Source organism: Protopterus annectens, chromosome 15.part0, assembly GCF_019279795.1.
Source record: "Protopterus annectens isolate FY-2018-M chromosome 15.part0, PAN1.0, whole genome shotgun sequence".
Classification (NCBI taxonomy): Eukaryota; Metazoa; Chordata; order Ceratodontiformes; family Protopteridae; genus Protopterus; species Protopterus annectens.
This window is the reverse complement of record NC_056749.1, coordinates 338,829,372-338,973,550: the sequence shown is the minus strand read 5'-3', so window position 1 is coordinate 338,973,550 and position 144,179 is coordinate 338,829,372.

Here is a 144,179-nt window from a genome sequence, read left to right as displayed (position 1 = left end):
TACCACATCCTAGTATATGTGATTCCAACCTGCAGATTAAAATTGTTTTACATAGTTTCTAATAAATATTTAATAGCACCAACATCATCTGTTTGATATGTTGTTATTCATGACAGGAGGAGTCGGCCCCCTTTTTAGCAAAGACAATGAGCCAGATTAAAAAAATATATATATTTGCTCTCACTGTGTGGGACTTATTGCTGTGTAATCCTTTCCCAATTCCAAAAGACTTGCTGTCATTGTAAGTGACTTATTCTGGTGTAAGGTATATCTTTAAAGCAAGCTTACACCAAGGGCCAGATCCCAAATGACTTGTTCTCATTATATGTGACTTATGTCAGTGTAAGCCTGCCCTATTTCCAAAAGAAAGTGTAAGTGACTTAGTCTGGTGTGAGGTATATGCACAGAGTAGGCTTATACTGAGGGCCTGATTCCAAAAGGCTTGTTCTCAGTGTATATTGTTTATTCTGGTGTTGCAGTGTTATTGAATGGTTTCTCTCTGTAGAGAAAAAACAGGACAAATTTCCAAGTTGGCTGAAATTAAAAATGCAATGTTCAAAGTATCAAAATTTATATAGCAAATGTTGTAACTGGGTTCAAATGAACAGTGAAACATTCAGAAATTGTCTGAGTGAGTTGTTAATTATATGCCCATAATTGAAAAATAGATGCATTTTGCAGTTTTCTGGAAAGTTTCTTTATCAGATGTTTAAGTCCACTGATAAATTAAACAAAGTCATAATTTCCCAAAAGCAAATTATATTTTGTGAACCTTCTACTGTGCAGTGTTTTTTGCCAAAAATATGAACGTGAATGAAAATCCATACACCCCAGTGGTACTTCTCAGTAGACATATGACAGTCTGTGTTTGAGTTCTTCTTGACTGCTAATGAACGGAAAGACCCAAAGATTTAAAAGAAAGACATCACACTGGAAAACTACTTTCTAGTCTTAAAATAAATAATGCATTGTTATAACTAGCAAGACATGAGGTAGCACAATCTAGTAGGCTAATCTTAATGTATAAGAAATGTTTGTATCACATCTTTGATTCTCATAGTGCCTCTTTTAGGCAGACTCCCCCTACTGGATAGGCCTATATAACATGCATTGTTTAGGCGGAGCCCCCTACTGGACAGTCCTATATAACATGCATTGTTTAGGCGGAGCCCCCTACTCGACAGTCCTATATAACATGCATTGTTTAGGCAGAGTCCCCCTACTGGACAGTCCTATATAACATGCATTGTTTAGGCGGAGTCCCTCTACTGGACAGTCCTATATAACATGCATATTCACATTCTGTCAACATCATGGTGGTACTAATTTGACCTATTTCTTCACAAAGCTAATCTATATCAAAATGTTCACAAGACCCATTAGAGGGATACTGTCCTAACATAGTTTATTCCCAAGCTATGGAGTAAGTTACTGCTGCAGGTCAAAACAAGTACTACTATGGTTACCTTTAAGTTTAGTCTTGATGAGTATGAGTAGACACAATTTTACACCAGGATTGTCATGTAGCTCAGCTCAATTTTGGAGTTAAGCACTATTAAGTGCTTGACAAAGGGTAGCAAGAACTTTTAATTTCATCTCCTTAATGCTGTACATGGTTAGGCAGCTTAAGGTCACTATTATCTCTTGCATAGCATTATTCCTATGCTCCTATCTTTTTAAATATACCATTTATCCAGTTTTATGAACTGCACTCATTACTTGGTTATTAAATAGGAACTGAGGTAGTTTCCATCAATTTTTATAAAGGGTACATCTTCTGGGTTCCTTTCTTTACTGATTCTGAGATACAGGGGCAGCTCATGCTATCAGACTGCAGGATTGCAGCCCTCCCAGGAAAAAGATGGAAGTGTAGTTGACATTTCATTTGCCAATGCCATAAAAAAAAAATATTTCTTCGTGTTTTAAGTTACCTGATAATTAAGTCTGCAAAGTCCTGGAACTCGAACTGCGCATGCTCATAGAGTTCCGTTTTTTTTTTTTTTTAACAACAAACAAATGTAGTATCTACTGTACTTATCTGACTGCTGTAGAAGGCAGTCCAGATTAAAGAAAAAGCATCAGTGTGATGCCCAGAAGTCTGTGCAATTTGACCACACCGTAAATTAGAAGGGGGTTCTGACTGCCACGTCGGCAAGCACGTACATGACATGGATGGCTGGATTGCTACTGATTGGTTCTCGCTCTCTTCTCAAAAAAGAGAGTGAGAAACAGTCAGTAGCCCTAGCACAGAAGTACTGTACTTGTCTGTCTGTTTGGGACTGTTGGATTTAGTGGATTACGTTGTTGTCGTTGGTGGTACTTGAAGCAAGTTTATTTTTTTTTGTCTTGGTTGGTCTTGGCTAAGGGCTTTCCTTCCACTGCAGTCAAAGAGAGCAGAGAGGAAAAGAAGAAGACGAGCCGAGTGTGAGATACATAAAACTGAGGTAGGCGATGCTTTCCAGCAGCTTAAAGAACTGTCAAGAAAACTTGCACAGATATACCTGTTTCGACCTTTTCCATTAATACATTTTATTGCACCACCCCATAGATTGTTTACTAAATCATACACATACTTAAAAAGACACAAACACCCATTAATAATAGTCACACTTCACTTGCAAAACAACAACTATAAAAAAAAGTATGAGGAAGCCGTTTGTCTGTTTTAGCAGCACAGTATTTCAGCTTCTGCACCCACACTCCCGCAGGTCTAATTTTCATTTGTACAAAGATGCTAGAGGGTCCAGTGTGTGCAGAACAATGGCTACGTAAGCAGCAAAACAAATATTTATTTCCAACCAAAACTGATGAAAATATATGCCATATTCTGACTGCCACAAGGAACAGTACAGGAGCAGCTGATTTGGGGTATTGTAGTAGTAAATGCCATCATGCAATTGAAATATTTTTAAGACATTAAATATTATGCATCCCAGATCTGAAACATGTTGTACAGGTCTAGTCGCAGAAGATTTTAGTCTGAAGATCAGAAAAAAGTTGAGGATTTGTTTAACTGCATTTTTTTAAATTTTGGCTAGTAGTAGATATTACAGGCTGTTTAACCTAGTCAAAGCCAGGCTCAACTGGACATCATTCTAGGTAGCTGCAGTGGGTGCACCTCTTATGGGAAGGTAACGGTGGTATGTATTGCTCAACAACATGCAAGAATAGGCACTGAAACCTGCCAAACTATTCTAGAATTTCCGGTTTTGTGATGTTTCTAGTGCCATTAAAGTAATACTGTAAAGTTAAATGGTACTGGAAACCTAAGTATTAATTTAAAAGCAAATGGCACTAGAAACTTCACAGAACCAGAAATTCTAGTGACAGCTTGGCAAGCTCCAGTGTTTGAGCTTGCACATGGGAAGTATGAATGTTTTTAGACATGAATTTGTGAACATACCACACTTTATTCTTGTATACCAAACTACTAGTAGCATCCTGTTATGTTGGTAAAACAAGCACATGGTTGAGTCGTACTATTTCAAGATGAAAAAATGTCCATAATAAAATCTGTAAACCCAGCATATATATTTTAACCAGTTTGCTGAATGGCATGCATTAACTGTTTGCTAATGTTGGTGTTAATTGTTTAACTGGAAACTGATAATGATGACTTTCTATTACTGCTACTAGACATAAATTCCTCCATTTTCTGTTTTACTGAATATTCTCAATACAGAGGTGAACAACAGTGACTGTATGTTTATAGATAGTTACTACTTATAACAAGGTAATCACAAGTGCACAACTAACTAGCTCAGTGCGAGAAGGCTTCACAGAGTGGTGTCTGGACATTTTGGCAGTCCTTCTGTATTCTATGTTTCACACACACACACACACACACACACACACACACACACACACACACACACACACAATTATACCTTTCGACCTCTTACAAGGAGAAATCTGGATAGAGCGTAACATAATGGGGGGGCAAAGGCACAGAAAGTAGGGACAGACTTTAAATATTGCTCTTATAAACTTTGAAAGTTGCCAGAATAACAGATTTTGTGATAGCATGCATTTCTGCAGGATATAAAGTCTGAAACGCAAATGTGTGTCATTATTTAGTGATTCAATTCTCAGTGATTTGTCCGAAAATCACAAATTTTATGAGGAACAGACCAAAAAATATGAGGCAAAAATCTGGACAGTTGAGGGGTGTGTGTGTGTATGTGTGTCTGTGTGTGTTCAAATATTTATTGTTATTGAGGGATGCACAGTGGGGGTATCACAAAGACTGCTACTTTCAGCATGTTACTTGGTACTTTTATAAAGATGAATACATATTATAATTATAACTGCAGTGCAAGGAAAAGTGGTTTGGGTTGAGGGCTGCTTGTTTTTTTATACTTGATTTTGACTAGCATTCCAGTAATGTATTTAAAAAGTAATTTATTTTTTCATGCCTCTCAACCTTTTTGATTCCATCCAGATATTAAGTAAACTGTCATAGCCAATGCATTGGAATATTTTTTTCTTCTACACTTCGTTTTGTCTTGATTGGAATCCCATAATGATGGTTTGGCACCCAGGGCAGTGTATTTAATTAAAGACACATTTTTTGTGGTTTTGAGCATATCCCCACCCCTTTCTAGTTGGTCACACCCCCTCCCCATTGGCCCCACCCATTTAACTGTCTCCTGCAGCCCTCCTTTAATTTGAAGTTACCAGCTGCCACTGCTGAGATAATTGTATAATTGTGAATCATTTTTCTAGTGTATCTGTGTGTATGTGTATAACACTAAAAGTCTTTTCTTGTCATGTTGTAATAGAGATGCAGAGCAAACTAACACTTCAGAGACATACATGATTCACATGAAATAAAAGCCGAATTAAGTTTTTCATCTGACAATCCACCTAAGGCTGTTGCACAGGCAACTACACAGATGTAAATGCACACACACACACACACACACACACACACACACACACACACACACACACAGCTTTCCAGTACCTACCTGCTGCAGTGCTAACAGACCTGCTGATGCCACAGATACCAAGCGGGTGAGAGTTGTAAAACTGCCATATTCAGTCTTCACTGCACCACTCTGAAACAGTGTGTAAGGAATGTCTTACTTGCAATACCATGCTTTCTTGATCCAGGCATTTAGCTCTGGGGCAACTCACATGGCTAATCTGGACTAGTTATTCCTTCTCACTATCACATTTGTATGTGGCATTAACCAAAAGATCACTGTGCACTAACTCTCCTGTAGAATTAATATTTTTTAGTACTACATCTTTCTTTGAAACATTCCCTCACAGGCACCAAGCAATCCAGCTAGAACAGGATTTTGTAGTGCACCATCTGATTTTGGATACCCTTCTAAGTATAGTATTGTGTCATTTATGTGCATCATTGTATTTATTGCTCTGCACTTCAAACTCAAACTGTGTGCATTTGGTGTATGGTCACAGAAGTATCTGGTTACTTGATCAAGAATCAGCATAACAAAAAAAATATTGATTAATGGATAACTGATCAAATAAAATTTTCAGAGTTCAAATGTTATTACTTCTGCTGTGGTATGGAGACATCAAACTTTGTTATAATACAAGTGATAAGGCACTACAACTCCAGTGCATGAGTACCATGGAGCTACATCAAGGCTTTCACATAAAACATATTTCTTAAAGTTCACAATAATTCTGAGTGGTTTTCGCTACAAGATTTTTAGTAGAGCAAACTCCATTTATCCATGAAACTGTTGTTCCATTCCTCCATCTCCATACATTTCCTTGTGTAATGACTTGTAGGTATTGCTACCTAATCCTTACTAGAAGGGGCTTTAGTCAACATTTACCCTTTAATTCATTTGTGATATAAAAATGTAATTAGATATTTTCCGAAGAGGCATGTTACTTCCTTTTCACATGGTTGAAAGAGTTATCAAAGCAGTGTAAAAATTTTAAAAAACAAACAAAAAATTATGAATATTCATTTTTCTTGTTTGCTTGTGTGCTCCTTCATTTTTTGCAGGATATTGTAATGTTCTGTAGTATCTCAGAGAGAGAAAAAGTGCATAGGCAAGTTATCTATCTGTCATTTTAATTTCTCTGTATGTATGTATTGATAGATACATACATGTTATATATATTTATAAATACAAAGACACAGGCCCCCACGTCCCTTATAACCAGATCATTTTTCAGGGGTATGTTGTTGATGTAGCTACATACAAGGTAATTGATACTGTGATTGGAATGCTTCCCATTCCCAAGTCATACTAAAGCTATAATTCAAGTATTGATACAGCCTTTGATATTTACTAAAAGTGTTCATCTCACCACCCACAATTTGCCAAGGATGGTCTTGCTCTAGAATTCATTATAAGACTTCATATGGAATTGCATTTAGTGAGTTGCATATTTAAGTATGCTTAGAAATATTATTGTATAACCCACTTATTTCAGCTGCTACTAGATGAAATATATGCTTGCCCTTGTTCCACATTGCTTAAATTTCTGCTTTTATGTCCTCATATGTTTCATATTTATGTCCCTTTGTACACTATAGTCACTAGGAATAGCAGTTCACTAATTTCTACTGCTTTTTTAAACCTCTTTATTAAACTTGATATTTTTAAAAAGTGGTAAATAAAGTAACCGAAAAAAAATACAACTCTAATACTATTTTCTTTAGTATTATACTGGAGCATACATACATGTGATGTTTTTACAATTTTCATTCAGTATAGAATTACACAGGTTCAAGCGGCCGTGGTGGTGCAATGGTTAGTGTTGCCACCTCACAGCAAGAGGGTTCTCCATGTGCTCTGGTTTCCTCCCACATCCCAAAGACATGCTGTAGGTGGATTGGACACTCTAAATTGGCCCTAGGCATGACTGCGTGCATGCGTGTGTGCGCCTTCTGTGTAAGGTTGGGTGCTGGGCTGGCAAGCAACACCATAAAAACTCCGCTGCCAATCATGAGTGGATAGGTGCTCCACTGTGGCAACCCCTGACCAGGAAAAGCTGAAAGAAGAAGAATATAGTATTACATAAGGTTATACTGTATAGGCCATCAGCTGTGAAGATTTAAGAAGGTTCCACTTGTATTCCTATGAAGTTTTTAGCCCTTTCTGTTTAAGTACAAATAACCCAAAGCTGACCAGATCATTTATGTTTTATCTCTATTGATAAGAGACAATGGTGAAATTTGGGGTAGCCTATACATTGCAAAAGCTTACATTTCAATAGAATATGGGAAATACTTTGGTTTATGCAGAGACGCAGAAAATTCCAATGGAGTGGTCTTTTATTTTTTTATACATATCTGCCCCTCCAATATATTCTATTTATGTTGTAGATGAGACTGAGATCTCTTGATTGGGTGTTCATACTACCAATAGACTTACAAATGTGTAGTTGATGTGGAAGGATAGAGTCCGTTGAGGATCTCTGTGTGAGACAGATATTGTACCACAGTAGCCTGTATGATACTGACAAGGAGAAGGTTTTGAGATGGTCAGCATAGTTTTTATTATTAGAATTCTTGATTTTCTTCGTTAGAAAGTATTGTGGTCACTCAAATTGTTTTCAATGTTAGGACAGGTATATACCAAAGGGGGCATTATCTCAATGATTGGCCTAATAAGTGTCAAATGCAGTTGAATGATCAAAGAAAAAAGACTTTCATATAATAGTGGATACATGGTGATTGAAGGATAGTTTGTTGCCCACATAGGTTCACAGGTCCCTAATAACCAAATTGATTTTCAGGTGTGTGTTGTCAATGTGATTATTACAGCTTTAGAGGGGATGTCATACTTTCCAAAGGTGACTATCTTAGATTTTTTGGCAGTTAGTTTTTATCCATGGTTATGAACCAGACATTTCTTTTAGAAAGGCCCTCATGGAGGCTCTCTTTGTCCTCCTGAGAGTTTATGATAGTACCAAGTTTCCAGTCTTCTGCTGTCATGGTCAGCCATAGACAGCTCACAATAGATTTGGCCTCCAGGAAGTAAATGGTAAAGATGAGTGGCCCATGCCCTGAACCCTGGTATGCACCACTAATGGTAGGTCTTTTGGAAGAAGAGCCACCTACCCTAATTTCCTGGATTCTAAGTTTGAGCCAGTTTGCTGTCCAGCTGGTTACATAGAGATTAATGTTTAGCTGGGAGAATTTATTAGCAATACCTGAACGTAGGATGGTGTTGCATGCCTTTGCAAGCTTTAAATATAAGGTATGTACTGTTTTTTCCCTCATTCATTGCTTCACTGATGTTTTTGAAGAAGCTGATTAGGTTAAGCCGGCAGAATCTGCCCTTAAGAAAACTGAACTGGCTTGATGAAAAAGTTTGTAGATTACTTATGTCCTTATTTATTATTTCCATAGTGATTCTCTTCACAGCTTTACAGATGAAGCTGCTCAGACATAAAGGTCTGTAATTACGGAGATTCTTTGGTGCCCCACCTTCGTGCATGGGGATGACTGTTGCTGTCCTCTCTTCATCCAGCACAAAGCTTGTTTGGAGGCAGATATTGAATACCATCTTTAAGGGTTTGGCAGATACTCTGTCAGTCTGACCAGTAGGCAAGCCTATATGTTACCTAGTCCCACAGAAGCAGTTTTCTTGGCTTTGGAAAGTGTTTTGAGGACTTGTTCCTGGGAAATTTGGTTGGGGTTGTAGATGCAAGTATGTGATCTTGGAATGTTGGGTGGGGCTATGAAGTTAGAGCTAAATATATCTGCTAGTAAACTTTTTATATCCTCAGGGTCCTAGGTGACTTCTGCTCAATACCTGCCTTCCTCAAAATTTCACTCATCCTCCTTAACATTATTCTTTATGTATTGCAGTGCATAACAGCCTTGCAATATTATTACACATTTCAATATATAGACCTTGTGTCATAAGTATATCACAGCAAACAAGATGTGCAACTGTGCTTACTGCTGTATTGCAGAACCCATACTTGTATCTATAACATTTTCTTCAGACATTCTGATGCAGCATACTTAGGCAGAACACTGTCTAAGGCTGCTGTTATTACCTGTTTATCTTTTGTTTAAGTTCACTTGCCTTTAGCCATTCACACATCCAGTCTTGACTAACTTGTGCTGATTACAGGAAGTATATACATTTACCATTACAGATGGGTGTTTTTTTTTTTTTTTTTACTTCTCTCTTATTTTCTTTCTTCTGCTCACAGTCTTTTATATTCTTTTTAGGTTCATTCTTGGACCCTTAAGAACTTGCCGAAATAGCCCCTTAAATTAGCATGCTTTCAAGAGTATTCACCATCTTTGTCTAGAAATGCTACATCGTACAAACTAGTTTATGACTGCCCATTCAGTTATCAAGGTTAACTTAAAAACTGACCAAAGTATTACTTTGTCATATAGATGAGCTTTATCTATAGGCATGGGACGCTTTGGATAAAGTATTTTTCTGGTCATTAATTCTTATTTGTTGTTGACATAGGTTGAGATCTCTGTCGAGGTACAAATAGTTGAATAGGAAAGGCTTTTTCATACCTCAAAAGCAAGGGAAATGCCACTGTGGAGGAACTATTGGGAGTCTTAATTACAAGGAGAGAGGTATCAGTAAAGTAGCAGAGACCAGTGCTCTTTTCGGTTAATCTCTGATAGCACTCTAAATTGGGAAACATGTTTAGAAAGGTACATGCTGAAAGGAGCATTATCTGCAATAATGATCCATATAAAGGATAAGGACAGGGGAATTTTAAACATCTTTAGATCTAGACAAAATGCTTACAATGAGAATTGGATCAAAGGCTCTGTCAAGGTCAAAACAGGCTTCATTAATGGAATGGCCATTGTCCGTCCATCAGTGATTTTTTCAAAAGATATTTTCAAGTTTAAGGATTTTCTTATTATTTTATTTACATTTTCTAATTGGAGTTAAGTACTGATAATGATTAACCATGTTTAGGATATACTCGGATAGAGTGATGCCAAAATAAAATTTATAGTAATACTATATATAGTAATGCATGGTAGTCAGGCATCTCAAAGTGAAGTGGGGAAAATTGTTGTAGGAACCTGGTATCACTGCAGGAAATTAAGAATATAAAAAAGATAAAATACACCAGCAGACAGAAAGTTTTTGTAGAATGCCACTGACTTAAGGTTTTACGTACACTATATTTATGTATATGGGGTAGGGTCGGGGGAAAAGAGGAGAATGGGATGTGGAAAGAAAGGTGGAGTAAGCTCACAAAATGTGAGTTGAGGTGAATGATGTGGGGAATAAAAACAAGTAATGGAAACTTTGAAGTCAGGATGTTGTGAGTAAGTGCTCAGGAATATATTAAAGATAACAGAAAAATGTTCTCTAAAGATCTCCAGAGATGTTGCAAGGGTCGTGATAGTAGTGTTTGGATACCTGTTGGGAAAAATGTTGTTATTCATCATAATGTGATTCTAAAATTATTTTGTCTGAACATTTTTTCTAGTATTGGTGTAAATGACCAAGGTTCAGGAAGTATATTTTGCACAGCACAGGTGCACTTTGTGAATTTTCTGGAATTAATAATGAATTGGTAGGTAAATAATTGGATGTCATCAAGAAGAATACTACTCCAGGACAGACAAGAACAGTTATATTTTTATCTGTTTTACATGAATGTTTGTTGGGTCCCGATATTTCTCTTTCAGTAGTCATTATTTTCAGGTTTAGTGGCAAAGCACATTGAGTATATACTATTAGAACTATTGACTTACCAGTTTGATTAGGAATAGTTATGAAAATGTGCAGTTCTTGGAGGAAGATATTAGCAATAAATACTGTCATATCTCTCTACATGGATATACAAAATACTATCACAAATTTCATCTCATGTTCTGATGTGATTAACGTCCTTGATAGTGACATTCCTGTCGGTGTTCTCTATACTTAGATTTGGCTAAAGCTTTGATTTTTTTCCTCACCGAACATCAGACAAGCTTTCACACATCGGCACTAATATAGATTAAATTTTGCAGTGCATAGTAAACTGGTTGAAGAGAAAAAGTGTATGTTATTGAATGTGTGCTACTGCAAGGATCTTTATTACTTCCGGTTTTTATTCCATGTGTTCATGTCCACATCTAAGGTTGAGGTTTTTGCTAGTTTGTAAATGGGTAAACTTGTAGATGAAGCAAGGGTTACTGGTGTAGTTTCTCTGATAAATGTTTTGCAAAATTACCTAGATAATCTGCATAGATGGGTAGTATTTAAATTCAAAATGTAAAATCCTGCTTTGTAGGAAAAATGCAGAATGTCCATACAGTTTTTGCAATGAAATTATACAATGGTGTATAAAATATGAAGAACTGGGATTTATAATTAATGATCAACTCATATTTGAAAGGCATGTAAACAAAGTCTTAAAGAAATGTCATCCCCTAGTAACAACCACCTTAAGAACAATTTCTTCTACAAATCCAGTTGCATAGGGACGAATCTGTGGCTAGAATTATTTCTGAAAATGGAGTGAGTTTTTCTATGTATTTGCGTATGGGTATTCAGAGATTAGAAGGAATTCTGATATATTTTACCAAACGGCTTTGATGTTTAAGATGATTACATTATGATGCAAGACTAACGAGTATTGACCTGCTCTAAATCTGTTATAGATTATTTATATTATAGAGTTGAATTGGTCTGGTTGTATAATTGCTTAAAGACGAAGAATTGGATTGCATTTTAGGTATTTCAGCTTTGAGGTTTTAAAGAAAGAAAGAAAAGCAATCAGTTATTGGTAAATTTAAACAAAAATGAGTAAAAACTGAGGCTGTGAAACTTTGCAGTTTACAGTATGTTGGAGACAGAATGCATTACCTGTTGCGGTAAGACTAGCTAATTGGATAGCTTAAGAAGTGCTTTGATTAACATTGTGGAGAGAGAGCTTATTGGTGTCTGCGTAACTGCATAATGGTTGGTACTAATCTCTTTTGCAGTCTTAATTCATTTTTGGCACTGTAACACTGTAATATTATCATAGCCTTTAGAAGTGGTGGCTTTATCTTTAAATACAGCCAAAAAGGCAATAGTGATGTTGAGGTGGGAAGGTTTGGGATGTATGAGGAAGAAATTTGTGGGCTGATATAATACTGTTTGTGCTAAATGTTCTTGTTTGATGATTGATTAGACCCGTTATCAATTGCTTCCTTGTTCATTTTTAACGTTTTCTGTTGCTATCTGTTTTGGTTTCATTGGTTTGCTATCCTTGTCAGACTTGATTTTTTTCACTGCTTAGAAATGTCATTATATATATGGGTCTGATGGCATCAACAAATAATGAATGCAAACTCCTTAGAAATGTCATTATATATGGGTCTGATGGCATCAACAAATAATGAATGCAAACTCCTTAGAAATGTCATTATATATAGGTCTGGTGGCATCAACAAATAATGAATGCAAACTCCTTAGAAATGTCATTATATATGGGTCTGATGGCATCAACAAATAATGAATGCAAACTCCTTAGAAATGTCATTATATATGGGTCTGGTGGCATCAACAAATAATGAATGCAAACTCCTTAGAAATGTCATTATATATGGGTCTGGTGGCATCAACAAATAATGAATGCAAACTCCTTAGAAATGTCATTATATATGGGTCTGATGGCATCAACAAATAATGAATGCAAACTCCTTAGAAATGTCATTATATATGGGTCTGATGGCATCAACAAATAATGAATGCAAACTCCTTAGAAATGTCATTATATATAGGTCTGATGGCATCAACAAATAATGAATGCAAACTCCTTAGAAATGTCATTATATATGGGTCTGATGGCAGCAACAAATAATGAATGCAAACTCCTTAGAAATGTCATTATATATGGGTCTGATGGCATCAACAAATAATGAATGCAAACTCCAAATACATGTAGTCTGTTTGAAAGATATCTGTCTGTTGGTCTATAGCTATCTTTCTATCTATCTATCTAGCTATATATGCTCGCATACATAAATACGTGCAGGTATATGCCATTTGAGGGGCCTGAAGGCATTTTCTTGTTTTCATATGTTTCTTGTGATGTTGATGCAATACATACTTACATCCTGACAGTGATGCCAAAGCTGTAAGTTAGATCAGAGAAGACAAGTTGATTTATGGCTTGAACATCCCAGATGCTAAAGCTGCTTTTTGAATTAATTTCAGTCATGTAAAACATGATTTATTAAGCATTGTTCTCGTTTATTCATAATGAGTGTATTGGAGGCTCTTCACATTTTCCAAAATATTTATAGACTGTTTCTTCTTCTAATTCATTCATATCATGTTTATCTCCCTAATTGATACTTTCATGTTGCTTTAGTTATGGTGTTATGAATGCTGCTTTACATATTTGTCAGTTTTTAATGCCATTCTTCAAATGTTTTAAGCAGTGTAGTTGAAATTTAAGTTTGTCAGATGGGCTGTACAGATTTAAATCATCCACGCCATTTGTTAGGATTGTTTTCTTAAAGTTATAGTGCATCCATAGCATAATGGATTGAGGGCAGGGCAGAAAAGCAAAGGCGACAATTTTTATTTTAATAGGATTTCTTCTGTGATGTGTTAGTTTTCACATGTCATTATACCTATGAGCACATTTCCATGATGTTCCAGTACTGGTTATAAATAAGCCTTATTTTGAATAGGGAATACTCTTATATTGGCAAAATATTGGAATGAAACAATACACACCCATTTTTCTGGCATTGTAGTGATATGCCTTTTTAGTGATACTAGCATTTAAATATATGCAAAAAGGTTTCAAAAGCATATGTGTGTGTTTTTAATTTTATTACCAAAAAAAAAATTGGGGGATATGGTGAACTGAAACCACATCCCCAAGTTGCACTTTTTCATGTCATCTCCCCCAGGGGAATGCAGCAATATGTTACTTCCCCATGAAGAACAGATAAGAATGAACATGGAAAGAAAACCTGAACTCTCTTTCACTGCCCATCAACCTAACATCTCTACTAGATAATAACACCTTATCCATAAAACCAGTCCCAACATATACTATATACAAATACTTGCTCAGGCTAAAACCCACAACCTTAGTAGCTTTCAACCTACCCTCAATCTACTTAAAATTAACATCTGAAGCTATCTGCTGTCCAGTTTCCATAGGTAGCTACTAGGCTATGTGCCCCAGGGCCTATATAAACCTAGCCAAATGGTACCCTGGCTTTTGCCACCCAAGAAAATTATTTTCCTGTGCCCCTGTTAAGCAGAGCCACAGAAGTGATCCCTGGGGTGAATTTCCTTTCTCCCATCCAATCATCAAGATTTTTCTTGAAGAGTGCTAATGAGGAGCTTTGTTTGATATAGATAGGTAGTTTGTTCCAGAGTATGTAAGTCTCTGGGAAGGGAATCTATCCCTCCAGCATGTTCTGTTTATTGTGGTGACAAGGTTTAGGTCCCTATAGTTTGTAGCTTGGAGCAATTGGGATTTCTTTACGTGGAGCATGTCCATCAGCTCTGGGTTTGACATAGCTTTGTATGTTAAGCAGAGATCGTCTCTGAATAGGCAATATGTGACAGAGTAAAGCTGGAGTTGTTTGAGACGGGCTGCATAGGGCATCTGTTTGAGGCCGGTAATTCTCTTTGTGAGGTATTTATGTGGCCTTTCCAGTTGTAGATGTCTTGTGAGGTACATACCAAAAGGGGAGTTGTACTCTATAATGGGTCTAATGAGTGATGAGTATAGGGGAACAAAGACCTCTTTTTTCCTGGATGAGAAACCTTTTGTGATGAGGTGTGCCATGTAGAAGGATTTCCTGACTGCTGTGGCAATGTGATTATCAAAGGAGAGACTACTGTCCACCTGTGTCCCAAGGTCTCTTATCACACTTTCAGTGTTAAGTAGAATACCACCTATGTAGTAGTTCATGGGTACAGAGTTTTTACCAAAAGGGATGACAATACACTTTTTTGCATTGAGCTTGAGGCCATGGCTTAGACACCAGGCATCTGTCTCAGTGAGGCCCTTATGTAGCATGTCCACATCGGTAGGAGTTTTGATTATGGCCCCTAGTTTGCAGTCATCTGCAAACTTTGTTAGTCAAAGACCTTCTGTGTTAGCCTGTATTTCAGAGAAGTAGATACCAAACAGGAGAGGACCTAGGACTGAACCCTGTGGTACTCCACTTGTCACTGGTCTGAAGTTGGATTTAGAGTCTCCTACTTTTACAGTGTGGGTTTTGTCAGTGAGCCAGTTTGCAACCCATCTTAATGGTGATCTACTTTTGACTCCTCTTCAAAGAAGTTTATCAGGTTTAGGAGACATCTGTCTTTTACAAACCCAAACAAACTTTAGGGGTCCAGGTGGGAGATTACCAGTCAAAAGTTGTTTATAAGTTCCATGATGATACATTCCATAGCCTTGCAGACCAGGCTCATCAGGCTAATGGTGCCTGTGGCCTTGATTTTACAGGAACTGTATTCCTTATAGATAGAGGCCCTTTTGGGGATGAGAGAGAGGGTAAGTTAAGCACTGAACCTATCTGCCAGAATGTTGGCAATATCAATTGATTCTGTATATTTGTCTTGTGTGAAGGCTTTGGAGAAATGTGTTTTTGTTTTGTTTTCATGGGGGGGGGGGGGGGATGTGGATGTCAAGGGTGATTTGCTTGTAGTCGGATCTGACCAGCGAGGAATTGACCTGGCAGGAGGATATTGCTGCCCCTGCTGTGGTGTGGATAAGTTGAAGTCACCACTCTGGTCTCTGTCACCAGAACCGATCCGATGTTCTTTGATTTGGAGTGCCTCAGTTGCATTTTGAGGTTTTAGACTTCTAACATTATCAGATTTTCCTTGCTTGTACCTGTTATGGTGGTGAATTTGTCATTTGAATCTTTCATTCACATCACAATGATATGATATAGTCATACTTTTGCAATTGTGGAGTGTGACCTGATGTTGTGTTATGTGGTAGATCCTCCCCGGACCCTGCAGCTGACAGTAACTTTCTCTCCTTGTTTAGCCTGTGGTGGAACATCAGTGTGCCTGACTATAGAGTCACCTATGACTAGAGTGTTGGATTCCTTATTTCAATGTCATGGCAACAATAACACTTTGATTGAACCAGTAACATCCTCCACCAAATGTCTTGGTGTTATTATAGATCAAAATCTGAAGTTCAAGTACACAAGGTAATAAATACTTACTTAAGATGCAAAACTCAAATCTAACTAATAAATCCAACCACTTTCATCTTTCCTCTTTCTTACTCAACTTTTGCACGCCACTCCATCCTCTCCCTCTCCAAATCAGACCTAAGCAAGGTAGTCTGCTATAATAAGAGATAGCCTAGTGTCCTCCTAGAACCCATCATTGTCCCATCCACTAAGATCCACTAATAAAACACTAATTCCAGTAACCAATCAGAACTATAACTAGCTTAAAAAACTTCAAGCATCACATTAAAGTCCATCTTACCAATTCCTGGACTTGCACATGTAGTGGTAATGGGTAGCCCAAACTTTGGAAGTAGCTTTTTTTAAATCTTAATTGCATATGTAATGAACATTGAATTCAAGTCATATGACTACCTTTTGCTTATTTTGAATTCTCACTGTTAATATCTAGTAGACATTAAGTTTCCAGTTTACTATGTTACCTGTATATATGACTAAGTATCCTAATTGTACCCACTGTTCACGATATCATTACCGCCTACTATTGTATAAACTGTCTTCTAGAAGCATTTGTACCTAAGATTATAGGTTCTTGTCTTCCACTCAACCAGCTTTTTTCTGTTTTAGTCTTTTACCAATATGAATGTTTACTTTTTTTATCTTCATTGTATTATAAGATTTTTTCTATTAACAAAATTGTCTACTAACAATAGTGCTTTTCTCCCTGGGCCTCCACTGAAAAAGGGTTTTATGGCCAGTCGGACTCTCCCAGTAAACAAATGTAAAATAAATAAATAAAATAAAATACTGCTGCACACCAATTAATAACATAAGGGATGCCTTGTCATTTGGGTTATGCATATTGATTATGGCTTCCTGCTGACACTGTCAAGTGTCTGAGCTGCTAAACATGTTTAGATCACAAGGACCATATTTAGGGGGTTCTCTCTATGGCAGTGGAGCTGGCTTCACTCAGAAACCTTTTCATTAGGAGAAAGTGGCAGTACTTTATCTAGGTCTGAATTTTAAGGCAATACCTGGGAATTTCAGTACTAATACCTGATCTTCTTCAAAGGTAGTCTGTTTAGTCAGATATGTCTTCATCCTTCTCATTATTTACAAATGTGGACCTCACATGAAGCAAGATCTGTTTCCTCTGTTTGATGATTCCCTTCTGCAGATAAATTACTTTTCTCTGCATTAATTGCAAAATTCAGTCTTTCCTGATTTTGTAATTCTAAAATATCCTTTCTTTAACAGCTCTTTAACAATTTTTTTTAAATTTTTGAGATAAAATTAAGGACTGTTAAATATGTAGCTTAGCTTTGAGATGTGCTCCCATCAGTAACTGTGCTACTGAAATCCTTAAAGATTGTAATTTTTGATTTATTTCTTCATGGTTTAGACCGTATAGTGTACTTACCCATTGCTTTGTGAATAGCTATGATGAGGTAGTTTCTTTAAATTCTTGTTGTTTCTGAAAGGAACACAACTCTTAGCTTACTGATGATGAATTATTGTCTGACATGAATTCATCAGTGTACCTTGTCCACCAAAGGCAGAGTCTGATACTTGGAGCAAAACAGTATTATGTAATTGTATGGTTTCTGTGTACACAGAATAATAACCCATACAGATAAGGTAATGCTTCTCTATACACAGAATAATAACCCACATAAATAAGGTAATCTGCACCTTTATTCTCTTAAAATCTACAATAACTTTCACTTTGGAAGTATGTGTTTCATCTTGTAGCATTTCCTGTCCTTTTAAAACATATTTATGAAACATCTCATTAATAAGTGACATGGATATATGCCCAGTAACAGAAAACCAAACAAACCATAGTAACATCTCATTGTTTTCATGCTGTAAACATTTTCATAACTTTCATTCACTTCAACATTACATAAGTTGCTCAGTTCCTGACTTCCTTAAAATTTCATTCATGTTCCTGAACATTATTCTGCATGTATTGCTCTCCTAAAGTCCTTTTATTTCTGTATAATTCACTCTTTCACTTTTGTAAAGATCCGGCTTCCATTTTTTTTCCATATCCTTTACAATATTCATTTCTTCAGCATTTCCTGTCTTGGGTCTTGATTTATGTATGGTTTATAAACTTTGCACACCGAAATGTTTTCTCAGTTTGCTATGACATTTTGTGTCAGTAGAGTATATCACCTGCTGTTCTTTTATACTTGGTTATTTTCTAGATGTGACTCAAACTCTTGTGTAAAAGCATTATAGAATGAAAAGGAATATAACACTATCACTTTTAGGTTCATAAGTTCATAGGTAAGTATGAGACTAGTTGTCCTTGAGGGGCATCTTAATTCTAGCCAATTTCTCTCTTGTTGCTTGAATTAATGTATCCCATTTGGTTAGTGATTGGTCTTGCCTATTCAGTGGTCAATAATTATATATTACCCCTAATGAGAATAAGTGGGATCATACCATAGATAATTTGAGATAACCTATGCATGTGATAATGCATTTAGGAACTGTCTCTCTACATTAGTAGTACATTAGGCAGTCCTGGGGTAGTTTCTGTTTCTCAGCATTAGTAGATCCAAGTTACACATGGACATGGACAGGGAAGAATATTTGTTTTATGTGGATGAGGAGTCTCTTCCAGAGCAGCAGTATCCTCTGTGAAATATAACTGTCCCTCCAAACAATTTTGTTGATGTTGCAGAAAATGTTTATATTCCTAGTCTGAATATTTCTGATGCCATTTGACTTGCTGATATGCAGTAAACCCATCAGTACTGAGTTGGATGATGCATTGTATGCCAGACACAGGTTAGATCTTAGCAGTCTGTAGGATACCAAGTAAGTATAGTGATGTGACTTTCATTTGGTCTATGTAAAACATGCTGTTTCGGCCTTGTATCCTTTTAGTAAGGTACCTCTGTGAGCATTCCATTTGCATATGTCTGGTCAGATACATGTCAAAGGGGGCATTGGATTCGATGACTGGCCTAATGAGGACTAAGTAAAGGGGGACAATGACATCCCTAGATCTGTACAACAAACTCTTAGTCAGCTGTGCAATGAAAAAGATAGCTGGGTGCACATGACCCAGAATAAAAAAATGCCCAATGCTGATAGGTGCACTGGTGCCAGGAATGGGAAAAAAATGACAGAGTAGAATCCTCATGACATGGAAACATTCCTACAATGAGGTTAGGCCAGGCTCATGGGGAGGATGGTCCCCTGTTGAAAAAAGTAGCACTAGTCCACAAAAATCACAAAAACTGATAGGTCAAAAAAGATCCATAAGGATGAATAGAGTAGACTATTGAGTATAAGAAAGAAATTGTGATTACTTTCATGCAGGAAGCCCAGAATTCCCAGGCTGAAGATATACAAAAACATTGAGAGAAATTAGAAGAGAGAAAAATATTTGCATAACAATAATTGTCAGAAGCTTCAAATAAAAATGTGTGTTCATTAATACAACAGATTTATGAAAAATATTATATAGATCAGGAAAACTTGGGCCATTTTGAAAAAGAAGCAAATGAGGAAGTGTGAAAATTTAAAGAAAAAAATTTAAAGATTTTTAAAAAACGTATAAAAAAGAAGCATGGATATGCGAATGAAACGAGATCTGATATGGTGCAATATTTATGAAAAGGAGAAAGCCAAATTAACCAATATAAAAAGCAGCCCCAAAAATATTCAGAGAGACCTATAAGAAAAGGCACCCAGATATGAAGCTTTCACAACACAAAAATTAAAATCTGAAAGAGGGAACGAAGAACTGAAGATTATTAAAGTAGAAATTAAAAAAAAAAACATAGAAGCTGAGGTTATGGAATTCCTGCAAAGTGAAGGATTTAGTATTGAAAGTCTAACAGAGGTTATATCACAGCATGGTGGAACAAGTCCCCCAAGTAAGGAGGAGCAGGTGACATCTAAAGAAAAAATATGGACATGGGAAAGAAAAAGAGATTCATTATGGAACAATATTGATGCAAAAGGAAAGCAAAACTAATCCATGCAAAAAGAGCAGCACACAAGCTATCTGATGACAAATATAGGCAAAGGCATCTGGATATGGAAAGTTTTACAATACAAACAATAAGAAAACAAAGAAGATAAGTAAAAAATAGAATTAGTAATAGAGAAGTTAAAGAAATAAAAACCGAGGTTATGGATTATCTGTGAAGTGAAAGATTTAGTGTAAAAAATCTAACTCTGATAACATCACAGCAGACTAGAGCAATGGATCACCAAATTAAGGAGAAAGCATTGGAGTGGGAGACATTAGATCAGTTGCTATATGAAGATACTTTAGAGCCTTCCTTGGAGTTGCACAGCAACAGAAGGAAGAGGAAACTGTGGTCCAGTAATTGTGGAGTGATAGGCCAGTGAGTTCACATATGAAAGAGCAATGAATGAGACAGGATGAAACTGAAGAGAATGTGGCACAAGGAGATGCTTTGGACCTTGCTGTAGAATGCCAAGAGGAAGTGGATAACAAAGAATGTATCCTCACTTTAGAAGAAAATTAAAGGAAGAGAATTATTGAATGTATGTACATGGGGAAGTAGTTACAGTCATAGTGAAAGAAATAGATTGGTTTATATACAAGGTGAAAAGATAAGAGCTCTCTGAAGAAGGCAAGGTTGTTAGGAGCATATTCAGTGCAAGCAGCTTGGGAATAAGATACTAAGAAGGGGGGGGGGATGAAATTGCTAATACTGCAAAGAGGGTTATTGGAAGAGAGTTATAGAGTAATGTTATATTGGGGGGGTTAGTCAGGGTTAGTACAAGGACAAAGCCATTGTGTTTTTAGTTGAATCTTTAGTTGCTTTTTAAAGAGTGGTAATGATGAGAGAGATGTAAGTTTTGTGGGAAGCTTGTTCCAAATCTTCCCTACTGTATTAGAGAAAAGATAATCACCAGTCTTGTTGTGGGATTTCTGGATGGTAGCCTGTAGTTTATTTGCTGAACAAAGGTTTGTAAGGTTTATGTAGGGGGAGATGAGGCTACTGAGAATAGGAGTATTACTAGGCTGGTACAGAATTTTATGGGTAATGGAGAGTTGTTGAAATTCTAGCTGGCTATTTAGTTCAAGCCATCCAAGAAGTTTGAGATTTAGACAGTGATGAGTTTTAAATGAGGACCCAGTAGCAAACCTGGCAATATTGTTATAAGAAGTGGACAATTTGTTTAGGTTGCTTTTGGAAATATTAGTATAAACTGGTGAGGCATAGAGGAGGGTGGAGATCAGATGGTTCTGGGCAATAGTAGTTCTGGCTTCTGGTGTGAGAAAAGGCTTTATCCTATATAAGGATCCAAGTTTTCTGTTTACAGTTTTAATAGTGGCATTAATATGGGAGTCAAAGTTGAGGTTGTGGTCAATCAATACACCTAAGAGTTTGGTAGTTTGGTCAGGAGCTATGATTGTACCGTCAATGGATATAATAGAGAAATCCATTGGGGTGGATTTAATAGTTGGAGTAAATAGTAATAGTTTAGTTTTTTTGGCATTAAGGAGAAAGCGACGTTGATGGAACCAGTTTTCTACTTGGTTAAATACTGTTTGGGTGATGGACTGGAGTTCAGATAAGGTGGTTCCTTTACAAATCAAAGTGGAGTCATCTGCGTATTGTATGCTGGTAGGTAGAGGTAAATTAGTAGAAAGGTCATTAATGAATATGGAGAAGAGTAGAGGTCCCAGGATAGAGCCCTGAGGGACACCAAGGGTAATAGGCAGAAGTTTGGATAGGTTATTATCCCAAAGGACAGCCTGCTGTCTATTGTGCATATAGGATTTGAACCATTGTAATGCCTGTGTGTCAAGTGAGAAAGAGTTGAGTATGTTGAGTAGTATTTGATGGTTGACCATATCAAAAGCTTTAGAGAGGTCAATGAACAGAGCAGAGGAGTATGTGTTATTGTTGCAATGTTTATTAATGCAGTCTGTAAAGGGATAGGAGAGCAGTGGTGGTACTGTGGAATGGTCTAAAACCATGTTGACAGTCAGCTAGAAGGTTATATTGGAGAATGTGGTCAAGGAATTGTTGATGGATACATTTTTCCATTATTTTGGCTAGTGGAGATGGACAGACATATTTAAGATCAATGAAAGAGATAGACTACAGAAAATCATAAACCCCCCAAAAGTTAGAAGTTTGATAAACCAAATGAACACAGTAATTAGGGCTGGTCATAGAGATTCATGTATAATATATACATTTGTGTATATGTAGAACAGAAATAAATGGACTATATTACTGTGCAACTAAATTAACAACAGCTAGAGTCTTGCCACAAAAACACAGGGCAGTAAGGGGAAGGAAGTGGAAAAATCAAATATCATCATGGAAGTATCTAACAGAAAAAAATAGAAAGCAATTAAGACAAGAAGTGTCATTTTTAGATTATAGAAGAGAGAACAGATCAACAAAAATACTCAGAAAATAGATGTGATAAAAGCAATTCACAGTCTCAGAACAGATCAGGATCTGTGGTGCACTATCACAGATAAACTAAAAATATCAGCACAGGCAGAAAAACTTAAAAGATACAGATAGATATAAAGGAAAAGTGCAAAATAAGCAATTTACTGATGACCCAAAAAGTTTTATACAAGGCCTAGTGGATGAGGAAAAAGTGTAGACTATATATATAACATATTTTGCGATGTTAGAACATTTTGTGAATCATGAAACAGTTGGTGCCAAAAAAGCTTTGTAGATGATACTGTGCAGTATATCTATTCAGCTAAGTACATAAACAGACAAGATGATTAAAAAAGAGGAATAATGCATAGTGGTTATTCAGCAACATCCTTTACTAAATTGTTTAAAATGTAGAAGTCACACAACATATAGAGGCAACAACTGGTACCTTCAGCATAACAATACTGCTACAATATATTCACTATACACTACATATGCTAACAAATTTATAATTAAATGATAGCCAAACTGGCACAAGGGTACTGAACATTAATACTCAAAACATGTATTCTTTTTCTATATTATCCTTTATGAACTGACAGAAAAAGATAACTCTTCTGACTCTCAATTATAACACAGAATTCAAATTAATGCTACAGTACTATGTTTCCTTTTACATAACATGTTGCACATTATTCATGCTTGGCATAATCTAATACAGAAACATTTCTGATTTTGGTCTTAAATCTTCAACATAGCTGAGTTTTCTTTCTCTCACAACCCTTTCATCCATTATGCAGCACCAAGGCTTTTCATTTGGCAAGTATATTCTAAGCAGTTTTTCAAATGTCATTAGCCCTTTAGAAGTTTGATCACAAATTATGATTATAGAGTGCTATATCAGCAGAAAGAAACTGCTCTCCTATAAGAAGCTTTCATTATAATATCCAAGAAGGTGCTTGCAACAGTACTGCTGCTTTGTCTGTAAGTACTAAAGTACTCTGCAGTGAAATAATTCAGCAGCATTCTAACCATGTATTTCAAAAAGATTGTTTTGCATAGCATATTCAGTAACAACTATTCCAATATACCCAATATACTTTTATGCACTATTGCTCTGATGTACTCCAGAAATATCTCCGTTTGTTGCAGCATATGTAAAAACCTGCAAGGTGCATAATCGTTTTTTGACTGTGGAGCACTCATGGTTATTCCCTGCATATATTTACAATGGAAAGCAATATACAACTTTATTGAATGTCTACCAGTAACAATATTTGACACCATGCTGTTGAATAAAAATAAATGTTGCTGATTAAGAATGAAAACTTTCTTTTCAACTTTACAATACCAGATTTGTTTTCAGTTTATACTGATAGTAATATAAACTGCACTTTTTAAAATAATTCCAGAAAGTATATTTTGAAAAAAAAAAAAAAACTAGTACTAAATTAAAAAAAAAAAAAGCTTATTTTTTTCAGGAAACAGGATGGCAGCAACTTTCTCTTTAGCTACTGCATCTTAAGACAAATATCAGCTGCATTACATATCTATCAATGTTACCAGTGCTCAAAGATATAGCTATAAAGTTGCTATTGCAATTCTAAAGTGATAACATTTACTGGAGTTCCAATTTTTTTGTGTAAATCTTAGTATCCATTAAATTTCTCTCTCTCTTTCGCTGTAAAGAATTATTTGAAGTTTTAATTCTTTGAATAGTATCTACTAAGGAGGCGCACTGAAGCAGTGTGTTGCATATGCAGGCACACAAGCTAATGCAATATTGTGACATAATAATGTGATATGATTATGTAGTTATCTGTGTCTATACCTTTACAAGAGTACAGGCACATTGATCATTCAGAAGTGAATGTTACAACTTTTCAGCATACTGCCTACTAGCTGTAATATGTTGTTTAAACTGAATTTTTTTATTTATAACAATTCCTAAATCATCATAGCTTGTGTATGTTCTGTAACCACTTTTCTTTTCTAGTTCAAATACTTACTTTTATTATAAAATCACAAGTCCTTCAATGATTTTTTGTAAAGTAAGTTTTTTGTGTTTTAGTAGTCTCAGAATGTTTATTGAATTGTTTTATATTTTGTTTATTCCTGCCTTTTTAATTACTTTATTTTGTTCTAGATTATAAAGACATGTGACAGTTATGATGTAGGTGTCATTCCACAATCATCTAATTTTGGTCTGTGTTTTGTTTGGTCTTTTATTATTTTTTAACTTTGCTTCATTTTAATAATACATTCCATTCACAAGAGTAGTTATTTTATGTACACTACTGAAAAATAAAGTGCAAATCAAGTGCTAAAAGACCACTTGTGAAACTGTTCCAACTTTCAAGTTTTCCTTTTTGTTGCATGAGGACTTATCCCTATATATATATATATATATATATATATATATATATATATATATATGTGTGTGTGTGTGTGTATATATACCACCTCCAATACGATAGTACCTCACAAAGATCACAATTATGGTCTTGTAACTTTCAAGCAGGTACCTGTCTGGAGCTGTGTTTTGCCTAGTCATTTAATATAGTAGTATCCAACAGTGTAGAAAACTGAAATGCCCACAATTTTTAATTAACTGTCAGCATAGTAATAGAAACCACTGTGGTTGTACTTCTCAATGGCAAGCACTAAATGAAGCCTTGCACTTCCACCAGCTGTACTAGGGAAGTCCCAGTCTTGTCAATTTCACACTTAAACAAGAGTAAGAAAGGTAGAATAGACTAGGCAAAAGGTAAGTTTGTTGTTAATTGTTTAGTCATGATTTAGGAATAAATGCATTTCTCTCTCTCACCCCCCCCCACCACACTATATACAAACACAAATATACCTACAAGCTCCTATGTGAACACACATATATCAGATTCTAAGGAAAGATTTTATTCTTAGATTGCTATGAATGGAAGACTTTTTGGAGCTGATATATTTGGTGATTTCAGATTTTGTCTGATTTTTTTTCTGTCACAAAGGTTATATACATTATTTTTTTTTTTTATTGAGCAACCAAAGATACATAGGATTATCAAGGCAATCAAACCCACTTTACCAAAGACCATTCTCCTTAATGTAGCAGTCACAGGATTTTAGGTATATGGAACACAGCAGTTCCTTATACTCTGATGACATATTCAGACCTATAGTACTTGCGTTACTTAATCTTTGAAATACTGTTCCAAATTCAAAATGATAAAAAAGTATGATTTGTACAAATCTGTACCTAATGTAAATATCAAAAGGTGAGGATTTTAAGACAAATGCTGAAAGGAAGAAATAATGTATCAGCACGTTTGTCAGTGTTTAATGATAATAATTCAGTATCATTATTATAGGGATGGTGAAATACAAGTGAAATATTATAAGAATTATGAAAAAAAATTAAACTTGCTTTTTCAAAAAGGACTATGCAGTTTCTTTAAATAGCAAACTAGGTCAGTGTCAGGCTAAATATTCCCACTGTGCCAAGTGATGTGATATGATTGGTGGTGATGAGGTCAGTTTCAGTTTGCTTTGTTCATGTACTGTGCCTGTCAGGAAAAATCAGTTCCGAGTGAGTAGACACTAGTCCCAGGCACATACAGGTCTACTCTCTGAACATCAATGCCATGGGCATTTTTCTTACTTTAAAAACTAAAACAAAGAAAAACAGGATCTCTTTTAAAGGTTGTGTCATTTGTCAGTGCTATTGTAATTAAAAATATGCAACTCCAACATTATACTTTGTACATTAGCGAAAGTAACAAGAGTTCAGACCTACATATTCTTTTTGTTGCATAATCTTACTTGGTTATTAAGTATGACCTTAAATTCAGTAATCTAACTTCATTCTTTTATAGTATTTAACCCAGTATGCAACCCAGAGTGATCTGTTTTAATTGCTTTGTCAGTTAAGGAGCTGTGGCAAACAAGATATAATTAGACCCAATTGCAGCACCAGCATGACTTTTTTTTTTCTGAAGCAAGCGTTAACATTTGCCCCAGACATTACAGATGATGGCCTTTCACAAGCATTAAGTGATTTTGCAATTTTTACTTTCAAATGACAAGAGTTGCATGCATTTGTTTTAGAAGCTATATCCATTTCTTTACATTTTTCTGTTATGCTTATAGGCTACTGTTTTATTAACTGTCTGACTAACTAAACTATTTTTCCTGGGCTTAAGTTCACCGAGATTCGATTTGACCAGGTAGTTGAACTTAGGGAAGATAATAGCCAAAGACAGACAAAACAGATACTTTGAATATTTATCCTTTGGAAAGTTGGGATATAAAGCTATCTACTTGCCTGATGGCAATTTAGAAGAGGATGCTTTACATAGATGTGATATTCTACGCTATGCAATCAGTCGCACGTTCTTACCTCTTGGTGAATAAAACATGATGAGAACATTATAGAATAGTATCGCATTAACTGCACTTCAGCCCCTGTGAAACAAGTTATAATAAGAGGTTGTTGCATTTACTAGTGTAAGCATTTATCAGAAGTGTGAAAACAGTCATCCTCGAAAAATAACAGTAGTATAAGGAAAATAATTATTTCTCTTTTCAAAGAAAGTAGTGGATGACATACAAATGATTTTAAGCTGTCTTACCAACTTAAGATAATCACTGATTGTTAATGACATGTAATGTCAGAATGAAAAAGAGATGAAAAGACAGCAATATATATATATATATATATATATAAGTACATTTAGCCGATCTAATATAATGGCATACTGACAGCTATCTAAATACTAAAACTGAAATGAAATGTGAGAGTATCAATTTTCTGATAAGAAATCAGTGAGTGATTTGTTTTAAATAATTGCATAATTGCCTCACGTTAAACTTAAATAAAAAAATAAGAAAAACAGAAAATTTTCTGTGTATTTCTGTTGTAGAATTCTTTGAAATTATTTGAGATGTACATATAAAAAGGGTGTCATCATCCCAATATAAAAAAGTCCACTTGGTGTATGCAAAAACAATTTAAAATGTGTAATTCTATTCTTCACTTATCTTTAGTTGTGTAGCCACTGATAAAAAGCTTGTGTTTGTCAAGGACAGGTTGTTGCAAATTACTTTTGCTCTCTGCTTTCATATATATGCCTTTCATTGTACATCAAATAACATTCCATTGCACGTGAACTGCATTAAATCAATATACATTTAGCTTCAGATATTAATAAACTATGCATATAGGTCGATTGCAGTAAAATATTAATTATCACACTTATTTAGGCTTTTTTAGGGTCTGAATTCCCATCTTTCTTTTTACATCTGGGTTCTTTGTAGTCTTAATTATTATGTAGTTTATTTATTTCTGGTATCTCCACTGATTCGTGGATCTAAGTCCATAAATGAAGATCTCCCAGCAGGTATTGTCTTGCAAGGTTTTTTTGCCCTTAAAAAGAATGGCTTCATTTACCATCATGCCTCTCAGCTGTCCATATTTTTGCCTCATATTTTTGTCTGTACCTCCTAACATTTGTGTCTTTCTGGCAAATCACAGAGGACTTAAGTCACTATATAATGATGTCTGAGTTTTAGACTTCATATCATTCAGAAAATGCATGCTAACTCAAGTCCTGTTATTCTAACACATTTTTAAGCTTATAAGAGCAATATTTTATATCTGCCCATATTTTGGGCCATTGTCCCCCATTTATTTTGGACTTTGTCCAAAATTCTTGTTCTAAGAGGTTGAGAGATATCTTTACTATCCACACCAAAGCCAATGTCTGATCATATTTGTGCTGACATAGTTTGTAAAAGTGGCAACTAAAATGTACCATTTAAATAAAATCAGACAGTATAGAGAAAATAAGGAACAGGTTCAAAATGTGACTTATTACATAATATAATTTTAAATTATGTCACTGTAATAATGACAGTGGAAGCAATTTTTAGAATCCTGTTACACTAAAGTTGACAAAATATGACATTACAGAATAATAACCATGCTTGAAAAATTGCCTAAAAAATGAATGCAATTTACTGCGTGTAAATAAGTGCAGACAGTCTTATGACCACATTAACTCACAAATCAATGTGCATTTGGAAATTTTACACCTAAAGATTTGACATTTTAAATATGCTATATTGTGATACCACATACACAGGAGTGATCTTTGTAGAAAACTAAGTGCAAAAACTCACAAGGTTAGTGCCAAATCCCCAATTTCTGTATATGTCAGTAGCTGACTGGAATACACACTACAGCTAGTACAACAGAGCAAGTTTTACCTATAAAATGGTGTTAAGATATTCTCAAGAAAGTACCACCATTATAAACATAGTTAAATCTAATTAGAACTTTTTGGGGGTTGATCCTGGCATAAAAGCACTCATTGATGATACTCCCCATTTCACTTTTAAAAGGTGTGGTAATCTAAGGGCGAAAATTGAAAAAGTGCCCATGTGTAGTATAAGTTTGTTGGAGGGTCTACAAATGGCACTAGAAAACACGGGGTTTGATAACAGTGTCTTTATATATACGAGGAGGAGGTAGTCAACTTACCCACTATAGATTACACCCTTTATTTTAAGTAAAGCTTCACTTGCAACACCACTGGTTTGGTATACTTTGCTTTTTGTGATGCCTGCTTTTCTTATGTAGGTAAAACTGAGCGCTCGCTATTTAGAAGACATGTTTATGATGTTAAGCACAAGAATGAAGCAAATGCATTATATAGACACAAGACTTTTTATGATGAAAACAAGGCATTTTGTTTTCTTGTGTTAGAGCAGGTGTCTAAGCCCTTGGGTTTATATCACTGAGTATAAAGAGCTGCTGCTGTGGCAAGTCACCAGACATATTCATTAGTGTGTATCAGTCAAAAAAATAAGATCAAGGTTCAGTGTTAGAAAGCCCCAGAGTTACAAACATTTGGCTAAGGACACGGAAAGAAAAATAATGTGTACCTTTTAATAAAATATATTAGAATGCACCTATGACAAAGCAGACTGCAAGAGTAGAACCAGTAGCAGCTAGAGACTTACACAATAAAATATTGTAACCTGAAAGTGTTGCAAAGTAGAGAGAAGTAGCAAAGCAACCTAGAAGTGTTGGAAATGACAGAGCGGAGGTGTCATTTAAGTTGAAAGTGCTGTGAAGCATACAGTAAAAGTGACTAGTAGAACTCAAGAGAAGGGATTGGTCAGTAAAAGATTGTATTCTGAGGGTATGAAGCAACTAACAATGAAAACTGCACAACCTGAACAGAATTCATAATTATCGGGTCAAGCTAATATGGAAGGCCCATAAGTAAAAAATAAATAAATAAATCAGCAGCAGGAGAGTGTTAGAGGAAAACATTATGAATAAGAAAAATGTCAACAGTGTGGCAAAAGGAAAAAAAATGTCTTGGTGGACTTCTAAACCCACTTTTGTTAATGTAAGGCAGAAAAAAAAATCAAAGAAAGAAAGACTCCAAACAGTGGGTATGTACAAGGAATGGAAAATCAAAGCTGAATATAAAATTTGCTCTTTGGTACACCATTAACATTAAAAGCAACCTAGGGGGGGAAAAAAGTGAGAGGCTGGTATTCATTCACCCATAAATAGATTGAAAGGAGCATTAAGTAGATTAAAAAAGGTAGTGTTTACTCTGAGACAGTTTGGACTAATGATATTGTTGTTGTTTTGAATTCTAAGCAGAAGAAAGAGGGTTGTTTGCATCTGGTTAATAACGGAAGGAAAGAAGAAAAATTTGATTAGATGGCAATAGCTACTCTACTGGTACTAAATCATTCTGATAACAGCCATGTTTTCTAGTATACAAGTTAGATATTGAGATACCAATGCCTATGTCAGTAAGAGAGGAAACAGTGTATTTTACTTCATGAAAGCCTGACTTTGCGGTACACTGTATATTGCCTTATCTTCATGTAAGCTAGCTAAGTTAAAAAAAAAATAGTGTGAAGATAATACATTGAGAAGAGCAAGAGGAACTAGAGCTAGACTTATCAAGAAGAAGCTGAAGAAGACATTTCTACTTTTTATCCATGCTTAGGTTACAAAATGACTTGTTAGCAAGAGTAAGCAGCCAGAAAGAAAGAGTATGCCTGATGTTGATGTCAAGCCTTCCAGAATAGTAGTAGAGGGGTGCCTGTGAAATGATACAGCTAAACGAGGATCCTAGTAGGGTTTAACTGGCCCTGGACAATAAAAGAAATTGAAATCATCTTTGCTGGATGTGCTGAAAATATAGTGAGACCCACACCCAGATTTTGAAAATACTTTGATTGTAATAGATTATAACTATTGCACTGTTTATAAAATTCTGTGATGGATTTTGGTCAATTATACTGGATTGTAAAGCTAAGTGCATAAAACTATTGCAGTATAGAAGGAAATTGCTAAACCTAAAGCTAGTGAAATAGTCTTATTGTTGCCCATGGTAGGGCTTCATGAAAAAATATGCACAGACCAAGGATTTCATTTATATCCATAATAATGCATTAGCTGTGCCAGTGTTTTAAGGCCAAGCAATAGAAACCCTACATGCTCCATCATCAGATAGATTAGTGAAGAATTTAAAAAAACAATAAAGACTGTTTTCGAAAAAAAACAGAGAGGATAATACCATATTTCCCATCTGTCATTAGAGAAATGCCGCAAGCGTTATCATAAAGCAGCCATCCTCACACACTGTTGGGTATTGTTAGAGAAATGTATGAAGATGATTATATCACATTTAAAGTGTTATTGAGGATTACACCAGTTTACAAAATAGGCTGAAAGTTGTGGTGCCTGTATCGTGGGAGATTGTGTGGAAAGAAGCCAAGCTGCAGATCAGAGAATTTAAAGATGGAGATCATATTAGTTTTGTGTCTACAGCAATATCACATTTTTTGGTAAAAGGCAGAGTCCATCTGAATTAATAGAAAGTTACATAAAGTAAACTACAGAATCAGACAGTCTGCAAAGAAAAGATCAGAACAGAAATACCACATCAATGTTCTGAAGCTATGGGAGAAAGTATAAGCATCTGTAGTTAGTTTAGCAACAAGAATCTAATAACTCTGGTGAAGAAGAAAAACAGAACAGGCAGACAATATGCTGTACAAACAGAATAAATAAATACAACATTTTTCATTAAGGAACAAGCAAGTGCTTTATCTGTTTCCTGGTAGAGCATAATTGATTCAACATCATATTCACACCAGTCCATGAGAAAAAGTTGACAAAGACTTGCAGAATATAAAAATCGCAAAAAGGCAGTACAGAAGAAAGTATTTAAGATACTTACAGTGGAAGCAACAGAAGAATCAAATGGTGAGTGGAACAGTTTCATAGTACTGTTTCCTAAATCTGATGTAACTTATAGGTCCATAGATGTTTACTAGGCTAACTACCACAAGGGCCATTTTATGCCTAGCCATGCATTCCAAATCTCTGACAAGTTCTGATACCATTGATAAGTGTAAGCAGGGGATTGGGAGACGAACCATCTACAGTTTACCAGTGTTCATTAGAGACATAGGTGCCAAACCAGGGATGAATTTCTGGTTTTACATCCATTTTTCCCATATTGCACTTGAACTGGGTTAAGGAGGAACTCTGCTTCACATGGATGGGTAGCCTGTTCCATAGACGGGATAGTCTCTGAAATACATACCTATCTCTCCACCAGGTCCTTTTTATATCACAGGCAAGGTTTAAGTCTTTAGAATGGGTAATTCTGGTGCTGTTTGTTTTGTGAATATGCAGGAGGTCCATCAGAGTGGGTTTTGACAGTGCCCTGTATGCCAGGCATAGATCTTCCCTCAAATGCCAGTAGGAGAGAATACAGGAATAGAGCATTGAGGCAGTCTGCATAGGACATTTTTCTTACTCCCTGTATTCTTTTAGTGAGGAACCTCTGTGAACATTCAAATGGTTGGATATGCCTGGTTAGGTACATACCAAATAGGGCATTATACTCAATGATAGATCTGATGAATGCCAAATACAGTTGAACAATGACTTCCTTGGACTTAGATGCCATACCTCCATTTATAAGTTGTGCAATATAGAATGATTTCCTTACCACTGTAGACACATGATGGTCAAAGGCTAGATTACTATCTATGTGATTCCCTAGGTCCTGACTACCGGGTCATCTCTAAGGGGTGTGCTGTCAATATGATAGTTACCAGGGATGGATGACTTCCCAAAGGATACTATGCATTTCTTGGCATTTAGTTTTAGTCCATGATTCTGACACCAGTTGTTTGTCTGTGTCAGCCTCTCCTGGAGAACATTTGCGTTAGTGTGAGATTCAGTGACAGTCCCTAATTTGCAATCATCTGCAAATTTAGTCAGCCAGAGACCACTGACATTGGCCTTGACTTCTGAGAAGTAAATGCCAAAAAGGAGCAGTCCAAGGACTGATCCCTGAGGGACTTTACTTGTGACTGGCCTATTTGTAGAGGTGGACTCCACAATTCTAACTTCCTGGGTTCTGTCCTTGAGCCATTTGGGTATCCACCGGGTGGCATAAGGGTTTGTACCTAACCTCTTGAGTTTGTCAACAATGGTCAAGTGGGGTATTGTGTCAAATGCCATGGCCAGGTCAAGGTATGCAGTGTGAACAATTTTGCCCTCATCCATTGCTTTGATTACCTTCTCAAAGAGGTCCACCAGGTTGAGAAGGCATGATCTGCCCTTGACAAAACCAGACTGGGTTGGGTCCAGTGTCTGGGGATTTACTATATCTCTAGTAATTATCTACATGATTCTTTACATGGCTTTACATACAAGGCTAGTGAGACATATGGGTCTGTAGATAAGCCCACCATTGTGCAGAGGAATGACTATTGCCTTTTTCCATTCATGAGGCATGAAACCTGTTTGGAGGCTATAGTTGAATAATAATTACAGAGGCCCTAATAAGTCATGTTTCATGCTATTTAGAAGGAAATCTTGGATATAGTCTGGGCCCATTGATGCAGTGTTCTTGGTCTTAGAGAGAGCATTAAGGACCTGTTCCCTAGTGATAGTAGGGGGAAGTTATATTTGATGATATTTCCTAAGGGAAGGTTGAGGGGGAGAGGGAGGTAAAGCTGGAGCTAAATTTATCAGCTAGGAGGATTTCTATCTCTTCTGGCTCACTATAGATGGCTCCATTTACAAGGAGCTCTGCACACAATTGTGTATTGCCTTTGAAGCTGCGGACATAGCTAAAGAATGCTTTGTGGCTGTCCTTGGCCTGGGAGGCCAAACTTACCTGAAATTTGGCTTTGGTAGATGTTATTTGTCCTCTGAGTTGTTTAGTTTGATGAGAGTGCTTTCATCCTGCTGGGTGCTGCACCTCCTAATTTTTGCCATGATTTTCTTTCTCCTGTTATACAGCCTATTTATTTTGTTATTCCACCAGGGTGACTTGTTTTTTGAGTTAGTTCTGTACTTTTTCCTGGTGAGTACAGCTGCCTCTATGCAGCTATTAACATGCTTGTATAGGGTTTCTCTGAACAGTTCTGCATAGGTAGCAGTATTCTCTCAGTTTACGGGGGCTTGAAATATTGTAAGGTTATCACTTAATAGCAAGACTTTAGCCTTAGAATAGTTCCCGAATATTCCAGGTTTAGCTGGGAGTCCAGGTTTTATTTTTACTTCAAAGGACACCATTTTGTATTCTGACTTTACCAGGGGAAGGCATTACAGTAGGGGGTATGCAGCACTCTCTTATATTAGTGAGGACCAGATCCACTATGGTTACACCCCTGGTTGGTGTATTGACTAATCTGGTCCAGAAGTTTGTGTTTACAAAATCCAAGAATCTCTGTGTATGTACATTTGGTGTTGTTTAAGGATTCCTAGCTAAAAGTGGGGTAATTAAAGTCATCACTGGATATGGTATTGGGTTGGATGGTTAGTGTTTCTAATAAGTTTAAATACATGGAATGGAGTTCAAGATGGCCACTGTTCTGTGAGCACTGCAAATACCTAGCTCTCTGAAATACCCTGGATTATAATAAACCCAGAAGACAGCACAGACTAAAAAACAAATAAATACGAATGCATATCTATTCCAGACAACAAACAGCATTCAAAAGAAGGGAAAAAAAGCAATAGCTTCCTTTTAAAACAAAAAGATCAACTAAGATTCTAGAAATCATCTGTAGCCATGTGGTGCTGTGGCCCTGCAGTCATATATAAAGTCTGCAAAACTTACCTAAAAGCAAGATGTCGAAAGAAGAAAATAATATGGAGACTTTAACAACTAAATCCAAATTCTCGATACTAGCCTCACCAGACAAAGACACAACTCCAAAAAGACAGAGGACAAATAAGCAATCTGACAATTCCAAGCCTGCAAATAAAACCAAGTCAGAACAGCCAGCCAGCCTGGAAGAAATAAAAACAGGTTTATTGCCCATTCAACAAGCAATACTGGACTTATCCACACAGTTTCAAACATTTGGAGACTCATTTAATCAAATTCTAACCAGAATTGAAAACTCTGGAGCAAAGATATTAGAAAATGAAATAAAATTAGACTCTGTATCTCAGAGATCTGATTCCCATGGCAAAGAGCTGCAAAGTCTACAAGCAAAAATAATAGATTTAGAAGCAAGAGCTCGGAGAAACAATATTATCATAAGGGGAATACCTGAAACTGTGTCACACATTGATCTAATACCAACTATCAAACTCACACTAAAATCTTTTCTAGATGATTCTGAAGCAACACAACAAATAATAATAGACAGAGCCCACAGAGCTCTGAGAGAAGCTCAATCATCCTTGAGACCAAGACCTGTGTATGCCAAAATCTTAATTATCAAGATGTAAATAAAATACTCTTTGCAGCAAAAAAGAAAGGGACACTCGCCTGGAATAATAGTGGAATTTCCTTTGCTCAAGATCTGCCTATTCAGATAAGGAAAGCAAGGCAACTTCTATCTCCATACTGCAAGTTTCTGATAGAAAAGAAAATAAAGTTCCAGATGAAATACCCAAACCTTCTAATTTTCAATGTAAAAGATATTAAATACATGATTGCTAACCCCAAGGAAGCAAAATAAACTTTCCTGTCAGTTTTCAAGCAGATTCCACCTCCAGAAACTAAATAAAATGCTTGGAAATTAAAAATGACCCTTGAGTAAAAATCAGACCGATTTATAAGTATTTTTGATGTGATACACACCCTGAGAGTTTCCCCTTGCTGCCTAGGCCCTTAAATCAACAATGGGAGCCACAAGGAACACAGGAAAAGGAAATGAAAACCGGGTAGGAACTAAAATTCAAGTACCGTTTCCGATGCGCATAATATAAGGTGACACCATTTTCCAGGAAACTGGTATGTTAAAACAGTCCCCGTTCGAGCTCAAAATCTTCACTATAAAACCAAAATGACCTAAAAGGAAGGTACAGCAAGACCAAAATCACAAAAATTGACATAAAATAACTAACAAGACAACAATTGACAGAAAGGTGACTAGTAAAGCCTGTAAACATAACTTTGAAGAATCAGAAGAATAAGGTACTGTTTTACCAAACCAAAATTGTGACTTTGATTCTCCAATACAAGCTTATTGTAAAGAATCCAGTCTTAATTTCTGGATGCGAGTCTGGCAGAACCAGACCAAGTAAATTGTTCTTGATTGAAATAATGATGTTTAACTGGAATAACTGCAGGAATGAGAGTTTAAGCAGTTTTAAGGAGAGGAATTATATGACAATATGAATATAACCTAACTGACTGCAGAAGTTATAAATATCTAAACAAGCAAGTCTTAGCAGTATATACCTGCCTAAGCTTGCAATCTTTTTTTTTTCCTCCTATACCCACTTCTATTTAGATGCCAATAATGCAATCTGAGTTTGTTATAGATTGCTAAAGAAGAATGCCCGAACACAGAAGCTGGGTAATTTATATATATAATAAGAGGGAAGGTAAGAGAACTATATGGAGAAGGATCATTTAAATATCACATGTCTGGCTTAAAAATATAGGTTACATTGTTGTATATTTTGCCATATCTAACTGAGAATTTGATCATTAACATGTTTAAAAATGCACTTTTAGGAGGAATAGATAATAAACTTATAAGCTGTATGTCTTGTACTTTAACTGCTGCACTCTAATGGTATAATAGTTTAAAGGTTGAGACTAGGGATATAACGCAGCAGTGTTTTTTTGTAGAGAACTAGTCTGTTAAGCTTTGTCCATATTGTATTTAGTAAAATAAGGGGGACACCATGTCACAAACGTATACGTGAAGAAAAAACACAATTTAATACCAGTGGGAATCTTATGGTACATACTAAAATCACATTGTATTCCTCCGTTTATTCCTGGTCCAGGGGTATAGTGGGTAGGCACAGTGTAGGGATGGGAATAGTTAGATGCTGTCCAGTGACACACTATAACAACACATACAAAAACCATAAATGTAAATTAACATACAGATCAGTTAAAACACTATCACATAAATGGGGGAAATTGAAACATGGAACGTTGAAGGACTACAAAATAAATAAAAAGGAAACTATTTTTGCATTTAGCCCTGAAAACCAAAGCTGATCTCATCTTAATATAAGAAACACATTTAACTTCAGAGCAGTGGACAGATATTGGGGGGAAAAAAGTGGATAAGACAAATTATAACTTCTGGTGATAAAACTAACTGTGCTGGGGTGGCCATAATAATTAAAAAATATTTTCAGGATAAAATACTTGAAACTAAGGCTGACCAAGAGGGAAGGTGGTGCTATGTAACATTTATTAACATGGTATTTCCAAAACCCATAATGTTGTTAAATGTATATGCACCTTGTAGCAACCAACATCTCTTTTTCATGTCACTGTACCCAATTCTAAACCAACTGGAAGATCATTATGTAATAATTGGTGGTGACTGGAACACATCAAAACCCAGAAAAGGATGAATTGAACCCGACCAAACTACATAATAGACAAGCTACAATAGCTTTAAATGGACTTAAACAAGAATTCAAAACTATATGACTCCTTTAAATATGAGGATAAAGATAACAAAACTGGGAATTACACATTCTACTCCCAATGCCATAAAATGTGGGCGAGAACAGACTTCTTTTTAATCTCAGACATACTCATTAACATGGACCCTACAATAGTCATACACACTAGATTTCTGTCGGATCATTCCAAAGTTACACTGAGTATCAACTGGGACAAAAAAAGGTTTTTAAACAATAGAGCTAATAACTGGTCATTAAATCCTAACCTGATCTTCAAAACAGATGTAGTAAAAGAGATTGAGGATATATTAAAAACATCCCTTGTAAATATCTTCAATTCCCAGACATCAATGGATATAGAATGGGCATCAACCAAAACACAAATCAGAGGAACTTTCATTAAAAAAGCAGCATATTATAAAAAAATCCAACTGAAAGAGGAACATAAAATAAAGGAGAAAATAGAACAATGCGAGAAAGAATTGATAACCCTAATAATCAAATGGAAATGGACCTCCTAAAACTACAGAGAGACCTATATATGCTTGAGGACAAACATTTATCTTTTTATGAGACAAGACAGTTGGCTAATTATGCAGAAGAAGCCCAAATTCCTCCCAGAGCATTGGACAGCATTATCGCTCAACAAAAATCCACCTCAGTTATAGCAGAAGTAAATTACCAAAGGAAAAACTATACAAGAAATTAGGAAATTATCAAAGTATTTGAACAAATATATACTCAAACATATGGAGAATAAACCCTATAAACCTCAAAGGAGGATAGGTATCTTTTTCTTCAAAAGCTAAAATTCCCTAAACTAGATTTAGATCAACAAAAAAAAAATAACTGAGCCCATTTATATTAACGAGATAACCACAACAATTAAACATCTAAAACCACACAAGGCCCGAGGACCGGATGGTCTTACCTCAGAATTTTATAAATCCTTCAGTCCACTAGTTGCCAAATTATTATACCACATGCTGAACTATATAATAAATAACATACATGATATTCACTTTAATGCCTCTAAAACTATTTTTATATTAAAAGACCAGGCGGACCCTAAAAATCCAGATAGCTGTAGACCCATTTCTCTTCTAAATATAGACACCAAGATCCTGACCTCAATACTCGCAAACAGAGTTAAAAATCTGATAGAGAAAATCATTTCTCCAGAACAATCTGGGTTTACACCACCTAGACAGACCATTGACAACATGCTAACATTAGAAGCATTAATATCCTTTGCAAATCAGAGAAATACCAACATCTTCACAATGGTAGTAGATGCCCACAAGGCTTTTGATAGGGTCAGTCTTGAATTCTTGCTGCAAACGTTTCCTCACTTTGACATACCTAAAAATTGTATACAGATCATTCAAATTCTGTACAGTAATCCATATACATCCCTATATATAAACAAAACATGGTCAAACAGAATTTGGATAAAAAATGGAACAAGACAAGGCTGCCCACTATCACCCTTTCTTTTCAACCTTTACCTAGAACCCCTATTTCTATATATTAAAATACATATCATAATCCCCCCTCAATACATAACTTCAAAGTTTATCTCTCAGCATTTGCAGACGATTTAAACACATACTTTACTACACCAAGTTCAGACATGACCAAAATAATAAACACAATTGAACAATTCTCATACATGTCTAACTATAAATTAAACCTTAATAAAACTAATATATTCCCCTTAAGGCCACCTAGACTCATCTCCCTGATACCTCTCTTAGACAAAATAAAAATAAAAGAAGAAGCCAAATACCAGGGGATTGCTTTCTTTCAGAATAACAAGGAATTCTACCAACATAACGTAACTCTTAAATGGCAAAACATAAAACAAGCTTGTACAAGATGGAATAACCTTAAGCTACTGTTTTTGTCTAAAGTATCAATAATTAAAATTAACATACTACCTAGATTAATATATCTATTTATGACATCTCAGATAACTATACATAGTAAATTCTTCAAACAAATTCATACCTTTCTAGCAAAATTTGTATGGGAACCTAAAAAGACCAAAATCTCCTATCAAAAACTAACACTTCCCAAGAACAAAGGGGGTCTGAACTTGCCAGATTTCAAAACCTACTACTCTATTATCAACACTAATAGAATACTGAGAATAGCAGAGTATAACCTCTCTGCAAAGACTGGTTCACCGGCCTGGGTAACAATATACTATAGGTACATAAAAACACTAGACATCAATCCCAAAGCGCTTCCCTTCTTAAATAAAAAAAAATTACAAGCCTATAACATAATAGAGCCACTAAAACATTCTATAAATATAACACAAAAACTTTTTTCACTCCTTAAACCTTGGACAAGTTATGTTAATACTACAACCCCTCCATAAAAATCCTAACTTAAAAATAAATAAGAAACCTAGACTCTTTCCCTCGGTTAAAACATGAGAATCCAAGATATCTACCTATTTCTTAATAGCACAATTCATAAATTAAGAAGTAATCTAAACTTACCTAAAGTATATATAATAATGTTAAGACAAATCAAAGAGGTGTGTTCCAGTTACCTCCACAACCTTACCATACTCGAAAGTGACATTGAAAACTGCACCCTACTTTGGAAGACTATGTTAATGTCAAGGAAAGCAATAACGAACTCATACAAAATGATAGGGGAAATCAAATTCCAGAAAGACCCTCTCTTCTCTAATTACTGGAGAAAATTAAAACTTGATATGGGTGACCAGCAAACAGAAAGGCAATCAACTTAACATTGAAAACTATTCCACTTAAAAAAAACTCTCTTACACGCAACTCATGATTAATAATAGTGCTTATTTCACCCCAGCAATTCTTCACAAATTCAATGCAGCTAAGTCATCATACTGTCCACACCGTAAAGACCAGATTACAGACCTAATACATATATTCTGGAGTTGTAAATGTGTTTTCAAGCTTTGGAATTCCCTTAAGTTACAACTGCAAAAAATGTGGGATCAAGCATCAACACTAATATGGAAATTTACTCTATTACACTTCCTCCCGTCCAACATCTCAGGAAAACAAGCTAACCCACTTATAACAATTTTCTTATTAATGAAGCTATATATAGCTCGCAAATGGTTAGATCCTGTAAGTATCTCTTGGGAGGAATTTCAGAAATCTGCTATTAAACATCTACTAGCACATAAAATAGTACTGGACAAAAGAAACAAAAATATGAAAGCCCGAGCAATCTGGGAACAGTCCTATAACATCTTATTAGCATAAAGCACCAGGTACCCCATATCTTATCAACTGGAAGTATTCCCACCAGTACACAGCTTAACTATGGATGAAGTATAATTTTGTATGTGTTGTTTTTAGACTAATGACATTAATTGGGACAGCATATTTGTATATATTGTAATTAGGTATGTTGTATGACCTACATGTTTCTACTTTATCCACAATGTATAACATGCAAATATGGTCATTTTGTAAATATGGAATGGTTATGGTTTTTGCAAATGTAAAACAAAAATAAAAATTATTGGAAAGAAAAATACATGGCATGGGTTTCCTGGGTCATAGAGGGGGACCTATAGCTTGCAAGGAAGTGGTATTGGATTTTGCCTATGGTGATTTGGACATGGAGCAGTTCAAATGCATTGTCCTGTTTGACCAGCCTTGAAGTATATTTATCTTTGATAGAAATAGAGACACCTCCACCTTTAGTCCCCTACCTGTGAAGTAGCTGGTCTAAACATATGGAAGGCATTATAACCTAACACTGATGGTGTGCTCTCCATGGCTTTAAACCATATCTCAGTGACTGCACAGATGTCAGCATTCTTTAGGGTAAATAGAGCTTCTAGGGTGTGGAGTTTTTTGTTTAGACTCCTAGTATTGAGCAGTATAGATTTTCTTGGTTTTGATTTGCTATGTTGGAAGTACTTTCAGTTTGGCATTGCCTAAAAAAGACACTATGCGGGAAGACAATGTTTTAGCTAATATTCAAAAGCCTAGAAGAGAGAGGTCAGACCGTCCCTGGCAAAGCAGCATGGTCTGTTGACCATCTCCTTTCATGCTGACAAATATTACACCCCCATAGAATGACACCAGAAACTAAGGCAATTATTAATGTAAGTCATCTTTTGTTCATATTGTGACATCATCCTTGGAGAAGGTAGAATGCTGCTCAATGCTAGGTTTATACCAGCCTGCGATACACATTTTGAGAGCTCCATGATGTTGCTCTTCATATACCCTAAGGAGGTACGTCTCAGGTCATTTACTCCCATATGTCCTCAGACTGAGTCATATTGGTAATTGTGGTCCACTGACCTTGAGTACCTCCATAATGTGGTGGATCCTAGCCCCTGATGAGCAACTCACTGTGACTTTCTCTTTACTCATCCTGGTGAGAGGGGACATCAGTGTGCCTCATGATGGAGTCTCCAATGACTAGAATGTTGGATTGTGTGGTGGCTTGCCTTATGGGCTTAGACGTAGAGGCTCCATGAGATATAGCTCTATATTTTTGATGTGGGTGTTGTCTTGAAAGAGTGCTTTTGGGGCTGCTGAGGGTATTTGTTATGTGTACATTGTCTGGGAGGTCTTTGTGGTTTAGGAAGGTTACAATTAAGTGCCTCAGCATATGTGGGTCTATATGTCTGCTTTGAATTGTGCGTGATGGGTGCAGCATGTGTACTACTGACAACCTTACTGATATTAGGAGTACTTTTATGTGAGAGCTTTGCCTCCAGTGACATTGTATAAATGTCTCACATACTGTATCAGTTTGTTTGAGAATTAACTGGTTGTCAGTAAACATAAGGCAATTTCTACATTACCACAACAAAAACCTCTGCAAGGACGGCAGGTGCTCCGGCTCAAAAGCCAAAATACATATGAACGAAAAGCCAGCACTCAACAGGAGCATATATATTTTTAATGTGTAAAAACACAAAAAAAAAAGACCGTTTTCGGTCCAGTGGCCTTTTTCAAAGTGAAACACAATCAGTAAAAGTACCATATTATATGTCAAAATATAATAGAATAATTGAACCTAAATTAAACAATTATTATAAATGTTCATTAAGACCAGGTGAAAACAATCCTCCTAATTTCACAATCCAAGATTTTTCTTTTTTATTTAACAATTTATGCCAACCTGTTTTCATGGCTCTATGTCACAAAATTCTGTCAATGACAAATTTAAAGGTTGCTGTCTTATGAAATAGTATGCTTGTATAAAGCATTTGCTGAATATTTATTTCTAATGTTGTTGAGGTGTTCTGAAATACGCAATTTTGGGGTTCTGGAGGTTTGGCCAACATAAAAGGCTATACATGACAGGTTACAAGATAAATAGCCCGATCACTATTACAATTATCAAACACTCCAATAGAAAAAACCTTAGTCTGACAAATGAATTTACAGAAAGAACAATGGCCACAGGGGTGCATCCCACCACTTATGTACCATCTAATGTACCTTGTACAGAGCCTTCTAGGGGCACAAAATGTTTATAATGACTAAAATGACTACCCTAGGTCTTGCCCCTGTGGAAAGAAAATAAACACCTATTACCTAATAAATCACACAATCTATCATCGGTCAAAAGAATATCTCAGTATTGTTGCACTATATCTAGAAATTTATGAGTGTTCCTGCCATAGGTGGTAATGAATCTGATTTTATTATTCACTGAGGGACCATGATTCTTATATTTAAGAAGGTCATTTCTCGGAGGTAGTTGCACTTCCCTACTGGTCTGCCTAACCATAGCCAAAGGATATCCACGTTCCCTAAAACAATTTATTAAATCTTCATCAAAATGCATATAATCTTCAGTATTTGAGCAGATTCTATGTATATGCATAAATTGTGACTTGGGGATATTGGCCATAATTTGTTTTGGATGACAGCTGGAGGCATGTAGTAACGTATTTGAATGATGGGGCTTTCTATACAATGTACTAGACAAAGTACCATTAAGTGGTTTAGATATGGTGACATCTAAAATGCAGATGCAAGAAACATCATAATTAATTGTAAACCTGATACCCCATTTATTTTCATTCAGATACTGGACAAATTCCTGTAAATATACAACGTTCGATTTCCACACCATCCAGCAGTCATCCAAAAACCTACACCAAATATCAATTTCCCCAAGAAAGATGTTATGATTATTATCATATATAATTATCTGTTCAATATAGCCCACAAAAAGGTCAGCATATATGGGTTAAAAAGATGCACCCATAGCTGTACCTTTCAACTGCAAGTAGCATTTAGTATAAAAGAAAAATACATTTTTAAATAAGACATGCTCAGCCAAATATAAAATAAATGTGTTGAAACCAAAACTGTACAAGGACATTCTATTAAGCCAATATTCCAGGGCACACAAGCCTGCCCAGTGTGGAATGCTAGTGTAAAGGGACATAACGTCCAATGTACACAACAACCAACTGGGTTCTAATTGGGTATCAGAAACGATATTCAAAAATTCCGTTGTGTCCTTTATCCTGACTCTGACTCCAGATAATAATGGCTTAAGGTATATAGTAAGGTAGGAAGACAAAGGTTCAGTGAAGGAACCTTTACCAGAAACTATGGGTCTTCCTGGAGGTTTTTTGATATCTTTGTGAATTTTTGGAAGAAGATAGAAATAGTGTGATGATGGATCCATAACCTTTAAATGAAACATTGTATGTTTATCTATAATGCCTTCACTAACCGCAGACTCCAAAAAGGCATCAGTTTCTTTTTAAATTCCACTGTAGGGTCATAAGGCATGCAAGTATAAAATCTTGCATCTTGCAACTGATTATAAGCTTCTTCAACATATGATTTATCCATTACAACCATTGCTCCACCTTTATCAGCTTGAACATTCACAACATTCTTCTTTTTTTATTGTGTCAAGGCATTCACTTCCCCTATCGACAAATTTAAAGGGGAAACATATTTTTGACTATTCAAACCAAAATGTAAATCCTTTAGTACACATTTTTGAAATACCTCCACATTTTTATTCATGGATGGAACAAAGGTTAATGTATTAAACCTGAAGCTACTATTTTCATTAGCACATTCAATACCCTGAAAGTATCATTTAAGGTTAAGTAATCTACAAAATGCATACAAATCTTCAACAAAGATATCCTCAGAAACAAAAAACCTTGCAATGAAATATAGACTTTTATTTAGTAACACATAATCAGAGTCAGACAGAACAACTGAAGAGATATTAATAGCATTGTTAGGGGAAGTTACTTGGGTTTCAGGAAGTTCAACATTGCTTCCAAAGAGCCATCTATGCTTACTTTTGGACTTATGTTTCCTACTCCCCCTTCCTTTTGTTAAAGGTAACAGGACTAAATCAGAATTGTGTGGCAAATTATCTTTCAACACATAACAAGACTTCTTTGTAGCTCGTGACGTCTGCTATCAACTTCTGTATCAGTATTAGAGGATGAATCCTCCCCAGAAGTATCACTAACAGATTTTTTTCAAAATAGACTTGTTTCTTTTTCTTTTTTGCCACGCAGGCAAAGACTCTTTCTGAGCAAATCTAACATTTTTAACATTTGTACCATTCGTTGACAGAATTTTGGGACATAGATCCATGGAAACCGGTTGGCATAAATTGTTAAATAAAAAAGAAAAATATTGGATTGTAAAATTAGGAGGACTGTTTTCACCTGGTCTTAATGAACATTTATAATTGTTTAATTTAGGTTCAATTATTCTATTATATTTTGATATATAATGTGGTGCTTGTACGAATGGTTTCACATTAAAAAAGGCCAATGGGCCGAAACTGGTCTGTTTTTTGTGTTTTTGCACATTAAAAATATGTATGCTCTAGCTGAGTGCTGGCTTTTTGTCCATATGCAATTTCTACATTGCCTCAGGATGCCCATATCCACCAAGCTGGTAACAGAGACAGTAGGAAAGTTCATATCCATGGCAACAGACCCTTTTTTACTGATTAGACAGTTGGAGTGAGAATATCAATCACTGTCAGGAGTATCTGGTTTGCAACTATGGGAACAGTGTTTGTCACTGCAAACTAGTAGTCCTGTGTGCAGCTAGGTATTAGAGAAATTTCAGTTGTGCTTTTATAGGAAAAATGTCACTCAGGGTGTCCGAGTCTATAAAGAGCACTGCCAAACACTTGAGGGGAAACTAATACATAGACCCTGAAATTTTAAGAATTAAGTATTTAGGCAGATATTCCGAAGTTACAAACAAATCGAGCAGTACTTACTTAAAACAAATAATTAGCTTGTCAAGAATGATGAAAAGAGGGTGTTGCATAAATGGCTACTGCCTGGCTACTACTATTGCTGGTCTCACCACAGCTTTACTCTGTTGGTGTACAATGCTCCTTTGCTTCTTCTCTCACCAGAAACAAAATGTTAGCACCAATCCCAAGATGAGAAGCAGGCCACAGCTTGTTTAGTGATCCACAGCCTTGTCCCAGATGATGCAAGGGTCTGTAGGCTTGTAGCTTTTTCCTGGTAGATGCCTTGAATAGCAATCAGACCAATCAGGAATGTTAAGCACAGACACTCACTCTCCAACCAGAAACAGTCAGGAATCAGTGCACTCTACTCCTTCTCTCACCAGGACCAGAATATAAGCACAAATTCCAACCTGCCACCTATAAAGTAGTTATTAGGCTTTCTGATAATCAGCAGTCTCCAGGAAATAATGTCACTGTACTCCATCTCTCACCAGGAGAAAACAGAAGCACTCATTCCAAGATGACTACTGAGAGGCAGAATGTGGGCTCTCTAATAAGCTGATGTGCAATATTTAAAGGTAAGATGAAAAAATTGATTTATCCTAAACACTGTAGTGTACACTAAGCAGTTAGATACGAAAGAGGGTAACTTAAGTTTTAGCTGTCTAAGTGTAGAATAACTATTTTTAAAAGAACATAAATTGAAGGGGGTGGGCACGTTTGTATTCTGATACTGTTGAATACATTGGCATGGCCAATAGATTTAAATAGTTGAAGGGTAGTGATTTTGCAAAATCATAGTTTTGTGCTTACTCTCACCAACCAGTGAAGGTGATATGGAAGGAGATATATGGTCAAATTAACATAGGGGGCAGGCAACTAGAAAGACAGTGGTGTTTAAAAAACAACAGTAACTGGGAGGGAGGGTTTGGAAATAATTCTGACTGACAAGAGACAACTGTGGTCTCTTTTCAAGTTTTAATATGCAATTAAAAGCAGAATACAAGAAAAAACACAGTGTAAGGAAAGCATCACAGTATATACAATAGAAAAAGGAAAAGTAATACAAAGTACAAGAAATCAAAACCAAACTAATCTTTCCTTCACAGCAAGCTGTGGCAGAGTCTGGATGAGCTTTTCCAGCAAAAAAATCTTAACAGCATCTCAAAATCCAATAGATATTCATTGCTTAAAGTAGCTGAGCATATAGAATGGTTGGATAGAACAAGGCTTTAGTAACACTAGATCTCACCAGGGGTAGTGAAAATCTCTCTCAAATAGATGCTAAAAAATGCTTTTACCATATACAAGAGATTATTCAAGTATACTAAGAATGAGGATTGGGAATCAGCAACATCATTATTCACTACTATTAGTATGTAATACTGAATATACTCTTACCAAGAATGGGGGAGGGCAACAGCTATCTAACAACTAGTTAAAAAATGTATAGCCCTCATAATGAAACATGGATAGGTGTAGAAACTTCAGCAGTTATTAAAAGTAGATGCAATAGAAGAACCTGTACGTTTCCTAAAATTAAAAAAAAAAAAGTTGTCAAACATAATGAAAAAAAGGAACTATAGAGGCAGATAAAATTGTATGCATAATGTAGAGCAATGTCAAATGATTACACCCACTATAGTGGTGAAGTATGCCAGTATGAAGCAGGAAGGGGAAGACACACAATGGTACATTTACAGAGAGAAAAGAAGTAACTTGAACAAATGTATCTCTGTAAGATTAAACTGTTGGGCTAGTCAGGAACAGGACACTCAGCATTAGAATTAAGTGAGGTAAAAGTAAAGGAATTTTCAAAACCAAAGTCAGAAAAAAACTGGCAGGATTTGCCTTTGTAGAAAAGAAATAGGATTAAAAAGACCTATACCTAAGTTCTTAGGTGAAGAGACTATAGCCTCCAGTTCATATCAGTGTATTAATGAAAGTTTTCCTATTTTGGACTGCTGAAAGTTTTCCTAACTTTGTATATTCTCAAAGAAAATGTTAAGAATGTCCAATTTGAACACTATACTTAAAGTAGGACCAGATAAAACATAGCCAGAGTAGGAGGAGAGACCGATGAATAAGGTGGTCCTATCCCATACCCATATTTTGAGATGAAGAATGACTTGCTGTACATGGTAAATAAAAACAGAGTGGGGTTATTCAGAAACAAATGTCACATTACATTAATAGTATGGTGAGTTGTGATGCACAGATGTGGGCAATTCACAGATGTGCTAAATTACAATTGCATGATGTCTACCAGTGTCATACAGAACATTGCCAGCATGTGAATGAAAGTTACCGCATATGCAAATGACCAAAGCAAACATGGTGGCTTGATTTAGAAACATGTGCATTTTCCATAGTGAGCTGTGGTGATCAGCTTTTGAGTATAGCAGCATTTGTTGCTTATCAGGTTTATCCCTCACTCTGTGATGATAATAGCAGTATCTACCTTAACAAGATGACATCTGGTAATGACTGCTTTTCAAAGCCAGTGTCCATGATATTTTTTGTTGTCAACATCCACATTACATAAGAGTTCATCAGCTGCTGAAATCTTGTCACATTTAATACTGAGACATAGTGACTGCTACTGTGTGGACAGAGATCTCATATTTTGAGCTGGTTATCCGGTGACTTCCTCTTATGAGATTGGGGAGACAAAAGGAGAGTCTCAGAGCTGGTTGACTGGGGACGTCTAAACATGTGGAATTGAGATGTGCAGAATGTCTATACTGGTAGACATGATTTGTGTAGCATGAATTATGCTTGCCTTTGAGACCATTTGGCATCCAACTAGGGATATTCTAGGAGCATTACATACCTTAAACTTGGAATACAACACAAGTTCTGAGATGTAATGCTGATGTGTGTGGAGTAGCATATGTTGTTCAGAATGGACAGCACAGGAGATGAGCACCATAACAAGGGCATTCTGTGACATAACCTATTTCACTGAGGGTCCTGGGCCTCTTGCTTGCTCTCACATTGCCATCAAAGCTCAACATTCTAAACCTGGTGTTTAGTATACCAACCAGCAGTCATTCCACTCCATCATTTGCTAGGTCATCTGCAATGTTTAGGTCCTTATATACAATGTGTATGCATACCATCCAGGCAGCGATACCCATATCTGGCACACCTGTGACTTATACCAGTGTTTTGTGCAGGGATCTTTTCACAGTGTTCTCTAGCTGGTAGGTTCATACAAAGCCAATCCTGAAGACTATGCAAGTCCAGTCAAATGACTGTAGGTAGCAGATCCCTCATAATGGTTTTCAGAGGTATAGCTAGGCCATTTGGTGCATGAGCTAAGGCCCTCATTTGACAACACCCACCTTTTCCAATAAGAAAAACTGTAAAAAAATCTTGACGTGGCACCACGGCTAAGGCTGTACAAAAACATAAAGGCTTAAAAGCAAATGTAGTTTAATTTCAAACAAACAAAACAAAAAGCCTGAGTACAAGGATGAGTGCTTTCAGCGAGACTTTGCCTTCTTCAGATCATGTAGAACAAAGGTCCATATTAGTTAAAATAACAGTAATTAGCCAATCATATCTGTTGCATCTGACACACCTTTCGAAAATTAACAAATCAAAAGTCAAACATTAAACCAGGAAGCACTGTAACAAAAATATATGCCTAACCAATCCTGGACTAGGAAAAGTTCAAATAACCAATGAAAAGGGTTCTTAGATTAAAATAGTATCATTAGAAACAAAATGTGCTATGAAAACCGTATGCAAATTCAAATTATTAACCGTAGAATATTTCAGGTTTAGTAGATATATAAATAAGTAAATGAGTGCATAATTCTTTCTGCTTCCGTGGTTAAGCATGATGGTTTACACAATACTTTTATAAAAACATATCTTCCTTTATGATTAAAGTTAAAAATAACTATATTTACTTGTTATTAAGGGAAAATAGACTCATAGGGTCTAAAAGGGATATGTCCGCATTCGTGGTTATATTATTTAAAATAGTTGAATAAACTGATCAATAATTTGTTTAGAATACAGACTGCCAATCAAAGTCGGACAAAAGTCTATAATGGAACGTATACAAGACTAAGATACTATAACGGGAAACATCCATAGCTGCAGCTGCTGCCATAACCATAGACAACATTCGGAAGTGGCTTGTGGTATAATTAAATAAATGCCTGCATTACTACTATTTATTTGGAAGCCGAACAGAAATATTTTCTATTGAAGTTAAGACTAATCCCTCTGGGAGCATTAACATAATATTAAAATGTTGACCTATCAGTGTATAAGCCAAATCAATTATTAGTTCGTTAAAGCACTAAATTTTCCACTGTTAACATTGAAATAACCATTAAAATGTTGGTCTTTTAATGTACAGGCTTAATTATTAGTTTGATCAATACATAATTTAAATTAGCTTAAAGAGTAAGATCTAAAGCCATCCATTCATATGGCTAAGGCCCTTCCCATTCAAAGTATTCACTTGACATTTAAGTAAAACATGAATATATATAAGGATAGACCATACATATCTACTTCTGTGGTCTTTTCCATATTTACAGTTGGATTAATACTATAGGTGCTTACTGAATGGCTCTGCCAATCAGTGATTCACCTAAAAGAAAAAATGGGGCCGTCCACATTAGCGGATACGGCCTCTTTCCTATATACAGTAAGAACCAAACAAATTGTATAAACATATGCCATGGCCAATCCACGAAAGGCCAACAAAATCCCAATAAGTCCATGAATCAGCCAATCAAAAGCAAAACAAACAAAGACTGAAAAAAATCAACAACTAGGCACAGGAACCATCCATTTTCATGGCTATGGCTCTATTCACAGTAAAACAGATTCAAAAGGGACTTAGTTCAAAAAAAGAATTAATAAATGTTTATCCTAGAATATAAAAGTAAAATTCAATTTTATGCATTATTGCGGTCAATTCCACATTAGCACCTGCATTCAAATGATAAGTGCTGGCTGTGTGACAGTCAGCCAGTCATAAATGCAAACAAGGTCTATATAAAATAATAAGCAGAGACAATCCGTATTCATGACTATGGTCTCATCTGCATTCACGGTAAGGGCCAATCTAGTTTGATCGAAAAGAATGGCCAATCAACAAGGAACTTCTCACTTCTATTTAAAATATTGTTCAGCATGCCTGTGGCTTAATTCATTATTGTGGTCACTTCCACATTCATGCATTAATTCAAATGATTGGTGCTGGCTGAGTTACAGTCAGCCAGTCATCAATTCAAGCAAGAACTATGTAAAATGAAAGGCAAAGGCTGTCAGCATTTGTGGTAAAGCCAGCCAAAATAAGCAATCAAAGAGAATGGCTAATCAACAAAAAGCTTGTTGTATGGCTTATACTGACCTTCATAGTGCACCCAGTGATAAGGCTTCCCGATGCTTTGGGCAGTACCTGAGGCTCATCTCTTACATCAAATCAAAGGACAAGGACAAAAGTGCTTCTACTGAGCTGGGAAGTGACAGGGAAAAGCCAGAATCAGCACTGAAAATGGAAAAACAGCAGAAATGCACCTGAAAGCTACACTTTGTTTATTTTCATTGGAAAAGTAAAACTACTAACTCTATTGATGTCTAGTTATTGTGGCTCAAATCTTAATTATCATGTATTGGATTGTGATCGTGCAATTGCCTGGAAAGGGAAGATTTATTTTGATTTCTAGTTTATTTTTACCTCTTTTTTTTACTGTTTGATAGAAAAAAATGGATGGCTTGTATATAGAAAAATGTACTTTTGATTAGTTTTTGTTTTACTACTTTTTAACTGTTTGTTGCTAGAAAGGGATAGATTTTAGACAGGCAAACTCTAACTATCCCAAGGGGGCCTAGTCAGTTTAAACTTCATAGATATTGCAGGGGGGACAATCCACAGCTTATCTGAAACAATCCTGTGTTGGTTTGTGATTTTTTTTATCTTTACTGGTATAATGATTTGCGAGGCCTATCAAAGGTGAGTTCATGGTGTAAAGGAAAATCCAGCATTTGTGTGACTAGTGCATCTGGTACAGTAGGTCAGAGTGGCAACTTTATTTTACTTCATTTAATATTTAGCTTTATACTGTTTGTGATTTTTCTTATAGAAGTTGGTTTGAAATCTCTCTGAATTCTGTGGGCCACATAGTCTGAGAGTTCAGTCATGTCTCTCTTCATATAGCCCAGAGAGACATGGCTCGCGTCATTAACCCCAACATGGACTATGACACAGTCATGCTGGTACTTGTGCAGTTGAATTTGTTGTACTTGTACTTGTTACTCACTTGAGCGAGTGCATGATTTGACAAATCCTGGCACCTGATAGGCAGCTAACCTTGACCTTCTCCTTATCCAGCCTGGTGAAGGGGACATCTGTGTGTGCCACTGTGGAGTCACCTATGACAAGGACATTTGGTTTTGAAGCGTTAAGCCTTAGGGACTTATTAGTTGATACTCTAGTGTATGTGTTGTTATGTGCAGTGGATTCTATTGGCTCTGCAGTGTGTGCAGCAGGTTTGCGCTTGGGAGTTCTCTGATCTTTTCGTAGACTTCCAGTGAGTTCCTCTGAGTATGTGGGTTTATGTTTTGTGTGCTTGTTATGTGCAAAAGGTGAAGTGTGTGTGCTGACAACCCATTTAATGTATGGTTTGTTGTTACATGAGAGAATTGATTCTAATTCTGTAGAGTATATACACCTTTCACATATTGTATTTGTTTGTTTTAGGAGTAAAAGGTTGTCAGTAAACATGAGGCAATTACTACATTGTCACAAGAAGCCCATGTCAATCAGGCTGGACAGAAAAATGGTGGGAAACTGACCATCCGTTATGTCAGGATTATACCTTAATTACTGGTAGGAAGTGGGCTAGTTAAACAATTTTACCATTTTTTTTTGCTCTAGAATTATCAAAAGGGTCTATTCTGTAGTAGGCTAGGGTTAAAAACTGTGACACTTCTCAGTGCGCAAATGAGTTGTGCACAGAGCAGCAGGGAGTTTAGGAAGGCTCCCTAGCAGATATCTAGGGAAAATTGTCTTTCTAGTTCTTTGTGACTGTGTACAACACCACTAAACCCCGTTGTGAGGTAAGTAGATACTAGCAAACACAAGGCTTAAATACAAGTGAAGATAAACAGTTTAACACAAACTAACCAGTAGGAAAGCCCAAAACTGAGCTTTTTTCCAGAAATCCCCAACTCAGATAGGTCCTTGGTTACACACTCCTGCCACAATGATGGAGAAGGGTCTTTTTAAAGTAAGATGGTTTCAGTGCTGAAGGTGATACCAAGCAGTCTATATTCAGCAAATCTAATCACATCAGTCAATCGATTAATGATAGTTATAGAACTATAGGTTGTAAAAAAGATTTATAAAGTTTAGGAAATAAGAAATGATGAAATTGATGAAGTTGCATTAAACCCAAATTTGAGTATGGGATAACAATATTGAAATTAATAAGAAAACAAGCATTAATAAATTGAAAAGCGTAGTGTGGAAGTATACCAAGGGCATCCATGGATGTGAAAATTTAAATTATTAAGAAAGACTAAACTATCTGAACTTGTACCTTGTCTCGTATAGACATTGAACTCATTCAAGGCTGTAGCACATTTTTGTATACTTCCAGTTCACACCCATAACTCCTTATGGCATCCAGAACTTTTTTGGATCTGGCTTCATTTACTAAGTGACGTAACAACTAATAGGCAATACTGGAAAGTGCAAGGAGATATTAACAAAATGACAAAAAGATTGTTAATCTAGGAAGTCCAGCACTAGAACAATTAATCACTGTTCATCACTTACGTTCCATATTTATGCTGATATTTTCATAACAGGGAACCCTATGCTTTATTGAGGGGTGTGATGTGATATACTAACACAGGAAACATGAAAATGCATTGTTAATGTGCATTTATATTACACTGTAGCTGACAATTGCTAGTTGTTTGTTAGGAATTATAAAAATAAACCATATTTGCATATGTCCTTAAAACTTCAAAAAATGAGCTACTTGTTTCATGACATCAGGTGAGACCTTGGATGTTGAATAAAGCATTCTTTCAAATTTGCACAATAAGTTGCAAATATTGTGAAATATTTGGTGTTATTTCTACTGTTAATTAGATAAATCAACATATGTTTTCATATTTCTACAAATATCTTAATAAGCATGCACTGATAGATGAATTTCTTGTTTTCATATGAAAATGTATGCCTGCTTAGCAAAAATATGTGTCTAGGTTACACATTCCTAAGATATGATAAATTGTGAAAGTTTAGAAAATATATAATTTGGAGATTTTGTGCATTATAATATAATGTAGTATTTATGGAAAGACTATGAATACACTTACTATTGTCACTGAAAAAAATACTTCTTTCTGATAACATTGTAATTGTACAGTTTTAATAGCTTTTATTGTTCAGAAAATATTTAATTTTATCTTATCCTTTTTAAGTTTATTTTTTAGAAAATGCTCTGGAATGCAAGATGAGGCGTGAAATTCCACCCCAAATAGGTGTTAATGAGGTAAGAGGAGACCTTATTCAGGTGTAATGGGCATTTCAAGACATCTACCTCTGGGAATATTTTGGGGTTTTTAAAACAGTAGAGAATCATCAGACAACCCATGTAGAAGATTAAACAGTAAACAGGATATATTACTGTGCAGCTAAATTTATAACTGATAAAGTTCTACCACAAGAACCCAGGGTAGTGAAGGAAAGGTAGGGGAGAAATTGAATACTATCATGGAAGTATCAAATAGAGAAAACTGTAAAGCAGTTAAGATAAAAAGTGTCACTGTTAGAAGAGTATAGAAGAGGGAACAGAGCAACAAAATGACCTATAAAGATAGGCGTGATAAAAGCAATGCGCAGTATTACAACAGATCAGGATCTATCATGCACTATTGCGAATAAACTAAAAATCTCAGCCCAGGTGAAAAGACTTGGAAGATATGTGGATAAATATAAAGGAAAAGTACAAAATAAGCAATTTATTGATGACCCAAAAAAGTTTTATAGAGAACTGGGAAACAAAAGTAAAAGAAACTGAAAGACCACCAAAAAAAGAAGAAATAGATATATTTTGGAGAAGTATTTATGAAGATCCTGTGAAACATAATAAAATGCTAAATGGACAGAAGAAGTAAAAGAATGTATAAGTTTAAATGTACAGGATATGAAATGGGATGAAGTAACAGCTAGAGAGACTGAAATAAAGTTAAGAAAAGCCTCTAATTGGAAAACCCCAGGCACAGATGCAGTACCTAACTTCTGGTTAAAAGTATTAACATCTTTATACAAAGATTTAGCCTTGAGTAAGAACTATTTTTATGTGCACCCCGAACAGACACCAACCTGGCTAACAACAGGAAAAAACAATGCTTCTACTTAAGAATAAACCTGCAAGCTTCCCTAAAAATTATAGACCAATAACTTTCCTTCCGACATTGTGTAAACTATACACTGGAGGTGATGCCAACAGAGTTTATAGTCATTTAGAAGAAAACTCAATTATGGCAATAGAGCAAAAGGGCAATAAAGGAAAATCATGTGGAACAAAGGATCATTTGTTGTTAAAGTCAGTGGAGAACTGTAAAAAAGGGGAAGAATCTAAGTATGACATGAATTGACTACAAAAAAGCATTTGATAGTATCCCACATTCATCAATAAGAGTGCTTAAAAATGTATAAGATACACCCTACACTGATTATATGACTATATTACAGTGACCATAAAACAGTGGCAGACCACTTTGCAATTAAACCATGATAAAGGGCAAATTATTATCCCAGGGATAAAAATTCAAATGGGGAAATTCCATGGAGGCTCTTTGTCATCACTGCTATTCTGCCTTGTCTTTGACCTATTAAGCTGCCTATTTAACAGCTTAGGCCATGGCTATAATTTGGTCTTGTATGAGTTCTAGTAGGTCATACACATGTATGACTTCCACCGGGGCATACACTTTAACTAGTATGGATGTGAGATTGGTCTTAATATAGACTGACACTCCTCCACCTTTAGTTCCCTCCTATGCAGTAGCTGGTCTAAAGGTGTGAAAGGCATTATAACCTTGCATTGCTGGGTACTGTCAGTGACTTTAAACCATGTCTCCTTTAACTACACAGATGTCCAAACTCTCCAGGGAGAGGAAGGCTTGTAGGGACTGGAGTTTCTTTTTAAGATTTCTGGCATTGGAGCAGTACCACCTTCAGTTAAATTGGTAAGTTTGTCAGTTTGGCAGTGCCTACAAAAGGCACTCTGAAAGTGGAAAAGATCTTTGCCAATATCTGAAAGCCTAGAGTGGATAGGTGCAGACCATCTCTGGGAAAGCAGAATGGCCTGTTAACCACGTCCTCCCAGACCATCAAATATTGTACCCCCCTGAACTGACACCAGAGGCTAAGCCAATGGTTAAAATCAATAATTTTCTGTTGGTAATGCGGCATTATCCTTGGAGAAGGTAGTATGCTGCTCAGTGCAAGAATCATACCTGCCTGAGACACATAATCAGCAAACACAATCATGTCTTGCTTCATATAGTCAGGGAAAGTACTTCTCATGTTATTAACACCGAGATAAACTATGACAGTCATACTGGTGCTTGTGATTCAATGACTTGAGTGACTGTGTGTCTTGATGGATCCTAGCCCTGGAAAGGCAGCCAATGGTGAATCTGTCATTACTTAGTCTGGTGTGGGAGATATCAGTGTGCCTCACTATACAATCACCAGGAAATCTGGCTGTGTGAAAATTTGCCTTAAGGGTATAGAAGTAGTGGAGGCATTGGATACAGTGTTTCTATGTGCAGCTGCTGGTGGTGGTTTAATAGAGTGATTATGAGATGGCTGAGGACCCTTTCTTTGATAGTACTGTGAAGGAGGTCTTAAGTATTTTAGGAAGGTTACCTGTAAATGCTTCATTATAAGTAGTTTTATGTATTGGGTCTTTACCCTGTGTGGTAGGCATGGTACAAGTGTCAGTGACAACCTGTATAGGATTAGTTTTGACTGTATGAGAGACTTTTGCCTCCAGCATTAGTGTATTTACACCTCTCACATACATTATCTGTTTTATTAAGAATAAGTAGTTTTCAGTGTATATGTGGCAATTGCTACAATGTCACAGAATACCCATCTCAACCAGACTGGCCACAGAGAGAGAGTCAGGAAGTGTATATCTGTGGATACTAATCTAGTAGAGAGGAGTGAGGAAAACCAAAATATTGAAAAAGTCAATGAGACAGGCAACTTGGTGAGAAAACTAGATGCTCCTGTAGTTATAGAACTAAATAAATAAAATCTGTCTAGGCAGTAATGCCACAAGAGTGCAGACCACAGATCAGAACAAAGACACTTGGAATAATAGGTACAATTAGCCTTCACCAATTCCCAGCTCAGAAGGGTGGAGGCTATCCTGTCCTCCCACAAGAGTGTAGACCACAAACCTTAATAGAAAATGACTGGTTTCAAGGCCAAGTGCTTACACCAGAGCTAAGACACTGTTAGAATAACAGACACAATAAGCCTTCACCCAGCAGTTCTCCACTCAGAAGGGCGCAGGCTATCCTTTCCTGTCACAAGCATTTAGACCACAGGCCTTCCTAATGTAAAATAACTTGATTGGAGCTGAAGTTCTTAAAGCAGACCAAAGACATTTAGAATAACAGGCACAGTCCATCTTCCCTTGCAATTCCCTGCTCAGAACAGTGGAGGTTACCCTCTCTTCCCACAAGAGTGTGGACTGCAAGCCTTCCTTATGTAAGATAACTAGTTTGAATTCCAAGTGCTTAGATCAAAACTAAGAGGTTTAGAATAACAGTTGCAATTTATTCAGGCTACTAACAGGCAGTAATAAATTCAGCAGATTAAATGCAACTGAACACTTTAAGAACATGCAGCAAAAAGCTGAATAAAGTAAGGGTCCTATTAGATGACCGAAGACGCATTCTATCTGGCTGCTTCTGTTACTTTACCATTTTCAGCTCTGTAGTGTTATCTCGGAGTTGGTATATTGTAGTGGGGGGGGGGCGCGAAGCCCCCCACTTTATGTATTCTTTCAATTTTTTTTTTTTTTTTTGGAACAGCAATTTTTTTACCTTGGAAAAAATCACTGTTCTGAGCTTTCGAGATTGTAAGCTTTTGCGTACATGGAGTCGATTATTCATCATTCACTGTTTTAAGCATTCGATGATATAATATGGACCATAAAGTAACAAAGTAGGAAGAAAACATACCTCTTAGAGCAAAAAATCTGGACAAAGCAATATATAAAAGTGGGACAAAGGCCCAAAAATTGGGACAATTTTTAAATATTGCTCTTACAAACTTAAAAAGTTGATAGAGTAACAGGTTTTACATTAGCATGAATTTTCTGAAAGGTATGAAGTCTGAAACTCAAATGTCTGTCATTATGTTTAACTTCAGTCTTTAATGATTTGCCAGAAATTTGACAGAAATACCACAATTTTATGAAAAATGGACCAAAAATATGAGGCAAAAATCTGGGCATTCTGCAAAAATCTGTACAGTTGAGATGTATGGAAGAAGCACGGATACAGTAAAACCAGCGGAATAAAGTGCATTGTTTTAAGTATGTGGGAAGGGAGGAAACAAGATAATTCACGTTTAAGAGACTAAGGGGGTGGGCATTCCCAGCTGAGCTTTCAGTACTCAGAAGAATGAGCTGATGATACCAGAGATGGCCTGCATCTTTCTCCCTTGGGCTTCAGGCTTCTGGCAAAGGCTCCTCCCTCCCCATAGTTCCTTTTTCAGGCAACGTCATGAGATCAAAACTACCAACGTGAAAATTTCATCAAAACACAAATTAAATGTCATGCTCCTAAATGCTAGGAGTCTAAACATGAAACTGCTGACATTGCAAGCACTCTTAACTGTGGAAGATGCTGACATTTGTGCAGTCACAGAAACCTGGTTCAAAGCTGCAGAGAGCATCCCAGCCATACCAGGTTACTCATCTTATCAAATATTCAGACTTTAAAATGTGGGCAGCAAAGCAAAAGGAGGTAGAGATTCAATATATATTAAAGACATACACACCTCCAGGCTAGTCAGTACGACGCACAGGAGATACTCACGGTGCAGTTAACCATTAGCAAGACCCCTATTCAAATCATAGCTAGCTACAGGCCATCAATGTTGACTCAAGATGCCCACTCCACCTATCTGGACCTCTTCAAATCTATCAAGATTCAACCTTTTAACCTGATCCTGGGAGACTTTAACTATCTAACCATAGACTGGAAGAACTACTCATCCTGTCACCCCTTTGCACAAAGGTGGAGCATCCACCAATCTAGGAAATTATAGACCCATCAGCCTAACTAGCCTGATCTGCAAGGATGTGGAATGGATTATCATGTACCTAAAAACACCAAAACTAAAAGCAAAATCCAACCAAGAATAAAAACCACTTGGCACGACGGGACCCGGAAGCACGTAAACAAAGGCTTTCAAAATAAGCAGATGAGGATGTGGATTTTTACTTTGCCTTGTTATATTAAAGGATCTTTTTGGAGACCTAGCAGCTGTTTGATTTCTTCATCTGCTTATTTTGAAAGCCTTTGTTTACGTGCTTCCGGGTCCTGTCGTGCCAAGTGGTTCTTATCATGTACCTAATTAACAAGGACATTGGCAACCTCCAAACACTTGATCCCACACAGTTTGGTTTCATCAAGGGAAGGTCATGCCTGTTAAATTTGATCAACTACTTTGAGACAGTCACCAAAGCCATAGATGAGGGGAAGACAGTGCACACTGCCTACCTTTACCTAGCCAAAGCCTTTGACACTATTCACAAATCAAGTATAATAAATAAACTCTCTCAACTAGGCATCAATCTATATGTTGCTAGATGGGTAGCAAACTGGCTCACTGATGGAACCCACCTAGTCAAAATGGGGGAAGCCACCAAAGTAGTAGACCTGTAACAAGTGGTGTACCCAAGGAATTAGTTTTTAGGGCCTCTGTTTTTTGGTATATACTTTTCCGAGGTGCAGGCCAAAACCAGTGGGCTATGGCTGACCACATCTGCAGATGACTGCAAGCTGAGCACTGTCATCAATTCTCCTAGTGATGTGGACATCCGCCGAGAGGGTCTCACCCAAACAAATGACTGGTGCCAGAAACATGACCTCAAATTGAATGCCAAAAAAGGCATCATCATCCCCTTTGGAGAGAGAGACATCCCAACAAATGATCACATTAATAACCAAGTCCTAAGTACACAATCACTCATGAGGGACTTGGGGCACCCAGGTTGATAGCAAACTGACTTTACACCATCAAAGTGCATCCGTTGTATGGAAATCATTCTACATGGCACACCTCATTAGTAAGGGTACTGCATCCAGGGACAAGGAGGTCATAACATCCCTGTATTCTTCCAAGTCCCATTATTGAGTACAATGCCCCTTTTGGCATGTACCTTACAAAGCACATGCAGCAGCTGGAGAGACCACAGAGGTTACTCACCAGGAGAATCCAGGGCCTCAAACATCTACCTTACACATATAGGCTAAAAGCTTTGCCCCTCTACTCAATCTCATACAGACTCCTCAGTGGTGACCTCTCTCTGGCATGCAGAGCAATCTCAGATCCTGCTTTGATGGGACCGTTGTATATCCGCAAGTCATGTTCCACTAAACTAACCCACAAGAGCGACCACAACCTGGTCTATGACATCAATTGAACTTGTTGGCAGGACAGATTTGTGTCCCAGAGAATCCCCTTATTGTTGAATAGACTCCCTTTCCACTTCAAGTAGAGCACCTCATTAACCCTTTTTATGTGCAACCTGGATAACTGGATAGGGTCCACAAAATACATCCCTGGGATTCCACCTGTGTCCCTGCTGGACAGGGGCATTGGGTGCTGACTTGTCAGAACATGGGCTAAATTCTTGGCTAGGCTTGTAAGAGCATCAGCGCCAATAGCCTGATTACTTCCTATGATCTTGTGATACCCCACCACTGGCCCAGTAATCAAATAGAATCAGTCCTCACCACTGGCAACAATAGTAGACATACACACTGTGAGGATGACAAGGACACACACTGTAAAGTAAAATTTCCATTAACAGCATGCAGAAACCACAGTCAGTCTGGGGCTGGTTTCACCAGATCCCCAATAAGAGTCCCCACTGGCACAGTCATAGAGTTGAGATCTCAGCTGAGTAGCCAAATCAAGACCTCCAACACCCTCTCTGTCAAACCAGTGCTTCTTATCCCTGCCCAAGTAGCTGACACACACACTCTTTGAGATTTGATTTACACAGACACACACACACACACACACACACACACACACACACACACACACACACACACACACACACACACACACACACAATTGGGGAAAGGCCAGCACAGGTTTACTAGCTATGTCCCCTTTTGCCCAGACTATAAGGTAGTTATTGCTGCCCTCAAAATGGTAGTTTGACCAAAAGCAAGGCTATTAGTAGCGGCCTACAGTGTCACCAAATAAATATGCAAGTACTCTCAGAACTTAAATATGTCTCAAAAATATCAGCCACAATGATAGGTTTAAATATATTTAATAATAAATAACAAAAGAACAAGAAAATACTCAGTAAATAATCACAGTTACATCAGAGTTCAAAATCACAGGAAACACTTAAAATAGCATTGCAGGGCAGTCTAAATGCATGCAGAAAACATCTAAGCTATACTTCACTATATTCTTGTCTGAATCTAAGATAATTTACTGTACCCTAATTAACTTATTTCCAGAGCAAGGCAAGTGTGGTGAATTAATCTTCTAGCTGATGTTGTTGGGTCCAAGTCAGAATACAGAATACTCTGTCTTTCTTGAACAGTTCTTAAATGACTCAAATATTACTGCTGGGTTAGTTTGCAGGATTATATCACTTCTTGTCATTTGATTTTAGTTCCCAGGCTAAACCCCCATTACTAGAAACTGCCAGCCTTTAGCATCTACTTGTGAAAAAATATATAGCTCTCAGATCTTTGCAGCTGCTGGAAGACATAAAACAATAAAACACTCACTGTACAAGACAATGCAGAACGCTCCCTAGTTTTAGACATCCTGTATCCTTGCTACATTGAAACTATCTTTTATGGCACAGTTATAAAATAATTTCATTTCAGCTATTTTTCTGAAGTTTTGCAAATTAACCTTCTATGTTTCAGTTCCCATTGTTAAAATATGTACATTTATACAGTTACAATAGTGTATATATATTTCTGTTCTTTTCCAGTAGGGTACACTGTGGATACATCTTTAAGCTCAGTACTTTACAAACCCTTTCAATTCACACTTTTGTACCAGCAGTTTAATATATAGACGACATACAGTTCTAATACATTTGTAACACAAGCATATAAATCATGTTGATATTCACAAATGACATGATTATTTACAAAATTCCAGCTAGTGTGCTAGCAGTACCTCCTTTTGTCACAATATTTCCATCCTGAAAGACTCAAGTTAGCTTTTTAAAGCGACCTTTAAGAAATGCTGCTTGAGAGGGTTGAACCTATCTGGGAATACCCTACCCCATTCCCTGTCTTGAGATTCCACCTGCCTTGGCATTGCTGACCCCAGTACAGTGCTGCACTGTCCTATCATATGCCAGTAATGCTAGGCTCCACCATAGTAATTTGGGGTGTTGCTGGCTGGCTCCCTGTAGCCATAGATCCCCCTCAGAATCCTCCTGCCTCATACTACCAATACTTAGCACAAGGGCATGCCTGTCATAGTAAGGTCTAATCGTGTTAACATGGGACAGTTTGTGCCCCTGCCTAGCAATTCTACCATGTAGTTAACATCACTGACTTTCCTTACCACTTTGAAGGGTCCCGTCCAAGCTACCTGCAGCTTGTTGTGTCTGACAGAAATGAGAGCCATAACCTGCTGCCCCACAGCATACTCTCTAGCTCGAACGTTCTTGTCATACCAGACCTTATTCTGCTGTTGGACTTCTGCTAGGTTCTCCTAGGCCAAACCCATAAGTTCCCTGAACCTTGGCCTGAGGTTTAGGACATATGCCACAACAGTCTTCTTGTGTAATTCATACTTACCCTCCCACTCATCTTGAATCACATCTAGAAGTCCACTCATCCTATGTCCATACAGCAAATCAAAGGGTGAAAAATTTGTGGATTCCTGAGGGACCTCTCTGTAAGCAAACAGATGGGGCAGATATTTGTTCCACTCCCACTTGAACTGGTCTGCAAATGCCTGTGGCATGGTTTTTAGTGTAGAGTTTAACCTCTCAACTAGACCGTTAGTCTGGGGATGGTATGGGGTGGTCTTTAGGTGCTTCTCCCCACAGTGTTTCCACAGACAAGCCAGCAGCTCTGACAGGAAATTAACACCTCTGCCTGTCAGTATTTCTTTTGGGAAACCTACCCTCCTAAAAATCTCTAACAAAGAGTTTGCCATCTTTTCTGCCTCAATGGAGACTAGGCCACTGCCTCGGGGTATCTGGTAGCATAATCTACTACCTCTAGGATATACTTTTTCCCTGTGGAACTTGGGGTATTCAGAGGCCCCACAATATCCATAGCTACCCTCTAAAATGGCTCCTCAGTCACAGGCAAAGGCATCAAAGAAGCCTTGACCTTGTCTCCTGCCTTGCCTGCCTTTTGGCACTGCTCACAGGTCCTGCTGTACCCTGTCACATCTCTGGAAATCCCAGGCCACTAAAAGTTATGCATAAAACATCTCTTGGTACGCTTTATGCCTATATGACCTGCAGAGGGAATATCATGGGCTATGGCTAGAAGTGCCAGAGGGTAGGATCTGGACACTACCAACTGTTGTATTCTCTCACTATCTAGCCCTCCCTCAGGAGTTCAGTCTCTGTACAGTAAACCTTTGTCCCAGTATACACATTCCCCCTTCCCTTGAGAATCAGGTCCTGCCCTGGCTACCTCCCTCAGGCCTTGTAATGTAGGGTCTGAGAGCTAAGCCTGTCTCAACTCTCTCTTTGTAACCATTCCCAGTTCCCCTTCCACAGGAAGTTAGGTATTCTCTGACAGCAATGCCTCATTGTCAGCCTGGTACTACTACTCACCTCTTCCCTTGCAGTCACTCTGTGCAAGGGAACATCAATACCCACAAGCAGCTGTGGCTTCCCTTCACTTCTTCAGGCTAGCTTTACCCTAGCTAAAGGTATTTGGAATGGGGTCCCTCCTAAAGCTCTGACTGGAGTAGGCTGCCCAAGCAAGTAGTGCTCCTATTTAACCATTGCAGGCTTCACAATGTTTAGGTCAGAGTCTGTCTCTCTCTTAGCAGTGGTCTGTTTCCCAATCACTAAGATAGGATATAACATCTTGTGGTAGTTTGGTACCCTTGTTGTCTCCAGACAACTCACTGCTGGCATTCTGTCATTCCCACTAACTGGCTCTCCCAACTTTTGTTCTCCACCTTGCCTCCATGGGCATCTGTATGATACATGGCCCCACTGGTTGCATTTAAAACATTTAACCCTTGGTCCTGGATATGCACCTGGACTAGTAACTTCCCCTGCTACTGGCGGACTCTGCTGGGTTCCCTTAGACCCAAGAGCAGCACTGGGTATCTCTTTCATGTGCAGTGATGGCCTGCTTGCTTAGGTATAGGTCTCCCTTCTTCTCCAACCCATCTGCAGTATTGCATTGCCTATCTGCTAACCAGATTCTCATGTCCTCAGGTAAAGTTCTAAGGGCTTGTTCTCTCACCAAAATGTCTGTCTGCCAGCCCTTACAAAGTGGTGATCTGACAACCACTCACCCACCGATGAAATAAATGCTTAACTCAGCAGTATATTCACACACACTTTCATCTGCCTTGCGTCTATGCTCATGAAACTTTCTCCTGTATGCTTCAGGTATTAGCTTAAAACACTCTAACAGATAATTTTTAACAGTATTATAATTTAAGCAGTCAGTATCAGACAATTTAGAAGTACCAGCTACAGCTTTACCATAGAGTATGGTGGTGAGGAACAGTACCCAGAGCCCTTATTCAACATTATACTGTTTACATAACCTTTCAGACATATGAATAAAACTGTAAAAAGTATCACCCTCTGTACATTGTGGAAGAAATTTACTGAACTTTGTTGCTTCTGGGGCTTAGTTTACTCCCTTCCTCATTACCTCCATGACCCTGGTGAAGAGTCAGCATCTTCTTCTCATGTTTCCTTTGCCCTCTTATTCCCTTCAGCTTCCAGACATCTCAATTTATTATGTTGTTTGGCCTCCAGACATCTCAGTCTCTCTGCTGATTCTATTTCCAAATGTATGGCCTCCAGTTCAAGTCTCTAAATCCAGATGGATCTTTAAGTCTTCTGTGGAATGGTTCAACTGTCCTTTTTTCTGAGAGTTGTACCACCACAAGGCCAGTCTGATTGTCCTCTTGGTTGCTGGTCTGTGATGCAGCTGTGACTAAGGCTGCAATCTCTGCTTTAGTTAGGTTGGCATGCCCCATCCTTTGGCTAGGCACATCTCAGCCAACTGGCTCATTGTCAGCTTGCCATACGCCTCTTCTGACATCCATGCCTGCTCTCCCTGACAGACTAAGCTAACAGAAAAAAATAAATAAATAAAACAATTGTGATATGAAATGCTGAATGTTCACTGTGTGGCTGATTGACAGTACAAACACCTTCTTCAGTGACCACTGTTTTCAGGCTATTAATATGTGGATATCCCACCACTGCCAACCAATTAAAATGTGAAGCTCCACCACTGCTCCAGTAATCAAGGAGCCTCAGTTCTCACCACTGGCAATAGTGGGGGATGTACACACTGGGGAGATAAGTACACACACAGTAAAGTAAAATTTCCCTTAAGAGCACACACAGACCACAGTCAGTCTGGGGCTGTTTTTTCCCTCTTTCTCCAGATCCACAATAAAAGTCCCCACTGGCACAGCTTTAGAGTTTCCAAGCCAAGACCTCCAACACCCTCTCAGTCCAACCAGTGTTTCTTGTCACTGCCCAAGTAGCTGACACACACACACACTCTTTGAGATTTGATTTACACACACACACACACACACACACACACACACACACACACACACACACACACACACACACACACACATCTGGGAAAGGCTGGCACAGGTTTACTTGCTGTGCCCCCTTTTGCCCAGACTATAAGGTAGTTATTACTGCCACCAGACAACTCTTTATCAGCTACTTTAAGGCCCTTAACCAAGGTTGCCCAATCTTATCATGTAATGTATTATCATTAATCAAAATGATAGTTTGACCAAGAGCAAGGCTATCATGAGTGACCCACAGTGTCACCAAATAAATATGTAAGTACTCTTAGAACTTAAATATGTCTCAAAAATATTAGCCACAATGATAGGTTTAAATATATTCAATAATAAATAATAAAAGAACAAGAAAAATACTCAGTAAATAGTAACAGTTACATCAGAGTTCAAAATCACAGGAATACTTAAAACAACATTGCAGGACAGTCTCAAATAAATACAGAAAACATCTAAGCTGTACTTTCCTATATTCCTGTCTGAATCTAAGAGAAATTACTGTACCCTAGTTAACTTGCATGTAGAGCAAGGCAAGTGTTTTTGAATGGATCTTCTAGCTGATATTGTTGGGTCCAAGTCAGAATACAGAATACGCTGTCTCCCTCAGAGAGTTCTTAAATTACTGTCTCAAATATTACTACTCGGTTAGCATGCAGGATGACATCACTTCTTGTCATCTGACTTTAGTTCCCAAGCTAAACCCCCCATTGCTAGAAACTGCCAGCCTTAGCATCAACTTGTAAAAAATACATAGCCCTCAGATCTTTGCAGCTGCTGGAAGACATAAAACAATAAAACACTTACAAGACAATGCAGAAGGCTCTCTAGTTTTAGACATCCTGTCTCCTTGCTGCATTGAAACCATCTTTTATGGTGTAGCTATAAAATAACCAAAAGAAAGGCAGATGAAGTAGAATCAGGCATTAAATGGTAAAAAATTCAGCTTTAATCCACTAGGCAAAAACTGTAACAGCACCAAAGAACAGATATATAAACGCTTTAAAAGCACACTTGGTTTTCATTTCAATGAACTTCCTTCTTCTTCTTTTGACTTTTAGGGGTCGCCACATCAGAACTCCGGTCCGCTAATGATTGGCAGTAGATTTCTACGGTGCCAAGGTGCCAGCTCAAAGCCCAACCTTCAACGAAGGCATGCCCATTCACGCATGTCTTTTGAAGTCCACTTGACCATGGGGAGGACATGCGGACTCCACACAGAAGGCGCTTCAGTTGAGAGTTGAACAGGAGAACCTCTTGCTGTGAGGTGACAACGCTACCGCTGCACCACCATGGCTCACTTCCTCAGATGTAAAAAAAAAAAAAGTTGTAAAATAATTTAATTGCAACTATTTTTCTGAAGTTTTGCAAGTTAACTTTCTATGTTCCAGTTTCCACTGTTAAAATATATACATTTACACAGTTACAATAGTGTATATACATTTACATATAGGTTTCTGATCTTTTCCAGTAGGATACACTGTGGATACATCTTTAAGCTCAGTACTTTACAAACCCTTTCAACACACACTTCTGTACCAGAAGTTTGATATACAGACAACATGTAGTCCTAATACATTTGTAACACAAACATATGAATAATGTTGATATTCACAAATGACATATAATTATTTGCAAAATTCCAGCAAGCTGTGCTTGCAGTACCTCCTTTAGTCACAGATCCTATGATTCTCTGAGATAGGTCTGGAAGGAGTGTCCAAAATAAGATTTATAGTAGGGGGTGGACAACTCAAAAGACACCAAGTTTCAGAGTACAACAGCAGTAGGGCTGGTGGCCGACAAAAATCAAATGCAGACAGAGATCAGTGATAGTCAGGCAGAGGACAGCAAGTCAAACAATGTTGGAGGTTGGTATAATGGTCAGGGTATTTACCTCACAAACTTAAGGTACAGGGTTTGATTCTCTCTGCTGAGGGAAATTAGCTACACTTAAAATGGTGTACAAGTGCAGCTAGCCTAGTACTTACTTATTACAAGGTGCAGGGTTTTATTCTCACATGGAGTAATTGGCTAGACTTAAAATGGCCTACAAGGGGAGTCAGCCTAGTAGTAATCTATGAAACAAACAAGCACTACAGCTAAATATAGATGCCCCTAAGTATTTCTTGTTAAATGAGGAATGCTACTTCTGAACTCCTGCTTCACTGTCTAGGATGGAATTATTTTCTAACTTTTCTAAATGGCCCTAACCAACACCACTTAAAACTCCAAAAGACTAAAATCTTAAAACAAAATTCAATATAAAAAAGATGAAAAATATAAGTAACCAAACCTTAAAATAATAACTTCAACTCAAAATCAAATGCAGACAGAAATCAGCGATAGTCAGGCTGAGAACAACAAGTCAAACAAGTCAGAGTGGAACTGGAACAATGTTATCCTCATGCATATGATTGTCCATGGGTAGGGTTGGAAGTGACAGAGGATCCAGATGAGTGTCATCCACAGCCACATGATTATCCTTGCCAGGCATGTTGATGACAGTGGAAACAGGTGAGTGTCCATGTGATCATCCTTGATCTTTGTGGAGATCATGGTTGTGCCAGAGGAGCACAGTCCAACCAGCTATATATGCAGATTGACCATGTACACCTGCACTGTGTAAATGTCCACTTACACAGCTATGCCTGCAGTTGTCAAGCAGGTAAATGTTCAAACCAATAACTTCAAAGTGGTCTGTCATTGGCCTCTTTCCCTGCATAGGAGGAAATATCCATAGAGGCTATCAACCATATTATACAAGCCTAGCAGCATGCTGAAAACCTGTAGAATGACCTAACTAGCACCCTTCTATGTCTGGATGACATCTCCGTACATTTGCCAGTTCATGGATAGGGTAGCACAAATGTCATGGAATAGCCAAGCCTCAGTGTGCCAATTAACACCAGCATTTCTATCTACAGTGTCATGTGCATATACCTTAGAAGTTAAGTGGCCTTCAAATGCTGACTGTACTTCTGCTGCCTATGTACTGTGCGTGTGACTCACATGGTTGAGATGTCATACAATAAACAAAACCAATGTTTGAAATATATCCTGGGTGTCTGCAGTTGTCTCAGATGTGGGATGTGGTAATGTTCCATACTTAGTTTGCATTTATGGTATTGTCCCTCTGTCTTGTGAAAAATGCAATCATCATAAGCTTCTACAGACATGCTGACCTCAGGCATGTGTAGACCAGTACCATTGCCATCAGATAGTGTCCCAATGGTTCCTGTGAAAGCATACAAATAGCTTATTAATTAGCAAGCTACTACATATATGACAGCCACCATTGTGCATCAAGCATCAGACAGCTGCATTGTGGGAGCATATATAGCCTATGAACACATATGTACATACCTGCTTCTGCAGGATATCTTCATTACAGACCCAATGTCCATGAGTGACAGAAAGCTGTTATATGTGTGTGTACATTGTGCACTAATGTGAAGCAGTGTCTGCTTGCAATGGCATATCACCAAACTCATCTGATGCATCACTGACAGACACATGGGCAGCTGTAACAAGAGCTTCAGGTATTTTAGGTGGCAGACCTGATGTTCCTGGTTGACAGAAAGACTCATGGTCATGTGTGAGTACACCAGGCTGATGTGCTTTCATTGTCCTGTGTAACTGGCATTTGCCTTTAATCTGCTGAGGAATCTGCAAGAGAGACTTCAGCAGTCCTGCCCATCCCAACTACCATAGCCATAACACCACACGGAAAAGGTTTTCTATTAGTTTTGGCACTAAGAATGATAAGGAATGCCTCTTTCTGTTTGTGATGTTTTGTGTAACTGGTCACAGTGATTGACCTGTCTGTGGCTAAATCTTGCAAGGTTTTCTTTGAAAAGAAGATCATGTCCGTGACCCTACAGCATACATGTAGCACTGTCCATTTGCATGCAGCCACAGCACTTACTTGTATCACTTCCTGCCATACCTGATCCCTGAAGACCTCTGACTTATCCTCCAAGATTCTCCTCTTATGTGTATGAGTATGGCCGGCAGCAATGCCTTTTTCCTTTGGAGTGCATTTTTCCCTGTCCTGCCATTCTTTTGGTGCCAAGACAGTACATTGAACAGTGTGCCTGTCCAGAGCCATCCATGTGAGAGAACACTTTCCACCTCGGTGCTCCTCCTCTCCTATGATAAGTACTGCTTTGTGCAACACTATGACATAGCTACTGTGACCGTGTGTCTCCCTGAACTTTACCTAGATCCCTACCTCAACAATTATGTGAGTTGCCCTGACAGGCTTGCACAGCTGTCTCTCCAAAAGACCACAATATATGGTGCTTATGCTTGTACAGTGAAGCATGAATGGGTGTTTTCCAAAGTCAGGAATAACAGTTAATCTGCCTGTTTCCTGTGCCCTTGCCTATTTGAAGATCCCAAGGTATAGCAGGCAGATTTGTTCTCTGTGCCCTTATAGTATTGGCTACACCCACCTTAACACTTCTGTTATATTTCTGACAAATCCATTGTAGGTTTAGCACATGGCAGTCTCTGTGATGTAATAACTGTGTGGCAAACATAAACCTTGGAGCTCTCCCTGCAATAGGGTATACACTACCAGTATTCTTGTCTGCTGTCACTTTCCTTATATGCCAATGTTCTCCACTATTCCCTATGTTCTGTGGTCTTATTAGTGTCTCTGTAACATTGGTTTCTCTCAACATGGTGAATGATGACTTTATTGTGCTACAAAGGGGCTTATAGTATGGCATTATGCTAATAAGATAATTTAGATTAATGTTTTGTGAATTAAACCAAAAACATAATTTATTAGCATCCCTATGAGACCCAGTCCATATCATGTATGTTCATTTTGAGCAGCTCCATTATTCACAGTTCTGTAGAGCTGGGTCACTCTGTAAAAGACCTCCTTTGTACTAATAGCTATGGTCTCTGTGCCATGCAACTGTGCATCATGGCCATGATCAGTTATGTAATTCATTCAGGGTGTGCATGCTTGTAGATCATAGCCATTCAGCTGTCACTGCACTAGTGCTGCTTACCATATACATCTCTGTGGCATAGATGGGCATGATTCTACTGTGTTTGCCTACTGATGTGCTCCATGTGGCACTTTATGCCACAGCTATTGTTTTCACTACTGTAGTTGAGCTGTTGAATCAGCCTGACCTGTGCATGAGATGTGAGTGGCAGGGATCCTCCATGGAGAAATTGCAGATTAAGATCTTTTTGCACCTAATACATATCCAGTAAATATAATGCTTTTTGGGGGAATGTTGTTAAGGTCCCCTGTATAAGGTTGATGCCTGGCACTTATTTGCCAGGCCTATAATTTGATAAAGTAGATATCATGTGTAATGACAAGCATTGCCAGTGCATGTGTAGTGATATAAAGAAGTATCATACAGACCTTTTCTGCCAATGGGAAGAATACATTAGGGAAATATCCACCATATCACAGAGAGATATACCTCAACATATAGGTATAAACATTTTCTGACCTCATGGATAAGCATCGGTTATTAATGAAGGTGTGTGTGTGTTTAAGTATATGTGTTTGCAAAAAAAAAATAGATTTGCCTGCCTATGGAGTCAGGCCAGAGTCTCCTGTTGGTAGGCTAAGAGTTCTTTATTTCTACCAGAAATGTGTCTGAGCTCAACCAGCTTACCATAGCACTGGCCAGTCTAAGACTACACCATTGCATCATTTTTCATTGCTTGTAAGACCGCTTTGTTTTTAATACATTTGGAATTATGGAAATGTATTTAACAGTGCCACTTATTCCGGAAACTGTCATGTTTATGACAACTTGTAATGAACCTCTATCCTTATATACCACTGATTTAGGCTATTTTTTCTTCGATATTTTAAAATTGCTATTACTATTGCATTGTTCTTTAGTGCCCTTGTAAGACTGTGACATTATAATGCTTTTATAACTGTGATAATGTCTTTTGCTGCACCACTTGTATCAGCAGCTGAATGCGTATGATATTTGTAATGAAACTGTATGCTCCCTGCTGTTGTCTATTACAGCATTAATTATTTGACCATCGCCTATGAATATTGCTAGTTATGGGCATATTATTTGTAATACTATCCCGCTCTGTGCTTAGCATCCTTGTATTTGTTGTGCTGTATATGACAAATCAACATACCTCATTTTCCATCTTAGTGACCATTTCATTTGTTTCTTATGATTTTCTTCCTTGTGTCATTGTCCATAGCGCGCACACTATTTTCCTTCCATACTATTTGCCACTGTCCTACACATACTGGTGACAATGATATAGCCATTTATCTCCACTACTACTATCCTTAGTCATAGCATTTGGTATTCTGTAGCCATTGACTGAAACATTACAAAAAGGGTGCTGCTGATGGGCATGTTAACCAGTCTCGCTCTCGATTCATTACCACTCTCATACCTTTGAGTCTCATACCTGATGGTAGCATATCTTGTCTTATGCAATCCATCATCTGTTGGCTGGATGTCCTCATTTCTTCTTGTTTCTCCCAAATCTTCTTCCTTGTGTCATCTGCTTTCCTGCATGTCCCCAAACCACACCACTGTAGTCCGTTTCTTGGACCTTCTCTGCAATTGGAGCTTCTTTAACTGCTGCTGTGATGTCCTCATTTATTCACCTATCCCACAGTGTACATTGTGTCACTCATCTCAGTCACTTCATCTTAGTCACTTCTAGCTTACTCGGTTCTAAAGCCTTCATTGCCCAGGTTTCTGTACAGAAGTACTGGTCATATCATTCTTTAGCACACCTTACTTTTCCACTTCTTTGGCATTCTTCATTCATGCCCTACTTCTGAGATATTCTGCCACTTGACTGCAGCAGCACTGATTCTAGGTTTCACATTAGCATTTAGACTTCCGTTCTCATTAACCACCCTTCCCACATACCTGAAGCTGTTAACCTGTTCCACTATTTTCTCTTCTGTATAATTCTTTAGCTTGTTTTGATTTCCCAACATTTATTATCAGGACAGCTTTCTTGTCTGTACACAGATTCATCCCATGAGCCTTCACTTTTGCATTCCATTCCCCTGTCATTTGCTGAGGTTTCTGTTCATAATCAGTTTGTAATACCACATCATCTGCATAAAGCAACATTGTTGGTCTGCCCTACAACATTTTGCTAATATAGCCCATCACCAATATGAATGGAAGTGGGCTCAGAGCTGAACACTGATACATAACTGTTCCTATTATGAAGGCTTCTATTGGTTTAATTTCTGTTCATAATCGTGACTTTGTATCCTTGTGTAAATTTTTAATTGACATTTTTTGAGACTTTGAACCAAACCAGCTTTCTTTTGGCATTGCCTTATGCTTTCACCATGTCTGGGAATAGCCAGTCCTCATCACCATCTGTTAAACATTGTTATGCTGATGTTTTTTCTCCATTAAATGCAGTCTTAATAAAGTCTGCAGTATCATTCTGACCAGGGCCCTTTTTATCCTCTTTTTTTAATTAAGTTTTATTGTTGCTTTGTTCTTCTCCATTTATTTCATTTTTCTTCTACATGATAAACCAGTGAGCAAGCAGTGAAGTGGCAGTTGCCTATGTATTAACCAGTGGGGTCCCTAGCTGTCCAAAGGTTGGTTAAATTCAGTGTGACAGAGGATATCCTGTGAATGGTGAATTATAAGGGCTCACATATGGTTTCTGGTATGATGCATATGTTCCTCATCAGGGAGTAGCATGGTAGGGCCTATTGGGTCAGTTGGTAGGAGATATTTCAGATGCATGCAACTCAGGTGGTCAGGCAACTCAGTGTCCATGTTGGGACCCTGGCATGTAACCTCCTATGACTTGTAAAGTTGCATAGCCTCCCAGCCCCAACCACTTGGCCACCAGTAGTGAAGCCCACCTGTGATGCCAGAAGAGACTGAATTCTTATTGGCTTCTCTTCTGTAATGGTTTGCATGCCGTCTTAACACTATCATATTCCACATTATAGGGTTCCCCTTCTTGTGTATCACTTTCCTAGCTCTGCCCTGTTTGTTGTGCAATCAATTCCCATCACCAATTATCTACACTTTGTTCCTGTGCCTCTCTATTTTGACCACCTCATTATCAGTCTTTGTCTTTGAAATATTTCTGTACCTACCTCTGTTGCCATATCTATACCCTCCATTCCACCTGCAACTTCCCAATGCTTCCATTTCACTCTACCCTTTAATCACAAAAAGAAACACCTCTCCCACAAAATCTGGAATAGCATTGTTCCCTTCAGCTCCTGAATCAGTCTACCCTTTCATCTGTCTTTGCGTACTTCCCTGTTTGCTCTTCTGCCCTAGCACCCCACTTTCTTCCCTGTTATAAAATTAAGCTAGTTTTCACTCTGAAGTATAGCCCATGCCTGTTCTTCCAGGTAAGATGATGCAAATGTATGTGGTGCTTTGATGGATATGTAAAAGTGCATTGCGTTGAAGATGCAGCCAGCATGGCAACGGCCAAGGATCACAAAAACTGTCATAGTGCAGTCTGCTCATCTGTGTGGTGTGTGTTGTTTCCACAGCTGTGCAACTTCAGTATTGAACATTGTCTCCAGCATGCTCATGATATGTGGGCACATATGCATACCTAATGCACATTGAGTCACACAACACAGCTCCAACCACAGTATTTCCTATAACATGGTCACAGTATCATTCTTTTTTGAATGCACCCATAGAAGATGTGCTGCATTCATTAGTTCCAAAACCGTTTAGAAAACTTGTGATAAAATTGGCATTAATCATACTTTCACAGGACACTTGGGATGGACAAAAAATAAAGCCAGAACTTTTGCTTGGTTTATTAGCCTGGTATAATGACAGACATTATGAAATTATGTGCAGTATTCCCTTAGTGTCAAAACACTAGGCAACATCATGGTTTCAGATCTTTGATTATTCTTATGCCTGTTATTAATTTACCATATTGAAAGGACAGATGAATCTTCTAGATCCATTAGCAAGCAAGCAATAATGCCCAGTAGGGTGTGTGTTAATGTGTAATTAATGCTCACTCAGGGGTGTTATAAGGCCTGACACCATCAGCAAAAGAGGTTTGTCTTTGATTCACTTGAGAGTTATGCTCCATATTGTTCACCAGGTGTTAATAGTATTTGTACAAAAAACAAAACAAAAAACAAACAAGCTCTCTATCCTCTGGCTTGCTGCCCTGTATATTGCTACTAGTTAAGGTTGGTGGTGGTCCTCCTGTATACCAGCTTTCCATTCATAGATCCATTATTTCTCAGTAAAACAAGCTGATGCCGTTTATGCCTATCCTATAGAAAATATCGTAAAAACTCATATGTGTGCGTGTGTGTGCATGTGCGTGTGCAGGCATGCGTTTCTGGTCTCGGTCTCTCTCTCTTTCTCTCACTATATATATATATATATATATATATATATATATATATATATAAAGATACAGGTAATTATACATATAAATATGGCTAGACATGTTAATCAGTTTGCAGAGCAGGTGTAAATAAAACAGTAGGCCATATACTTTAATTGTTCTTTTTTTGATCATGTTAGGTCATCTAATGAGTCATTCCTGTATTAACAAACATTTTGGGGGTAACATAATTAACACTGTAAACACACTCTAAGTATGTGGAAACTAAAGTAATTATGGAAAAGTAGATATTAGCAAGAATACCACTCTTACATTCATAAGTTTTGTTCCATTTTATATCATGAATACTGAAGGCAGAGAGAGATATTAAGAATCTAGACAAGGGAGCAATATATTTTAAAACATGAATCTCACTGCTGCTAATACAGGAGATAAAGTCTGTTGTTTTGGGCAGAGAATCTATTTTACTTGTACAGGGAAAAGCAAAATTGTGCATTAACTTCAGTTCAATAGGCATCCATGCCCATATCATTGCCAGACTGCTCTCAATTAAGACGTACATTTTCATCTAACATTACCAACACTAAAACCAGTGTGTATTTCATGACAGATGGTTTAAACATAATATATGTATTTCCTAGGTAATATAGATTCTCATTTCTAAAACGACTAATATAAAATATGTCTTTGTGAACATTTGAGTAGCAAACTGAGAATGTAAGCTCATAACTGCTTCCCACAAGTGACATTAATTTGAAGCAAATGTCTTTACTAAAACATTTAAAAGCATGTATCTTAGGTAGAAAAATCAATTAATGGAACTCTAGAAGGGAACTCTAATGCTGACCGAAAAATCTATGAAGTGAAAACAGAATGTAGTGAAAGCACAAAAGAGTTTTATAGCCTCACCAGTGCTGCTATGTTTACTTACAATTTCCTATGTATTTCTTTCTCACTTATCCACAGTTTAGTCTCTGCTTCAGGTCTCAGATGCCTGAAAAGTTGTACTTCTAAATTCCAAAGTCCATACATGTCCTAGTCAATACCAGTCAGGTAAGAAGGAGGTATGCTGTAAAACTAGCATATTGGGTGAGGATTAAAAGTGATTACTGCAAGCCAGAGACAAGGAATGACTAGCAAAAATAATTTATACAGTTTTACTAACAGAACAAAAACATCTTAAAGGTTTATTAGAATTAAACAGAGAAATTATAAAAATAATAATCTTTGTATTTCACACTAACATCCAATGTCAAGTTATTAAAAACCAAGGTAGCTTTCAAAAAAGAAATCTAACTCAACACATTTATACTAGCAATTGACTTCCCAGTCTAGAAGGTAAGCCTTAATCATGAATGTCAGGCTTAGCTTACATTGTAGTGTGCTAAATGTAATGCAAGTTCTACTGAACTGAGGAGAGTACCACTAGCTAGTAAGATGAGATGAGATAAGATGTGTAGTATATGAAACTTCTTTAAGCAGGGTAGTGCGTGTTTGGAGTGAAACAGAAGAACGCAAGTCAAGCTCCACTCTAAGAGCAGAGTTTTCCTTCTGTACTCTACTTTAGCTTTTTAACCACATGAGAACACACACACTGATTAATCTGTTAGCACAAGAAATCTGGATAGAGCTACTAATAAGGGGAATCAAAGGACCAAAAATATTACCAAATAGCTTTTCAAACACACACACACACACACACACACACACACACACACACACCAATTAACCTATCAGCACAAGAAATCTGTATAGAGCCACAAATAAAGGGGAACAAAGAAACAAAAACAGGGATGGATTTTAAATATTGCTCTTATAAACTTAGAAAGTTGCTAGAATAGCAGGGTTTCCATTAGCATGTGTTTTCTGAAGCAGAGGTGTATGCGCGAGCGAGTAAGATGACTACTGGCAGCAGTAGCAGTAAAGACGTTTGCATACCTGGGGACCTTTCAGGTCAAGAAATCTGGATAAAGTCTAAAGTAAAGGGGAACAAATGCTCAACATCAGAAATAGATTTTAAATATTGCTCTCAGAAAATTACAGATTTTACTAAGTAAAGCATTTTTGTTAACATGAATTTTCTGAAGAAAATAAAAGTCTGAAAATCAAATCAATGTCATTATTTAGTGCCACCAATCTCCAATAACTCACAACAAACCAAATGCTTTACGAGTAAGGATAAAAAAAAATAAAGTAGAAACTAGGACATTTTTAAAGTGTTATATTTTGGATGTAAAATGCTTCCTCTAACACCATTAACATGTATTACAGCAAGTTTGAAAGATGTGGAAGAGGAACTATTTTACATCAAGAATATAGAAGAAAAATAATATAGTAATAAAAATGAAACAATTTTACAGAAAGCCCATTCTCTAAGTTCATTGAGCCTCATAATCCCTGTGTGGGTGTTAATTACACATTAACACACATTCCGTCAGGCATTATTGTTTGTTTAAATCATTTTAGCTACCACAGTCTGACTTTTGCACTCCTTTATTTATAATTCCATTTCCTTTTCTTCGCAGTTCCTTACAGAAGTTTCACTTATACCACTCTTGGCGACAATGGACAGTCTTTTTTTTTCTATACATTTTCCTTCTACATTATGCTTGTTTGTCAGATTCCTGATGCTTTAGGGGAGAGTCTTACATGCATTATTGATAACTCATTAAATGTTACAATTCTCTGACTTTTCTGAGTCTAAATTTTTATTATACAGTTATTGCTTGATTTCTGCTGAATTTAACATTGACTGCATTTCTTTGAATAAAAATGGATAAAGTATGATGCTTTACTGTAAGTTTTCCATAAGCTGATTGTATTATCTGGGAAAAGTCAGCTGTAGCTCTTATGTGCTCTTTGGATGAAAGACTTATCATATGACTGTAAGTCTGCTCTGCGATTTGACTTGATTTCAGCATGTGATTTATGTTGCTTGTTTCTTTCTACCTGGTATTTAATTCCTATGGATAGCCAATGATGCAGAAATTATTTTATGTGGACTTTCTGCCCAATCAGAAGAGGTGTAACTCCCATCTAACACAGTGAGGACTTGTTTTGCTTTATTATAATTAGGCCATCATGTTAATTGACTTGAGGCCATCTATAAGCAGTTGCAGAAAACACTGATAATCCAAAAAAAGGTACAAGCCAGATAGCCAGTCCCAGATGATTGTTTATTCCACAAATCCACAAACCAACACTGATAAATCACACTGCAAACCATAAAACATTAACGTAGTATAAAATATCCTAACGTTTTCATAGTATCACTTCATCAGATGAATACCACAATCAAAATTGTCAGTTTAAATAGAAATTATTTCGTAGTTGCAGAAAACAATGTTCTTAATTTTGTTCAAAACATTGTCTATATTATGAAGCACCTTTTATTAATCACTGAATGTGACCAGTAATTGTCACATCAACTGGTCTAATTCATTTGTTTTATGTAATTTATTTATTTGTTAAATGGTTACCTTACATGGTTTCTCTTTTCAACCACTGCATGAACATTAATGGTAATGGGCACTTCATAATGGGCAGTCGTTTAGTGTGTTTCAGAAGTGGGAGAAAACTGTATTACTATGCATTAACTTAATTATGGATCCCGATATGGACTTGGCTATGATACATTCATCTAGGTATCTATTAGAATGTATTAATGGTGTCAGCTGCATTTGCCTGTGTTACTGAATATGCTTACAGCGGTATTTTCTTCATCCAGACTTTAGTGCTCCGTTAAAGTTTTGAATCAGGCTAGACTTTTTTACTTTTAGAAATTTACATCCAGTTTGAAGGATTTTTTTTCAGTTCTGACAGACAAGCTGCTATAAATTTGAATTCAAGTAGGCTGATTGTTCCTGCGTTTCTGTGTATGTGTGTGCGCATGCAATAGGTAACTCCTGCTTTGCTTATCATTTTGTATCCTCATGAATATTGAATGGAATAGAATGATTACAGAATTTGCTCATGATGAATTCATAGCTGTCAGATATTTCTAATAACTGCACAAGTATAAACACTTAAATGGAGATTTTGCAGTATAGTACAGCTCTCTAGACTGTGGTGTCTTCAGAGTACTGTGATCACATGAGGTAGGTGATTGTCTTGGTCTTCTGCCTTGGTACAAAACCCACCTTGGTACATAACCCATTGGGTCAGTTAACAATAGCCTTTTAGCTGTTACAGATAACACTGAATAAAGTTTTTCCATCTCAGTTTTTCAAGTCAGTAATGTAATTGTGGTCACATACAATACAACAGGTTCTTAGGTTCACATATTCTCTTGTTAAACTCAGGCCATCTTCATAATGTTTCAATATGAAAACACGATAATTGGCTTAACAGCTGGTTCAGTTATTGGTGTCTTTCTAAGGGAATCAAGTATGTATCAGCAAGGGATGATATGGTTAAGACTTCCTGTTTTACCAGGGATTGCTTACACCTGTCACTCCAGGGCTTACACATACTGACTAAAGCCTTTGCTGGCCCTAAAATGCCTCTTTTCCGGAGAGTCCTCTGCTTGACATCGCTATATAGAAAACTCAAACTCAGGCAATATCAAGGTGGCACTACTATGTGCTAGGAGTCCAAAGAGAAATATACCAGAATTTGTGGCCTTCCTGCAACTCAAATACATTCATATCTGTTTAGTTATTGGAACACATGGTTTAGTATCTATCATGCTTTCAGACCCTTGATTAATTGTGGGGAAGTACCTATAGTTGTTAAAAGCAGCATTACTTCACATCAAATTACCCACAACTTTAATGGAGGGATCATGCAGAGAAATAATCTAAAACTAATGGAGCTATTACTTCATTGCCAGCTACAGATCTCCATCAGTGTCGCTCAAAGATCACATAAATTACCTCAAAACCATTGAGGCATTAAATATCAAACAAAATACCTTCTTACTAGGAGACTTAAATAACCCAGGCATTGAATGACACACATATACTTTTAAAATAGTTATGCCCAGCATTTCCTAGACTTGATTAATTAATACCAGTGCACTGGATCAAACCATAAAACTACCCAATATAGGCTCGAATATCGATGACCTTGTCCTTAGCAACCTAGCCCACACCTGCAACCCACTTCACATCTCCTCATCCCTTGTTAAATCTGTCTCCAAATCAGTCATCTTCTCTGTCAGGCCTAATGTTACCACTCCACCCCCAAATGAGGCCATTTATAGGGACTTCTTGAAGAAAAGCTACTTGAGCTTGTAGAAGACCTATGCAAAATTCCCAACAATCCCTTACAAATAGACCTAGATGAGAGGGCTGCTGCATTCGCCTCTGACTTCTATCAGCACTCGAATAACCGCATAGAAAATTCAGTACTCATCTCCCTACATACAATGATAAATTCAGTAATAAGCCTCGATAGTAGAACTTCAGTATTAATAAACTGTACAAGAAAATCAGGGAAAAAAATGAAAAGTTGCAATAAATCCCTATATCTCCACCTCAAGACTATGCTGAAACATGCCAACAAGGAACATGAAAATGCTTTTAGAAAGTATAAAGCAGAGAATGAGCATAAGATTGCTACAGATCCCAAAGGAAACTACAAAACGTTCTTCAGTTACGTCAGAAATTTAATGAGTAATGTCCATCAATGCATTGAGCTTATCCAAAATAATATCACCCATTCTGACCCCAAGGTTATAGATTATATATTAGCAGACAAATGTAGTGCCAGCATTAACCTTCTTCTCACATTGTTGCCCCTACTGCACCTGAGAATTTAGTTTCCACTGACCAGGCAATGTACCAGTCTGCTTTCTCATTAGTGCACTGTCTGAACCTCTGCTTAGACTGTTAAACCTCAACCCATCCAAAGAGTATGTCTCTCAACCTCTTAGCTCAAGGATCAACAAAGTCTAAAATAATGGAGGGACAAAGGCCCGAACAATTTGAACTATTGCTCTTATAGGCTTAGTAAATTGTTAGGAAAACAGGATTTGTGTTAGCATGCATTTTTTGAAGGATATGAAGTCTGAAGCTGAAATGCACATCATTCTTTAGTATCTTTGATCATTACTGATTTGCCAGAAAAACACAGATTTTATGAGGAACAGACCAAAAATATAAGACAATAATCATGACATTCTGTGAAAATCTGAACATTTGAGATGTATACTTCAGGGTTTGTTCCAAGTACCTGGAAAACAGCCAGTGTGATTCACCTATACAAGGGTGGCCCATCTACAGACCCAGATGATTACATATGTATGCGCCTCACCAGCCTTATTTGCAAAGCCATAGAATATATCATATCAGAATTATTTTATGTAGGCATAGGCAACTTGTGAGATCTAGATCAAAATCAGTTTGGTTATGTGAAGGGCAGGTCCTGTCTTCTCAACCTAGTAAGCTTCTTTGAAAAGGTTACAGAAGCTGTGGACAGTGACTGTTCTATGCACATTGCTTGTCTTGCCCTGGCCATGGCTTTTGACACTATTTCCACATGTTGGTGTTATTGAAAATTTAAACAAGTTTAATGTAGCCCCCTGCATTGTCTGTTAAATTGCAAATTGGATATCAAATATATCCCAAGATGTGAAAGTTACTGGTTCCCTTTCTGAATTTTAAATTGTAACTAGCAGCATGCCATAGGGATGAGTTGTAGGCCCTGTCTCTTTTGCAATTCATTTTGCAGACATGCAAACCAGTATCCCAGAAGTGTTGTTGACCAACTTTGCTGATGATTGCAAACTGGGCACTGTTATTCGCTTATGTACTGATATAAAAGAGCTCCAGCAAGGGCTGGAATATGCACATACATGGTGTATCAAAAATGGTTTCAAACTAAATTTTATAAAGTGCAGCATAGTAGCATTTGTCAGAAATGTTCTAGCCACCTCATATGTTCGAAATGTTATTCCTCTTCAGACAGATTTTGTCATAAGAGAACTAGTTATGTGTATAGCTGTCTCATTTCATCATCATGTTTCCACCATAGTCAGGATTTCATTTCTTGAAGAGGTTGGCATAATGGTTAAGGTGTTTACCTTACAGGGTGCAGGGTTTGAATCTTTCATGGGGTAATTGGCTAGGCTTAAAAAGGCCCACAAGGCAGTTAGCCTAGTACTAATTTACAAAGCTATGATTTTTTGATCATATAATAACTTTAAAAGCTGTAATACAGTTCACACTACCCCCCCCCCCCCCACACACACACCCATGCACACATACATGCAAATGAGAAGAAGTGTGTCAACCTGGGGCATTCTAAAGTGTTTCCTAGTTTGTATCTGGCCCAGTTGATTTCCATTGGAAATCTCCAGATCCAAAGAAGTTATCTTACCACTCAAGTCTTCCATTATCAAGCAGATTATTGAATACAATGTGTCCTTTGGTATATATAAATTCAAGCATATTGCTTATTTGGAAAGACCCTCAAAGATTTCTAACAAAGAGAATTAAAGGTATTATATCTTTCAACTACCCTACTAGACTCCTTACACTCAGTAACGTACAGGCTGCTGCAAGATGAACTGTGGCTTGCATTTCAAGCCATGAAAGACCCATTCCTATATAATCTATTTCTTTGCAAAACCAGTATTTCTACAAACACCTGTACTAGAGACCTAAGTTTACACCATTAAATACACTAAATTGACTTGAAAGAAAAGTTCCTAACTGAATGTATTCATAGCCTATGGAATAAGTTACCAGTACAGGTCAAATAAAGCACTATGTTGGCTACCTTTAATGCTTGTCTTGGTGACTGGATAGGTAGACACAAATTTACAGTGGGGTTAGCATGTACAGCCTTGCTGTCTTTGTGAGCTGAGCAGTATTAAGTGCTTGGAAAGCATAACATAATATACCTTATCACAAAAATTATGTGACTGAATTATTTCTAAGTGCCTCTGCAGTTAATTCTGAGATAAAACTAGTAGACAAATACTGCCAGTGAACAACTTCTTCTTTTGGCATTTCCTGGTTAGGGGTCACCACAGCAGATCACTTGTCTGCTCATGATTGGCAATGTTTTACGGTGTTGAGTTGCCAGCCCGGCACCCAACCTTCCACAGAAGGTGCACACACATGCATGCACTCACGCCTAGGGCCAACTTAGAGTGTCCAATCCACCTACAGCATGTCTTTGGGATGTGGGAGGAAACCCACATGACCACAGGGAGGACAAGCAGAATCCACACAGAAGACACCCCAGCCAAGAATCGAACCAAAGAACCTCTTGCTGTGAGGCAGCAATGCTAACCGCTGCACCAGCGTGGCTGCCCTAAATACTGCCAGTGAACAAACTCATTTATTAACTTCAGTTTATCCTAATTTAATTTTCATGGACTTACTTTTAACAGCTTCAATTCAAACAACAGTGATTCATGGATTTATTGTTTCAGCCTCATGTCAAACAGCAAGAATGCCATGACATAGTTTATAATCTTCTTTGGCTCCTCTTCTTTTTATATATATATATATATATATATATATATATATATATATATATATATATATATATATATATATATATATATATATATATATATATATATATATATATATATATATACACACACACAAAACCTTACTCCTGTTTAACATTTAAAGCCCATAATTGATCAATTGAGCATTCTTGTAACAGAATGTACTTCAGTTGTGAGTCTGCAAGTGCTTGCATGCTAGTAATTCATGACACTCTGTCACTTGTTCTAAATAACAAGTGCCCTAAATCTCATTAGCCTGATCTTAATTAATTACCTAGTCCATCTGCCACCCAAACCTAATGAACTGCAAAGCCAGAGACCTAACTGTAATCATATAACTCCCACCAATCTCTACCCCTAACCATGGCACTCCCTCCTGCTCCCAACCCTAAAGTCACTGACAGCTCCCTGAACATAAAAGTAAATTCCTTAAGCCTACAGTTTACATTCACTTCCTAATCCTAAAATTTTACTCCCACTCCCTAACCCACAACTCCCCTTCAACTCTCTAAACCTAAAGTCCCCAGTCACTCACTAAGAACTCCTAAATGCCTCCTTCTGCTCACTAGCAATAAAACTTCTCCCTCGCTAAACCTGTATTCCACTCTCAATTGCTGTCTATAAACCCAAATCTATGCTCCTCCCTCCTCCACCTTCATCTTTATGGCTATTACACTAACCTTGCTTGACCTCAGCTACTGTCCCTGAACATACAGTTGCATTTGAACATACGAGTCCCTGGCTGCAAACCTTGTGGTAGACTCAATCTGCAAAGAAATTTTATCACAATTTTAATAAGGAAACTGTGTCTTATCTGTCTTTTTGGAAGGTTACTAGGTCTTTAAGGATAATTAAGAAGCATTCTGTGATGTTTTTCCCAAACCTTTTCTTTCATAAGAATGCATCTATATCTACATTTGTACCATGCCTTTTTAAACAACAACTTCTCATAGATGCAGTTTGTATGAACACTACTTAGTCGGGGGGATGAGGGTAAAAAAAAAGATTGATTATAATTTTCAATGTGTTAGTAAGAATCATATTGCTGTTAACTGTGCTAGGTACTGATTTTGTTTAAACCACTATCATTTAATTTTCCATCCTTAGTGGACATAATTATAGCCTCTCAAGTTTGGAATCAGCAATATATATTTTATTAAACTTAAATCTCCACCTCTATTTATGTCCAATGAAGAGAATAAATACATTTGTTGGCAACACCAAGCCTTGACAGACTCTACTGCTCACTTCAGTGGACTCAGGTAGGTAACCTGCTTTCCTACTATTTTGTTATCTCCCAACTAACCATATTTTACCTAGTGTAATTGAGATCTGCCGTTCAATGAGAAGCTCCTCCGAGGATCATCTTTTACAACACAAAAATTAGAAAACAGAGAGGAAATGTAGAAAAAAGGATTAATAATGGAGAAGTTAAACAAACAGAAACTGAGATTATGGATTACCTGTGAAGTGAAAGATTTAGTGTAGAAAATCTAACGCAGGAAATGCCACAGCAGCACAGAGCAGTGGATCCCCAAATTAAGGAGAAACCAGTGGAGCAAGAAACATTTGATCTTTTGCCATATAAAGATATTTTGGAGCCTTCCATAGCAAACCGCTACAAATGTTCAGTTGGAGTTGCACAGCAAGGGGAGGAGCAAGAAACTGTGGCAACTCTGACGCAGTCAATGTTCTATAGTGATAGGCCAGTGAGTTCCCACATGAATGAGCAATAGATAACACAGGATGAAACCAAGGCAATGTGGCACAGGAAGATACTCTGGAACTTTCTACAGAATGCCCAAGGAAAGGGAGAACAAAGAATGTGCTCTCAGTTTAGAAGAAAATGATCTGACAGAAGAGTTGCTTTATTTAATAGAGATGGAGAGACAAATTAAGACCAATGAAAGAAATAGACTATAGAAAGTCAGTAAAACCGAAAATAGTTAAAAGTTTGATTAAACAAATTAATACAGTAATTAGGACTGTCCTTAGAGATCCATGTGATATAACAGAAGTAAACAGGATATACTGCTGTGCACTTAAATTAATAACAAATAAAGTCTTACCATAAAAACACAGGGTAGTGAGGGAAAGGAAGGGTAGAAATCGAATGCCATCAAGGAAATATCGAATAGAGAAAACTACAAAGCAGTAAAGGCAAGAAGTGTCACTGCTAGAAGAGTATAGAAGATGGAACAGATCAACAGAAATACTCAGATGTGATAAAAGCAATGCACAGAATCAGAACAGATCAGGATCTATCATGTACTATCGTAAATAAACTAAAAATATCAGCACAGGCAGAAAAATTTAGAAGTTATGCAGATAAATATAAAGGAAAAGTACAAAATAAGCAATTTCTTGAATACCCAAAAAAGTTTTATAGAGAACTGGGAAACAAGGCAAAAGGAATTGAAACACTACCAAAAAAAAGAAGACATGTATGTATATGTATGTATATGTTGTGTATATATATATATATATATATATATATATATATATATATATATATATATATATATATATATACACATATATTAGAGAAATATTTATGAAGATCCTGTGGAACATAACAAAGATGCTAAATGGAAAAAAGAAATAAAAATAAGTTCAAATGTACATGATATTAAATGTGATGCAGTAACAGCCAGAGAGATTGAAAGAATGTTAAAAAAAGCTCCTAATTAGAAAACCCGAAGCACAGGTGCAGTACCTAACTTCTGGCTGAAAGTATTAACATCTTTACATGAAGATTTATCCATGCGCAAGAACTATTTAAATGTGCACCCCAAACAAATACCAGCCTAGTTAACAACAGGAAGAACAATACTACTACTTAAAGGTTAACCTGCATGCTATCCAAAAAACTATAGACCAAACACTTGCCTTCTGATGACATATAAATTATAGAGTGGAAATGATGCCGATAGAGTTTATAGTCATTAAGAAGAAAATTTAATCATCGCAATAGAACAAAAGGGTAAATAAAGAAAGTCATATGGAACAAAAGATCATTTGCTGTTAGTCATAATGGAGAACTGTAAAAAGGGGAAGAATCTAAGTAATGCATGAATAGAATACAAAAAACATTTGACAGTATCCCACATTCATGGATAAGAGTGCTTAAAAATGTACACGATACAGCCTAGAGTGATTAATAACATTACAGCGACTTTGAAACTGTGGCAAACCATTTTATAGTTAAGCCATGATAATGGTCAAATTATTGTTTAATGGATGAAAATTCAAAGAGGGATATTCCATGGTACTCTTGGTCATCGCTGGTCTTTTGTCTTGTCCTTAACCCATTAAGTTGTCTACTTAACAGATTAGGTCATGGCTACAATTTAGCTCTTAGTAAACAACAAAGTGTAATAACTTCTCATGTTCTTTTTGTAGATCTTTAAAATTGTATAGTTCATCAGATACAGAACTGAAAGCACAACTGCAAGTGTTCATAACTTTTTCAGATGATATAAGATTGTCATTTGCTCTTGATAAATGTGCAAAAACAACCTTTAAAGCAGGAAAGCTACAGCATCAAGAAAATATTAGCTTGGGACAGGAATGTGATATAGAAGAACTTGAGCAAGAGGGAATGTATAAATATTTGGGAATTGATGAAGGATCAACAACAAAACATGAAGGAATGTGAATAAAATTTAGTAAGGAATATTTTAGAAGACTTAAATTAATACTGACTGAAAACAGCATTGACATCTAGGAACAAAGTCCAAGTTTTACAGTTTTGGAGTAATTGACTGACCTGGAAAGGTATTGAATAGATTGGACAGGAAAGCAAGGATGTTTCATGGTTCATTCTCATCAGACGATTTATAAAAATCAGTGCATACCAAGATTATATAGTCCCTGTTCTGAAGGAGGGATGGGCCTCCTTGAAATTAATTACATGTATAGGTCTGCAATTTTGGGACTGCATACATATCTACTGACCTGACAAGATCCAAACATAGTGAAAGTTTTAAAACATGAGGAGAATAAGTCTAAGATGACTACCCTGCTTAGTCTTGCAGAAGCATATTGGTGTTAATTGAGAATGGAAATCAAACCAGACGTTGATCAAAATCAGGCAACTGAATGTGCCAAAAAAACAAAACAAAGAATATAAGGTGAAGAACCAGATGAGAAGGCAAGAAATGTGAAAAATGCATACCTATAGTTGCAAGTATACAAATGCTTGGATCAACCTCATGTTGATCAGGATCGAACCCAGGAATGGTTTGGTAGAGGTGAATTTAACCAAAAGATGAAAGGTTAATATTGGTGACCCACAACAGTGGACTATGTACACATTGCTTTACAAAATTCATTTAACATGTGGAAGAAACAGAAAAATGTTGGTTTTGTAAAACAAAATTGGAAACCGACACATATCTTGTTGTAAGTTATAATATACTAATGGCAGAAGGACAGTATACTGAAAGGCATAATAATGTGGCAAGACTGTTGCACTGGGGATTGTGCAAACATTATTGTATTATAGTGGTTGAAAAACACTGGAAACGTGAGCCACAAAGCATCATAGAAAATGAGGAAATTTAGATCTCATTGTATCACCGATTACCAATAGTTTAAAAATAGATGCGAGAAAAGCAGATATAGTGGTCCAGGAAAAGAAAACAGAAGTAGCACTGATCATTGACATTGCTACACCCAGTGACTACAGTATCTTATGTACAGAGGCTCATAAAGTCATAAAAAACAAAGATTTGCAGGCACATATTAGGGCAATGTGGAGGAAGGATACCCAGACAGTTCCAGTAGTAGTAGGTGCAATGGGCCTTAAAAAAATAATTTATAATCATACTTAGATATGTTACTGATAGAGGAGGAGATATTACTGGGCACATTGCGGATGCTGCAAAGGGCACTTTTGGCTAACTTCAAAGACTGAAACAATACAAATTTCATGAACTTTAATCATACTTTGACTTAGGAATGAGGTCCATTCCCATCATGGTATTAGAAACCGAAAAGACTTAGAGAAATTAATATAGCAAGAGATCACCAGTAACTAGTAGGCTAATGACCCTAGGGGCCATTTTTTAAGAAGTAGCAATTTTTTTCTAAAGGTGGGAATCAAGCCCAATACTTAGCATCTGTAAGGTAAACATCTTAACCATTATGTCAAACTCCAACCCATTCGATGTCCCTGCGTTAAGGGATCCATGAATGCTTATTTATCTATCTATCTGCCTTATGTGAGATTACTGTAGGTAGTACTTCAATCACCCTTTTAGAATATTCTCTATTCTGCCCAGTTCTACTATATTGTGGTTAGAATATTAAAGCATGGATTGTTTGTGTTTGTAGAGGATTTGATGCCCCTTAATGAGGAAGGTTGTAGCAGGGCTTTTCTCTCCCTAATTAAAAAAAAAAAAAATTAGTTGGTAATGAGTCAGTGTCTCATAAAGAATCCTTCTGATCCATACCTTATAACATTGTAAAGGATTTGATGCCCCTTAATGAGGAAGGTTGTAGCAGGGCTTTTCTTTCCCTAATTAAAAAAAAAAAAAAAAATTAGTTGGTTATGAGTCAGTGTCTCATAAAGAATCCTTCTGATCCATACCTTTTAACATTAAGTTGAAGGAAATCAGTATTATGCCTTTGTGTGGGATGGTATCAGCTGATTTTAAGATGTTTGGTCAGTTCTTCATTTATTGCCTATTTTTCAAAAAATGTTAATGGGTTAGAAATACAACATAATCCTTTTAGCAGATACAGTGGTGTAAGGATATAAATGTTAGGTTACCATTGTGTCTTATAACAAGTACAACTACGATTGACTAAATAAGTTTGCAGAAAATCACGTGAGCCGAGTATGTCTGATATAGCATCTTTCATTATGTGTATGGACTCCTATAGCACAATTCCAGTCTTTTGCAACATCTATTTCTGTAATGACTTAATGGTAGTAAGAATATGTAAAATTTTCCATAGGTGTCTACAACTAACTAACAATATTTTCAAAAGACAAAAGCATTCATCATTTTCATTTATTTATTTTTTTTTTACGTAATTAAAGAATACTATTTTAGATGGTAGTCTAGATTTAAAAAATAACTGTCTTGATTTGACAGTTTCAAAAGATATTACTGTATTTTGTTTAAAAAGTATGTTTACTGAGTTAGGATTGCTTTTCTAAATGTTATATTATCTTCTGTTATAGTGGTATTTTCTTTTGACTACCAGTATATTCATGTCCTAATGGTAAATATTTTTGAATGCAATTGTGATCAGTAATATGTATGTATGTATGGATATAAGTATTATATCCCCATCTGCATTAGCAAGGAATGTTTTTGTTTCTGTGCAGTTTTCTTCAGAATAGACTAAAAAGGAAGAGAGATTTCTTATTTTATGGCTACCAGATTTAGGTCAGATATTATGATATCACTGTCAGTATTTAATAATGAGTGAACACTGTTGACAGGAAAACAAAATAAATATATTTTCTATATTACACATAAGAAGACCATATGGTTACCATGCCTAATAAAAAAAGATCAAGGTGTTTTGATTAATCATTATGGTAATTTAAAGACTACCATTTGTTGAAGTGACATCAGATATTATTGAGAAGTGGGAAATTTTTCCTTTTGCACAGCTCAGTTCTCTTCTGCCAGGTACTAGAAGTTTATTAGTTATATACATATAAATGTGAGGATGTGAAGGGTACAGAGTGCTGTACTTAGTGCTTAGCGTTTTGGCCACTATATGGAGCTGAACCTTTAGGAACACATTTAGGAACCTTTAGGAATACATTTGTGCCTTATTAGAACATTCATTTTATTGAACAGTATTTATTAATTTTTATATGTAGTTTTAGAGTTTGGTATATATATATATATATATATATATATATATGTGTGTTACGTTTCATAATACTTTGAAAATGAAGACAAATATAGTTCTTTCTCTCTTTCAGTGGTTTTCATTAACTACAGTACACACGTGTGGGAGCCTCATGGAAAGTACCAGGGAGACTCAAAGAACAAAGGAATAAACAAGCTTGTATGCTGATGATATTGCTGACAGTACAAAAATATAAAAATGAACCAATTAGACCATTATACAGGGCAATTAACCAATCAAAGGTTTACCCATAAACATAAGACAATTCACATCATCATATCTCTGGGCAAAAAAGGAAAATGGGATGCATTTCCATAAAAGGCACATTTCTTGCTTTCAGGCAGACATTTGTTTTTCAACATTTTATCGTTGCTCAGAGTTCATTCAAAGTTCACAGTACATAATACATTTTATTACATACAGACTGTCACATACTCAATTTCCTCAAACACATGCTTTGACTGTTCATATTCTACAATCCCCCATTTGATGCTGTGCAAGCATCATCACTTAACCTATCATACATTTGTCCCAATTCTAGCATAACCATGCTACTGGTCTTTTCATTATTTGAAAACATTGCCATTTTATCATCTATATTCATAGTTCCAGGCATATACAAATTAGGAACTTTTCTCACAGTTTTTGAAGACATTAAGTTTAAGATTGTTGCTTTGATTAGGAATAGAACAAGAAAAGCAACAATTGCTAATACTGCAATTAATAAAATCAGCTTCAACAGTCCACCTCCCCAACCTGAGAATAGGTTGGTTAACCATGCCCACGTTGAACCATCAGCCTCCTTGGCCTTTGAAAGTTCAGAAATTCTTTGTATCAGTTCAAGATGACTTTCAATTTCGTGCTGATTATCAGGAATAAATGCACAACATTCCTCCTGGATTACAGCGCAAGTTCCTCCTTTTGCTGCAAGGGTGAAGTCAAGGGCCATACGATTTTGGAGTACTACAGCCCTATTAGCAAGTCAATTCATCAGTCACTAATTCTAAGGCAGAAAAGTAGCATTGCTTAGTATTTCAAGCAATTTAGATGCTTTATCAGTTCCCAAATTGATTTCACTGCTCCGTATGATGGAATTATACCAGCCCATGGTATGACGTCATCACCCAAGTCCATATGGGGCAGTCCTTTGGTACTAGCATGAGCTAAGTCATGGTGATAGATCCATGAAGCATCAACTCGACCTACAGGATTTGACAGGCTTCTTAACCTCTCAAACGTTTCAAATTTTTCCTTTAGGTAATGCAGATACATGTTGAATAGCTGGAACCAGATAGCCCAAGAAGCAGCTACCAGACCAGTCTCCTGGTATCCATTTATATGCTTTTCTTCCACACACAAAATAACAATTTTTTACTTTAATGGTGATATTGATAGACTTAAAACGATCCCTGGCGTCCTTGGAATATTTTCGAATAAACACTTTCTATTTTCTGGGAAAAGTTAGCTAAAGAGTCCTTAACAAGTCTTTTTACAGGTGAAAAGTCTGTTAAACAACCCAAATTGTCTGCAGTGCAGTTATATACCACAGTTTTGTTACAATGGCTCCACCTGACTCTGGTTTTACCAAGTTTTTGAAAACACACAGTTTCGTTTTGACGGAGGGACAACTGTAATGCTATTTTGTCTTTTGGAATGACATTTGATGCATCGTAGGTCAAATTTGTCCAGGTTTCTTTAACTCCTAAAGGGACTATATTTAGCATTAATCCCCCATGAACAGTAGGAATAGCTGTGCAAACCCAACAGTCTGAGACGTTGAGGGATGATGCATATGCGTACTTAATGGCTTGATAGGTGTTAAAAGGTGGATGCCATACAGCTCGTTTGGTATGAGTCATAGAGGAAACAGGAAATAGAAATGGCCACAGTAAAAATAGCAAAACAACAAGAATAATCACCAACATCATTGTGCAATATTTTTGTGGAAATGTCGGTTGCACTCGGAGTTTGTGTAATTGGATAAACTTCAGGCATTTTCAGGTGCTGGTACAGTATGACTGTGAGTGCGAGTAGCAATAGGTGGAGAATCTGGACTAACAAAAGGTAAAGGTTGCTGATCTTCAGATGGGATTACCTTCTTGATGTGATATGTGAATCCAGGTGGGTGAGCCTTGTAGTGATTAGAACCAGGAATGGCCCTTTCCAGCGTGGTTGACGAGTTGTTTTTCGAGAACATGATTTGACATATACCCAGTCTCTCCTGGTTGTAGTGCCGAGGACAAGAAAGGATCAGGAGTTTGCTGAGCTGCTGCTACCTGGCAATGATGAAACTGTAAAAAAGAAACAAAAGAAGTGCAATACAGGAGAATATTATGATCAAATTCATCATATTCAGAAAAGGACAGTGGTGGAGTCATGGGCATACACATAGGGCAGCCCATGAGGATTTCATGAGGAGAAAGACCTTTAGTAGGATGTACTTGAGCTCTCATAGAGAGCAAGGCTAGAGGTAGGGCCTGTACCCAAGTTAGGCCCGTTTCAGTAGTAATTTTAGCCAGTCTTGTTTTCAGTGTCTGATTGATTCATTCAGTAATACCTGATGCCTGTGGTCTATGTGGGCAATGAAACTTGGGAGTGATGCCTAACATTTTGCAAAGTGAATCAATTAATTGAGCAGTAAAATGTGTTCCACGATCTGAATATATTTGACAGGGAACACCAAAACGAGGTATTAATTCATAACAAAGTTTCTTAGCAACTGAAATAGCATCATTTTTGACACATGGGTAGGCTTCTAACCACCCAGAAAAAAAACATCAACAACAGTTAAACATATTTGAAATGAGCACAAGGTGGAAGTTCAATAAAATCCCATTGCAAAGCGCAGAATGGTCCCAATGGTTTTGGCAGTGGTTGTGTGGGAGCCATTGTGCCTTTTGAAATGTTATACTGTAAACAAGTGGAGACACGTGCTCAAGAAATGCTGTACAGAATCCGAAAGTCCTGGGGCAAACCAATCCTTTTGGATTTGTTTTATTAATGCTTGTACCCCAACATGAGCTGGCAAGTGGTATGCTTTAATAAGAGAATTTAACATGGACATTGGGCAGACCAGTCTGCCATCTGAATGTTGCCAAATGAGATCAGAGCATTTAAAACAACCTTGAGCCAGCCATGATTTTCTTTCTGATTCTGGAGCTTCAGTTTGTAAAGCTTTCAACACTGTAGTATCAAAAGTAGCTATTGGTTGTAGAGGCTGCAAAGAATGTCCCTGAACAGTTTGTGAAAGAGCAGCCTGTTTTGCAGCCCAGTCAGCAAAATTATTGCCTCTGGTTTCAAAAGAGTCATTGGATTGATGGGCTGTGCATTTTACAACAGCAATTTGAGATGGTAACAATAAATGTTGTAATAGGTTATTTATATAAAAATGTTTTTTAACGGGTGACCCAGAAGAAGTTAAAAACCCATGTTCTTTCCATAGGATAGCAAAATCATGAACAACCCCATAGGCATAGCGGGAGTCAGTATATATAGTGACAGACTTGTCCTTAGCTATTTTGCATGCATTCGATAGTGCCACTAGTTCTGCAGCCTGCATGGAAGTGCCTGGGGGCAATCGTGCTGATCTTAAAACTTCAGTCGGTGTACAGACTGACCAAGCTGCTTGGAATTCTCCGGAGTTTGTTTGTAAACAGGATCCATCAACAAAAAGAATCAAGTCTGGATTTTGCAAATGAGTATCGTACAAATGTAACCTAGGAGAAAGAGCAGAGTTAACTACAAGCACACAGTTATGTGGTTTGCCCTCATCCGATGTTGGTATTAAAGAGGCAGGGTTCAGTGGTGGGCAGCGTATTACTTGCAGGGAGGGATTATTTATTAAACTCAATTCATATTTAGTAAGGCATGCGTTGGAGAGGTACTGTATTTTCGTTTTTAAAAGTAATGCCTGAACTGCATGTGGGACTGCTAAGATTGTTTCATGTCCCAAGGTTAGTGGAGCTGCCATGTCAGTCAAAATAGCAGCAGCTGCCACTGCTTGTAAGCAAGCTGGGTAACCAGAGGCAACCGGATCTAGCTGAGTGCTTTAATAAGCAATAGGCCGGTAACCTCCAGTGTGTTGCTGGGCTAAGAGACCCAAGGCAGTTTTGTTTTGCTCACAGCAAAATAAAATAAATGGTTTTGAATAATCTGGCAATCCTAGTGCTGGAGGATTTACTAAGGCTGTCTTTATAGCCTGAAAAGCCTCATCGTGATGTGACGTCCAGGATAAAGGTTCTGTGATTTCTTTCTTTAAAAGTTGTAACAGTGGGGCTGAAAGTTCTGAAAAATTAGGTACCCATTGTCTGCAATATCCCGCTAGGCCTAGGAATCCTCAAAGTTGTTCATAGGTAGGTACTAGGCTATCGGCCCTAGGGCACATACAAGCCTAGCCAAAAAATGTACCCTGGCTTTCGCTACCCAAGAAAATTATTTTCCTGTGCCCCTGTCGAGCAGAGCCACAGAAGTGATCCCCGGGGTGAATTTCCCATTTCCCATCCAATCATTAAGATTTTTCTTGAAGAGTGCTAATGAGGAGCTCTGTTTGACATAGATAGGTAGTCTGTTCCTGAGTATGGGAAGTCTCTGGGACAGAAATTTATCCCTCCAGCATGTTCTGTTTATTGTGGTGACAAGGTTAAAGCCCCTAGAGCGTGTAGCTTGGAGGGATTGGGATTTCTTTAAGTGGAGCATGTCCAGCAGCTCTGGGTTTGACATAGCTTTGTATGTTAGGCAGAGATCGCCCCTGAGTAGGTGATATGCGATGGAGTAAAGCTGTAGCTTTTTGAGACTGTCTGCATAGGGCATCTGTTTGAGGCCAGTAATCCTCTTTGTGAGGTATTTCTGTGGTCTTTCCAGTTGTTGTAGATGTCTTGTGAGGTACATACCAAAAGGGGCATTGTACTCTATAATGGGTCTAATGAGTGATGAGTAGAGGGGAACAATGACCTCTTTTTTTCTGGATGAGAATCCTTTTATGATGAGATGAGCCACGTAGAAGGATTTCCTGACCACTGTGGCGATGTGATTATCAAAGGAGAGACTACTGTCCACCTGTGTCCCAAGGTCTCATCACATTTTCAGCATTAAGTAGACTACCAGCTATGTGGTAGTTCATGGGTACAGAGTTTTTACCAAAGGGGATGGCAATCCACTTTTTGGCATTGATCTTCAGGCCATGGCTTTGACACCAGGTATCTGTCTCAGTGAGGCCCTTTTGTAGTTTGTCCACATCATTAGGAGTTTCGATTATGGCTCCTAGTTTGCAGTCATCTGCAAACTTTATTAGCCAAAGACCTTCTGTGTTTGCCTGCACTTCAGAGAAGTAGATACCAAACAAGAGAGGACCCAGGACTGAACCCTGTGGTACTCCACTTGTTACTGGTCTGATGTCGGATTTGGAATCCGCTACTTTCACAGTGTGGGTTCTGTCCGTGAGCCAGTTGGCAACCCGTCTTGTGACATAAGGATTTATACCTAGTTTAGTGAGCTTATCTATAATTCCAGAGTGGGGGATGGTGTCAAAAGCCTTGGCAAAATCTAGATAAGCTGTGTGAACCATTTTACCCTCATCTATGGCTTTGGTGACTGCTTCAAAGAAGTCAATTAGGTTTAAGAGACATGATCTGCCTTTTACAAATACAAACTGAGTAGGGTCCAGAGTTTGGAGATTACCAATGTCTTTGTTTATGAGTTCCATGATGATACATTCCATGGCCTTGCAGACCAGGCTCGTCAGGCTAATGGGGCGGTAGTTCCCGGGGTCCGTCATGGCTCCCCCTTTGTGGAGTGGGATAACTGTCATGGTGTGCCATTCAGTGGGTACAAAGCCTGAGGTGAGGCTATGATTGAATATGGTGCTTAGGTAGGGTGCCAGTTCATTCTGTAGTTCATGTAGAACGCAGCCTGAGATATTGTCAGGTCCCATGGATGCTGTGTTCTTGGATTTGGAGAGTGTGTTTTTTACCTGTGCAGCCATGATTATAGGAACTTTGCATTCTTCCAGTATAGAAATGGGCCCTCTAGGGGGTGAGAGGGGGGTAAAGTTAGCAATGAACCTATCTGCTAGGATGTTGGCAATATCAGTTGGTTCTGTATATTTAGTGCCATTATGCTGTAACTCAGAGCAGATCTGAGTGTTCCCATTTAGATTCTTCACATAGCTATAGAATGCTTTGTGGTTGTCTTTAGAGTCAGTTGCAATTTTGTTTTCATAACTAGCTTTGGAGGATTGTATGAGGGATCTCAGCTTTTTACTGAGGTTGACCATGGAGTTCCTTCAGTCATGGGATTTTACTCTTTTTTGCAACAGTTTCTTTCTTCTGTTGTAGAGTTTGTTAATGGCAGAGGACCACCAGATTGGCTTCCTTTTTTTGGAGGATAACATTTTGGTTCTATTAGGGATAGCATGATCCATGCACTCTTGTAAGTGCTTATAAAGTGCATTTGTGTAGGATTCGACAGTCATACCTCTATTGTCCGTCTGCATAGGTGTCATGAAGTTTGCCACTTCTGTCTTAAGAAGTGTGAAGTTGGCTTTTGAGAAGTTTTTTACGATGGTTTCCCTAATTGGGCTGGGGGTGGGATGTGGATGTCTAGGCTGATTAGCTTGTGGTCAGATCTGACCAACGAGGAACTGACCTCTGGTGTGGAACACCGGTTTCCCATGTTGGTAATGACCAGTTCTAGGATATTGCTGCCCCTGGTGGGGGTGTGAATAAGTTGATCCAAGGCGTTGGAATTTATGAATTCTAGAAAACGTTGAGCAAAAGAGTTGGTACATGATTAGTTTTCCCAGTTAATGGTGGGGTAGTTGAAATCGCCCATTATTAGGGTGTTGGGTTGTACCCTAATACTTTCCAGTGTATCAAGAAATGAGGAGTGTGAATCCTGGGACATGGTGGGGGTTCTGTAGCAAGCTACAATTAGGATTGCAGTCTTGCCCAGAGTTAGTTGCACTTGGATAATCTCGGATGCATTATGCTGTGCAACTAGCCTGCAGATGTGAATATCTTTAATGAATATGGACACGCCTCTGCCTTTAATGTTCTTTCTGAGTTAGGTGGCCGAAAGGTGTGGTATGAATTGAAGCCTGGTAATGCAGGGGTGCTCTCTGGAGCTTTGAACCAGGTCTGTGTCACTGCACACATGTCAATGTTCTCCATTTTAAGGAGTGCCTCGAGTGAGTGCACTTTGAGGTTTAGACTTCTAGCATTGAGTAGCATTACCCTCACATTTTGCTTGCTTGTACCTATTACGGAGGTGAATTTGTCATTTGAACCTTGCCTAAAAAAGGCACTATAGGGGTGGCAAGAGTCTTAACCAGTATCCAGAATCCTAAGGGCGACAGGTGCAGACCATCTCTGGCAAAGCATCGTGGACTGTCAATCATGTTGTCCCAGGCAGACAAATACTGGATCCCCTTAGAATGACACCAGAAGCTTAGCCAATTGTTAAAGTCAATCATTTTGTCCTTGTACTGTGGTATCATTCTGGGTGATGGCAGGATGCTACTCAGGGTTAGGGTCATACCTGCCTGGGATACAAGATTGGAGAGCTCCTCCATGTCTCTTTTCATTTAGTCCAGGGAGGTACGTCTCAGGTCATTCACACCAACATGGACAATGACAGTGTCATATTTGTACTTATTGTGGAGTGACCTGCATTATGTGGTGGATCCTGGCACCTGACCGTAACTTTCTCCTTGTTTAGTCTAGTGAGTGTCTGTGTTATAGGGCGTGGGGCCTTTTGAATAGAGATTATACAATTTGGAAGTATTTGACGAGAACCCATTGTAATGATATGTCCCAAATATTGTACTTTTTCCTGACAAAATTGTAATTTTGATTTATTTACTTTGAATCCACGCATGGCTAAAAAGTTCAACACCAGAAGGGAATCTTCCCTACATGAGTCACACTCAGGCGAAGCTATCAGGATATCATCCACATATTGAACTAGAACAGAACGTGATGGTAGTTGGAGATCCTGTAACTGTCTATGCATCTCTCTAGAGAATAAGGTTGGGAATTCTACATATCCCTGGGGCAATAGAGTCCAGGTATACTGTTGGCACTTATAGGTAAATGCAAATAAATACTGACTATCGGGATGCACTGGAATAGATAAAAAAGCTGATGAGATATCTATCACCGTGAAACATTTTGCAGTAGGTGGGATACAGCTTAGAATAGTAGCTGGGTTTGGTACAATCGGGAAGATGTGCAAAACAGCTTCATTAACTTCCTGCAAGTCTTGCACAAATCTGTAAGCTTGTTTTCTGGGTTTCTTTATTGGTAATATTGGGGTATTACATGGACTTGTGGTAGGTACTATGATTCCTTGTTGTTCCAATGCAGAAATAACAGGGGCGATACCAGATATAGCCTTGGTCGTCAAAGAGTATTGAGGCACTCGCGGTAACTCTGCTCCTGGTTTTAGGGTTATTTTAACAGGAGTAGTTGAGGTCAAAAATCCGACATCATTGTCATGAGTAGTCCACAAGTGAGAGGGTAGGGAATGTAAATATTCATCTCTGCTAGAAGGTGGCTGGATACACATCACCTGTAAGATGGCTGAGTCATCCAGTGCTGCTAGGGTACTATCTTGTTGGTCTGAAGGTACTTGGAGATAGACTCCATCTGCTGAGCAAAAAATGGTAGCCCCCATTTTGCAAAGCAAATCTCTCCCCAAAAGATTTAAAGGTGCTGAAGGTCCTACCAGGAATGCATGGTTATCCTGTAGAGGTCCCAAGGTAACTGGGACTGGAATAGTTTCGAAGTATTCAATAGGTATACCAGAGACACCCACCCCTCTAGTTATTTTGTCCCGAGATGGGAACAGTCATGGCTGCTTTGCCAGCTAACATAGATTTAGTTGCTCCGGTATCAATTAAAAATGGATAGGGTTTATTTTTAACCAATAACATTACATGCGATCCATCCTGATCCACAGGTATAAAAGGGCACAATTGCTGGTGTTTCTGTTCAGGGAACCTTCATTGAGGTTGCTGCCGATTGGACGGTGTCCAACTAGAATTCCATTGTTGTGACGTATCTGTGTATGGTGCTGGTTGCTCAGCCAAATATGGGCGTTCATTTTTCCAATGGCTTGATTGGCCACAGTTGAAACATTGTGTCTGATTACTAGAATTTTGGGGTGGAGCCGACTGTGTGTCCTGCCAGTTTTGTCTATTCTGATTTCCAGGTCCTTGACGTCCACCCCTCCCTCTTCCCCTTCCTCGTCCTCTACCCCGTTGACCAAAAACATTGCATATTTGTATTTGTGCTTTTCTTATTTCTCCTGTAAATCTTTCTGTTCTTTAGCTAAATGGTCAGAGTGGTTTTGTACCTGTTGGACTAACTCATGCAGGCCCAAACTAGGCCACTTTAAACATACTTCTTTTAACTTGTCCCTTACTTGAGGGCATAGCCCATCCACAAAGGCGGCTGACAGTCCACTTTGTGCTGGTCCTTTGGTGGGTTCACTGTACCCAGAATATGCCTTAAAGGCTTCAGTGAGTTGATTTAAGTATTCATCTGTAGGTTCATCCTCTTTCTGTATGATTGATTTGATTTTCGACCAATTGGGGGTAGGTGGTACAATTACAGTGATAGAATCAACTATACATTGTCTAACCGTTTCAAATCCATTTTCTCCTTGCATATTGTGCTTTGGTATTGGTGTAGGAACATTAGAGTGATCCCAGATACGTTTCATAAAATTGGCTGGTACAGCGTATTGGAGGACAGCTCTAACCACTTCTATGGTAGGGTTTTGTAAACAGATATGTCTTGCCAGTAAGCGATGAAACTTCGCTGTGTTATTGCAAATAGGCGGACGTGATTTGGTAATGGCTTGAAAATCAACTGCCGACCACGCCGTAGACACTACTACTGTGGCCGTTTGCCCTGCATCTCTAGCATGGGCTGAATTCGGGACTTCTCTCAACAGAAATATTCTGTCTTCATCTGATGGGCTGGTGCCCGATTCAGAGTCAGAATCTGGATTAGATTTGTCCGGTCCACTGTAATCGTCTTTGTCTTCAATTATAATCAGATATTGTTTGTAAATCTTACCCTTGTGTTATTTCTTATTATAATATTTTTTTGACTGGCTAGGCCTAGAGTCAAAAAGCATTTGTGCCTTTCTTTTATGTTTTTTTTGTCTTTGAGCGGGTTAATCTAGGTGATGACTTACTAGGGGTTTCTGTTTGGTCAGGATGCTCTATATGCGGTCCACTAGGCTGACTTCCCGTTGCCTGAGTTCCGTTTCCAGACTCGAGTGCGGTCTGTTCTTCTCCCCACCAGCCTCTGCCCTCTGTCGTAGAGCTTACTGTTCCATCTTGAACTTGCGAGGGCTAATATAATGGTGGAGGAGCTGTAGGAGGTGTGGGAAACCAGGGGTGTTATCATCCTCAGATGATTCAGTTATTTGTAATTTATTTAATTCTTATACAGGGTATAATCCTTTAAAGGGCAGTTCCTTTAAATGTTTTCCGTTTGTTTATCTAGATTAGTCGCAGTATGTCGCAGTTCCTTTATCTGTTCTTTTAGTTTCTTTTGATTATCTTTAAGACTACTGATGACAGAATCCTTTTCCTTTTCTTTAGCTTCACACATCCAATCATTAAATGCTGCCCAACACAACCCTGATAATCTTCCTTTCTTTTTTTAACTTCTTTTGCAGATTAATCAATATATTTTTATTAAAACTACCATTTTCAGGAAAGGTGAGGTTACCATCATTTTTAGTTAGAGCAATCCACTGGTTTAAATACATACAACTGTCCCGGGACACACGATAAAACATATAACCAGCTGGTGTACCTCTTTCTGGCTCATTTATTTTTCCTGCACTCACTCCCATTTTCACTCAATAAGCTATATTTGTTTAACACAGGTTTAGCTAAGGCATTATATAAACGCCTTTTTACCCCACTATCATTCCTCCTTTCATACTTATGATGCCAGTATTTCCGTATTATCCCACTCTCATACTGCACACTTAATAGCAGAAAAAAAATGCATGCCACTTACCTTAAAACAACTGAATGAGAGAATTGATAACTTCTGTTCTGCAAAAAAAAATATATATATATATTTTTCTTTAAATATTTAAAGCAGACAGGCAGAGAGATGAAAGAAACACTGCAAAAACAGAAAAATCTGTTATGTGCCCTTTCATTAGCAGTATTTATTCCACTTCCTTACGGCTGCAGCTTGTTCCCAATTCTTATCCGAGTAAACGGCACCAATTGTTACGTTTCATAATACTTCGAAAATGAAAACAAATATAGTTCTTTCTCTCTTTCAGTGGTTTTTATTAACTACAGTACACACGTACGGGAGCCTCATGGAAAGTACAAGGGAGACTCTCAGAGCAAAGGAATAAACAAGCTTATATACTGGTGATATTGCTGACAGTACAAAAATATAAAAATGAACCAATTAGACCATTATACGGGGCAATTAACCAATCAAAGGTTTACCCGTAAACATAAGATAATTCACATCATCATATCTCTGGGCAAAAAAGGAAAATGGAATGCATTTCCATAAAAGGCACATTTCCTGCTTTCAGGCAGACTCTTGTTTTTCAGCATTTTCTCGTTGCTCAGAGTTCATTCAAAGTTCACAGTACATAATACATTTTACTACATACAGACTGTCACATACTCAATTTCCTCAAACACATGCTTTAACTGTTCATATTCTACATATATATATATATATATGTCTACTTTACATGATCAACATTTAAAAAGCTGAAGGCCATATGGCCGAGACCATATGATCGACTTTTGAAATGTCAACCATGTGCAACTGGCATCTCTGTACAGTGTGGAATGGAAAGATTTCCCTCTTCTGCATTGTAGTGAGATCTCAGAGTTGGTATATTTAAGTTTCGGGGGTGGGGGGTAGGTGGACTTGCCCCCCCTGCTAGCAATGTTAATGTTAGTGATTGCTGTGTTTTTTTTTTTTCTTTTCTTTTTTTTTCATTTTTTTCTTTATTTCAAAAGTCGATCATATGGTCTCAGCCATATGGTTCCTTGACTTTTTGAAATGTCGATCATGTAAAGTAGACATATATATATATATATATATATATATATATATATATATATATATATATATATATATATATATATATATATATATATATATATATATATATATATATATATATATATATATAAAATGGAAGTTTTTATCGATTTTTTTTTTTTTTCTTTGCTTTTATTTAATTGATGTAAGAATTTCATTGGTAGTTTGTGGAAACTGTGGGTATAAATAAGGTTGATTTTTTTGAGGGTGAAGTACATCTGATGAAGTCTTTGAAGTGGTTGAAAATGTGGTGTTTTGTTAATGCCTGTGTGTGTGCTGTTTCCTCAGTTATGATTATTAAAGCTAATTAACACCTGCTCATGTGTGGACACTCCTCCTTTAAGTGCCTACGTTGGACCAAAAGGTATAAGGTTCTCACTGAGCAGGCTGTAGCTAATACCACAAATCACAAGCAATTAATACCTCTTACCTTTCACAGAAGGAAAGACCATCATTACTTAAATTCTGTATGAAAACAAAAGTACTGCAATAAAAATCAGAAAGCAGGAAGAAAGCAAAGTATGTAAACAAACAAATAAACAATCAGATTTACTCAAACAAGCAGTCTTTTCTGACACTTTTCAGAAGATATTCATGGCAGTATTAGGAGTGGTTAGTTGAAACTATATTATTAATACTAAAACAAGCAGTCTCTGTGGTGTCCCTTGAAGGCTCAGAAACCCAGTACATCAATATACTGGGTCCAAAAACAAATAATGAGGAAACTTTGCTGTGTGGATGATCTAAGATTTCCTAGAGTTTAGGCACCTAATAAAAACAATATTGTGAATATCACACTTAATAGCAGATGGTAGAAATACTTTCTTTCTTATTTATTTATTTATTTGCATTTGTTTACCGGGAGTTCTACTGCACCAGGGTGAGCCTGTTTTGAGTAGATACCTGGGAAAAAAGCTCCAAAAACAAACAACATGATAAAGCTACAGAATCAAATTACAGAAATCAAGCAGTAATGCTACAGAACAATACATTAAAGAATAGGTAATGCAATAAAATAGATACTAGTTATACACATGCTAGATTTTAAGTATACAAGCCAACCAAGAATACAATTGATGACATGGGATAATAGTGAATGTATGAACAATAGAGTACTGCAGTTTTACAGTATAGCAGTAAAGATGGAGAGCAACAGATTAAAGATCCTGAGAGTAAGGTATATAGGATCATACGATCATAGGATGTTACTAGGCTAATGGCCCTGGTGCCCTTACAAGCCTAGCCAAGAGTTTATCACCAAAAGGAAACCTCATTCAGCACCTGCCGCCCCTGTCAGTGAGGGGCACAGGTAGAACCCTGGGTCAAATTTGTGGTTTCCCATCCACTCATCAATGTTGCGCTTGAAGAGGGTCAGTGAGGTTCTCCGATTGACATGTATGAGAAGTCTTTTCCAGAGATGGGGCAGCCTCTGGGAGACAAATCTATCTTTCCAGCAGGTTTTGTTGATGTTGCATATACGATTCAGGCCTTTTGAATGGGTAATGAGTGAGGAAGTTAGACTTATGGATATGGAGCATCTCTAGTAGGGCTGGGTTCGAGTTTGCCTTTTAGGTGAGACACAGATCACCCTGAGTAATCTACAATACTGAATAGAGTGATAGTGATTTGAGCCTGTTCGCATAGGACAGGTGTTGGAGGCCATGGATTCTCTTTGTGATGTATTTTAGTGGCCTTTCCACTTGGTGCAGATGTTTGGAGAGCTACATACGAAACAATGTGTTATACTTAATTACTGGTCTAATGAGGGAGGAGTTTAAAGAGGTAATAACCTCCTTTTTTTCTGGATGCAATCCCTTTACATATGAGATGAATCAAGTAAAAGGCTTTTCTGACCACTGCCGCTACATGATGGTCAAATGTGAGGTTATCAACCTGAGTGCCCAGGTCTCTCCCCACAGGTTGTGTTCTTAGGGGGTTGCTGTTGATGTGGTAATCAGTAGGGGCCGTGTTTTTTCTGAATAGTATGCTGATACATTTTTTTTTCATTTAGCTTGAGGCCATGACTTTGGCATCAGTCATTAGTTGTTGTGAGACCCTCTTGTAGTATGTTAACAACATTTAGGGAGTCAATGACGGCACCCAACTTACAGTCATCTGCAAACTTGGTCAGCCACAGGCCTTTTGTCTTTGCCGGTATCTCTGAGAAATAGGTGCCAAACAGTAAGAGTCCCAGGACAAATCCCTGGGGTACTCCACTAGTGACAGGTCTGCTCTCAGAGGTAGAGCCACCTATTTTGACTTTGAGGGTCCTTTCAGTGAGCCAGTTGGCAACCCACCTGATGAGATGGGGATTTACATCAAGTTGTGCTAGGTTTTCGATGATGCCTGAATGGGGGATTGTGTCAATGGCCTTGGCCAGGTCAGGGTAAGCTGTATGCATTGACTTTCCTCATCCAGGCCTTTGGTGATAGTCTCAAAGAAGTCAACTAGGTTCAACAGACAAGGTATGCCCTTGACGAATTTGAGCTGGGTGAGGTCAAGTGCTTGGAGATTGCCTATGTCCTTGTTTATGAGATCAATAATAACATATTCCATGGCTTTATAGATCAGATTTGTCAAGCTAACAGGGAAATAGTTTCCAGGGTCAGTAGTCGCACCTCCTTTGTGTAAGGGGGTGATAGTGGCAGATCTCCACTCTGCTGGAATGAAGCCTGTATTTAGGCTGTGGTTGAATAGACTGTGCACTGGTGAAGCCAGTTCTTGATGGGGGTGGTGCAGAATACAGCCTGGGATACTATCAGGTCCCATGGAAGCTGTGTTTTTTGTCTTGGATAGCGCCTTTAGTACTTGACCTATGGAGATGTGAGGTGCAGGACAGGTATTGGGGATGTCAAAAGGGCTTACGGGGGGGGCAGTGGGGTGATGTTTGCACTGAACCTATCTGCTAGCAGGTTAGCTAAGTCAGCAGGATTGGTGTAAGTGATAGTGTTAAGTACTAATTCAGAACAAACCTGGGCTTGGCCATGGAAGTTCCTGATGTAACTGAAGAAGGCTTTATGGTTTCCTTTGTTTCAGAGGCTAGTTTCGATTAATAATTGGCTTTCAAGGCTTTCATTATTGATCTAATTTGCTTGCTGAGGCTAAGGAGGGAGTTTTTCCAATTTGGAATATGTTCTTTTTTGCCTTTGGACAACAGTTTCTTCCTTTTGTTGTAAAGCCTGTTGATAGAGGATGGCCTCTGAACAGGTTTGTATTTCCTTGAGGAGCAGGTTTTAGTTCTGTTGGGTATGGCTGAGTCCATGCTGTTGTACAGGTGCTTGTATACTGCATTGGTGTACTGTTCAACATAGTTGTCTGCATCTTCTGATTGGGGCAGTGGTGTGAAGCTACAGATACTCTGCCTTAGGAGGTTGTAGTCAGCTTTTGAGAATTTTTTTATCTTAACAGTTGGGGTGGGGAGGGGTTGGGTGGGATAACTTCAAATGAGACAGTCTAATGATCTGATCTCAGCAAGGAAGACCATACTATGGGAGTGGTGCAGAAGTCACCCATGTTGGTGAGTACCAAGAGCAGAATGTTATACCCCCTTATGGGGGATGAGACAAGCTAGTGTAGTGTTTTAGAACTGATGAAGTCAAGGAATCATTTAGTGAGTACATTAGTGCAGGAATAATTCACCTAGTCTATGGTGATGTAGTTGGTCACCAAGGATTAGTGTGTTAGGGGGTACCTTAATGTAGTCAAGTAGATTCAGGTAAGAGGAATGGGTATCCTGAGTTATGGAGGGGGGGGGTTATAGCTGACTAAAACCTGGATGGGTGTCTTGCCAAATGTCAGTTGCACCTGGAATAGTTCCAGTGCATCATGCTGGCAAACCAGTTTGGATGTGTGCCTGTCCTTAATAAAGATAGAGACTCCACCACCCTTAGTCTTCCTGACCTCATTTTGGGGTCTAAATGTGTGGAATGAGGTATAGCCTGGTAAGGCAGGAGTTCTCTCTGCAGTCCTGAACTAAGTTTCCATGACCGCACAGACATAGGCATCTTCCAGTAAAAGGAGAGCTTCCAGTAAGTGCATTTTTCAGGTTAAGGCTCCTACTGTTAAGCAGCATGACCTTCAATTTGTTTTTTGATAGGTCTTATATGTTGGAAAATTTGTCTTTGGGACATTGCTTAAAAAAGGCACAATGGGGGAGGTGAGAACCTTGGCCAGGATACGGAAACCTGGTGGTGACAGGTGAAGGCCATCTCTGGCAAAGCATCGAGGCCTGTTGACCATGTCATCTCAGGCAGACAGATACTGGATCCCCTTGGAATAACACCAGTAACTAAGCCAATTGTTGAAGTCATTTATTTTTTGTTGGTATTAGAGGTATCATTCTTGTTGAAGGTAGAATGATGCTTAGGGCTATGGTCATACCTGCCTGGGACACACAAAATGAGAGCTCAATCATGTCTCTCTCTGTATAGTCCAGGGAGGTACATCTCAAGTCATTCACAATAACATAGACAATGATAGTGTGTACTTGTAGTTGTTGTGGAAAGACTTAAGTGTATGCTTAACGTGGTGGATTCTGGCACCAGACAGAAAACTGACCATGACCTTCTCCTTGTCAGGCTTGGTGAGGGGGACATCAGTGTCTCTCTCAATTGAGTCACAAATGACTAGTATGTTTTGTTTATTGTTATGTCTTGTGGGCAGTGATGTTTTATTGTTTTGCTTTAAGGGCTGTATTTGTGAGACACTGGTGTGTTTGCTGTGTGTGATGTGTTTGGTGTTGTGTGTGTGTGTTTTGGAGGTGTCTGCTGTTTAGGTAAGTTTTTGTTGAGGACCTCTGCATAGATGTGTGTATGATGTGCTTGGCCATGTGATGTGTGTGGTGTCTTGTTTATGATGGCAATCTCCTCTTTGTCAGGAGTACTGGCTGTGGTGTGAGAGAGCATGGACACCAGGTTACTGATGTACATGCATTTCTCGCAAGTAGAAAAATTATGTGCTAGGAGAAGAGGGCTGTCAGTAAACATGAGGCAGTTACTACATTGTCTCAGTATGCCCATGTTGACAAGGCTGGCAGGAAAAACTGATGGGAATTGTCCAGACATAGAGTTCTGAATGCTTGGGCAGACTTATGAAGAAGAGTGTTTTGATGAGGGTTTGTCCACAAGAGTGTAGACCACAGGAACCTTGTTAAAGGTAAAGTAACTGACCTGAAGCACAAATGCTAAAACCAAAACTAAGATGCTAGAATAACAGGCTACTAACAAGCAATAATAAATGCAGCAGAATAAAAGCACTTGAACACATAAGAGCACACAGCAAAAATAAGGTAATAAAGTAGGAAGAACACAGTTACATTAAAAGCAGCTGAATAAAGTATATTTTTTAAGTGAAGAGGGAAGAAAGAGAAGATAGTACAAGATTAAGGAACTAAGGGGGTAGTCTTACGCAAATTATGTGGTCAAATGAGATGAGACTGGGAGGAGTGTCCAAAATAAAATTAACAGCAGGGATGGGCAATTCCAAACCAACCAAGTTTAAGACTACTACAACAACACTTTGGTGGGAGGGCAGTAAAAACAAACAGTGCAGACAAAATATGACACAAACAACAAAGCAAATATATAACTGCTGTCCAGTACAAAACAAGTGCAAAAAAGCCAGATGATTAACTCTGCTTTATCTGGTGTTGCGTCCATATGTAGTGATCATTTCAGGCATCAAGACTGAATAGAAGATATGGTAGGTAACTGATATAGTAGATTGTGTGGCTGGGTGGCACATGTTGGTCTTGGTAGGTTGGAAGCACTGAATGTATATATGAGGAGTCTGAGCCATATGTGAGATTGGGAGGAAAAGTAGGCAGTTTAGGGATATTTTTTTTGTAGTCAGTGCTGGTACGTGTACATAGCTAATGGGATTTGTTTCAGTGAAGTCTTAAGGCATTCAATGTTGCTAGTAGACCCAGTTAAAGGAGTGAGAGCTTTAAAAACTTCCAAAGTAGAAATCCAGTACTGAAGGTAGGGAAGCACAGGCTAGTTCAAGTTGTATCTTCTTTGTTAAAAACACACAAACAAGATATGATGAAAGGAGATACTGCCAGCACAGCTAGCCGGAATATCGTAAATAATTATATGTCATTTGTGAATATCAGCATGATTTATATAAGATGCTTATGTTACAACTGTATTAGAATTGTATGTCATGTGTATATCAAGCTGGTTTGTACATAAATGTGTTGAAAATGTATTTTATAAAGTGCTTGTGTCTGAAATTGTAACCACAGTGTGCCCTACTGGAAGAAAACAGAAATATACATGCACTTATTATAACTGTCTAAATGTATATATTTTAATAGTGGAAACTGGAATACAGGAGTTTAACTTCAGCCCAACAATTTTTTAGGAAAATAGCTGAAATTAAGTTACTTCATAGGCTTTGCAATAAAATATGGTATATTTCAGTTTTCTACACTTCTAGAGACACACAGTCTGTACTGACAAGCTTTCTATATTGGCTTTAGGGTGAATTAATTACCAGTCTTGAAAGGATAAAAGAATGCAATTGTTTTATGACTTCCAGCATCTGCCAAAGATCTAAGGTCTATGTATTTTCACAGGTAGATGCTAAATATGGCCAGCTTCCAGTAGTGGGGGTTTCACCTGGGAACTAGATGTCAGATGGCAGAAGTGATGAAGTGATATCATTCTGCAAGCTATCCCAGCAGTAATATTTTAGATATTATTTTGAGAAGTCTCTTAGTGAGACAGAGCATTCTACATTATGTCTTGGACCTGACAACAACAAGATCCATTCACCCCACATCTGCCTTAGTCTAATAGTAAGTACTAGGGATTAGTAATTCTCTTGGATACAGTCAGGAATATAGTAAAGCTTAGTTTAGATATTTTCTTTATTTATTTGAGACTGTACTGCAATGCTATTTTGAATATTTCCTGTGATTTTGAACTCTGATGTCACTGTGAATATATATTTAGCATTGTCTTGTTCTTTTATTATTTATTATTACAATATATTTAAACTTTTCATTGTGACTGATCTGTGTAGAGGTATTTAAGTTTTGAGAGTACTTGCATATTTATTTGGTGACACTGTGTGGGACACTCCTAATAGCCTTGCTCTTGGGCAAACTACTATTTGTATTAATATTAAAATCACACAGTAACATTGGACACCCTTTGTTAAAGACCTTAAAATAGCTGTTAAGTGATTATGGTGGCAGTGTTAACTACCTTATAATCTGGACAGAAGGGAACATAGCTAATAAACATGTGCCAGCCTTTCCCAGTTGTGTGTGTGTGTGTGTGTGTGTGTGTGTGTGTGTGTGTGTGTGTGTGTGTGTAGAAAAAATCTCCAAGAGTTTGTGTCTGTAAGCTGCTGTGGCAGGGATACCAAGCACTGGTTGGACAGAGAGAGTGTTGGAGGACATGGCTTGGAACCCTGACTAAGAACTCATCTGTATAGCTGTCCCAGTGGAGAGTCTTACGGGGGATCTGGAGAAAGAGGTAGACACTGGCCCCGTACTGATTGTGATCTTTGTGTGTTGTTAAAGGAAATTGCATGATGCTTAGAGCTGCTTCTGGAAATACTGTGTGTGTATTTGTCATCCTCCTAGTGTACATCCCCACTGGTGAGAATTGATGCTCCTTGATTACTGGTCCTGTGGAGGGTCATCACACAAGCGATCCAAATAGTAGTGGAAAAAACAGAATAAAGTGTAGACATTCTCCACTCCATTTATATACTGTACCTGTTTAAAAGCATGGAAGTGCTTTACTAGGGTAGCTGTGTTGTAAAAGATAATTAGCATCTTTACTTGCTAAATACCTCTTCGCCTATACACCCATGTGGAACACGACACGGTGCTGCCCTACTTCAAGCTCTGTGATTCTAGGATATGTTAAACTAAACTAAAAGTTAAACTAAAAACTTAATAATTGCTAAAACTTCCTGAAAGCATTTACTCATAATAGCAAACAAGAAAAAGTTACCCCAAGTCTTCAAAATTCCTTACAGATCTTTTCTACCAACATTCAGAAACATTTTTAACATATATCACTTTCATCTATTTGAACTTCTTCATGATTGTTTGTCAAGTGCAAAAAGCAGACCAGAATGTTCCCCTGCAAGTGCAGCAGTGCACGGTTTAAAGAGACAGTGATCCAAAATCAAAATAGCCAGCACCAAGGTGTAAAAAAGTGCAACTTTTATTATAAAGTTATCACAAACAGACTGGTTTTTGGCATTAGTTTCAAGCCTTCCTCAGTGTAACCATATAAATAACAAGACACTCCTTATATACACACACCCATATAGGAACAAAAAAAATCATTGGCTGTTCACAACAATGCATTTAATCCTGGAGGAATTAAACCCCCAACTTAATTATCCATCTTTTTTCTTTATTGTTCAATATGTTGTGCCAGCCACTCTTATTTGTTCTGTCTCCCTTAATAATGTCAATGATCGTAAAACTAAAAGTTACAGAGGGATGTTTGACAACATGCTTATATAATGCATTTGTCTGCTTTTTAAGTTTGATGTCACTCATGTGTTTACTGATCCAAAATTTAACAGGCCTGGATGTTTGTCCCACAAAGAAAGCCGAGCATGTACGAGTGGCAAGGTATATAACCCAATCCGATGAGCAGTTGGCAAAAAATTTTATATCATATACTTGACTGGCATTGCGACTGCTAAAAGTTTTTGTTTGGTTAAACCTTTTGCAATGAACACAATGACCGCAACTGAAATATCGCTGCAGTGTATCACCCGAAAGTGTGGATTGTTGAAATGGAATGGCTACCTGGGTACCCACCTTGTAGTGATTAAAGTGGGACGCCAGGGTTCTACCTCTCCTAAAGCCAAATCAGCACCGGTCATCAATCAGAGTCCTAATTTTCTCATCGGCCAACAGAATGTTCCAATTTTCCTGTACCACCTCACAAAAAATACTGGTGTTGCGTCCATATGTAGTGATCATTCTAATAGGGGCTGACTCATTTGTTGGTTTATGTTGGTATTGTAACAGTTCCTATTTGGCCATACCACTAACTTCCCTGCAAGCCATAGTGATTACCCCGGGATTTTATCCATGTTCCTTAAACCTCCTAACCATATCAGCTTTATAATAGTTATATTTGTCACTACTAGAACAAATGCGCTTCACTCTCATGAATTGAGATTTTGATATATTACGAATGACATGTGGCGGATGATGACTGGTCACATGTAAAAGTGAGTTATATTCAGGGAATTTACGAAACACCTGTGTGTCCAAAGTGCCATCCACATTCTTGGTAACTAAGACATCCAAAAAGGTAATGTGGTTAAGATCTTGTGTACAGGTGAACTCAATACCCCATTTATTCCCATTGAGGTAGTCAACAAATTCCCGTAAATACTCCAAATCAGCCTTCCATATAAGCCAACAGTCATCCAAATATTGGTGCCAGATGTCCATTTATGGCAAATACAGATTGTGTAGGGGATGATATATAAGGTGTTCTTCTATATAAGCCATAAATAAATCGGCATAAATGGGGGCGAAGGATGCCCCCATCACCATCCCCTTTGTTTGCGAAAAGCATTTGTCCTGGTAGTAAAAAACATTTTTGGTCAAGACATGTTCCACCATGAGTATTAGCAAAGTATTAAATCCTGGAGATATAATTCGGCAACTCCCAACCAATACTCAATGGCCAAAAGGCCAGCCTGATGGAGAATATTGGTATATAGAATGGCCACATCCAATGTACAAAGGAACCATTGTGATTCTACCTGGGCATCAGATAGTATTTGTAAAAATTCAATGGTATCACATATTCTAGATCTCACTTGAGGCAGCAGAGGTTTCAAGTATTGAGTCAAAAAAACAGCCGGTGGTTCAGTCAGCGATCCCCTACCAGAAACAATCGGTATACCCGGAGGATTGGTTAAAGATTTGTCAATTTTAGGTAACTAATAAAAATGTTGCCTTTTGGGCTGTTTTATCATGACGTGTTTCGCAGTGTTGTTGGATATAATCCCTTCATCCACAGCATTTTGAATGAAATCATCTATCTGGTGTTTAAATGTATTGGTGGGGTCCAATGGCATAGACATATAATATAAATGGTTGTTGAGTTGTTGTAAAGCCTCATCATGTATATATATATATATATATATATATATATATATATATATATATATGTATATGTATATATATATATATATATATATATATATATATATATATATCTAAGTCCATGACCACAGTGGCTCCCCCCTTGTCTGCTGCTACAATGACTATCTTGGTATTAGACTTAAGTTCCATCAGTGCCTTTGTTGAATCTTTGAGAGGTTATGAGGTCTGTTCTGTATTTCACCAGGATAAGTATGCAGATCTTTGAGAACATTATGCAAAAATAATTGTACCACAGGGTGCATGGGTGGCATGAAGTTCCATCTTTGAAAATGAAATGCATGTTCAACAGAACAAGAATCATTATTTTTATCAAAAAATAGTTTTAAATTCAATGTTCTACCAAAAGAATATAAATCTGACACAAAATCATTTTCAGCAACAAAGAAAGCTGGCACAAAATTTAGGCCTTTATTAAGAAGGTCAATTTGTACAGGGGTAAGAGCATAAGATGAAATATTGAGTACATTATTATGTTCTACTTGTTGCTCAGAATTTGGAGCAAAGTCTCCACATTTGTTACATTTCTTGTTTTTACGTTCCCCCCTGTGACTGATTTTCCTAAAGGGAAATCCGTACTGGTATTAGTCCATTTTGGTGTAGGTGAGGTTATACCTAATACTGCAAATTCAGAGTCAGTGTAGGAAGAGGACTCATCCCCTGAAGTGCCTGTAGAGGAAGAAATGGTTTTCTTTAATATTGACCTTGGGCATTTCCTTTTATTTGGTTTGGGGCCAGCCTTAGAAAATCTGACACTTTTATATTGACCAAATGGTCTACCCTTGTCATAATCCATAAGGTCTCTATTGAATTTGTGTAACTTGAGCCCCTTAAGCTATTTTTCCAAACCCAAAAGTTCCTGGACTAACTGTTGTAAATAGAGTAATTTTTGTGACCCTCAAATTCTTTAGACTGTTCACACAACTTGGTAACCTCCTGTATCCCCCATCTATACACCGATCATAATATGAGGCTAAAGCCTGTACAAACCCCACAGAAGCTTGTTGTATGGTTTCCCATGCTGTCTGTAATTCCTCATCAATATTGTTGACCAAGGGCTGAGTCCTAACCAGTCATCTCCGAGGGCTGATGTTTTTGGACATGTAAGCTTTAAACAAATTTAGGTGCCGGACATTGGCTCTTACGTTTTTCATGCTCCTTGATAACTGGTTGAAAAAGTCCTGGCAATCAGACTCAAGAGGTGCATGTTCATTCTCCCAGAGGCTGAGGTAGAAACCTCCTACTCCAAAGATACCAAGATCATCTCTATCTGAGGATATACCTCTGAGTAGTTGATTAAGGTCCATCTCAAAAAAAGGACTGATTATAATTATAAAATAACACAAAAACAACTGGAGGCAAAATAAAGGGAATTCAAACCCACCATACTTTAATACAAATAGCACTCTCTCAAATTAAACTAGGAAATATAATAAGAGTGAAGTACAACAATAGCCCCCACTGTTCATATAAGATGGTGCTACATTACTCCAAAGAATTCAGCCAATAAAAGGCAAAGCTGGTGGCCCCTGCCACTAATGGCTACCAATCCAAAATCGTGATACTCAATGCAGAAAAAAAAATATATATATAAATCCATGAACTGGAATAGCTGTCTGATAGACTCATATTGTGATAAATAAATCAGGTATAGAAAATGGAGTACAATAATAGCCCCCACCAAATCCAATGATCATGTAAGATGGTGCTACATAACTCTTAAGAAGTCAACCAAAACAACTCAGCGATACTAGATCTCACACCCTATAACCAAAATTCAGGATGATGGTGCTATATCCGAGGAAAATTTAACAATCTGTGAGCCTGTAATCACTTCCCAATAGGTTGTAACTATTGTACATCCCTTATTATACAGTAATAGAATCTAATAAGCAAAAAAATGAGAGGACCTGTATAACAAACTGCCCAAGAGGCAGAAAAGCAAGTAAACATTAAAAGTTAAATACTGTATAACACTCAATTTTCTTGGGCTAAAAAACAATACATATTTAAGAAAATATAGTGCAAAAAACAAATCTTAAGTAAATACCTAGCGCGTGTGCACGCACACACACACACACACATATATATATATATATATATATATATATCGGGGTCTATGTTAAATCATCGAAAGTGCAGTTCATCGAACTGCACTTACACAAACCCATTTTAGCGAAAGTGCATAACATCAAACATGCCCTTTCGCTAAAGTAAACAAAAACAAAGTAAAAAATACACACAAAAAAAAATGTAAACAGTACTATGAAGGGGGGGGAGCCCTCCTGCACCCCCCTACTTTAATATTCTAACTCCAAGATCTCACTACAGTGGGGAAAAGGGAATATTCCCTTACCCCCACTGTACCGCGATCTCCAGAAAAAATTTGTTAGTTGTACATCAACAGAATATGTTGATGTACAACTAACAAAACATGCAAAAACTGCATGTTTTTTGTTTTTTACTTTGTTTTAGTGAAAGTGCATATTCGATGTTATGCACTTTCGCTAAAGTCAGTTCGTCAAAGTGAAGTTCGATTAATTGTACTTTTGACGTTCTGACATGGACCCATATATATATATATATATATATATATATATATATATATATATATATACGCCAAATAAACTAATTCTGTTTTAAAGGAGAGTTTTTTATTGCTTGCAGCAGTTTACATCGTTTGTCTTTTATACACGCAGAAGTTCAAACCTTTGTGGTCACCCATCAGCCTATTTCATTATTGATATATACATACATACATACATATACATAAGTTATTAATTTCAAATGCTAAATCTATTAAAGAAGTTTAAAGTGAAATACACTCAGAAATCTATAAAAATATATATATATATATATATATATATATACACACACACACACCACACACACACACACACACACACACACACACACATATATATATATATATATATATATATATATATATATATATATGAAAAATGTCGTAGAAAACCAGTCACTTGTGCTCACAGCAATGATATTCCCTCAGGTCTTCAAATCCTAGAAAAAAATGTGTAAAATATAAAACAGAGCCCTCTTTACACACTTTTTTTTCTAGGAAGAAAAGAAACAAAAGCTGATTAGTGAAAATGAGTCAGTCCTTCTGCAACAGGCCAGTTACTACTATTTCAGTCACGGATCACTGCTGCAAAGTATGTTGTTATAGTTCTTCATTTGTGCAAAAGCATGTGTGTCCAGCCTGCCAAAATATTCTGCAGTATAGAACATTGGATTTTGTTTTGCCATAGGTTTCTGTCCTACTTAGTTCTAGTGAGGTTTTGTTTACTAACATAACATCAATGTCTGTTGGACAGCAACGAGTTTTAGAAACATGCTCATCTCAGATCCATTGCTTTGTTCTTTGAAAATTCAGGCAAGAATTGTATGACTTCAAGTCGTACATGAATAGTCTGACAAGAAAGCATGCATATTTATTACATTTCACACTAGGTTCTTTATTATTTAGAGCTGTGATCAGCGACATGAGTTAGGTTTGTTCATTCTATTACTACAATGGGCATGCATCATCTGCATATTTTGATTCAGTCAGTCATTGAAAAGGATTACTGTGAAACCCATCAAATATTTATTTTCCCACAAGACTGTTACTTTTATAAGTATCTGTCAAAATGCAACTGTAAGAGCTTCACAAATATTTAGGTCACTGACTGAAAAAACTCATGTCACTATAAAAAGCTGATATTTACTTTTAATGTTCTGTAGGTATTGTATTGTGTAGCTTTATTTTTCATTATTACCAGTCTTCGTTTCGCACATTAGCTATGTCTGAGGAGGTACTGTTAAGTATCTCTGCATGGCAACTGATGTGCTAAGACTACTGTTGTCAACAGGCATCATATCACTCCAGAGATGAGCAACATTACTCATGACAGTGTTTTCAGTTTGCATGATATATTTACCTGACTGACAGCTGAAATGAGGATGCTTGCAGAGTTGTTAAAATATGGATTTAGATATGCGTTTTAATGCTTGCGTAAAGAGATTTTACGCCTCAGGCTTTCAGACAATTTTAGAATTATGCAGTTAATTACAGACCTGTTCAGTTTTCATATATACACTACATTTGCTAAACATAAAAAGTTGTCTGAAAAGTCTGTGTGCATTTGGTGTACTGCCTTTTCGGAAAATGATAGGCCGTCATCTTCTAACTGTGTTAAAAACATGTGTACGTTATTATGTTGAGTGTCACTGAGCTGGCAAGGGTAAGTAAAGAATGAGTAGCCAAACACAGACATGTTACTCACAGACGAGTTAAGTGCTGTCAGTGAGTGGAAAATCATTCTGCCTATATAAAAGAAAAAAAAAGCAGTTCCTGGACATTTACCCCAGAACCCCCACACACACACACACACACACACACACACACACACACTCTGGAGAGCTTCAGTACATTTTAGCTTCCTTCTTTAAACCTGAGACTATAGATCATAAAAATGTACCCTCCTGTAATATCTTGGCCTAGTAACTGCTCCACATCTCTACTCCCAGGATACAATGGGAATTTGTTGTCACTAGACTGATCTCCAGCTCTTTTTTAGCACCCCCTACACACATTGACCTCTGAATAGATGGGATTCCTCTCTTCATAAGCACACACACACACACACACAATGAAGGGCAGAGCATGGCTAGTGTACGAAAATAATTAGTCACTAGGTAGGGGCAGGATTTGCTAACAAGAAGTAAAAAGGGCCTAAACAAAAAAGTACTCATTATTATTATTTTTTGTCTTACATAGATATGATAATAGGTTCATAGGTTGTTACTAGGCTAATGGCTAATAGGGCGCTTACAAGCCCATCTGCGTACCCATTTGGATCCCGAGTATCATGGGCATGTTAGTAGGGAGATAACTAAGGGATTTTTTGGAGGGGTGTCAGGATAATCCTTTTCTGGTTGATGGCCTCTGTCTATAGTGGAGGTGGTAAACAGAACAGCAGTAAATTTATAATTTTCCACTGAGTTGTCACGGTTTCATTTGAACAGGGTCAGGAATGAACTCAGTTTTACATGGATGGGAAGCCTGTTCCAGAGCATGGTTTGAGCTGAATTTATCAACCAGTAGATATGCTATGTCAACCTGACCAGTGAAGGTGATTGTGTTCACAACCATTTAAGCACGCTGCTGTGTTTTATCTTTAAGATACTGGACATAGCTGAATAAGGCCTTGTGAGTGTCCTCAGTCTGTGAGGCTATCCTGACCTTGTAGTTGGCCTTGTTCATCTTAATTAGACCTCTTAGTTTTTGTTTAGTTGTATAAGACAGCCCTTGTCTTTAAGGGTGTTTTCTTTTATTATTATACCCTAATTAGGTGAGGATTCTATCAGTGAGGTTTCTTCTTACTGTTTGTTTTGGGTTTATACCTGGTAGGTGTGGCAGCCTCTATGCATCATTCATATATTTGTATGGGGACTCCGTGAATGATTCTGCAAAGGTTGGCATGCTGTCGGGGTTAGTGTGAGTCTGGTATTTTGATAAACCATCATTTAATAGAATGAAGTTTGCCTTAGAATAGTTCCTAACTGTTACTGGTCTAGCTGAGTTTTCTGGGTTGATTTTTACTTCAAAGAATACAGCTTTGTGATCCAAGCTCACTACGAGTATGTGACTTGGAGGTGGTGCAGTGCTCTCCCATGCTGATGAGTACAAGATCCAATATTTTAATCTTTTGGTTGGAGAGTGCACTATTTGTTGTAGAGTGTTTGTGTTAATAAAGTCCAGAGAGTATTGAGCCTGTGAGTCTAATGCAGCACAAGTTTTCCAGTCTATAGAGGGGTGGTTAAAAACACCCATGAATGGTGTTTTGTTTGGATGGTGAGTACCCCTAGTAAGTTTAGGTAAGAGTCATGAGACTCTAGGAGCATAGATTGTGACCTGTAGTTAGCCATCGTGTGGTGATGGACCTTATCTATGGTGACTTGTATATGGATGAGCTCTATGGGTTCATTCTATTTAACCAACCTGGAGGTATGTTTGTTGCTAATGTAGATCGAGACTCCTCTACCTTTTGCCCATATCTGTGTTACTGTTGGATTAAATGTATGGTAGGCACTGTAGCCTTTCACTGCCAGAGTACATTCTATGTCTTTAAACCAAGTCTCAGTTGTGGCACAGATGTCTACATTCTGCAGAGTAAGGAAAGCTTGAAGAGCACAGAGCTTTTCATTTAGGCTGCTTGCATTGAGCAGTAGCACCTTAGGGCTGGAGACTTTTTCACCATGTGATTGCTTTTGTCTTCTTGGCATTACCTAAAAAAGGTCTAAGGAGCTGAATAAAGTCTTATCCAGTATCCAAAAGCCTACAGGGGACTGGTACAGCCTATCCTTGACAAAGAAATGTGGACTTTGACCATGGTATTGGATATTTGATCCCAACAGAGAGACACCAGAATCTAAGTTAATTATTATAATGAATCAGTTTATATTTGCACTATGACATCATCTTTGTTGAAGGTAGAATGCTGCTCAGTGCAAGGCTCGTATCTGTGTGTGACACATATTCTGAGTGATCCATTATATCACTTTTCATATAGTCTAGTGACATACCTCTCAGGTCACTTACACTCACATGGACAACGATGGAATCATACTGGCACCTGGGGTGCAGTAACCTGAGTGTGTGTACATGATATTGTAGATCCTGGCTCTAGGTAGGCAACTAACTATTATCTTGTCCTTGTTTATCCTCTTGAGTAGGACATTTGTGTGTCTCAAAATGGAATGCCCAATGACAAGGGTATTAAGTAAAGTATTTGGTTACCTTATGGACTTTGCACTTGGAGAACCTTTATGATGTAGGCTTATATGAGATGTTTGTGTGATGAGTGGTATGTGCGAGGTATATAGTGTGGGTATTCTTGACAAACACATCTGTATACAAGATTTTTGCTCCAAGGAAATTGTATTTACATTTCTCAAATACTGTTATTTTGATGGTTAATTGGTTGTTTGAATTGCCTTAGGATGCTCAAAGCTACCAAGATGGCCATAGACACATATGAAATTACATATCTATGTTGTCCAGTCTTGCAATAAGGTGGGTGTTTAGAAATAAGGATTAGGTTTTAACAGGCGTCTTTTAGGCTTGCTTCTGGTATTAGGGGCAAGATATTATATACCGCTAAGATATGGCAGTGCTATTCTATATACAAACTACTTTCTGGAGTTAAGGGCAAGATGTTGTATAATGCTAGGATACAATAGTGTTTATGATGCACACGCTAGCTGCTCTAAGCTTAATTCCATGCAGTGCCACACTGCTTATTAGGCTTTGGACCTAATCGTAACTTTATAGGGAGATTTTAACTATCTAGGCATTTGCTGCTATATATATAGGGCACTTCTAATTGTTGCTAATCACTGCTATGATGTGGGTAGCTTCTCACAAACTTGCCTGATTTATAACAGAGAAAGAAAGCTTGAATACTGTCTCCTATATGCTCTAGCCAATAAGCGGCCACACTGTGAGCTCCCTGGTGTACTTCCCAACTGAATGAGAGCAGGTAAACACCATCTGCCACAAGATGGCTGATTCTGGAATTGTGTAATGTAAAAGCAGAGCAAAAAGCTCTTAAGTGCAGATTAAACAACAAACAACCACCAAGTAACTTGAGTCCCTGGCTAATTACCCTCCTTCTGCAATGTGGTGTGGAGGCAAACAGAACTAGAAAAAGCCAAAAAACAGAGAAATAATATTGGGAGGCAGAGGTGGAAGTAGAGGAAGTCAGAAATGTACTATAAGTGCTGTTTTCTCTGGTATTGTTTTTAGTATCTTAACTGTTGTACTTGCATAAGTAGAAGTCAATACCATGGTTTCAACAGTAAAGCAATAGCAACTGAACTTAATCCAGTAAATCAGAGGGCTGGAAGACCTCTTCTGGTAGAATTGTGTGAATGGCATCTGCTCCAGTCTACAGAACTGCTGCTGTTGTATTTGTAGCATAAACATGAAATAATTTTTTTCCCGGTTGTTTTTTTTTTTCTTTTGCATGTCTAGCTGTGGAAGAGAAGGAAAGGAAGCCATGGTGACCTCCATCAGTACTTCTTGATGCCTCATGTGCTGGCAGACTACTAGTGACTAAATCTGCCTCTCAGCAAAGAGATGATAGTTGTCCTGCTGGTGACTTGCACGGTCCCTGTTGTCTGCTGCAGCTACTTCTCAGGAGGAGTGCAAAGACTGTAATTCTGAAACTTGAATGGAACTTCTACCATCACTTTCAGAAACTGGAGGCTGCTGAAGAGCACCAGCAACTGAATGCCCACTTCAGCAATGTGGAGCAAATTATGGCATGGCTTGTGAATTTGTGTGACCAGCAGAGCCCTCCTGTGGGCCATTAGGAGATGCAAGCAGCCTATAACTTCAACTACCTAGGTGAGTGATGCCTGGATGTGCTGCCCTCTCAGATTGCCTGGCTAGGTAGCCATGCCAGCATCCCTGTCCTTCCCTCATCTGCTCCTTACATTACTTTGTGTGTAGTTGCATTCTTTCTTCATTACCTGAGTATTTTTATCACTTGTCCACCTTATGTATCACTACATCCATTCACTGTGCTCCTGACCTTGTATGTGAGCTTGTGTGTATTTCCCCTTTCGATATCTGTTGTAGCTACTATGCTTCTCATTCTATTTCATCCACATTCATTTCACACCATCTTCCCAACCTTCCTTTGCCAAACTTACAAAATACATCTTTACCTGCCCAAAAAATGCCATTTGTCCTAATCCCTACTTCTCATATCTTGCATTTCCCTCTGCTTGCTGTACTCCCCATTCCTAATTTCCTATCTATCCCTTCTGTCCCCATTTGTATAAGCATAATTACACTTTTACTGTGCACACCTGCAGTGGTCTGCCTGCTGATCTTTGTGCTGACCCTCTTGTGTGGGTGAACAGAGGATGCAGCTGTGTCATTCTGCATTGCTCATGTAAGGGCACGGTGATTCAGCTGTGGTAGCCTGCCTTCATTTTGATATTCATCTCATCAGTCACACATCCTGTTGCAGCACTGCTCTAAGTATGCAGCATCCTAGCACAGTTCTCCCATTAGCAGTATGCTTCTTTTTAATAATGCAGGATTGGACTTTGATGTAATTCGGTGCATAATAAATATGTAATTTACTATGCTGATCCTTGTTCATCAACCTTCTCAGAAACTAGTGCTGACATGCAGTGGTTATCAGTAAGTCCCAGTTGTTGACTAGAACAACATTTTTTTAATTAATTCTGATATTACTGCCATTTTCTACTGTTATTTTACAAAATGGTCAACAGCATATTTCTGAATCTTAATTTTTTTGTATGTAAATAAGTGTTACCTCCAAATGTCCTTATGTTTCAACTATATGCTATATTCACATTTGTGTAAAATAGTTCTCATTTTTTCATTATATAATTGTGCATTGTTTTTCTGGGGTCTATATTAGAACACTGAACATTCAAAATTTCGAGTGTCCTAATATCGACCCGTTTTCAGTGAACGCTGAAAATATTGCAGAAACAGAAAACCAATTTTTTTTCCTAGGGAAAGAATTTGGTTGTCCGTTGCTGTTGATTCGATATTTTCAGCACTGTGGTGGAAAGTTACGGGTCAGGTTCAGGTAAGCGTGCGATTGTGTAGACATGAGGGTTAGGGCGGGTTAGGTGAGTTAGGGTTAGGGCGCGTGTCAGGTAAGTGTGTGACTGTGTGGATGTGAGGGTTAGGGCGGGGTAGGTGAGTTAGGGTTAGGGCACGGGTGAGGTGACTGTGCGATAGTGATGGACCTTAGGGTTAGGGTTTGGGTTAAGGTAAGTGGATTGTTAGTGGTGTATGTATAGTTTAGTGTAAGGTTAGGTGTAAGAGTTTAGGGGGGGGTGTGTGTGGATTGCTGTTTGTTTGGTGTCCTTGTGTTGTGTGTATGTGTTTTGGAACAGCAAATTTTTTTCCCTAGGAAAAAATTTGCTGTTCTGTATGTTCAATGTTTTAAATTTTTGATTCATAGGGTTCGATATTAGAACACTCAAAATTTTGAACATTCTGTGTTCTAATATAGACCCGATTTTCTGTAATTTGCCCTGGGGCCTTGGTGAAAAAGGTTTCAGATGCACTTATCTGTTTAACAAACAAACAAAATAAAATCTTGGTGGTCACTTTTTATGACATCTTAGCATCAGTAAAATGTGGAATCATAAAGGTAAATTAGTGGTAACTATATATGGCAGTTTTATACAACTGATACTTGTATCACCAGAAATAGAAGTGATACTATGACCAGTTTGCTGCAGGCACTGTAATACTCTTGGTGACTGTCTTCAAACAGGCTGTATCTATAATGTATAGTAAATGACCATCACACGTCATGTATAAATGATGGTGTTTCACTGGGATTTGGGAATGTCTGGTAGAAATAGAAAAAAATATATAACACAGTATAGAAATTATGGATATTTTATGAAAACAGTAACTGTTTTAGCTTCAGTGCAGTCAGGTATTTTATTTGCATACCTTAAAAAAGGAATGGCTCTCTTCTCTACACCAGAATAGCCATCTACTGTCCTACTTAAAGCTCAGATCTACTTTCAGCCCCTTATCCACAAAACATTCCTAGGAACCTTCAATTAATATATCTAAAATTACTTTATTTTCTTCATATTTCCCCTAACTCTCCTTAAACTCTAATAATTCCACATAAAAACGGCTCACCCCTGAGCTTTGTATATCAATGAAAACTCTATATCAGGATGCCCATCTCTCTCTAATACATATTTAACCAAACTTTATCCAACATGGTCTTGTTGTTTTGTTGCATTCAGTATAAATCTCTTCTCGAAATACTTGAGCATCATGTCTATCTTCACTAGTATACCCGAAACTAACCCCCATAACAATCTTACACCGACATGTCAACGACTTAATTCATTCTGTCACACCTACCATGTTGCCTCTCTGTTATATAAATATTTGACCTTGTGTACCCAGGTTTTCTGATGTTTTATAAATATTTGACTTTTGTGTTAGTGTTTCAAATGTAATTTTTATTTATTGTTACAAATATATGTATACGTATATGTTTTGCGATGTGAAATGTGATGTATACCTGGAGCTTTTCTCCCCAGGCTTCTGCTGATAATGGGTACATACCCAGACAGACAATTCCAGTAAACAAATGTCAAATTAATAAATAAAAATGAGAGACTAGAGATTTAGGTTCCCCACAATAGCTGAAGTAAGTGATGGTCACCACTTAGTAAGACGCTGTTTTAATAGCATTTGTCCAGACACTGGTGTTTATTTTGAAGCAGTCAGGTAGTAAGTTATTTTTCTTGCTGTGAGCCTTTAGATTGAAATTGATGGGTACTATTGCATTCTTCCTTGGGCTTAGTGCTGAAAAGGCGTAAAAACCATAGTTAGCAGTTGAGCTAATCAAATACATTTCTCTGAGCAGCTGTTTTGAGTCCTGATCTAGAATCACTAGTTTTATCTAATAACAGGTGTTACTGGCATGCATCAAGACAAAACATCCACGTGATTCAGGGGACTTTTGTTTTGTATAGACAGTGGCTGCATGAATGGCTTTAGAAAGATGTTCTCTATTTCATTACTTAGAATGCAAACAATTATTTTAATGGGCTTGTAATTTGTCTTTTTGAAACTAAATTGGATTCTGAACTAGTACTACTACTACTTCCTGAGTAGAACCATGTACCTATTGTCATGTGATGTGCCAGTGTTTATAATTCAAGACGACTCTTACCTCTCTTCTGTTTCTCAATGATTAGGGTAGCATGTTTAAACTCTACTGTTCTGGGGTTATTTTCAGTGTCTTTTTATGATGGTCCTGCACAGATTGATGAAACATTCTGACACTATAAATTATTTGGTAGTCATGCATCTTAATGGTTCTCCTTTCTTCTGAAAAGTTCTGTGTAAATCACACATTATTAGGGCACTGTAGTATCTTCATGGCAGGGAAAGAGTACTTATTCAGCCAGTTTAGTGATTTAGATCCCTCATTTGTTTATTAAAGGTTCCCTTCAGTGCCAGTATCTCTGCATGGACTGCAATATCATTATATGTTTATTTTTTTCCCAGCATGCATGCAGAGCTTATGTTTTATGGCATGAATTCCACATTAAGAGCAAGCAATCATTCCCTTTGAACAACATGTTGCATTACTTTATCGTCTTACCAAACCCTCAAGTCTAATACGGTTTCTTCAATTCCAGAATAAAGGAATAATAGAATTTCATAGAAAGTGTGCATACAATTTTCAGAAAATATGTTTGAACAACTGCATCATTGCTGCAGGAACAAAACATGGCTGGCATGAATACGTAACTAAATGGCCAGCCCTCAGGAAAGACCCCTTTCAGCATTTAGATATCCATTTCTGTGTACTGCAGCAGTTCCATATTTTGGACATTTGACTGAATCTGGTAACACAGCTGTTTGCCTTTTTTTTCCATTTTGTTGCACATGAGTGATGCAGGGAATTACTTTACAAATTATAATTTTGCACAAGTCTAAAAGAACCTAGGGTCTCTCTAAACAATGCAGCTAAGCATACAGATCATCTGCATTGTTCTACATATGCCCAATGCATATTCTGTTAACATTAAATATATACTAAGAAAATAATTATAGAGGAATATATAGTATAAGCAATAGGTAGATTTGTTGATGTAATAAAATCACGTTGCACCCATAAAAGTCTTTAAAGTCAATATAGACAGTCCATGTACAAATAGCCATGAAACTCAAACCATGTACACAATCAGGATGAAGAAAGGGGGAGATACCTGTAGCACATACACAATGAGCTTTAATGAAAGAGGATATCTGTCAGTCATTAGTGATTTACTAATTTAAAGTATACCATTATGATTTATGCATTAGACAACTATTTTATGTTCATAAAAAAGTCACTACTATGAAAAATAATATGTTTGTTAGATTGGCCAGAGGAATACCCCCACTCACAGCTCTGGGACTCATTCGTAGGAATCTTGTTTATTATTGCTGACAAATGTTTGAATGGATGTTTATTTAGTACATTTATTTATCGACATTTGATTACTGGGAAAGTCTGACTGTGTGGGAGTCCATTTTCATTTGAGGCCTTAGAAGAAAAGCTGCAAAGTATTACAAAAAAACTTTTAGGAACAACAATTTTCAAAAATAATACAAAACAATCTATAGTTTAAATAATTATACCAAATTAGACATCATGTGAACATTGGTTAAAAATAGATGAAACTTAAATGACAAAGATTTAATATTTAGAGAAATGTGACAGTTTATAGAGAGATTAAAAGTAAGTTAGTATAATATAAACAAGAACTGCAATATGAATTGATAGGAAAGACAGGTTTTGGTATATTTATGAAGAGTCAGAAAACAGAGATTGAAGTAGGGAAGTGAGTGAAGAAGGGACAGTAAGGAGACTGAAGTTATGAATAGGTGCTTGTTCATATTTAGGGATATAGTTTATCCTGGTGTTGAGCATGAAAAGAGCCAGATTTTCGATAAGACGTTTTTCAGAATGGTTTTAAAGGACTAAGAAGGGTACTGACCTGGTGGATATAGGCAGGGAGTTCCAGGCCTTAGAAACATAGCATTTCAAACCATTTCTAGCAGGTTTGATATATTTATGGGCAGGGAGGAATCTTTTGGTCATTGGATCATAATGAACAGTTTAGAACATAGTTGTGTAGAATGGTATTTAGTGCTGGACAAGCAGATTGATGATGGCTAATTTTATCGGTAGTATGAATTTGTATATGTTAGTTGATGGGGTAGTTCTAACCATTTTAGGCTCTCTAGTGCTGTACAGTAGTGGGTTCTGAAAATTTTGCAACTTTGTTATAGCATTGTTTAGATTCTGATTTTTATGATGCCTGGAGTTTACTAAGGATGGGTGCACCATGCACTAGTGAGGGGAGGAGGTAAGTAGTGTCAAGTATAGTTTTAGTTCCATTGGTGGGAAAGTTTTTGTGTTTGCAAAGCCTCCCTTGTTTTTGGTAAATTTTTTATGCAGTTTTAGACATGCAGGTCAAATTTAAGATTATCATCCTCTATCATCCCTAATAATTTGCTATGAGAAGTAACTTTGTCAGTTGTATTAAGAGAAAGGATTTTACATTTTCAGGGGAATTCATTAAAGCCTACACAGTTTTTTTGTGTACACATGCGCTGCAATGCATACATGAGCACAAATGGTTTTAGATTCAATAAGCACTGCTTAGCGGTGCTTAAGCACACGCAAACAAGGAAAGTTCCGTGTAAATCAAATTACCTCATAAGTAGGTTAATCTTATGCAAAGGACCCAGGTGGAGTGATCCAACAAGCAGAAAGGCATCCGTGTAGACCCTGTCTCCAATGTCTGTAGTATATGCAGCAATTTTCCACATGCAGAAGTGTACACAGAGAGAAGGGAATGTAAAAGGCCACAAATATTGACATAACTCTCCTGAAATTATTAGATCACATACACTGACATGTGAAAAATGCATTTTGGATGTCTAAAATGCAAGAGACATGTAAACATATTTTTTAACAATTTTGACATATTTACACTATGCGTCACAGTGCGCAAACATGCCTAATTGAAAAAAAAGGAATAAAAAGTATTTTATAATATTTGCCAGAAATGTATTATAGGATGTTGTGTCTGGTCCATACAATGGTGCATTGGTGCTGTCGCCTAGGTCATATGTCTATGAACCATGTAGTTACCAAGCTGTCAGCACTGATATGTATGCAAATGAGGTGAATTTGTTGAATTGGTAAAAGGAGCAACCATGTCTGCAGATCCCTTTCATGTAGGCTTCTACACCATGTTGATATTTCCCATTGGATATGGGTGCCAGCAAGGGGAGGGTGTCCCATTAGTTTTAAGAAGTTTTAATTTCTTGTGCGAGTGTTTGCATGGCGTGCTGCATAGCTGAGCATATTCACATGAAAAAGACCACATAGGTCATAGTGATGTAGGTAGCAAGTAATTAAAACTGGATATATATTATTGATTTTGACTTTTGTATGAGCTATGCTGTGTGGTGCATTGCAGAGTGCCACATTGTGCAATAAATTAGGACCAGTAAATGATGTTAATTAGAGTGTAGGCAGGTGAAATGCATAATAATTCACCATTCACACATGCTGGACCTACATCAGACCTGTATAAAGTGTGCATGCACTCTATGTTTTGATTTTCTCCCATACTCTGGACCACTGTGTACAGACATGGGAATTTTAACCGAGAGAATGCTAGGGGCTGCTGCAGGTCTGCTACAGCTGTATGTGCTAGATGTTGAAGTCAGTGCTGCTGGTGCTGCTGACAGATCTAAGCTGCGAAGGAGAAGAGTGTTCATGCTGAGGGTAACCTTCCAGGAGCTATATGGGCTGGAGATTGTAGAGCACCACAGGGTGGACAGGGGCATATCACAAGAACCCACTGAGCTCTGCCAACCTCAACTAAGAGCCAGAGCCAACAGAGAAGAACCCATCCCAGTATAAACAAAGGTATGTGTAGCCCTTAGGATACTAGCTACAGCTACATTTCAAAGACCAACTGGGGACATGATGGGGGTGTCAAACACATCTGCATCCAGAATACTCCACCAGTTCCTGGATGCCATGCTACCACATATCTTTTCCCCTATCCCCTGAGGTGACGGCCAGCAATATGTAACAGTCCTATCATGTAGCACAGTACCCTGAGCTGTTAAGTTAAAAACAATAGGTTGACAATAAAATACATATTAACCAAAAAGGAACTCTCTGAAAAACACTAGTCATTATAATTTAGTTGCCCTGAGTTTCAATTCTGTTTCAGTTCAAAATCGACCAAAGATTAATTCTACTCGAACATAAACTAACTAAAGTATGCAACCTACAATGTGACAATGCCTATTCATCTGAATATGTGGCTAAACATAGAGTACCTAAAGGGTTGCTTGTATTCAAGTTTCCGAATAGTCTAAAAAAAGGACAGAGCGAGTGTGATGAACAGTTAGAGATGTCTGACCATCACGGAATTGAACTGGTTGAATTTATTATGAAAACAAACAATAAGAGAATTGATGAACCTTTAACTGAAATTGATAAAAACAACAATGGAATTTTAAATTATGTGAACTTTAGTACATTTTTAGCTAAATACAATAAAGTGTTTGACAAAGTGGAATATGAAATGGTGGGGGGGTAATATTAAAAGAAAGAAGAGAAAATTGGTTAGGGATGAGTTTGAGTACTTAAATAAAATTGCATATCCCTTACCTAAGTTATATATGGAAGTGGGTGATGAAAGTGTGAACAGACAAAGGATTGAAAACTCTAACACAAGACCAGCCCCTATTCAAAGGGAAGTAGTAAGGGATAAAGTATAGGAACAAGAGTATCCCCCATTAAGAAGGTCTGAGAGACTACAAAATAAAAACAGCTACAGGAATAATAATAATGTTTTTTTCGGACCTCCGGAAGGGGGCAGGGGGAACAGGTACAGGAACCAACAGCAGTGGAGGAAGAACAGTTACTACTAGACTCTAGTACTAGTGGTAACCTATCTGGGGTAGATGGTGATGAGACTATAAACTCATTTGAGGGTTTACTTCTTTCTTACCAAGGGTTTAACATTTTCAATTATGCAGGTATTGATATCAACAAGGATTTTTTTTTCACTTTTGATGAAAGGGATTAAATTTGAGCCTTCTAGAAAGGAAGATGTTAGTTCTACCTTAACTGAGTTAAAACTCTATACTAGAAAAATGAATCTGAAATATATGTTTAGGGATAACTCAGTAGTAGGTAGAAGGGACCGATTAAGGAAGAAAAGCTGTTTTAACCCCTTTTTATACCCCCTTATTGGTACTTTTGACAAGATATGTTCCCACAAGATATATGAACTACTGAATCACTACAGACCTAGACAGTTTTACTTGACCAAGAAGGAAAACTATTTATTAAAAGAACTAAGAAGTAATCCCACCTTGAGGTTTATGAAGCCAGACAAGTGAGTTGGGATGGCTATAGTTAATATTGAAGATTATAATAAAAAAATAACATTTTGGTATGTTACAAGATGAAAATAAGTATTAATGTGTTTCTGGAAATTAAATGAATATTTCCTATATAAAAATTAAACTAGTACTGGAGAACTCACTATTTCAGGGGATAATCAATGAGGAGACATACCAATTTTTGAACAATGATTACCCAGCAATTCCAGTACTATTTGGTATTCCAAAGACACACAAAAACATTTATGATCCTACCTATCGGCTTATTATAACTAGTCAGAATAGTATTACATACCCATTAGGGGTTTTTATTGATCAGGTGGTGAGAAACTCTTTGGCTCCTATTGGTCACACTCTATTAGATTCTTGGGACTTTTTTAGTCGGATCCAGGAAGAACATCATAGTGAGGGTTCCAGCTTTTCAACTATAGATGTAGTTAATCTATTCACCTCTATGCACCATGACATAGGGTTAGAGTTCTTTCATGAGGTGTTAGTGGAAAAAACAAATTTGGGGAACACCTTGGTCAATTTTATTATGTTGTTAATGGAATTATTCTTGTGAATAATTTTTTTAGTTTTGGAGACGAGTTTTTTCGTCAGACAAGTGGGATGGCAGTGGGTACTAGTTGTGCCCCACTGTTTGCTAATTTAGTCATGTACCACTGAGAAAGTGAATATATTATTAACAGTCCATTAAAGAACTTTTGGACAGTTTATCTTAGGTTTTTGGATGATATGTTTATTCTCCGGAAGGCAGGGGATACACATACGGAGTTCCTCAACTTCTTGAATGGTATATGTAACTATTTTACATCTACTGGCAGCAGTGACAATGAAAGGATTAACTATTTGGATGTGTGTCTTTGGAAAGATATGAGTAAAAAATGTTTTCAGTCTTGTGTTTATCAAAAACCTACTTTTTCTAATGATTATCTTGAGTTCCGATGCAGTCACCCTCAGTATGTGAAAAGAAACATTGTGAAAGTTCAGATGGTTCATATAGCCAGAATGTGCTCTGACCTCAAAATAGCGAAGGTAGAGGTGGGTACACTGGTCAACTTGTTTATAGCAAGGGGATACCCATTGGAGTTTGCCCTACCCATTTGTGATCAAGTGATTGGTGAATGAGGTAAAAGATATAAACCATTATTAGGGGTCACCCAGAATAAAAAGGTAGAAGTCCCTCACTCACAAGGTAAGGATTATTGATATTCAGTGGTATTAACCTATGGGGGAACTTGTGATAAAGTAAGAGAAATTTTTAAGAATAACTGGATACTTTTTAAAGGTAATGAAGAGCTTCTAGCGATTATAGGAGATGGGCCAACCTTTTCTTACAGGACTAATAGTAATTTGGAATAACTATTAGAAAATCCCATTGAGAACAAAACTAAGATTCTCAAAGGAACTGTTAGATGTGGGGCCTGTGACTATTGTAAATTTATTATCACAACTCCCGCTTTACCAGTAGGTTCTAATAGGTTAGAGGTGAGGTTAGCCACAGGCTCCTGTGTCACTATGGGGGTGGTTTACATCGCTGTCTGTCAGGGTTGGCAAGATTTGTATGTTGGGAAAATGGAAAGGAGGTTCCACAGAAGAACTTATAAACATCTTTATAATATAAAGAAACGTGACGAAAATAATGCACTATACAGGCATATTAATGTAAACCCTGACCACAGTTTTTTTATTCAGTATTTTGGAAGTGGTTGGTAGAGATGTTAGAGGGGGTGACTGGATTAATAGATTAGATAGGGCTGAAATGAGATGGCAGCTACGGTTGAATGCCACAGTAGCCCCAGGTATAAATGACAACATTTCTATTAAGCCAGAAATTGAAACTTAGGACAACTAAATTATAATGACTTAAGTGTTTTTCAGAGAGTTCCTTTTTGGTTAATATGTGTTTTTTTGTCAACCTATTGTTTTTAACTTAGTTATACTCTTTTTAAATAATTTAGTATTGTGTTGATTTAGTGAATACTAATGTTGGTGTTGGATTTTAATTATTAATTGTTGGGGAGTGTTTCTATATATCCTGTATTTCAGCACATATACACAGTTCTGATGAAGTCTTGATTGATGAAAGTGCTTGACTGTGGTTCTTTTTCGAATTATCTTTTATCAACTTAGTGATTTTATCCAGTTTGTGGAATTAAATACTTGAATTGCATCTAAGAGTCCAGATTTTTTGGCTACTTTTGGAGTGGTAATCTGTTTTTTTCCTTGGTGGCTTTTGACCCCTCTAAACACCAGGAAGTGTTACTAAATAAATAGGCATTCTAATCTCACTCCAGCCCACTTTGTGGGTGTGTACACACGTGCATCTAAATGTGCAACTCCCTGCAAGATAAATATGATCACCATACTGACTTAGAGAGAGGTGGGGTTTTGCAGTATTATAGTTGGAGCAGGTGACAATGCAAAGTCCTGAGCATAATGAGGCCTGCTGATGTCATCTACCATAACATTACCTAAAGAGATGTTAATAGCACAACTGAGGTGTGACACTTGTGTGAAGTACTGTGATCTGTAGTGTGTACCATTAGATAGGTAGGTGTTCTATTCTAATTGCAGCCAACTTGGACTGAGTCTGCAGTGTAGTGTTCTGTATGTATTACTTGATAGTGGTACTATTCTCAATGTAGCCAGGTGTGTGTGGATGTTAGAGCATTTTACATCAGCGTATGGGATCATAGGATCATTGTATATTAGTAACCTAATGGGCCTAGGTCCCATAAAGACATTCTTTATAGTGGGAATACATGTACCATTCTACCTACAGATATGCAGCATTTCCAATACAACAGGGTCAGACCTTGCTCTGTATGCAAAGCTGTCTGAGTAGACTGCATGACACATGCTACAATAATAGTTATTGTACACAATTTGCAAGACATATACTGGGGACTTGAAGTTCCCATGTAAGGAAACTTTATGTTGTGTGCTGTTTGACACTGGTGTTTGCAAAGGTACATGAGAAAACGGGCATTGCAGTAAGATAGTGGCATGCTGAGGGAAGAGTACGCAGAGGTTATAACTACATCATTATTGAGTGGCAGTGCCCTCACTAATGGCATGACCATGATATACTACCCTTTTTACCATGGGGAGACATGGTGATCTATGTTAAAGTAGGTGTAAACCTGTGTGGCCAGGTCTATCAGCCCTGAGTATGTACATCCAGTGTTGCTAATGATGTGCCACTTATCAGGATCATTGCTATTACTTATGGAAATTATACTACATACACTTTTGCATGGGGTTACGGCCATGATTATGGGAACAAGCATATGTTCATGAATGCCTTCTTGTAGGAGAGTGACATAACTGGGAGATTGTATGACTGCTTCCAGTTCGCTGTGCTATGAAAGGCTTCTTGTCCTCCTGTCAGCTACAGCCAAGTCTATGCAGTTGTACAGGCAGTTGCATAAAGCATTGTTTTAGAAGTTGCCATACTTGCCTGTCCCATCTAAGGGTGGATGGTCATGCTATTTATACCATCCTGTAGAAGGTTATCCTTTGCTTAGTTGAAGTTCACTACTGTGTTTGCTGAAGGGGGTTCAGGTGTGAGTCTTACATGTAAGGAGACCGATTTCTGGTCAGATCTTACCATGGAGGACCTCACACTGCAGGTGCTACAGTGATCACCCATATTGGTAAGTACCTGAGGCAGTACATTGGATCTTCTTGTGGTGATGTCACCTTACTAATTCAGAGAATTGTAGTTAAGGACGTGGCATAACCTTTGGCCAAGTGAGTTTGAGCACGAGTAACCAACACACTTGGTGGGTAGTGAAAGTCAGCCCACACCATTGTGCTGTGATGTGGCTTAACAGACACAAGTAGATACAAGTAAGCACAACAGGTGCCCTGATTCATGGAGTTGCCCCTGTAGCTGGCAATTCATTGGGTAGCCTACCAGCACTGAAGAGGACCTGCAATGTCTCCAGGGAAGCACAGTGCTTAACCATTCTGGATATCTATCTGTCTTTAATGACTACGGATACACCACCTGCATTAACTGGCACACTTACATGTGGAAGGATGTGTATCCTGGAATGGCTATGGCGCTGTCCACAGACTTGAACCAGGTGTGGGTGACTGTGCAAATATCTGCATCTTCCAAGGTGGGGAGACCTTCCAGTGAGAAGAGTTTAGTGTTGGCATTCCTATGGTGTATTATGGTGATGTCAGCAGCCCTGACCACTACAAAAACTCCTGGGAGTGACAGATGAGCACCATCTGTGGCATAGCAATGAGGTCTGTTGAGCAAGTCATCCCAGGCTGACATTTACTGGGTCCCCTTAAAATGACACCACACAATAAGCCACTTATTGACTTCAATCATTTCCATCTTTATTGAGCCATCATCCTAGATGAAGGTGTAATGCAGCTGAAGGCTGTGAGCAACTGTCAACATGGATTTAGACCTTTCCACAGTACTACTACTGCCCTGCTGTCCTTCACAGACTGCATTAATAAAAACTGCAACAATAATACGCTTTCCTCCGCAGTCTCTCTTGATTTATCCAAAGCTTTCGATATGGTTAATTACCAGCTCCTTCTACATATATTGAAATCCCTTTCAATTGTACCCCTAGCCATAACTTGGTTCAAATCTTACCTAGACAATAGACAACAGGCTGTGCTATGGAATAATAATCTATCTAATCACCTTCCCATCTCCTTTGGTGTTCCTCAGGGCTCCATATTAGGCCCACTCCTATTTTCAGTCTTTATTAATGACCTTCACTCAGCAATTCCTCATGCCGCCTGTATTCAGTACGCAGACGACTCTACTATAATTTGTTCAGCCACTTCTCTAACTGAACTACAGATCCTTACCCAAAAAGCATTCAAAACAGTTGAACAATGTTTTTTAAACCGCTGCCTCTTCCTAAACCCCCAAAAAAACTAAACTGTTACTATTCACTCCAACCCAAAAATCCACCCCAATAAATTTCACACTCATATCTAATATTGGCACTCTCATATCCCCCGACCTACCACTAAACTTTTAGGAATAACAATAGATAACCACCTTAACTTCGACACTCATATAACTAGCACAATAAAATCAGTCAACAAAAAATTGGGGTCCCTCTATAGAATCAAACCCTTTCTTACCCCAATAGCCAGGACCACTGTAGTCAGAACTCACTTAATCTCCACTCTATGCTTCACCTATATACACTAATCTTTCTAAAACAACCTCAACAAACTGGCAATTTCCTATAATAATATTGCTAGATTTGCCACTGGCTCTCCTTTTAGAACTCACCACTGTCTTAATCTAAAGCAATTAGGATGGCTAGAGTTTCTAAACCAGCTTCAATTTTACCAGCTTGCTACAGCCCATAAGATCATGTATCAACCCACCAACACACCAATACTTGCTAGCCTCATTTTTCCTTACAGCATTCTTAAGAATCTATGATCTTCAAACAAACTGCTGATCAATACTTGCAGATCCAATGACTTGGCAGGAGACTCTCTGTTCTCTAATACTGTTGGACAGCTCTGGAATCTTCTACCCTCTGAACTAGTATCTCTGTCTTCACTAACACTTTTTAAACAGAATCTAAAACTATTTCTCAAAATGTATTGGTTATGCCCCTGTACTAACCCTGACTAACTTTCTGCCTCTACACAAATGAATACGCTTCACCCTTATAGACTTATCCTTTAGGAACCAAATGACCATGTTATTGCAATTTAAATATATGTATATATGTAAATAGTAACACTTCTTGTACATTACACTTTACTGTTTGTGTCTTGCTCATGATGACTACTGTACTAGTATTTTATTATCACCAGCTGTTTTAACTTGGATTGTTGCAAATTTCTTTTTTATATTTTGTATGTGTCTTGGAGCTTTTCTCCCCGGGCCTCTACTGAAAATGGACATGTATCCAGTTAAACTAGCCTAGTCAACAAATGTAAAATAAAATAAATAAATAAAATAAAATTCCTGCCAGAAACAGACTCTGTAAGCTTAGTCATGTCTGCATACATGTCTCAAGTTGTACACACCAAAAGGAACTATGATGTCATCATAACTCCACCTGATGTTGACAGACCTGCATGCATGTGTGATATGGTATATCCTGGCACCTCACAGACAGCGGTGATCTTTCTCATGTAGCCTGGTGAGAGGGACATCAGTGTGTCACATGATGCAATCACCTATGAATAATATGGTTGAGTTTGTGTATTGCCTCATGTGTTTGACTGGTGAGACAGTGGTGCATTTGCTATTATGTGTACTGTGTTCTGTAGAGATATGAGTATGTGTACTGAGCATGCATTTTGGTTCCTGAGATGTCTATTCTTAGCATATGTGTCTGGTAAGGAGCTCCCCACATGCAGTTGTGAGTGATGTGGGGGTGGGTGAAGTACATGCTGAGGTGTGCATGTTGTCAAACTGCTCATTGTCATATGTAGTGACCGGTGTGTGAGGTGGCATGGAATCAAGGTTTGTTATATAGACACATCTCTCACATGTTTGTTTGTGTGGCTTAGCAGTAAGGGGTGGGGGGACACTATCCACATCTCAACAGCGGTTAGTGGTAATGCCTTTAGCAATTCAGTTTTGCTTGTGTGTACATCACAGCAGGCCATCATTAGGCAGTGGCTGGACAGATGCTAAAATGTAACATGTTATCACCTTTATGTAGTTCTCCTAATGTAACAGAGCACTTGACAGTGTGCCATAACATGGCTGAGTGAGTACAATGCTTTCTTAGACATGTGGATCTTGGATTAACCATAATCCCATGATTAGGCATAATCACAAAAGTATACCTGCAAATGTGACAATGTACAACTCCAGCAAAGGTAAGGACATGCTGCTACACCCTTTGGGTTTACAGCCTCAAACACACTGTCACTCCTTGCAGTGAAGATGTGGATGTCCATGCATGGACAGAGAACTTGTTCAACTCTGCAGTCGTTACTCTGGCCTTGCTAGTCTACACTACCTGTCAGGCAACCAGACAGCACACTGGATGTTGTTTGACATGATGTTGGAACACAGACATGTTCCAGTTACATAAGTGTACAGTAGGACATATGTAGGACATGTGTGGGTACACACAGTTTGGCCAAAGGGGGCTACTCCCCTGTAGTACACCTCAGATCCATGTCACTCAGACATGCACCATGAAGCTGTTAAAGGTCAGGCTGCATGAATTGCTGTGAAATTGTCACCTAACAGGGATCACTGCCACTGTAGTGCTTGCTCAAGCAATCTTGGACATCTATGTCACTGGCCATATGAACATCATATTGTGACACTGCAGCTGTGCTCTGACTCACCTTCCACTCATTACCCTGCCAAAATCCTGAGAACCCTGGAATACAAGGCATGATACATACCAAGCTGTAATGGTTGCTGTGATTGCTACTAAAGGCATCTACTTGGAAAAGGGTATGTGAAGCCTACACAGCCTTGCATGACAATGGACAGCTATGTGGATGAAAAAACAGGCTGTGGCCTGCTCCTCATGTGGGGTTTGGTACTAACGTTTAGCTTTTGGTGAGAGACAAAGTGTAGGAGCATAGTATCCCAGGAGAGAATGATTATTGCAAGACCAACAGGTGTAGTAGGCAGGCACCAGCAATTCAAGGGACTTGACTCCCTTCTTGTCAGAATTATTCACAAGACAATTGTGTGATCACAGTACACTGCTTGAGTGGTGTGCAACTGCAGAATAACTGTGTAAGCACACCCTCTTGACCTTTCCCAGGGTGCACTTATGAGCCCCCGCCCCCCCAGACTGCTTGCTATGCTCTGTACATACACAGACAAGTTGGATGACTACCTTCTTGAAAACCATTATGGAATTAACTTAAGTACTTAGTTGCACACAGGGCAAGTAGCATGCAGTAACAAGCAGTGTCCCCAGATGTCTCAGTAGTGTTACATGTAAAGCCATAAAAAGACTCATCATGGAAATGATCAGTAACAATGTAGTACACCTGCAGACACTTGCCCAAACCCAATGTGCTTTGTTCAAAGTCAGGTCATACCAACCCTACACATTGCACCTCATTGATTGTTACAGTACTCAATGGATGATGGGAAAATGACTCACCCCACCTGCCATGATCTGAGAAGGCATTTCACAAAATTAGGCCATCAGGCATTGTGGACACACTGCAGAAGTTATGTACAAACTTGTATGTCAGTCATTGGATAGCCAAGTGTCTGATGGTCATTATCTGTGAAGATAGTTTTTTGTAGGCCAGCACTACAATGAGGCCAGTCAACAGTGGACTACCCACATGCATATCACTCCTGGAACTATCCCTCCTTGCCATTCCCTTCTCTGCAGTCATGGCCACTGTTATTGACCTCAGACTGAATACAAATGCAGATGATTGCAAATAAGGACCTGTCACTGAATCCCACACAGAACCAGTTATCCAGGATGGGCTGACACACACATTCAGGTATTGTCAGAGCCACTGACAAATACTACATGCCAAGGAATGCACAATACTATACTTCTGTCAGTCATCCACCCCCTGGGAAATATTGTATTGTCAGCACACCTCCAACAGTTGACATATTAGTCAGGGACTTAAGGACACATGGAGTGATCTAGCCTTTCACTTTCACTGGTCTGTAAGATGTGGGGCTTCATGAACTGTTGCACAACCTGTAGAGACAGATATGGCATGTAAATCCCAGCATGTCATTGTTACACTGTATGTAGCACTCATCACGCCTATCAGTGAGTGCAATGCCACCTTTGGTATATAAGTACATGGACATATCTGACACCTGTAACAGCTAGAGAGGTTCCACAGTAGCCTAATACACACTGTACATAACATGTCCAATGCAGACTGTGCCAGGGCCATAATTGTGTATTCTGTCTCCTACATACTTTAGAGGGGAGGTGTACGTCTGCATACAGGGAGGTGTCAGATCCCACTGTGTACCACCTGCACATCCAAGAAAGGACTACCACAAGAAGTACCTGTTCTACTCAGCTGCACCTTGAATGTGGTATAAATAGAACATGTTGGAGAGACATGTATGTAACCCTGACACAACACACTAAATGTAACAGGCTCACCATTCATATGAAGCACACTTTGGCTGTAACACACAGCATGTGCAAGTTGCACAATGGGATGCAGAATAAGGTAATCATAACTGGTTTAGGACAAATGTTTGTAATGGTCACATGGAAATGATAGATGGTTCATCTCCTATGCCACAGCTTCTAGATGTGCCATCTCCCAGAAACCTGCTTACACTTATCAAGGGTACCACGTCATGTCAGAGATTATGGATGCAGGAATAGGCTGCCTGAAACCATTGCACCTGTCAGCCTGTGATGCACATATGAACCTATGGAGCCATGCACCTATACTGCTTTACCTTTGTAAAGACATTTTACTTCTGTGCTGACATTTCATCCTTTGCTCTGATGTTTATAGGTTTATTGCAGCTGTGAACCCATAGATGTGTCCCACACAATCCTGAATCTGAAACATAAACAATTCTATGAGACACCATTCATTGTGTAAGTGTACAGCCATTACAATATCATCCAACTTAATATACACAGAATAATGTGGTTTACTCATTACAACTGGCAGCACAAAATATCTGTCAGTGACCAATACAAGTGGCATGTCAAAGGCAACAATGGATTAAACAAACACATAGTAATTTAGGTAGTCACCCTGTACATCAAACACACAGCTTTATTTCCCTGCATCAATGACAATGTTGATAGGGATGTGGCACTGTTATCGTCACTTGCACAGGGTGTTGTGTAGTGGTGCAGTAAGCCTAGGCTGATCCAGTAGTTTGGTATGGGTGTGTGTGAGTCAGGAAAGGAAGCAGCCAAGGAGGACCATGGAATGTACCATGTATGTCTGCAGGTGATATGACTGTGACAGTGGTATGTGAGTGTTTGTGTGAATACCGTCAGGCTTATTGCTAGTCCTACATGACTATATGTTGGGCAGCATTGAACTGTGCATGGTAGAGCTGATAGTTCATTGTCTATGCCCCCGAACACAGGAACTGGCTCTGCCAGGAGTTGACTGGCACCTCCATGCCCATGATCAGAAGTAGCACTACAACATGAGGGTGACTGCTGTCTGCTGGGACTGTGTCCTCTATGGGAATGCCCAAGACCATGAGCCAAAGGCCTGACACATCTTGATGTGGACAGCACACTTGCCTTTTGGCCACTATATGTACTGCCACTACAGGACCATGATTAAGCATGGCCATGTGGACTCTCAGCAGATGTAGTTGCTGACCTAAATCCATGAGTCCAACGCTGAACTACAACCAGACATTCCATCACAGACATTGACTGTTCTAAGACAGATATTCTGTGATTTCTCTCTGACCAATGTCTTTCTACTGCATCAGTCAACTGATCCAATGTATCAGCAATGCAGTGAAGGCAGTTATAGATGTCAGACTGTGCTGCATCCATAACCCTGAGCATTCATCTGGAGTTCCTTTTGGAACATGCCTGTGCCTCCATGACTGCCCTAAGCATATGCTGAGTGACACATAAAGGGACACCTGCAACAGATGGTGGAAGGACAGCAGGCCTCCTATGAGCACCCCTATCAATCCACCTGTGTGGAACCTCACCATCTCTTTGGCTATGGCCAGTATTAGCACTCACTGGAGCCATAGTAGCCACACTTTCCTGTTCAATGTCCCCACCCTCTGACTGCCCAATATCTGTGGCCTCAGGGGACTGGGTATGTGTAGGCATACTGACTGTGTATGGAGACAATGAGGGCAGAAGAGGGATGTCAACCTCTGTGACAGATTCAGCCCCTGCAACCCCCCACCTGTGCCTCACTTTGGCCACCATCATCATAAGTCTGAAGAGACACTGACACCAAGTTGTGAAGGTGACAGAGACCAACCCCCCCCATCACCTCTAATAAAAAGGGAAAAGCAGTACATTAATACATGCACTACTATGCTCTGCTTTACTGTCTTGCAATATATGTTAAGCTGTATACAATGTTGTCAGTATTACAGACTTGTTTAACCCTCAACCTCACATACCAGGACCTGAGGACATTATTTTCTAAGAAACTTCAGTAGTTACTTGTATAGAATAAGCTCCTTAATCAAGAAGGCAATCTGTAATGTCCTGCAAATACTGTAAATCTTTGTGTGGTCACAACTACAAGGCACACGTATGACTTGAAATCGTGTTCCATAGGAAAAAATCTGTGAGGTTGGCAATCATGCAGAGACAGTACATCAATCCAGCCGGCAGGCTTAGGATGACACAGTAGTGAACACATGCACTAAATCTACATCTGTTAAACAACAGTGTTATGCTTACTAGGAGAAGGAGCACAGTCGAGTCTGATTCCTTATTGTCCTGTGAAAATTGAGGGAGAGGTAATGTAAACAGCAAACCCATGTTGCACTATAACAGGTTAACACTTCCAAATATCTCACATTTACAGTACATACTATGCTAATTGGTATGTTGGTCTGAGCATGAGATTCAAACTGCAACTAACCCCCCCATAATAATACCTGACACCCACATAAAACTATGTACACCCTGACACACTGAATGCTACAGTATTACAATGCTGATCCAACTAAGCACACCTGGATGCTCCTTTTGCATAGAAATGGTGGCACCCACATCCACAACATAGCATGTGATGGATTTCTGGGAGGTGTCATGTGTTCCTAGGTTCACCAGGAATTCTTCAGTGACTGACAGTGGTTGTTCTACTGCAGGCCATCCACCGGTGACACCATGATCCCTGGCCACATCTGCTGCTCTTTTGCATGTGGTGTTGATCATATCAGTGGCACTGTGTCGCACCTGCTCATATATCCTGCTCTAGGGACCAATAACAACTGACATTGCAAAACAGGTCAGCCCACAATACTGCCTGCTCTACCCTATTTGTCCTCCCCATGGACAGTAGGAGTTGGTGAGGTTGATGCAAGGTGTCCAGGATACTGTTGTTCTCTGCCTCTGTAAAAGGGCCCCCGCATGGGGATACATAGTTTCTGAAAGACAACAAAATCAGAACACATGTCAGGCTCACATATGTGGGAGTATAGTAAGTAGAGATACAGCAATAACAGATGGCTACCAGTAGTCACTGCTTGGTTACACATCTGATAATCAACACCATGCAAACATAGTAAGGGTGTGGATGCGAGCAGGATAGTAGCAGTAGCCATCTATTCCTGCTTGTGTCATGACAGAAACTGTTGTATGATCACTCAACCAACACAGCAGTCCATTAAGTTGTGTCCCATAGGTAAAAATCCCCCTTATAATAGTTACAACCAGCTGTGCCACACAAATAGCAGTGCAGTATTACCACCGCTATCAGCAGGAAATTCCCAGGAGAGTGGTATACCTAATTAACAAAGAGCATTGTACCCATAATGTACTTCAGATCCTTTGTAGGTGTAACACATGTGCAGATCCGTGACATGTCATCAGCACAGTTCCAAGAAAGGCTTACTGCTTTAATCCCCATTTCCCATAATTATATTGAAACATATTCATCATGTTAGAACCAAAATGGTTACATACCTGATGGAGTACAGTACTCCTATGTTGAATGGTACAGATATATAAATGTTGTGCCTACAAGTTCACCCAGCAAAGTAACTCTCATACACAATGTTTCCCCTAGCCAGCTGTTTGCCTTTTTAACATGGTTCTCTATTTAGCAAGTGATTACCTCTGACAATCTGTGCTTCTGAAATGCTAATTGAAGCAAACACAGCTGATTTGCAGTATAATCAGCCAATCCCATGCAACCACTGAACACGATATAAGGCCTCAGTGTACGTTACAACCCCTTTCTCATATATTGGGTTGGAAAATAGTGGGGGACAGATACTACATCATGACAGAGAGAATGTCTGTAGCAGCTACTTTTTACATACAAATGAGTGTGCTACAGGCTGAGGCTAAAAATGATGTAGCAGGCAATAGGCAAAGGCAGAAAGAGTGAACATTTTGCAGGACAACAAGCTTTAAGAGTAAGTGTGGGAACTGTGGTAGCCTTGTTGTATAGGCAGAGCCAGATTGAGAGTACCCACCACACTGGGAAGTAAGGTATGTGTGTCAGGTAAGCAGACCTCCCAACCGTTCTGAATTACTCAGTTTTTACCGAGTTTTGGGGTCCAAATGAAGGGGTGCCACGATTCCTGTGTGGCATCCCTTCATTTCCGATTTTTCTTTTTTTTTTTTAAATTTTCACGCTGTCGGAGCTGACGTCATCACGTGCGCAATGACGTCAGCGCCATCAGGCTACCAGCCAGTTGGAATTGAGCTCAAGGAGCTTGCATCATCATTTCAGGCTGGCTGGCGGTTAAGTTAATGGCGGGAATGCAACATGGGGAACAGAAGAGGCGGGGATACAGTCAGTGAGCCCTGAAGCAGATTAATGGCAGCAGCAAAGGGGCCAGTGATATAGCGAGTCCACAGAGCCGGGATTAATGGCAGTAGCCAGGGATATAGCGAGCCCACGGAGCCAGGATTAATGGCGGTAGCAGGCTGGGGGATACAGCGAGCCCTGAAACGGAGCCGGGCCCAGGATTAATGCCGGCAGCACCAGCAACATGAAGATGGAACAGAAGAGGCCGAGAGCACTACTCAGGGTAACTGTGTGTGTGTGTGTGTGTGTGTGTGTGTGTGTGTGTGTGTGTGTGTGTGTGTGTATAGTTTGAATTCAGTGGCTGTTTATGGAAGTTTGTCATGAGAACAACATATTGTGGGTTTCAGCAGCACATGCATTTAGTGAAAGCTAGCTTACTTCACAATTCACATTTTTATAGTTCAGAAATGCAAATTAATGTGTTAGTTAATTGAATTAATGTGATCTGTAATAAGTGGCTGCATTCTTTGGAAGGCTTTTCTTTGTGTTACTCTTCTGTGAATTACTGTGTTTTTGGGGTCATGTTTCTAACCATAATTTTATAGACACAGTTTTTACAGCTTTGCATCTTCTGGTGTGGGCTTGAAACAGAGAACTTAACTGCAGTCTGCTTACTATGCTGACACTGTTGCTGTAAGGTTTCCTGTATCTTAGAGTTTATGCATCTTATGTTGATCAGAGGAGAGACATGTTTGTATAAAGTACTAGTACAGTAGTTAAGAAGTAGTCTTTTACGTTTTCAATTAGACTGCTGTGGGCTTTGAGGACTTGTTAAGAATATGTTTTTTTTGCATTATGCAAATTTATATTGCAGGCTTCTTAAAAGAATTGTCTGAAATATTTTTTTTCTGAAACAAGGATTGCATTTTTAAATCAAGTGCCTAACTGGTCTGTTTTTATTTACTTGGTCACCAACCATCATTTTCTCCTTCATTATTACACAAAT